Source organism: Scyliorhinus torazame, chromosome 15 (assembly GCF_047496885.1).
Source record: "Scyliorhinus torazame isolate Kashiwa2021f chromosome 15, sScyTor2.1, whole genome shotgun sequence".
NCBI lineage: Eukaryota > Metazoa > Chordata > Chondrichthyes > Carcharhiniformes > Scyliorhinidae > Scyliorhinus > Scyliorhinus torazame.
Genome location: NC_092721.1, coordinates 165,443,820 through 165,574,836, shown reverse-complemented (window position 1 = coordinate 165,574,836; position 131,017 = coordinate 165,443,820). Strand labels below are relative to the sequence as shown.

At 45.2% G+C, this 131,017-nt stretch overlaps 2 protein-coding genes across 5 annotated transcripts; one reads left to right on the top strand and one right to left on the bottom strand.

Annotated features, from left to right (window-relative positions):
- Positions 1 to 10,201: 10,201 nt before the first annotated feature.
- On the top strand, positions 10,202 to 114,816 carry postnb (periostin, osteoblast specific factor b). 4 transcript variants are annotated; one of them, XM_072477054.1, is made up of 23 exons: positions 10,202 to 10,378; positions 10,653 to 10,751; positions 38,714 to 38,778; positions 42,701 to 42,858; positions 43,646 to 43,810; positions 50,468 to 50,614; positions 53,357 to 53,498; positions 59,234 to 59,446; positions 63,641 to 63,775; positions 66,938 to 67,086; positions 69,692 to 69,828; positions 71,078 to 71,208; positions 71,912 to 72,042; positions 73,125 to 73,227; positions 77,124 to 77,191; positions 80,480 to 80,525; positions 89,442 to 89,519; positions 91,985 to 92,065; positions 95,341 to 95,391; positions 101,742 to 101,828; positions 108,567 to 108,653; positions 109,691 to 109,732; positions 113,774 to 114,816. In XM_072477054.1, the coding sequence occupies exons 1-23, from the start codon at positions 10,260 to 10,262 to the stop codon at positions 113,836 to 113,838; spliced, it is 2,499 nt and encodes an 832-aa protein (XP_072333155.1). In that variant the 5' UTR covers positions 10,202 to 10,259; the 3' UTR covers positions 113,839 to 114,816. The 4 variants fall into 4 exon arrangements, with proteins under 4 accessions (XP_072333155.1, XP_072333156.1, XP_072333158.1 ...); XM_072477055.1 differs by lacking the exon at positions 89,442 to 89,519; XM_072477057.1 differs by lacking the exon at positions 101,742 to 101,828.
- Positions 77,192 to 91,797, bottom strand: LOC140391961 (uncharacterized). Its single transcript, XM_072477059.1, has 2 exons — positions 91,624 to 91,797; positions 77,192 to 85,198 (listed from the first exon to the last, which is right to left on the bottom strand). The coding sequence occupies exon 2, from the start codon at positions 85,194 to 85,196 to the stop codon at positions 82,932 to 82,934; it is 2,265 nt and encodes a 754-aa protein (XP_072333160.1). The 5' UTR covers positions 85,197 to 85,198; positions 91,624 to 91,797; the 3' UTR covers positions 77,192 to 82,931.
- Positions 114,817 to 131,017: the final 16,201 nt, after the last annotated feature.

Genomic DNA, 131,017 nt, shown 5'->3' with positions numbered 1-131,017 from the left:
CACGCCCCCAAGAAGAGTGGGTGGATCTTAAGCACCAATTGATGATAGCTCCAACTCTGAGTTTCTTCGACCCAACGAAACCCACAAAGATCTCCACCGACACCAGTCAAGATGGAATCGGCGCGGTACTTCTCCAACAGGATGACCAATCAGACTGGGTCCCAGTTGCATACGTGTCAAGAGTGATGACCACCTCAGAGTGCAGGTATGCACAGATAGAGGAGGAGTGTCTGAGGCTGACCACAGGTATAACAAAATTTCACCACTATATGCACGGGCTTCCCACGTTCCTCGTTGAGACTGATCATAGTCCGCTGGTCAACATAATTGAAAAAACCTCAATGATATGACTCCTCGCCTACAACGCATGATGATGAATTTGAGGTGGTATGACTTCACACTGGTCTACACTCCTGGAAAAGACGTCATCATAGCCGACACACTATCCAGATCCATTGACACTGACAACTCACCTCCTGCGTCCATTGAGTTGAAGCTCAGTTGTGCAGAGAGACTCTCCCGGCATCTGACGAGAAGCTGCAGCAAATTCATCTGGCGACACAAGAAGATGCGACCTTGCTCCAGGTTATGCATAACCTTCAGCATGGCTGGCCAAAAGGACGGTGCCCGCAGTTCCAAAACATCAAAACTGAACTGTCAGTAGTGGATGGACTAATACTGAGAAATGACAGAATCGTCATTCCACTAACGCTCAGGTCAAATATGCTCCGCGGGATTCACGAGGGACATCTCAGAATCGTAAAATTCAAAAGAAGAGCAATGGCCTGGGATCAATGATGACATTACAAACATGATACGCACATGTGACACGAGTCAAAAACATCAACCGGCACAATGTAATGAGCCAGTCCAGCAGCATGAGCTGGCTACATCACCGTGGACCAAAGTTGGCATAGATTCGTTTCATTCTATGGGTCGAAACTATGTTCTTATCATAGACTATTACTCCAACTTTCCGGAAGTGGTGAAACTCCCGGATCCCACTTCTGCGTCTGTAATCAAAGCCTGCAAGGAAACATTCTTGAGGCATGGTATTCCACAAACAGTCATGTCCGATAACGGTCCTTGCTTTGCGAGTTGGGAGTGGACGGAATTCTCCAATAAATACAACTTTAACCACGTGACATCAAGTCCATACTTTCCTCAATCAAAGGGCAAAGTTGAGAAAGGTGTGCACATTATCAAACAACTCATAAGCAAGGCCACTGACTCGCATTCCGACATTCACTTGGCTCTATTATCATACCGATCCTCACCGTTAGGCTCAGGTGCTATCACCAGCTCAAATGCTTTTCAATCGAGATGTGAGAACAACATTACCAGCATTACACTTCAGCAATCCGGATCACTCACAAGTGCTTGACAAGCTACGACACCAACGTCACAAACAAAAGCAGCGCTATAATCAGCATGAAAAACCGCTGCAACCACTAGCAGTTAATGACATGGTTCGACTGCGACAACTAGGTGGAGGATGGTCCAATGCGGCAACAGTGATACGACAAGCAGCGCCACGGTCATACATTGTAAAGTTCAACGAAGGTGTGCTGTTCAGACGCAATTGACGAGACCTGCTAAAGATTCCACTTCCTGAACCTGTCTTTCTGACGTTGAATCTACATGGCTCACTCACTCGACAACACTTGACACCATCAGCCGGTGAACAGACGGGCATTAAAACCTCAGTGTCTCCATGCCCACTCAGGAGATCAACTCGAATAAGACGTAAACCCAACCGTCTGAACCTGTGAACATTGGACTGATGCACTCATTGATTTCTGTAATGCATTTGCACACTACATCAACTATGTTTGTTCCATTTTCTTGACAACACTGAAAATATGTAATACAAAAAAAAGGGGGGATGTAGTGATCTTTGTATGGGCATGTACATAAGGGGTTAATGGGAAATCGGAAGATCACTAGAGGGCAGCACTGGCAGGTATAAAAGCCAGGCGCAAGCAGCTCTCTCCCTCTTAGTGATTAGATTGTGATGAGAGCAGGAGCTTTGATCTAGCTCAGGGTGACTAGTGTGGTCAGACATAGCTACTGCATATAAACTTTGCAACCTTTCCACTGGTATTGATCTTAAAGTAAAGAACTCACACAGTTGTTAACTTAGTTACTCAATAAACCTTTCAATACCTCTGGACAACTTTGAGCCTTCTTCATCAAGGTACAGAAAGCCTCTTAAACAACTGGATTGCTACCAACCCCACTACAGTAAGGTAACAAAAGAGAATAGTGTTTGCAGTTTTGGTCTCCTAATCTGCGGATGGGTGTTCTTGCTATTGAGGGACTGCAGCAAAGGATTACCAGACTGATTCCTGGGATAGCAGGACTGGTGTATGAGGAGAGATTAAGTTGGTTAGGATTATATTCGCTGCAGTTTAGAAGAGTGACAGGGGGGCTCTCATAGAAACTTAGGGAATTCTAACAGGACTAGACAGGGTAGATGCAGGAAGGGTCTTCCCGATGGCGGGGGAGACCAGACCAGGGGTTACAGTCTAAGGATACAATGTAAATCATTTAGGACTGAGATGAGGAGAAATTTCTTCACCCAGAGAGTGGTGAGTTGGGGCTAAAGGGACTAAAGGATATGGGGAAAAGTAGGAACAGGTAACTTAGTTGAATGATCAGCCATGGCTGTAATGAATAGCGGAGGGGGCTCGGAGAGCCAAATGGCCTATTCCTGCTCCTATTTTCCATGTTTCTATGTCTTGTTAGGTGATTAAGGAGCATTCAACCTCATGATGCCATTGCCCATTGAAGGAACAAAGCAAAACACAATCAGTGGATATCCGTGGGGTTCACTCAACACAAATTGACACTCAACAAGGACAAATGCACATTTGCCACATCTGAGATTGACTTTCTCAGGTAGAAAATTACAGCTGCTGGACTAAAGCCTACACACATCACGCCATTCATGTGCTTCCCGCCCTGTCGAATGTAAAAGAGTCAGCATCTTTCCTTGGTACAGCCAACTTTGATTACAAATTCATTCCGAAGTATGCAGAGATTGTTAAGCTTCTTCAGAAGCTATTGTGCAAAGATACAAATGGGAATGGACAATTGCACAGCAGAGTTCGACACATTAAAGGCAAAGATTATTGGCACGATCAACTGGCTGTTCCTGCCGGCGGGATATTCCGGACCCACGCCGCTGCATGAGTTTCCTGGCGATGAAGGGTGCAGTCACTGGGAAATCCCTTTGACAACGGCAGGTTCGGTGAAACCTGCTGGCAGGTTGCCTCCGCCGCGCAAAACCACGCGGCGGGTTGGTCAGTAAATACCGCCCCTACCCCTCCCAGTCTTCCCGCATTTCAAACCAGATGCAGAAATATATGTCACAACAGATGTGTCAGGCAATGCAATTGTAACTGTACTGTCAGAGTACACTGAAGGGAGCAAACAACCAAACCCTAATGCATCATGCCCATTGTCCGAAACTGAAAGCAAATAGTCTACTCGAGAGCAGGAATAAATAGCATGCACCAAGCTTGTGAATATTGGAAATGTATCTCTATTTTGGAAAGATCACTCTCTGCAGTAATCACCAGGAACTGACTCCACGCCAGAATCTGGTCATCCGTCTCTATTCATCTACAGATGGTCAGATCATCTTCATTAGTACAACTTTGAAGTTGAGTACCTCGCAAGTTCATGCAACTGAGGAATTAACATGCATAGCCAGACTTTAGTCACAGAAATAGCAAAGCAACTTGCAACATTGAAGATGACGTGATTGCAGTGATTTCACACGTGGCTGCAGATCTTGATACATAAATGGAGCTGAAGACAGAATTGATGACAGATAGCGTACTGCACAATGTAAGACAACTTGTGAAAACTGAGTGCTTTGGTGAAATAGAGGAAGAACTGATCTTATACTATGGAGAACGCATTTAACTTGCATCATTTGATGACAACTGTGTTGTATATGGAACAATGCAGCAATACCTCTACAATATCCAGGCTTGGGCTAACAAGTGGCAAGTTACATTCGTGCCTCACAAGTGCCAGGCAATGACCACGTCCTACAAGAGAGGATCTAACCATCGCCTCTTGACATTCAATGGCATTACCATCGCTGAATCCCCCATTATCAACATCTTGGGGGTTACCATTGATCAGAAACTGAACTGGACTAGTCACATTAATACCATGGCTACCAGGGCAGGTCAAAGGCTAGGAATCCTACGACGAGTAACTCACCTCCTGACCCCCCCCCCCCCCCCCCCAATCCCCCAAGGCCTGCCCATCATCTACAAGGCAGACATTAGGAACGTAGTGGAATATTCTTCACTTGCCTGGGTACAGCTCCAACAACACTCAAGAAGCCCAACACCATCCAGGACAAAGCAGTCTGCTTGATTGCTCCCCCTTCCATAAACATTATATCCCTCCACCACCGACGAAGAGTGGCAGCCATGTATACCATCTACAAGATGCACTCCAGGAATAGGCCAAGGTTCCTTAGGCAGCATCTTCCAAATCCATGACCACTACCATCTAGAAGGACAGGAGCAGCAGATACATGGGAACCCCACCACCTAGAGGCTCCCCTCCAAGTCACTCACCATCCTGACTTGAAAATATATCGCCGTTCCTTCATTGTCGCTGAGTCAAAATCCTGGAACTCCCTCCCTAACAGCACTGTGGGTGTACCTGCACCTCAGGGACTGCAGTGGTTCAAGAAGATAACTCACTCCCACTTTGTGAAGAGCAATTAGGTATGGGCAATAAATGCTGGCCTAACCAGCGACGCCCACCTCCTGTAAATGATTTTTTTTAAAAATCGAATTACCATTAGAAAAACAGCTGCTCCTCAGACTTAATAGACCCCATGTAGAGCTATCTAAATAATCTGTAATCCTCTCTTTGAAACTGCCTGGACCTGTCAACCAAAAGGCTTTTAAAAGGCATTGGTCCGTGAAATTGAATGTAAACAATGCAGTTCAAAGCTTTTAGGCTTCTAGGCATTCAGGCTTGAAAATTTTAAAGGGCAATGAAATTGAATGAAAAATGGTTCAGGGTTTATACCACATTAAAGGGAATACTTTGTTTGTGACGTCCGGAACCTCATCGGGGACGGCAGGGACGGCCGGGAGACTCGCAACGGGTTTCAAAACCGGCATGAAGCCCATTTTTGCCCGATGCCCAATTCACAGGACCATCGGGATTCCCACTGCTGGCTGGTGAGCCCCAGGGAATCCTCTGCCATTGTGTCCAATTGTTAAGCTGTTTGTTGTTTGATTATGTGTGTCTGTTGATTCTCCTCTGCACTGTATGTGATTACTTAAACCTGGGAGTGGTAACTGAAAAAGATAAACTAATAGTAGGCAAGATGCTCTAAGCATGAGAGCAGCCATTTCTAGAGCATTGGATAAAACCCCCACACACATCGAACCTGGTGTCATCTCTGCATATCTCTCCAAGGCATGCAACACAACAGAATGGAGTCAGTAGCTCAGAGATTGAGTTTGTAGAGGGGACCAAATACTATATGGCTTTGTTCTTCTCAATGTTTAGTCGGAATAAATTTCTGCTCCTCCAATATTGGATGTTGGAGAAGCAGTCTGATAACATAGCAACAGTGGAGTAATCGAGAGGGGTAGTGATGAAGTGGATCGCTGTGTTGTCAACAAACATGTGAAAACTAATGTGTTTTTGGAATGGCATCAGCAAAAGGCATTGTGCAGATGGGAATTTGGAAGGAGCAAAGTTGGATCCTGGGGGGACACCAGATGTCATGGTGTGGGAGTGGGAAGAGATGAGAAGAATGGAATCGGGTGAATGCAAACCCACCCAGCTGGATATCAGTGGAGAGCACGGGCGGAGGATGGTGCTTAACCATGTCAATGACTGGAGTCAGGCTGAGGAATACAGGAGGGGATAGTTTATGACCTGATTTAGATTTAATTTCGACTCCGTTCTCCTGAAAATGAGCAGGAGTGCTGAGCTGTAGCCAGGTGCCATGTGCATTGATGGAATGAAAAAGGGACAGGATAGCATCCCTCATGCTAAGCACACTTCTGCCTTTTACCATTCCCTGTTTCTTGCCTGTTTCAGATGGGAACTCTGGCCACCAAGGATTTTATCCAAAATTTCAAGGCATTTGCTAAATTGGTGCTAAATGATCAAGAGGAATGGAAAATGTTTCTCCCACAATTGCTCCATTTATGAGTGTGGTGGGGGTGATAAGGATGACAAAATTGCATCCTTTGTTTCTTTATCTTTCTCATTGTTTATTTCAGTCTGGCTTCTTGTCAGTCTCTCTCGCTCTCTCTCTCTGCCCTGACAATTGGTCTATCTGTTTCCATCTCGTCATTTCCCTCTGTCAGTTAATAAAGAACTCGTAGAACATAGTATCTCTTTCAAAACTTGACTCAGAAGATTTCACTGTTTGTTTTGGCTGGTTTTGAGAAAAAGCAAACTCAAATACTGTTTATAATGTGCCGTTATTCATGCTTTGAATCATATTGTAGATTTTCTGATGTGTGCTGGGTGTTTGCTCTACACTGCACACATTCAGACTCCAGTATGCTTGGAATTGTAAACACTGCTCCTTACTGGTAATGTATTGTTCATTCTCTTGAGCTTTTGAAGGTAACTCTGACAAGCACATATGCTAAAGATTTAACAGTCACGCTGTACTGGAGTGCAGAGTGCAACGGTAATGTCACCTCAGTAGTGGCATTATTTTACACAGACAGACTGTCCAAACCCTTCCAGTAACTGCCCAATGATCAGTCTCACACTGATCCATTCAGAAAGAGAACCAAAAGCCAATGGCTTTCCCACTGTCAACCACTTGGGTGAGTTTGTATTCACCAGGTTCCATTCTTATTGTTACAAACAACGGTTTCTCTTCACACTCCTGCGTTGTTACCTCTGATGTCCCCCAAAGAGATGCATACACCTCTGCTGAAAAGCATTGCAACATATTTTAACTGCAGAAAATATTATGGAACAGGGGGCGGTATGGTGACACAGTGGTTAGCACAGCTGTCTCACAGCTCCAGGGACCCGGGTTCAATTCCGGCCTCGGGTGACTGTCTGTGCAGAGTTTGCACTTCCTCCCTGTGCCTGCGTGGGTTTCCTCTGGGTGCAACACTTTCCTCCCACAGTCCAAAGCTATGCATGTTAGGTGGATTGGCCAAGCTAAATTGCCTCCCAGTGTCTAATGGGATAGGTGTAATTACTGGGTTACGGGGATAGGGTGGGCTTAAGTAGGGTGCCCTTTCAAGGGCCGGTGCAGACCTAATGGGCTGAATGCCCTCCTTCTGCTCTGTAAATTCTATGAAATCTATGAAATTTGTTTTTTAATCTATGGAATTACAAAGTGACAAATCATATTCTTGTCCTGCGCTAAGATTCTCGGTTAGGAGTCCAAGGTCAAGAAGATTTTCAAAAAAATATGTTGGGTGATTTGGTTTGCCTTCTTCTTTTATTGACGCTTGTGTTTCAAAATTTATGATTGGTTGCTTCTATTTTTGTGGCTGCTTTTTCTACCTCTTCAGTTGTGACTTGTTAAGACTTGTGAATATAACTTTTGAGCCAATGAGTGTGCACGACTGACACACAGATTTGTATTCAAGTGCGGCAGCCAGGGCATAATGCTTGGAATGTGACATAGGAATTTATGCTAGAAGTATCAGTTTAATACTTCTTCATGGATCTCAGCATACAGAAAATGTAGCCCCACTCACTCGTTCACATCACTGGCAGTGGCTGTGAATAATCCAGGTTAGATTGTGATTGGATGCCCTGGTAGTTGAGATGGGGCTGAATTTAGTCAGGTTGAACTGATGAGACCCCCATCAGTTCCACGGCTCCTTACTCCTTACTCAATTAAATTGGACATTTAAGTAATCACCATTCGGCCTTCCTAGTCATTCAGTACCCTGGCGGAGGAAATCCTACCCGCGGAAAGCTGCCAGCCAATCAGAGACTGGCAGCACACGTCTGCTCCACTTTGAGCCGTGGCAACTGTTGGCACTACACCCACCAGAGGCCAAGGCCAAAAGTGAGTGCGGGCAGGGTGTGAATCACTGCAAACGGGTGGAAATTCCACCTCAGCTACTTCCACCCTCTGCTGTACCCTGGGGGAGGATTTTGCCACCACTGGGACACTTAGTGGGGCCTCTTCCATGATTAAGTGGATCTGGACAACATGGTTTGATTTGATTTGATTTATAGTCACGTGTACCAAGATACAGTGAAAAGTATTGTTCTGCGTACAGTCTGGACAGATCGTTCCATACATGAAAAAACATAGGACATACATAATTATACAATCAAAATGCATAGACATCGGGTGAAGCATACAGTGTGCAGTACTACTCAGTAGAGAAGATGTGTAAAGAGATCAGTTTCTGTCCACAAGAGGGTCATTCAGGAGTCTGGTAACAGTGGGGAAGAAGCTGTTTTTGAATCTGTTAGTGCGTGTTCTCAGACTTTTGTATCTGCTGCCTGATGAAAGAGGTTGGAAGAGAGAATAACTGGGATGGGAGGGGTCTTTGATTATGCTGCCTGCTTTCTCAAGGCAGTGGGAGGTGTAGACAGAGTCACTGGATGGGAGGCAGGTTGGTGCGATGGACTTGGCTGTGTTCACGACTCTCGTAGTTTCTTACGGTCTTGTGCTGAGCAATTGCCACACCAGGCTGTGATGCAACCAGATAGGATGCTTTCTATGGTGCATCTGTAAAAATTGGCAAGAGTCAATGTGAACATGCCAAATTTCCTTAGTTTCCTGAGGAAGAATAGGCTCTGTTGTTTTTTCTTGGTCGTAATGTCAACGTGGGTGGACCAGGACAGATTATTGGTGATGAGCACACCTTGGAAATTGAAGCTATCACCCATCTCCACCTCTGAACCATTAGTCTGGATTTAATCCATTCCAACGGAATGAGTCTGCATTAAATCCAGACCATGCTGTTTGTCTAACATCATAACATTAGCACCCTTGGCAGGAAGAAAGCAGCTTGGACTATTACATTGCAGCATTTTCCCCACATATCTGTTCTGAGACATTTTAATTTAAACTAAGAAAATGCATTAATCTCTCTTAAAAAGTTAATTGGAAAAAGGAGCACATTTTTGGTCATAAAAACAAGAAATGCAGGTCTGGCAGCACCTGTGGAGAGAGAAAGAGAGTTGACGTTGTGTGTCCATATGACCCTCCTGCAGAACATTTTTGGTAAACTAGCCTTAAACTTATAGTGTGAAATGGTAGTAGTTGTTTGGAAGCATGTTTTTAGCATCGTTTCAACCAGTAGAGGGTAGCAGATTCAAACTTTGGAGATGAAAGGTCCCAGATTTGCAACCATGATCAGGCTGTGACAAGGAAAGCAACACAATTCCAGTAAAATTCTTAAATAGTTATTTTGAAATAATATCTAAACTTATACTTCTGTCACATCTTTGATGTAAGAAGACATCCAAAATGCTTGGGAGAGGCGAATGAATCCTTTGGAAAATCCAAAAGTAAAATGTAATATTTGAGTAATGCACAAAAAGGCAGAAAATGACAGATTTTTAATCTAATTATGGCGTTCCCCCATTCATATTACCTATCTCCCTGACCATGCTGGATGTTGAGTGCAAAGAATTATAATTACTCCAACGTAGTTCTTCGCTTAGTGTTACTTGAATCTTCAGTCAATGAGATTTTACTCCCCTATTAGATTTATATTCCATTACTTTGGTTAAAAAGAGCATAGATACTTCCACACATGTTCCTCATGATATGGTATCACGTTCCTGAAATTAGTCAACACACGTTGATGATATAAAACAAAAGCGAGAACAGCGAGAATGGGACTTGGATAGCCAGCATCAAATCTCAATGGTTGCCACAGTGAACAACGGTTACAGGTTAACACACACACACATGCTTTTGTCATTAACATTTTACTGAAGTGTACAATTGGGTTATAATTAATAAATAAAAAAGACATGTGCATCTTGTACCTGAACTGTTTCATTAGAACGATTAGATTAATTAGGTACTTTTTTGATTATAGTGTATCGACGGGGCATTGGTCTGGCACTTCACTGCTTTGGGTGTAATCGACAGTGAGTTTGCTCCTTCATCTCGCTTTTTTTTTAGGGTGGGTATGTCTGTCTGGGCTGGTCCTCCTCCAGGCTCAGCTTTTGTATAAAAGCAGCCTGCTGCTTTTTGCTCCTGCCCAGTCCAATTTCACTGCTGTGAAGGTGGGACAGCAGACAATATGAAGCTCTTATTTTTAAGCACCTTCAGCCTCTTTGTTTTAACGTCCTTTGATCAAGCCCAGTCATCTTACTATGACAAAATAGTGACCCACAGTCGAATTAGGGCAAAGGATAAGGGGTGAGTAAATCTATTTAATTTTCAATGGGATGTAAAAGTAGCAAATCCACACAGCCATGAAAATGCACAATTAGAATTTGGGTCCAATAAAATCTTATTGCAGCAAACCAACTTTAAAATGAACTTTCGAGAGTTTTAATGTTACAGCTTTTCAGGCTAATTTAATTGCACATGCCTCCTGAGCACCACCGTCCCATCCATTCAATCATTATTGCCGTTTCGATCGCTCTGTTCACTTTATATTGTTTTTTTTTAAAAATTCTGTTGTTTGCAGACCGAATGTGTGCGCTCTTCAGCAAGTGGCCGGGACTAAAAAGAAATACTTCAGCACTTGTAGGAACTGGTATCGAAAGTCCATCTGCGGCAAAAAGGCGTAAGTTTAATGCAACTTTCACTCAAACGGTTCAGCAGCAGGATAATAAAATGTGATTACAACTGGTGATTTTAGAAATCCGCTGTTTGAAACTTGGTGGAGGCAGCTGCAAACTGCTCGAGTCACGCTTCGGAATTTGGGGAAACAGATGGGATTGCAATTAGTTGCATTTATTCGATCTAAATCTATTGCATTGAAAACTTGGATTACTAGAAAGTTTGTTTTCTTGATTCAGAGATATTCGATGGATAATTTTCGGGCTGGAGGAAGGTTTGTACTGGCGTTCCCCAAGGGTCGGTATTGGGACCCTTCATTTTCCAGATGTATAATCTTGGTGTGCAAGAAACAATTTCAAAGTTTGCAGGTGTAACTTGCAAGTATTGTAAACTGTGAGGAGGACAATGTAGAAGTTCAAAAGGACATCAACAAGTTGGCAGATAGGTGGCAGATGACGTTCAACGTGGAGAAGTGTAAAGTGATGTGTTTTGTTAGGAGAACAGAGAGACAATATAAAATAAGGGGTAAAATCTTAAGGGGTGCAGGAACAGAGGGAGTTGAGTGTATATGTGCATAGATCATTGAAGGTGGCAGGACAGGTGGAGAGAGCAGTTAGTAAAGCATATTGCATTCTGGGCTTTAAAAAAGGCGCATAGAATACAAGAGCAAGGAGGTTATGCTGAACTTATACAAGACACTAGTTAGACCTCAATTGGAATATTGTGTATGGTTGTGGGTGCCACTCTATAGGAAGGATATGAATGCAGAAGAGGTGTAGAAGAATGGTTCCAGGGATGAGGAACTTCAGTTATGAGGATAGATTGGAGAGGTTGGGACTGTTCTCCTTGGAGAGAAGAAGGCTAAGAGGAGATTTGATAGCGATGTTCAAAATCATGACCAGGCTGGACAGTCGATAGGAAGAAACTGTTCCTTCTCATAAAAGGATCAAGAACAGCAGGGCAGAGAGTTAAAGTGACTTGTAAAAGAAGCAAATGCGATGTGAGAAAAAACCTTTTCACACTATGAATATTTCAGGTCTGCAATGCACTGCCTGGAAGTGTGGTGAGGCGGGTTCAGTCGAGACATTCATGATGATTACTTCAATAGAAACAATGTGCAGGGAAAAGGTAGGGGAATGATACTAAGTCATAATGCTCATTTGGAGAGCCAGTGCAGACACGATGGGTCGAATGGCCTCCTTCAGCGCTGTAACAATTCTGTGATTCCAGAACAGGTTGATTTCACCTACTAGGCGGAGGGGGCTTCAGGATGTTACATTACTGACCAGGCTTAACCCGGGGGAGTTTTGAAATTTGGAAATCGCGATGAGGTGCAGTATTTTAGAAATGTCACAGATTGGGAAAAGAGATGAGACTCAAATCAAAACTAGTTGAATTTTTCATGAGCCAAATGTTTGAATGAATTTTGTAAATTGAAAAACACTCAGCTTTTCCCAAGTCACATGGGGTGGCCACAATACTGGGCGCTCTTACTCTTCATTCATATTAACCATCATGTTTGGATTTGGCGGGTGGTTTTACAGCGAGAAGTGCTTCCTGCCACTAACCTCCCTCCCCATTTATGCAGGCTGGAGGTTGGCTCCGATACAAGTTGAATTGCCTACACCAGTGGGTGAGTTCCTCCTTGTGTCCAACAAATGGAATGGGACTAGACCCCTGAACATTCTCACTCAGAGGCAGGGGTGTATTGTCAGAGCCACAGGTCCCACCCCCCTCCCCAAATTTAAAACACCATTCCCCTATTTTTAGAAAAGTTCCTATAAATATGATTAAAATGTCTTATTTGCTGATAGCTGCTCTGAGACAATCGTCAGTTCATGCTAGTAAAGAAGATTTCTACAAAACTTCCCACATGGGTGGAGCAACGCTTAAGGAAATTTCAGGACACATGGTGCCTGGCATTAAATCATAACAACTTTCATTTATGTAACATCTATGATGCAGGGGGAAATTCATCCCACAGAGATGTGGCTCAAAAATAGAAACTTGAACCAAAATAGGAGACATTAGACAGGGTGAACAAAACCTTGATCAAAGAGGTGAGCTTCGAAGAAAGTCTTAAAGGTGGAGAAGAAAGTGGGGAAGGAGTTCCAGAGAACACAATAAACTGCAGGGTACTGATCAGCATGGATGTGGAGCAACAAAAGAGTCTTGGATAGTATATCCACATATCTTTAAAGAGTGTGGGACAGGTTGATAAGGTAGGAAAGCATAATTACAATACTTTCCTTTATTAGCCAAGGCATATAATATAAGAGAGGATGGTTATTCTGGAACAACATGAGTAGGACTACAACTTGCGTACTCGCTGCAGTTCTGGTCGCCACGTTACAGGAAAGATATGATTTTACTGGAGAGGATGCAAAGGAGATTGATGAGAATATTGCCAGGACCGGAAAATGTTAACTATGGGGTAAGATTAGATATAGAATTTACAGTGCAGAAGGAGGCCATTCAGCCCATCCTGTCTGCACTGGCCCTTGGAAAGATCACCCTACCTAAGCCCACACCTCCACTGTACTCCCGTAACCTAGTAACCCCACCTAACCTTTTCAGACACTAAGGACAATTTAGCATAGCCAATCCACCTAACCTGCACATCTTTGAACTGTGGGAGGAAACCGGAGCACCCGGAGGAAACCCACGGAGACAGGGGCAGAACATGCAGACTCCGCACAGACAGTGACCCAAGCCAGGAATCGAACCTAGGACCCTGGAGCTGTGAAGCAACAGTGCTAACCACTGTGCTACCGTGCTGCCCATATAGGTTGGGGGCTTTCTTCAAACAGGGAGGCAGAGGGGTGACTTAATTGAGGTGTACAAAATTACAAGGAACTTAGATAGAGTGCTTGGGAATTACCTATTAACCTGGCAGAGTGGGCAAAAACCAGGAAGCGTAGATCTAAAATAACTGGTAGAAGGATTAGAGGGGAAATAAGGAAGTATCTTTTCACCCAGAGGGACTTGCAAATCAATGGCTGACTGAAAAGGTGGGGGAAACCAGAAACACTTACCATATTTAAAAAGTACTTGGATGTCTACTTGACCTGTAGGTCTATTGACCTACTGCAGGAAGGTGGGATTAGGCTGGGGAGCTCTTTGCCAACCATCGCAAACACAATGGGCTGAATGGTCTCCATCTGAGTCGTAAATTTTCTATGATTTCTCCAATGCCAAAATCCGAGGAACTGCGAGCTTGGGTGAGGGGTGGCAGAGTTGGAGGAGATTACAAAGATAGAGATGGACACAGCCTTGGAACAAATCAAGAATAAGGATGAACATTTTAAATTTGAAGTGTTGGGCGACTGACAGAGTTGGTAATCCCCTTGGGTTGTTCAGGGGTGTCTTAGAATGGACAGTTGACCTTCTGAATGCTGCTGCTGGCAAACCTGGAGAAATGGGCATTTGGGCTCCAGTTCATGCCTGGGCACCAATTAAACATCTGCTGCTTAGTATTAGTGCCCATCTCAAGTTAGGTTTACTAAATTCATCCGGCATTGCAGCATCTGGGCAATCGCTTCTGTATTTTGTAACACTAATGGAAACATCAATCAACTTGTGATGTAGTTTGGACAAATTCCACAGTACATCTCAAAGGCTTATTTTCTCATTTTACATCTGTCTATTAGATGTAACTAAAACAAAGTACATAGTCAGTTTCAAAACCATGTCACGTTAAGCATGCTGCTGATTTCCCGTGACTAAAAATGTACCTATGATAAAAAGAAGATGAAACTTTAATACGCTGGCATATTATAAGAGTCAGCACATCTAATTTTAACCATTTCATTGTAATCTTTGAGCCAGGTGAGAGATAGTAGTGCAAAGAAGAGTAATGCTTTCTCCCTTAGGCACCCAATCAACCACCCTGAGATGAGGGTCAAGAGTTAAATTAATTTCTAATGACCAACACCCAATTGAAGAAATACAATGGACATTTAAAGGCAGACCATTCATTTTTGCATAACTTTGTGAAATTAATTAATGTCATGCAATTGGATGTCACGTGATCAAGCCTCCATGATAGATCCATCCAGAGTTGGCATTGTTGGGGTTGTTTAGCCAACAGGAATACACAAGCAGGAGCTTGTGTCAGATAAGATAGAGACCAGAGTGTTTTGGCTGAACTGAGGCCGACTGAGGTGTAGAGTGTGAGGTTGGCTAGAAGAGTGTTGAAATGGGGAGGCAGTGGTGTAGTGGTATTGTCGCTGGACTATTAATCCAGAGACCCTGAGTAATGCTCTGGGACCCAGGTTTGAATCCCACGATGGCAGATGGTGAAATTTGAATTCAATAAAAAGTATGCAATTAAAAAATCTAACGGTGACGATGAAATCATTGTCAATTGTCATAAAAACCAATCTGGTTCACTAATGTCCTTATAGAATCAGAGAATTTGCAGTGAGGAAGGAGGCCATTTGGCCCATCGAGTCTGCACCAGCCCTTGGCAAGAGCACCCTATTTATGTCCACACCACCCACCCTATCTCAGTAACCCCACCTTTTTTTGGACACTAAGAGCAATGTTTTGGACTGTGGGAAGAAACCGGAGCACCCAGAAGAAACCCACGCAAAAATGGGGAGAACGTGCAGACTCCGCACAGACAGTGACCCAAGCTGGGAATCGAACCAGGGACCCTGGAGCTGTGAAGCAACTGTGCTACCGTGCTGACAGTTTATGTTTTAATAAATACAAAACCATAAAACAAAACAAACAACCAAACACAGCAGCATCAACCCAACCCCTAACAGCCGACGGAAGGAAATCTGTCTTCCTCACCTGGTCTGGCCTACATGTGATTCCAGATCCACAGCAAAGTGGTTGACTCTTAAATGCCCTCAATAACTGCTGGCCCAGCCAGCAACGCCCATGAACGGATAAAAACTGGTGAATCTGGAGATGACAAAGGCATGGATGAGCCTTCAATAGATGGGGGGAGGTAGCAGGAGAAGTGCCCAGTTGGTTCAAGTTAGTCTTTGAAATGGCTATATATGTACATACAATGAATCATTAAGGTCGAAAAATTACTGATGCTAATATTAGTAGATGAATGCTTAACATGTTCAAACAGCATTTTTCTGTTTTATTTTAAATAAATTTAAAGAACCCAATTCATTTATTTTCCAATTAAGAGGCAGTTTAGCATGGCCAATCCACCTATCCTGCATATCTTTGAGTTGTGGGGAAGGCAGACACAGGGAGAATGTGCCAACTCCACACGAGACAGTGACCTGGGGCCGGGATTGAACCCGGGTCCTCTGCGCTGTGAGGCAGCAGTGCTAACCATTGCGCCACCGTGCCACCCCTATTTTTCTGGTATTTTAACACTGTATTAGTACATTTACAATAAACAGGTTAACTAACATTGCCGACAATACTCTCTTGTCTTAATTGTTCAGAGTCCATAGTGTAATTGTTCTTCTGCGTTCAGTCTTTGTCTTTATCATTGAGGGTGTGTTGAAACTTCCAATTTGGTGAAGAGATTTATGCTTCAGACCAACATGAACTGGAAGTGCAAATCGACTGCAGGGTCAAACTTGCCTCCAGAGACGTGGAAAGACATTCTGCAAAGCAAACTGTCTCAATTTCCTTTGATTGAACACCACATGGATAACAAATCCAGTGTGGTGCCAAATCTGGAAAAGTTAAATGTTCATGGAATGGAAATTTCCCCCATTCCATTTTCTACGCATTTCATAGAATCATAGAATTTACAGTGCAGAAGGAGGCCATTCAGCCCATCGAGTCTGCACCAGCCCTTGGAAAGGGCACCCTACTGAAGCCCACACGTCCATCCTATCACCGTAACCCAATAAACCCACCTAAATGTTTTGGACACTAAGGGCAATTTAGCATGGCCAATCCACCGAACCTGCACGTCTTTGGACTGTGGGAGGAAACTGGAACACCCGGAGGAAACCCACTCAGACACGGGGAGAATGTGCAGACTCCGCACAGACAGTGACCCAAGCCGGGAATTAAATCTTGAGTACTCTGCTCCTGCCTTTTTCCAGGTATGTGCACAGTTCCCTCCTGCGAAGATGGTACTAGTTGCTGCAATGAATGCAGCTTCATCTAGCTGGAACCCAAATATTGTGAATGGATTGTAACAATACAATTAGAAAACCAAATTTGCTTTGGCATATAGCAATGTTAGCATTTTGACTTAAAGATGGAAATATGATTCGGATCAAGTTGATCAAATCCCCAGATGTAACCCTCATCTCCAAGGGGTAGTCCCACATTACCTGTGATTTTGCAACGTATCAGCATATGAAAGAGGTATATCAACATGCACTTGGAGAATTGCCTCCAATAAACACAGGTGCAAAGTAAAATACTAAAAGTGCCCTGAAAAGTCTTGTAAGAAGTCTTACAACACCAGGTTAAAGCCCAAAAGGTTTATTTTGAATCACTAACTTTCAGAATACTGCTCCTCCCTCAGGTGAACGAAAAGTTTTGATAACCTACTGGTGAATAATTTCCAATCTTAGATAGATGGCAATACTCCTTCATAACAATCTATCAGGATTTAAAGCTTAATGCAAGTGTCACGTAAGCACAAATGGTATTGCATAGACAACAGCAAGAACAGTTCACTGAACCCAGATTGGCACATATGAACTGTATCATCTGATGATTTGGCATTGTACTGTATTAATACAGATCTTAGGTATTTGCAATATCTCAACACATGCTAAATCTCCACAAGGGAAGTAACATTAACATTAATATATGTACATATGTCAGCTATATGTTAGATACTTATATGTGATATTACAGCAACATTTTAGCAACAAAATTATTTTAATTCAAACTGTCAGAGTCTATACATTGTTAAGAGGTATTTTTAATCTGCAAAAGGTATGGGGCGGGATTCTCCGTTGGCCAACACTGGAATCTGGAAATGCGATTGGGCGGAGAATCTGTTCCAATGCCGAAATCGCGGCGGGTGGCGATTTCACGCCAAATCGCAATTCTCAGTCACCTCGACAGTGGCGCCAATGCATTCCAGAAGGCCATTGGCATGTCATTAGTGGGCCTGACCCGGTATTCTCCAGGACCTCCGCGATTCTCCACCTCCAATGAGCTGAATTCCCGACGGCGAGGTTCACTTGTGCTTTTAAAAAATCATGAAACAGGCGCCATGGCTGCTGAGGGAGAGAGAGGGGGTACGGAAAGTATCCAACATCGCCATAATTTTCTGACAGTTGTGCCGTTGGCCGGGGGGGGGGGGCTTCTGCTAGGGCTGGGGAGAGTTGCAGGGGGTGGCCAGAAGATGGGCTGTGGAGTCGGAGTGGATGGGCATGGAATACCATTGCCAAAGCCTGCAAGGCAGCCATGCAGCTGAGCATTAAATGAAAATAGCTTATTGTCTCAAGTAGGCTTCAATGAAGTTACTGTGAAAAGCCCCTACTCACCACATTCCGGCACCAGTTCGGGGAGGCTGGTACGGGAATTGAACCGCACTGCTGACCTGCCTTGGTCTGCTTTAAAAGCCAGTGATTTATCCCTGACCTGCCTTGGTCTGCTTTAAAAGCCAGTGATTTATCCCTGTGCTAAACCAGCCCCTGCAAGACAGCCCAATATGTTTCAATGAGATCACCTCTCATTCTTCTAAATTCCAATGAGCAGTGTCCCAACCTGTTTAACCTTTGCTCATAAGACAATCGCTCCATAATAATAATCTTTATTAGTGTCACAGGCAGGCTTACATCAACTGTGAAAATACCCTAGCCACCACACTGTGGTGCCTTTTTGGGTACACCGAGGGAGAATTCCGAATGTCCAATGCAGCTAACAGCACATCTTCTGGGACTTGTGGGAGAAAACTGGAGCACCCGGAAGAAACCCACGCAAACATGGGGAGATCGTGCAGACTCCGCACAGACAGTGACCCAAGGCGGGAATCGAACCCGTGTCCCTGATATTGGGGATCATCCAGTGAATCTCCTCTGAACCACCTCCAATGAAATAATGGGCTGGATTCTCCACTCCCCGACGCCGAAATCGCATTCGGCGGTGGGGCGGAGAATCCATTTTGGCGCTAATATTGGGACTGCCGCTGATTTCGCTATTCTCCACCCCCTGAAAAATGGCATGCTCTAGAGGTACGCCGCGGCAATTATCCATGGCCTCAGGTCATTGCCTGAGGTCCGCCCCGCGATACTCCGTCCCCGACCGGCCGAGTTCCGTATGGCGTGGGTTACGTGTGCTCACAATGTCTAGGAACCTCGTGTGGCAGCTGTGGACTCAGTCTGAGGCCGCCACAGTCAATGGAGGGCCGATCTGCTGGAAGTGGGGAGCTTCATTCGGGGCTGGGGGCACAGTGGGCGGGCGGTCTGGGGCGCTCAAGCAGCCAAAGGGAGGCACTAAATTTGCGGTCCGGGTCCGCGGGCTGAGTCCGCCATGGAGCACGGCGCACCCGCTGCAGGCAGTAGCTGTACGTATGCGTGACCTCGGAACCGGAAGTGCTCAGGGCCGTATCGGCAGCTAGAGCTGCGAGCTATACGCTGCCTCCCTGCTAGCCCCCAGCAAAACGGGGAAATGTTGGCCATTTTACACCAGTTTTCCTGGCGTAAAAGACCACCGTTTTCACGCTGGCGTGCAGACTTAGTCTCCAAAATCTAGAATCAAACCCAATGTCTTGCTTTAAATAAAGGGACCAAAACTGTTCACAATACTCCAGATGTGGTCTCACCAGTACCTTGTACAGTTGCAGCAAGACTTCCCCACTCTTATACTCCCATCCCCTTGAAATAAGGGCCAACATTCCATTAGCCTTCCTGATTACCTGTGCGCTAGCTGTCTTGTGTTTCATGCACAAGTGCCCCCAAGTCTCTTTGTCTTATAGATTTTTTTTCTCCACTTAAATAATACTCTATTCTTTAGTTCTCCCTTCCAAAATTAACAACTTCACATTTTCCCACATTGTACTCCATTTGCCAACTTTTTGGCAACTTACTTAACCTGTCAATATCTCTTTGCAAACAGCATGTATCACTCTCACCACTTGCCTTTCCACCTATATTTGTGTCACCTGAAAATTAGGCCATAGTACGTTTGTTTCCTCCCTCCAAGTCTTTAATATATATTGCAAACAGTTGTGTTGCCAGCACTGATCCCTGTGGAAACCCAGTGGTTACAGGCTGTCAATCTGGTAAGAACCCCTTATTCCCACTCGCTGTTTCCTGCCCATTAGCCAATTCTCATGATGAGGCCAAGTGGCCTCTTTCTATGTCATAAATATTCTATGAACTACTTCCTCATAAATACATCAGTATTATGTCAAAAATTTAAAGGCCGTTGAAGAATTACTTGTCGTTTGTAGACATTAAAATGGAAACAAGCATTTATTTATTTCTGATTTATGTGTAAAAGTTTAATCTGCCAATCAAATTATTGTCCCATATTACCACACTTTCAACAATGCACTGAAGCAACACGCAACCACAAGCAACCCTGTTATATATATTTAGTTTCTTAAAAGCAACCCAATTAAAATAATTATATTTAAAGTAATAAATCATACTTATGAAAAGGATCCTTAGTCAGGAATTCCTCAGAGTTAAATACTCAGATAATTCTCTGCTCCTCTCCCATTCTGATCTCTCTGTCCTTGGCCTCCTCTACTCTTCCAGTGAAATTCAACATAAGTTCAATAAACAGTGATAGGCACTTTATAGTCTTCTGGACCCAACACTGAGTTCAACTATTTCAATTCATTATCTCTTCTCCCATTTATTTATAAAATTATTTATTGTTTCAAACCATAGCTGTTTTTGACAATTCTACTTTTCCCCTTCCTCTAGAACCATTTCACATTTCTTTATTGTTCTATTGCCATCCCTTTTTGCCATATTCCATCATCCCTTGTGGCCTTCTGTCCCAACACCCATTCCGCCCTTCATACCTGCTTAAAGCTTATTACGTTATTAACTTTTTCTAGTTCTGATAAAAGGTCATCAACCTGAAATGTTAATTTGGGGAAAAATCTAATGGTCACAGTGGTGAATCCTTCCATCGGCTGGAGAATTGGTGGCAACACCTCAGTGGACATATATTTGTGTTCCGTTGGGATTGACTGCCTTCAGGGGTCCCAACTACACCAGGGGCGATTTCCCACTGGACCTCTTGGTACGGGCAGATGTTGTGCCTCAGAGAGCTGCTAGTCAGTCAGACTGGTAGCTCTCCAGTATTGCCAGTGTCACTGGGAATGATGGCCACTGCCGGTACTGCAGGAGGCCAGAGGATGACGGCCAAGTGTGGAGCACCCGGACAAAAGTGAGTGACGTGGGATTGTCGGGGAAGTCAGTGAGGCCCCGGCAATGGGCAGAGGGCGGATGTGGGTGGACTAAGGGTAATTTGAAGGGAAGGCCTGTTTTCCACCAGTGGGTTCCTCTGTTGACACAGGATGCCTAAGAAGGAGGTGCAACCATGCCCCCAGGCTGCAAGTATGCTTGCCAACTATCACCTGATAGTTTATCCACATGATGTGCCCCTGCCCGCTGCTAGTTGAATACTAGTGGTGGTGAAATGGTGCCCTTAATTGACCACTTAAGGGCCTCAACTGACCTCAGGGCAGGCAGATGGTCTTCATTCCTTCCTATCGTTATGGGCCAGAGTTTAGAGGATCCCAAAGTGTATCATGGAGTTCACCTGACCCACAACTTTTAATAGATTGTGGTATGGGGAGCACATGGCTTACTCTACAGGTATGGTACAGCAGAAAATGGACCAGTGTTTTTTAAAACAAAACAACGTTTATTCTATGAACTCAAGTTAACCTTTTTAAAACAAACAGTGATTATTTTAGCAATCATTAATTCAAATGCACCCCGCAAAGAATAAAACACTAAGTAATCTGTATGCTGTTTTTTTAACATCCAAAAACTTAACAAACCTCTAAACAGGAGCATATTAGCGTTTACGTTCAACACTGAAATCATTTATAATTCTGAATTCACCAAATGATTAAGATAGTCTTTGGATGGCAGACTTCAGATGCTGCTCCCTGAAAAACACAAGACACACCCAAGCTCTTCTGAAACTGAAACTAAAAAAAGCAGAAGTAGAGCTCGGCTCCACCCACACTCTGACATCACTCAAGTAACATGAGCAGCTCCATTTCTTAAAGGTACATTTCTTAAACTCCCATTTCTTAAAGGGTACTCTCACATGACACTATGCTGGAAGTAATTGGGGGAGAGTAGGGAAGGTAATGGGGTCTCCACCCATTCTTTACCACCTTATTTTACATCCCCACACCCAGCCCACTTTCAGTGGTAGCATTACATTTCTCCCTACGTCTTTCTTGCCATAGATATTTCCAGACATTCTGGGTGTTTCCAGCATTTTCAATTTTTACTTCAGATTTCACTTTTTTAGTGAAGGCATGCAACTATTTCCGATTCCAAAGTGAAATTTAACCACCAAAGAAATGAATTTTACTGCAGAAGTAATTAGAAAGGATAGAAAAGCAAAGCATATGGATTACATGGGTGGGAATGTGGGGAGAATCACAAATAAAGTGGATAGGTGCTCCAGTCACAAGTTGTCATTTGAGATTACGATATAGGAGTTATCATGGAGACCTAGCTTTCCGATGGCCAGAAATGGGAATTAAAATTCCTCCATTCAATTCATTTAGGAGGGATAAGGAAGGAAAAAAGTCAGGATGATTTACAGGAGGGTTTAAAGACTGAATCCATTTGTTCAGGGTTGAGGAACAGAAAAGGAGCCGTTACATTTATGAGTGTCCACAATAGAATCCAATGGAAGGAGATGGAAAAGCAAATCTGTTGGTAAATTTTGAAGAAATGCAAAAGTAATAGAATTGTAACACTGAAGGGTTCAATTATCCTCCGAAGGAGAGGGAGAAGAATTTCTCAAATGCATATTGGAGAGCTTTCTTAATATGTATATTCCTATTTTAAAGAAAATAAAAGCAGTGATGGGCCTAGTTCCAGGGAATTATAGAATGTTGTAGCGCCTAAAGAGGCCATTCAGCCCCCTGTGCCTGTTCTGTCTCTAACTAGTCCTATTCCACAATTCATTCCCAATAATACTGAAACGTTTCCTTCAGCTATTTCTTTTGAAAATTACTTCCACTATCATTTCAGGCAATGCACTCCAGATTGAATGACGTAGGGTAAATTGAGTTTGTTTCATTGCTATATGATATAATTAAACTTAAAGTAGTTTCAGGAGGGGACAACTAAAAGCCAATGGTAAAAAAAATACCCAACTGGAAGAGAAGAAATCTCATTGATTTGGGAAAGGTTCTAGCACAGGTGGACAGGGAAGAAAGATTGCTGAGGAAAACCGTAAATGAGAAACGGCAGGCCTTTAAGGCCAAGATAGTTCAGGTACAATTCCCATTTGGCACCCAAAGCCAGAGCTCGCTGGAGTACAAAGGAAATAGAGGTTGAAATAAAACAGAACAAAGAAGTTTATGACAAATGTCAGATATGGAAAACAGCCAAAAAACAGACAGGACACAGAGGGTTTCCATAATGTTTCCATCCTCTTTGTATAAAGGATAGCAGGATAAAGTGAGAGCATGGGAAAGATTAGCAGGTAACCTACATAGCTACCTAAAAATGTGGTACAAACATATAAATGTAAAAGTAAAAGGATGGTTAAAGGAACAAAATATTCTTGTGGACAGACTCTGGGGCATAATGGAGGCACGGAATGAGTATGATGTTAATGTCACAGTAAAGGAAGGATAGTAGAAATATTAAATGAGTTAAAACATATAGAAAGGAGGTTTTAGATAGGTTGGTTCGAAGTAAACCAGTCATTTGGTCCAGATGAGATGCATCCAAACTTGCAGACAGAAGCTAGGGTGATGATAGCAAAAGCATTGACCATAATGTTTCCATCCTCTTTGTATATGGGAGTGGTGCCAGAGGACTAGAGGATTGCAAATGTTGCATCCCCATGAAACAAAGGAGGGATGGATAAAACTATAAACTATATAGGTCAATCAATCTAATGTCTGGGGGGGGTGGGGGGGGGGGGTACCTACTTGAGATAATTTTCAAGGAGAAGATTAATTCTTCTTGGGAGGAATATGGATTACTAAACGACAACCAGCATGAATTTGTTAAGGAAAATTGTGTCTGATTAACCTTAAGTTCCTTGATGAAGCAACAGGGAGCAATGATAAATGCAGTGCAGTAATGAATTCCAGCCTAGCAAGTGAGCTAATACTTCCAGATCCAGTATCAGTCCTTACACTAACCTTTTTTATCATAGAATTTACAGTGCAGAAGGAGGCCATTCGGCCCATCGAGTCTGCACCGACCCTCCCCAAGTTCAGCACCTCCACCCTATCCCCATAACCCAGTAACCCCACCCAACACTAAGGGCAATTTTGGACACTAAGAGCAATTTATCATGGCCCATCCACCTAACCTGCACATCTTTGGACTGTGGGAGGAAACCGGAGCACCCGGAGGAAACCCACGCACACACGGGGGATGTGTAGACTCCGCACAGACAGTGACCCAAGCCGGAATCAAACCTGGGACCCTGGAGCTGTGAAGCAATTGTGCTATCCACAATGCTACAGTGCTGCCCTAAATTTATTCTCCACTCTTTCATGTCAGCCCATGAACCGTCCTATTTCTTGGCAGTCGTCTTGAATATTCAACCAATATTTAAACTTTCAGTAGCTTTTCATGCACATCCCATAATTGTTGCAGCCCTCCATTCACTGGACCCCTCTGGAATATATGTCACCCAATTCGCCCATTCGGAGCCTGTGGATATGGCAACCCTGTCCTATATGTCAGGATCATTCACATCACCGTTATCCTGCCTTCATTTTAATGTATTTGGCTCCTCAGAACATTCATCACAAAACACGAGTACACAAGGTTCAAGGTGCCTCTTCATCTTAGAAACCCTTCCTCTCTCATTCCATCGCCATGACAATATGAATCACATGGGCCATGTATCCAGATAGAAATGCTGATTGGCTATCCAAGAGACCTTCCCTCACTTTTATTGTGGAAGTAAATGGACAGTTTAAAGCATAACTGTTCACAATAAGACATTTTCAACACCTTCTTGGAACTTTGGAAACTAGCAGTGCATACAAATGCTGCTGCCATTGCCTCCAAGTGTGAATACCTTACACCTTCTTTCCAGCAAAACAATCTGCGCCTTCCTTTCATCTTTAACATCCCCTCAACTAGGCCTGTTGTAAGGCAGACTTCTGAACATGTCACATGACCTCTTTCATTTTACCCTAAATTAGAGAGTCCCGAAACATTTTATAAACCTCATAATTGTAGCACTTTTCCAATTTATAGTTTTCTGTCTGAACAATGCCTTTTTAGCTTCTAACCTTCATCTCTGGGCAACCGACCTCTGTTATCACATTCTATTCCAGAAAACCACTTGGCAAATGATAGATCTGGTTCCAATATTTACGCACTTCTTCGGCATTTATTTACAGATTTACATTGCAAGCACTAACCCCAATAACCACAGTTTTAGTCCATGTCTATTTTTAGGAGCTCAAGTGAAGCCTCAGTCAATGCCCACAGTCTGTGTACAATTAAACCGAATGGCTGGAATTTCTTGGCCGTTCCTGCTGACAGAATCTTGAAAATCCTACCCTATTAATATACAATCAAAAGATGTGCGTACTGATTTTCAAGTGACATGATATATTATCACAAAATTCGGAAAGTAGAAGCCTGTGTTTTTAGAGGGGGAGCAGCAATGTGGGCATGTAGTTGACTCAGGGACTCGAGCTGCCTTCTAGCCATACGTTCATCCGATATAGGAGCAAAATTGGGCCATTTGGCCCATTGAGTCTGCTCCGCCAAGAGATCAGCCATGATCGAATGACAGAGCAGACTCGATGGACTAAATGACTTAATTCTGCTCCTATATCTTATGAACTTATGGATGGGAGGCAGCGAGTGATGGTAAATAGAAGTTTTCTAACTGAAGAAAAGTATGCAGTACTGTCCTCACGGGGTTGTATAGGATACTTGGCTTTGCAAATCTGGACACTGAATGTAAAAACAGTGATGCTACATCTTACACATCACTGGTTAGGTCTCAGCTCAGGTATTGTGTTCAATTTGGGATAGCACACTTTAATAAGGATTATAAAGGCCTTTGAGAGAGTACGGAGGAAATTTACCAAGATGATAACACGGGAAGATAGACATTTTTCACATTGAGGATTTAGAATGTACTACCTGAAAGGGATGGTAGAATCAATTGCCTTGGAACTTTCAAAATTGGTTGACTGATTTGTAAAGTTATGGGGAGAAATTGAGGCATGTGACTAAATTGGGCCGTGCTTTCAACGAGCTAACACAAGTACAATGGGCTGAACGACTTTCTATGCTGTATGTTTCTGTGATTCAACTTAGTGACATTGGAAATGGCTTAGGCAGCCATTTCTTCCCCTAAGGAATATTTTTCTTTATTTTTGAAAAGCATTTAACTGTCCTTATTGTGGATGAATTTGCAGTGGGTATGAAATAAAATGTTGTTGGCATTGAAGAATCAGCCATTTTTTAGTTATACTGTAACATTCGTTCAGCAACAAAGACGTGCTTAGAGTAGACAATGAAAGGTTTGTTCACCCAGCAGTGAAGTGTGTATTTGACATGTATAATCTTTCAGTGAAAATGATGAACATTGATTTAGCCAGTCATGCCATAATTGGATAAACATCCAATGTAATGTGATCTTGTGGGCTGGGTTTACCAGCAAGCTGGAAGCTAGCTCAGGCATGTGGGATGAAGCTTTTCACTCCTTGATAGTTTCAGGGAGAGAAGTTTCAGTGATTGTAATTCTATTCCCAATGAAAGGAGTACAAAAGCGCACAACTCAGCAACAGTTGTTATTTTAGTACTATGTGCATTCCTCCCACCCTTAAAACTAATCCAGAAGGAGAGGAAATATTGGGATATGAAATGTCCCAGTGGTGTAGTAAAGGGTTCTTTTTTCTAAGCTTGAGGAAGAGGCTCAGACAAATGCAGATAGACCGTATCCTTGCTTTTCATTCAACCCATGACGTACCAGGCTGTAGAATGTTGGATATTGTCAGACCTTGACGGGCTGAAAGTTTTCCGTGTCTATTAATTATCAGACTTTTTCAAAATGAGCATTACGAAAAAGAGAACTCAGTTTAAAAAAAAAGGCGTTTGCACAGTCCCACGACATGGTCTGGAGTCCCAATGTACCTTGCCACACGGGAGCAAGACTGATTCACACTCGTAATCCTGCACGAAACAAGTTCTCCATCTCAGCCATATGGTTGTGAGGGGAAGCAACCAGGCAGTTCCCTGCAGAGGCCGGAGAAAGAGGGGAAAAACTAGAGGAATTTACATCTTAAATTTCTTTTGCATATGTCCTTGCAGACTTAGAGAGAGGCCAGGAAGACACAGCAAGGAAGGGAGATGCTATTAAAATGTGGTAAAAATATGCAGGCCCATACTTCAAAAGAAAAGGAGTGCTTTGACAAACTGGGTTAAGGAGAGGAAAGATACACTTGTGAAAAGATTACAGTCACAATGTTGACCAGGTCAGGGATGAGCCACAAAGATGAGATAAAGTACTCTCACTGGGAGAAACAATCTGCAGCCAACAACCTGTCCCGCAGGACAGGCTTCTGGGTCACTCACTGGTGAGCACCTCAGCCCTGAAGATCCACAGCAGGTGTAGGCAGGGACTTCCCATGGATCTGGCACTCTGAGGAATGCTCCGGCGGAGCACAGGACTCAGCTGATCCACAGGCTGCTGGAGCTGCAAGGGCAGAGTTGTGAGCATCAGGAAGGGATGACAGCATCCTTCCTTGGACTGCAAGGCCGACTGGAGGAGGCCAGCTCCTTTTGTCCGAGAAGATGGTGCCGTCACTCCGGCCATTGAGAGGGTCATCAGGCCTGAGGCAGGGAAGCATCCCTTTCCTGTGTCCTCCACTCTGCCCCTTGCACCCTGACCTCTCATGGAACCCCAGCCAAGAACGTCATGGTCACCCCCAGTGCTAACCCCCCGTAATCACCTCCTCCCAACCACATTCCAGCTCCCAATCTGAAAGGTTAATTGTTCAGTGGCGATATTAGCACGATCCCAGCAAGGAGAATACGGGAAGTGCTGGCTGCATGTCACCCGCCAAACCCCTTTAAACAAAGGCAATCCGCATAGGGAAGATAAGGTATGTTAATGCATTAAAATGAGATTCCCCGGCTCCCGCGGTGTTTTTCACGTTACTCCGCCGATGAAGGGAGTTGAAAATCGGAAATCGTGATCTCACCGGAGAAATTCCCGTTTTTTGATTCTCTCCAGGTTTTGCGCCCGTGCCGTCAATCCCATGCACAGCTAATGCAGGCTCAACATCGCCCCACAGCTTCTGATTGTAAGGCAACATTACGGAAATTGAGTAATTGATGATCAGTATGCCTACCCTTTAGGAGTAAAATTGTGCCTTTTACAGGATATGAGAGGAAGTAAAACTGAATAGAGCCTACATTGCCCATTTAAATGAACCTGAGTAGACAGCAATGCCCCTCTTGGCACTATATATTTTGAGAAAACATTTTAAATTTAATTTGTGTAGATCATACTGTTGGGTCTCAAGACAAACAATTACCCTTACAGGAAAATAGGCCAAAGAGGATTAGCTTTTGATGACTCTCTATTACTAACCTTTGATGTGGGAGTGTATATTTACATATTAGGCAGCACTGAAGAGATGCGTTCATGTGAAAGTTGGTCTTTGTTAAGCCTTTAACATCTGAATGCTGCAATGATGGGAAATCAGCTTTGACATGGATCCTGTTTGTGTGCAAATTTTCTGCAGTTAAAAAGGAAAATGCAACATCAATGGAAACCGGAAATAAAAACAGGCGATGCTGGAAACAGTCAGCTATCTGTGGCGGGAACAGACACGTTAACATTTCAGGTGTAACCATTCATCCGCTCTCTCCACATTATCAGTAATGTTAGTTTCTGTGAAAATCAAGTGATTTATTTTTGCTTCAGGGTAATCAGGGAGATAAAGTTACTCAGAATGTTCTTTATCGTTAAGCTGTCTCCCTACTTTCCGGCGTACTGGAAATATTGACTTATGGTTGATAAGAAAACTCAAGCCTCGAGAGAGAGGTACTGCGCCTACATCAGAGATAAGAGAAGATACTAGTTCAGTCTGGTACATTGTATCACACATTTGCATTCAAGCTTCTCTAACCATTGTCCACTGACTCCTCCAGAAGCAATTCTGGGTTCATATTCTGTAATGGCCTCTGTAGTGGCCATTTTCTAGGTTGCAGCCATTCAGTGGTACATGTGGAACTGACTATTCAGGCTGCAGTCTGGCTGAACTTTTTTACCCTTAAAATATTTTTACCAAGTGGAAATGTGTTGCTTATTGAACTTAATGTTATGTCCCAAGTGTACAGATGTCTTGTAATCCTGGCCGGAAAGAATGTTCGCTTTTCCAAATGGCTTCCTTCCAAAATGTAAATTCGGTTTCCTAAAGTCTCAATGTAGGATAAGATCGCTTCTGCAGGGAACAGGTAAAGCAGACAGTAGTTAATCAGATTGTTACATTTTGAAGCCACGTATGCATTTGCCTTTGTGGCATTTACTGGACCAGCATAAACGAAGCCTGTTAAATAATAGCTCACTGGGCTAAATCGTTGGCTTTTAAAGCAGACCAAGGCAGGCCAGCAGCATGGTTCAATTCCTGTACCAGCCTCCCCAAACAGGCACTGGAATGTGGCGACTAGGGGCTTTTCACAGTAACTTCATTAAAGCCTACTCGTGACAATAAGCGATTTTCATTTCATTTCATTTTCATAACACTGCCTCACTCATGTCAGCCATATTATACAGCTGCAAATAGGAGTGTTCCACTTTCTTCTCAGAATGTCACAGTGCATTCATTCACAGTGGGCACTGCTGCCTCACAAGGACCCGGGTTCAATTCCAACCTTGAGTGACTGTCTGTGAGGAGTTTGCACGTTTTCCCCGTGTCTGCGTGGGTTTCCTCCGGGTGCTCTAGTTTCCACCCACAGTCCAAAGATGTGCAGGGTAGGTGGATTGGCCATGATATAAATTGCCCTTTAGTGTCCAGGGATGTCCAGGTTAGGTGGGGTTACAGGAATGGGGTGTGGGCCTAGGTAGAGTGCTCTTTCAGAGGATATGTGCAGACTCAATGGGCCGAATGGCCTCCTGTACTGTAGGGATTCTATAATTCCATGTATGATGCAGTGTGTGCGTACACGGGGCACTCTGGATTTGAGGCTTGTGAATCACTCCTACCAGTCCACTATCTAGCAATTCAAAGTCCAAATTGTCATTTAAGTCAGCAACTGGGTTGGTTTATTTTCTAATCATTTTCATACAGTGAAAAATAGTTTGCTTTGATCTAAATAAATAAAACACTTGTTTTGAAGTTTGATGAATGAAATTCCATAAAAAGATACAAACAGTTATCTTCTCTGGTACTAAGTACACATTGGAATGGTCTGGTCGTTTTGGCACCAAACTGGAAACCTAGCGGTCATAAATTGTCAGATTGAACTCAATAGTCTAATCATTGTCATAAGAATCCAATTAGTTGACTGATGTCCTTCAGAGCAAGGAATCTGCTTCCTCGTCTGGCTGACCTGGACTTGATTTTTCCAGGCTCTCCAGGGTATACAGCAGCAGGCCCTTGTCCGGTTGAGTCATGCTAGTGAGGCAGGAAGAGGCATTCCTGGAAGAGGAATTCCTGGCTCCCGGCCACTTGCTTTGGTCCACCGCTTGTAGCATTCTCTGGTGCAGATCATCTAAAGAAGATGGTGCCATGCCATTGCCCAACCAATCAGACAGTCTGTGGGTTACCAGGGTAGCTGGTAAAATCATGGTAAAGACTCTGGCTGTATATTTGAGCTTTTGGAGTGCAAAACAGACACTATCTGATCAGCGGTAATATAGCCTGTTCAATTTCCTATTCCGTTCCATGGAAACCAGTTTCACTCGCATGATTAACAGTTACCTGCATTGTTTACTCCACCATCCCCTCCTTGCCACCCCAGCACCATCATTTCTTTTTGCCCAACTGGCTGCCTGAGAGATGGCCACGAGCCTGAGAAACTTGCAACTGCATCTAATGTTTATCCATTCCATATTCCACTCACTTGTGAGATAGCCAATCATTTCAATACTATCCCGTTGTGATATGAATTCCAGTTGTGTCAGCCTTGGCTCCTCTGTGGGTAACATTCGTGCCTCTTAAGTAGAAGATTGTGAGTTTAAATCCCACCCCAGTGATTTAAAAATCTAATCTGGACTGACAATATAATCCTGAAAGAGTGTTATGTTAACTTTTGGATGAGAGCAGTTGCGAAGACAAAAACAAATCAATTCATATAATAGAAGTTAGGCTTAGAGGTTGCAGTGTTTGTTTTACACCCATGCCCCTGGTTCCAATATGCTCATTGCTCATTCGAAATGCTCCACTCACCATATTGATAAAGGCTTTTCCATAGGTATTCAGGGAAAATGCCTGAAATGGGTGTCAGAGACATGCATGTTCAAATATGAGGCAAACGTGTGTTCGATATCCCTTGCAAAATCTGAATGCAACTGTCTGCGACAGGTCCCATGTTCTGGTTAGTTTCTTCAAGTATTTGGCAACCAAATCAGCAGCTCTCCAGGGCCCATTGGGTACTGCCACCAAAAAGGCAAGTCGGATTTCTTTTTAAACTGCAGAGACTTTGGAGAAACAGGAGAAGAAGGAAAACGCCTCCCAGCTTCACGTTAAATCCACACAGCCCCTCATCAGCACTTAATTCCACTCCTCCCATTTGCATGCCTCCCCATCAGGATATGTTTGTCCGGATTTTGGATGGCACGTGAGCCGGATGAACTTACACCACCCCTTGTGTGACCCTGACCTCCTCTGTTCAGCTCACCTCCAATAAAGAAATGAGGTCAGCGATACCAGTTGGCCACGGCCCTGCTGTTAGAAGACACAAGCTGGCCCCAATTCCTAGGCCCTAAAGTTCTTCACACAAACTGCAGATGTGGCACATTTATTTTCCTGGTCTTCTAAAGCAAATAGCGGTTGAAAAATAAATCATAGGAGGCACCACATTACCTCAATCTTCCCACAATAACGCTCAATGGCTTGGAATGTGACATGTCGGTGAACCTAATCAATTCTGTTAAATGATTTCAAAGAAGTCTATTTGTTTGCACAGTTTAACATTGATCTTTCTTGACATCACTTGACTCCACAGTAAAGTTATTTGTCTCCGGCCCTGGCTACCTGGCAGCTGTCTTTTCTTTCTCCCTCAGGTTTGCAGCTGTTCCGAGTTAGGCATGTGCTTGAGTATATAGCAATTAAAAGTGGCCTGATATGACTTTGTTGTGCAGGCCAGGCTCCCACCTGCAGGGTGTGGGTTTCATTTTGCTTTCCCAGCAATGAAACAGAATTCACAGGCATGTACAAAACAGTCAGGTGCAGCCAAAGTGGACCTGAGCACCCTGCAGTCGTCTTAAGGTTTTCATTGTTGATTCCAAACGTGTTCCTGTGCTATCTGATGTCTGTTCAATGAAATCCTGTCTGGCTTTCAGCTGTAGACATAATACACTGTTCCATGTGCCATAGGGCATAAATGGTTCAATGGGATCACTCAATTGCTCTTTCTTTGGCAGTCGCTAATGTATTGAATGCATTAATGCTACCAGCTGTATGGATTCTAAAATAATTAAATAATATTGCCTCCAATTTGCATGTCGATTATCAACGACGGTGAATATTATCCCTCTGTGTTGGCGGGATCATAAACGTGGTCGGAATGTTTCTTCGATGTGCTGTTTCTAGTAAAATCATACACTTCTTATTTTTAGAATGATTTTACTGGAGAGAGTAAGGGAAATCATCCTGCTGTGTTTATGTTTAAGGTCACACGTGGAAACCGGGGGAAATCTTTTCCCCTGTATGTTTGGCTGCTGTGTTATTTATTAGCTTTTGTTGAGGTCCACAATCTCAGTCAGCATCTTCTGTGAGGCCAGTTCAGTGATGGCCTGAAATGTTTCATTACAATCAGGTCTCTCACTCTCTCTCTCTCTCTCTCTCTCTCTCTCTCTCTCTCTCAAGGATCTCTGTCACAATGCGTTCCAGATTTCAAATAGACCATGCTGAGCAGTAAAAGCCACACACTATCTGTACAAAGCTTCATTAAGACAGTAGAGAAGGAGAGAGCGAGAGAGAATAATGCTGACTTCAGCTATAGGAATATCCTCCAGCTCAGCAAGCTATGAGCGGGAACTGACTGTCTAAATCCTGACTGTGAATTTAGGAGAACTGTATGGTCTTGAGGTTGCCTGTCGAGCACCTACACTGGGAAATCACGAGCAGGTTCCTGACAGTTTCCAGACAATTAAAATGAATGGCCAAAACTGAAACAAACCAAGCCAGAGCTCCCTGGATGATGAAAGAGACAGAAAGTAAGATGGAGATGGAAACGGGTGTGTATGACCATTGTCGAATTGATAAAACCAGTGAGAGCCAGGCTGAATATCGAAAGTTAGGAAGGGAATTGGAAACAATGTAATAGGAGAAGCAAGGAGAGATTGAAGAGTTCAGCAGCTAACAGGAAAGGGAATTAGGCCGGGACAACACTGATTTGGGACCAAAAAGGAGATTTATACATGGAGGCAGAGGGTATGCCTTTATCAAGGAAGAAAATGGTGCCAAGAGGAGGTGATTGAGCCAAATCGTAAGAAAAGGGTATTAGAAAGGCTGGCTATATTTAATGTTGGTGAGTCATCGAGAGCAGATGAAATGCATGCGAGCAGACTGAGCGATGTAAGGGGGGAGACGGTCAAGGCACTGGCCATAGTCCTCATTAGATACAGAAGGACTGAAAATTGCAAATATTGCACCATTGCTCAACAAAGGGTGCTGGAATTGTTTTTATTCATTCAGGGGATGTGGTGTCACTGGCTGGCCGGCATTTATTGCCCATCCCTAGTCCCCCTTGACTTAAAGGGGACAGAAGGTAGTTAAGAGTCAACCACATTGCTGAGGATCTGGAGTCACATGTAAACCAGACCAGGTAAAAGTGGCAGATTTACTTCCTAAAAGTCCTTAGTTAACCAAATGAGTTGTTACATCAATTGACAATGATTCCATGGTCATCATTAGTGTCATAATATACATCAGTTCATTATGGTGCAATCACATACTGATGGACATGCAGTAGGACCAACCAGCATACATAACACCGCAGCCAATCACCAATGAGAGCACAAGCACTTTAAGGACAGGAGAGTTCCCGCTCATTCTAGCAGCAGCCAGCTCAGAGCACAGAGCTCACAGCCTGCATCACAGACATTCACCATGGGCTGAGTGCCTCACCATAGCTAGTGATAGGAAAGGGTACACAGTTAAGCTGGCATTGCTTATACCCACGTTTACAGTATGTTAGCATAGTTGAACAGCTAATAAAATAGCGTCACACCACTTCCAGCATTGTTGGCTTGTTTGTAAACCAGAACATCCAACACGGCAATTAGGCTTTTAATTCCGGATTTATTTTCCTCATCGGCTGTACTGGGATTATAAACTGGGTCCCCAGCGTATTACCCTCGGTTTCTGGATTATTAGTCCTGTGACTGCAACCCCACCACATCAGAATAGTTTTCATAGAATTTGCAGTGCAGAAGGAGGCCATTCGGCCCATCGAGTCTGCACCGGTTCTTGGAAAGAGCACTCTACCCAAGGCCAACACCTCCACCCTATCCCCACAACCCAATAGCCCCACCCAACACTAAGGGCAATTTATCATGGCCAATCCACCTAACCACATCTTTGGACTGTGGGAGGAAACCTGAGCATTCGGAGGAAACCCACGCACACACGGGGAGGATGTGCCGACTCCGCACAGACAGTGACCCAAGCCGGAATCGAACCTGGGACCCTGGAGCTGTGAAGCAATTGTGCTATCCACAATGCTACCGTGCTGCCCCTAGGAATAAACTGTAGTTTAGCCACAATGGTAGGAAAGCTTTTAGAAATTAGTATCCATGGCTCAATTAACAGTCACTTGGGAAAAGGGGAATCAATTAAGGAAAGTTTACATGGATTTGTTAAAGACAAGTCCTGTTTAATGAATTTGATTTGAGTTTGTGGTGAGTTAACAGGAAGAGTTAATGTGGAATATGCAGTTGATGTGGTGCACATGGAAGGTGGTTGATAAAATGCCACATAACAGGCTTGTCGAGCGGCACGGTAGCACAGTGGTTAGCACTATTGCTTCATAGCACCAGGGACCCAGATTCGTTTCGCCGCATGGGTCACTCTGTGCAGAGTCTGCACATTCTATCGTGCCTGCGTTTCCTCCGGGTGCTCCAGTTTCCTCCCACAAGTCCCGAAAGACGTGCTTGTTAGGTGAATTGGATGTTCTGAATTCTTACTCAGTGTACTCAAACAGGCGTTGAAGTGTGGTGACATGGGGGATTTTCACAGTAACTTCATTGCAGTGTTACTTGTGACACAAATAAAGATTGTTATATTATTATTGTCAGCAAAACTGAAATCCATGAAATAAAAGGGACAGCAGCAGCATGGATACAAAGTTCTTACAAGGCCTGGCAGGTTAGATGTAGATGGAATGTTTCCCCTGGCTGGTGAGTTTTGAACCAGGCGACACAGTCACAGAATAAGGAGCAAGTAATTTAGGAGAGAGATGAGGAGGAATTTCTTCACTCAGAGGATGGTGAACTTTGGAATTCTCTAGTCCCAAGAGCTGTGGATATTGAGTATGTTCAAGGAAGAAATAGATAAAGGGCGACAGGCCTCTTCCTGATGGTCATTACGCCCCACGAGACGTTCCACAATTGCAGGCTCCAGAATTGCATAGTTAAGTGAGCTTAACTACTCACTTAACTATGCCTATGCCAGATCTAACTGGCCCAGGGATCTACCAGCCTCGCCGAGGAGACCGCAGCCAGGCGCCATTTAGTACCGGTCCCCACAAACGAGGACCAGACGGAACTGCACTTGGCGGTGGGGGTGGGGGGGGGGGGGTGGGGGGGGGGGGGGTGGGGTGTCTCCGAGTTGATCGGAGGCACTGCTGATGCCATCCAGGCACCGTGCCACTGACAACCTGGCACCTTGGCAGTGCCACCTGTGAAACTGGCTGTGCCATCCTGGCATTGCCAGGTGGCATTTTGCACCCTGCGAGGATTGTCTCCGGTGTTTCCCTGTCCTTACGAGGCAGGGGGTGGCTCGAAGGCCCCCCCAACAGGTGAGTTGGGGTGTTGGGGGAGGTCTGGGAGTTGTGTTGGAGGGTGGCGAGCGTAGCTCCTCAGTGCAGGAAATGAGGCCTCGGCGGGGGTTTCCCGCTGACGTCGAAAAAATAACAGAGTGCCGTTCGATAGCAGGGTTGTTCCCGCCACTAGAAACGCTGGGAATGACCTCACTCATCAGGATTCTTTCTTTTCCGTTGGATCGTGCCCAAGATTTCTGGATACTAATTCCATCCAGGGATAATGGGGGAAAATGACAAAGAGATAGATGATCAGCCATTTACTATTTGAATGGCGGAGCAGGCCCGATGGACCGAATGACCTACACTATTCTGATTTTCCTAAAGACGGCTGTGTGTCAGGAAACAGTAGTGACGGATGGTTGCTTTTCGGACTGGAGTAAGCTGTACAGTGGGGTTCTCCAGGGGATCGGTATTGAGACCACTGATTTTCTTGATCTGTTTTAATGACTTAGACTTGGGTGAGCTGAGCAATTTCAAACTTTGCATGACACAAACCTTGGAAGTATTGTGAGCAGTGAGGAGGATAGGTTGACCCCTCTCCCTTTTGAGAGCTGACTTAACATGAGGGTCACCACACCTCAGGCGAGGGGCAAGGCTGGGCCTTCATGAATAACCTCAGCCGGCACGGGAATAGTGACAGACTTCAAATGGACAAAGACAGGATGGTGGAATGGATGAGTACCTGGCAGATAAAATTAATGCGATGAAGTGTGAAATGATTCTATAAATAAAGGCACAAGAGTACAAAAACAAGCACGTTATGATGAACTTTTAGAAAACACTGGTTTGGCTTCAACTGGAATGTAATTGTTTCTACGCTAGTAGATAGTAGAATGGCAGTAATGTTTACAATTTGCTTTATCCAAATAGATGCGAATCATTGGAATTTCCAAACAGTTTATACTATATCATTTACACCCAATCAGCTCTTTTGCGTAACATGCTAACAATCAAGATGTGTATGACTATGGGGTAATATTCAACTAAGAGCAGCAGGTGGCCTACCCTTTGAAAAACTGGCTGAGTTGTATAAAGGAATTGGAAGCAAGGTGATGTATAATGCTTGGCTGCTTCACTACTGGGCATTTCGGGCGGGATTATCCTGTCCCCAGCCACGTGTTTCTCGGCAGTGCACCATTCGCTGGCAGCAGGAAGCGAGAATCCCGCGGAGGCGGCACTGGAGCACACTGGATAGCACTGTTGCTTCACAGCGCCAGGGTCCCAGGTTCGATTCCTGCTTGGGTCACTATCTGCGTGGAATCTGTACGTTCTCCCCATGTCTGGGTGGGTTTCCTCCGGGTGCTCCGGTTTCCTCCCACAAGTCCCGAAAGACGTGCTGTTAGGTGAATTGGACATTCTGAATTTTCCCTCTGTGGACCCAAACAGGCGCCGGAATGTGGCGACTAGGGGCTTTTCACAGTAACTTCATTGCAGTGTTAATGTAAGCTTATTTGTGACAATGAAGATTATTATTATTGTCAATGGGATTTCTAATTGACGTCACCCCACGCCGCCGGGAAATCCATGGATAAGGGTGCGCTGCCAATAGGAAGAGAAAATCCCAGAAGTCAGAGAATTCCCACTCTCCTTGAATCACTACCCCTATATTTTGTAACAGAAGAATTGCATGAATAAAAAGGGCACATTTGTTGCTACACAGTGGCAGGCTCATTTTGTACTCAGGTTTGCTGCAGTGTTTAATTGGCAGCTGGGAAAAGAACAATGATGCAATAAAACTCCACAGGACACTGCACAGGAGCAATAAAAATACAAAATATGACACTGAACCACATAAAGATAGATTAACTCCGGTGGCCAAAGCCTTGGTAGGTTTTAAGATGTATCTTAAAGAAAGAAAGCGAGGTGCAAAGGTAGAGAGGTGTAGGGAGAGAATTCTGGAGATTTGGTCCGAAATAACTGAGCACACTGACACCAACAATGGAGTGAATTCTAAATCTTTTAATATATTCATTCATGGCGTAAGTGCACCATTGGCAAGATTAAAATCGAGGATGCTCAAGAGGCTAGAATTGGATGAGCACAGGGAACTTGGAAGGCTGTGGGCTGGAGGAGATTATGGCGTTAGCGAGGGGCAAGTCTGTGATGAATTGGAAATCAAGCATTTAAAAAGAGTTTAACATCTAGATTTTGCTTGAAAGGGGGCCAATGCAGGCCAGTGAGCGTTGGAGTGAATGGTGAACGGTGCTTTGCACGAGTTCAGGGACAACAGAATTTTGGAAGATTTCTCGGGTAGAAGGTGAGAGACCAGCCAGGAGTACTTTGGAATAGTCAAGTCGAGAGGTAACAATGGCATGAATGAGGATTTCATAGGGGAGATGAGATGAGGCAGGTGTGAGATTGGGCGGTGTTATGGAAGTGAAAATAAGCGGCCTTAGTGATGTGAATGTATAGTCAGAAGCTCATCTTGCGATCAGTTGGGACAACATCTATATTTTGAATGTGCAACATTCTTTCATTGATCATTCAAGTTAGATAGAACTCTGCAATGTATGTTGAGAGCTGTGAACAATTCAATCGTAATTCATTTTCAAGAGACGTGTTTGTTATCAGTCTGTATATTCAACATCTTGGCTCTTTTTGGCTAACTAAATGCTTACTTTCATTATTTTGACAACAGGTTGGTCCTGTATGAATGCTGCCCAGGTTATATGAGACTTGATGGTGGGCGTGGGTGCCCAGCAGGTAATTAAAATGCCTTGTTTTAATCATTTTAACACTAGATTAGATGCTATTTTAATGGTTGCGACTACGAAAATCACTGAACAGTGCAGAATTTAAAAAATATATAAATTTAGAGTATCCAATCATTTTTTCCAATTAAGGGGCAATTTAACGTGGCCAATCCACCTGCCCTGCACATCTTTGGGTTGTGGTGGTGAAACCCACGCAAACACGGGGCGAATGTGCAAACTTCACACGGACAGTGACCCAGAGCCAGGATCGAACCTGGGACCTCGGCGCCATGAGGCAGCAGGGCTAACCCACTGTGCCTGCGTGCTGCTCTTAACAGTGCAGAATTTGATGTTATTCTGGCATATGCCAATTATACTTTCTCTTCGCAATGGTTTCTCCATCATCATTTGTGGGCAGCACGGCAGCATTGTGGATAGCACAATTGCTTCACAGCTCCAGGGTCCCGGGTTCAATTCCGGCTTGGGTTTCTGTCTGTGCGGAGTCTGTACATCCTCCCCGTGTGTGCGTGGATTTCCTCCGGGTCCTCCGGTTTCCTCCCACAGTCCAAAGATGTGCAGGTTAGGTGGATTGGCCATGATAAATTGCGCTTAGTGTCCAAAATTGCCCTTCGTGTTGGGTGGGGCTACTGGGTTGTGGGGATAGAGTGGAGGTGTTGGCCTTGGGTAGAGTGCTCTTTCCAAGAACCGGTGCAGACTCGATGGGCCGAATGGCCTCCTTCTGCACTGTAAATTCTATGATAATCTGTGATCTCATACTGTGCAGGGGACTTGTCTATGGATAATGGAAATTAGTGGATTATCTAGAGATCCTAAATGTAGGTTTGATAATATATTGTTGCCGCAGTACTTGAGGTCCAGCAATGAAGACACAGTGCAAATAACAGATATTTCATTTAAGTTTGCTGGTGCAACATATTTGGGGCAAGATTTTACAGAGCCGCCATGGTGTGTCTCCCCCTGGTGGATGTGGCGGGCAGTTGATTTCAGCGGGACCATAATATCTCGTCTGGTGGGAGGGGCTGTAAAATCTTGCCCTTGGTCTATGTCACACAACGTGAGTTAAAGTCAGCAATTTGTACAATAGATGGCTCCTTGTTCCTGGAAAAATCCAGGCAGTATGTTAACAAGGCACGTAGTTTAAACAGGTCACTGGAGGTTGATTATCAGTTGATGTACCTGTGTTAATTTTTTCGTAACTGGGAGCTAACAATGGAGGGCTTGTGGCGCTGTGGGTAGTGTCCCAGCCTCTGAGCCAGAAGCTCTAAATTCGAGTCCCACCACAGGACTTGATGACCAAGGAAGGTGCAAAAATAACGTTGCCAAACAGGTTTGAGTGTGTCAAACTGCAAATCCTTCCAAACACACCAATGGCTGGTGGTAAGAGCGGGAGAGACTTCTGGTCAGCCACACTTGATGTGGAATGGAGGCCTTCAAGCTATAAACCTCCAGCGACAGATTAATGACCAGCTATAGGAATTGCTAGCTATAGAAACAGACTGAGTGCCTGAGTGCACCACTAGATGTGGGAAGAGAATTGGAATCAGTACTAACAATCCACCATCATACATCAGTAACACATCATAAAAGTATTGGCTCCCTCTATCATAGAATAGAATAGAATCCCTACAGTGCAGAAGGATGTCATTTGGCCCATCTAGTCTGCACCGACTCTCCGAACTATGTGCTATAGTGAAGAAAACCTACGTAAACTGGAATGTCAGCTTCTGAAGATAGTTACCTATGACACAAACATTCCTTTCAGATTAAACCCATGATGAGATTATCATTTTGTAATCAATTAGTCGTAGTTGATTAATTTTCCACCATCCATCCAGAAATACTGAGTGCAATTGTAGTTCTGTTATTGCCGTCCCCCCCCCACCACCTCATGATGCTGAGGGTAATTATGGAGCCTCAGCCCCTCTAACGAGACAGAGATGCTGAGGATCAGGCAGCACGTCTGCTTTCTGCTAAGCCCCTTGAGAAATGCTGGAATTAATTTGATTACTCTGCTGCTATTCTACTGGGGATCAGCATATTCGACATTGGCAGCCTTTCCACTCTGCATGATGCAGTTAATCCATAAATAAACTGACGAGCCGTCAGGGGAGCTGTATGGTGCTGCTAATCATTTAAAGAGAGCTTTGAAGTCTTGAGTTGTCATGTAAATCATTGAGCATTTATTTGCCATAGTACAACAGGAATTAGAGAGTATTATTCCCTTTGTTCAATAATGTTTAACTTATCTATAAATCATAGTCTAAAAAATTATAATCTGTTAGACAATTGGCAACAGGTAGCAACATATCTTATCAAACAACATCAGGAAAAGCAATATCTATTTTCATAAGCTTTCACCTTCATTCTCATGTGTGAATGTTTGGTTCCATTTCACTGGTTATTATACCACATTACACATCAAATAATACCACCTGAAGGCATCTTGAAACCAAAGAACGGATGTTAATGCCCCCCCCTCCCCCACCATCACCACCACTGGGCATGTTTTCAACATGGGGTGGGTCAGTGGGATTGGGGACGGGGGCAGTATGAAATATGAGCGGTGGCTTGCACACTACCTTACCGTTCACCCCAGAGAGGTCCCTCATAAGATGGTTGGTAGTCAGCCTGTCTGCTATTTTAAAATAATAAGCTTTATTGTCACAAGCAGGTTTACATTAACACTGCATTGAAGTTCCTGTGAAAAGCCCCTAGTCGCAACATTCCGGCACCTGTTCGGGTACACAGAGGGAGAATTCAGAATATCCAAATTACCTGACAGCACGTCTTTCGGGACTTGCGGGAGGAAACAGGAGCACCCGTAGGAATCCCACGCAGATGCGGGGAGAACATGCAGACTCCACACTGACAGTGACCCAAGCCGGGTATCGAACCTAGGAACCTGGTGCTGTGAAGCCATAGTGCTAACCACTGTGCTACCATGCTGCCCGAAAGGGTCAATTCAGTTGGCCTGGTTAATAAGCTGCTCGGGCCACAATATAGTTGGAGTGGGCAGAGCGTTTTCTTAAGCAAACTATATTTAAGAAGGTTGGGGGGAAATGGATGGCTATGTCATTTGGGGCTGCCCTTTGTGCATAGGGGGCACCCTCCTGCACCAAGATGATACACCCCTTTTGCTCCTTCCCCCCACGGCCTCTAATGTGAATGAAGCAATAAAGTAATAGTTTTCACTTCAGGGCTTTTGGAACAATATTTTGCAACAGTGTTTTGATGTGATCTAACTGAAGCTGTTCACATCCAACAACATTTTGAGCGATTTTTGAAAGAACGATCAGGTGACCCATTTTACAATTCTGATAAAAGCAAAATGCACTTCACGGCATGCCTCAAAAGCGAGATTAATGTAATCGTTCCAAATTTTTTTTTTCTTTATTCTTTTTCATGGGATGTGGGCATCGCAGACAAGGCCAGGTAAGGTCAACAGATTTCCTTCCCTAAAGACATTAGTGAACCGGATGGATTTTGATGACAATCTGCAATGGTTATCATTAGATTTTTAATTCCAGATTTTTGTTTGAATTCAAATTTCACCATCTGCTGTGGCAGGATTCGAACCCAAGTCTCCAGAGCATTACCTGGGTATCTAGATTACCACCCTAGTGACAGTACCACTATGCCACTGCCTCCCCAAGATTAATCTTATATTGACTATCCAACTACTTCTGAGCACAGTTCCACAGCACTGAGAATGTCCATAGTGGAAATGGTGATAGATTATAGGATGACAGAATGACACTTTGTACCGTTAGGATAATTTAGTGCAACTGAGCAGTTTGTTGCTAAGATTATTATTAGCAGAACTTCAAAGGCCTGCATTGTGCTTGCTGGTGTATATTCCTCTGAAGATAAATTTTGTCTAAAACTCTTCCTTGTTTATTTTTTCTTTTTAGTTGCCCCTATTGACCATGTCTATGGTACTTTGGGTATTGTGGGCGCCAGAAGTACACAGAATTATGCAGACAGATCTAATCTAAGAAAAGAGATTGAAGGTGTCGGATCATTCACCTTCTTTGCGCCGAGTGATGATGCTTGGATGCTGCTGAATGCCGTAAGTTGTCCATGAAATATCCGCAAGCGAAACGGCCCTTTTCAATAGGCAGCAAGCTTGTCCAAAGACAGCAAATTGCAAATTCTTTGAATAGCTGTGGATATTGTTTGAATTCCACGGATGGCAGTAATCAATACCTTGTCAGCCACACTGCCATGTGGCTGCCTCACCCCAGAAAATCTCCCTTCAAAAAGATGATGCATTTTAAAAGGAAACATGAAACTTAAAGAATGAAATTTGGCTTGATCAGATTGTGATCAGCTGCCAGTTCAGCTGGAGAAAGGATATGCAGAAGCAATAACTGCTGGGGTCAGGGAAGGAGGAGAAGTCTGGCCAGGGAGAAATATATCAGAATAAAATCCAGCACTGATAAAGGTTAGCTCGTAAACAACTACTTGACATCAGCTAAAAATATTTTTCTGTTTGTGAATGTTCTCCAAATTTAAATTACGAGATATTTATAAGATCTTACAAATAGACTATGATATTCCACCACATTAATTCAATTTTGAACTTTTAATCTTACACATTGGGCGGGATTCTCCCTTTCCCCAGCTGCGTATTTCTCGACAGCGCGCTGTTCGCTGGCAGCGGGATCCTGTCTTCCCACCACTTGTAAATGGGATTTCCCACTGTAACCACCCCACGCTGGCGGGGGTGCACTGCCTGTGGGGAAATTGAATCTCAACGAGCAGAGAATTCCGGCCATTATTTCTAAATACCATTACAAATCGTAGGCACAAAGAATACGTTAAGTACCTGACATTCTCTCTTTATTCGCTAACAGGATATTCGTGATGCATTGTTAAGCAATGTGAACATTGAACTGCTCAATGCTTTGCATTACCATATGGTGAACTATCGCTTATTGACAAAGGACATGAAGGATGGAATGTCTGTGCCCTCTATGTACAGTGACCTCAATATCCTCATCAATCATTATCCAAATGGGGTAGGTTTGTGGCCCTTACTCACTTTTACATCTTTCAACTGTGGGGAGTTGGTTAGCTCAGTTGTGTGATGCCGAATGATGCTCACAGAATGGGTTCAATCCTCATACCAGCTGTGATAGTTCATGGAGACTTGCCTGCTCACCTTGCCCCACACTTGCTGTGCAAAGTGGTGCCCCTTGAGGTACAGAACTAATTGTTTCTCTCTCATGGGCGGAGATGCCCATACTCCTTCATGGATTACAGCTAATTAGTAAGGTACCTTCAATGTAAAATAAGTTAGCATGAGGGTTTACTCAGTGTGGAAATTAGTTACAGGGCACAAAATTATTTGATTTGTGGCAGAACCTGGAACATATTCTGAAGCGACAAAGATCCAGTCATATAATCTTAAATTATCCTAAATAATTTACAAATGAGAAAATTTTGGGCAGATAGTGATAATCCAGAAATTGTGATAACGCTTCAGTTATGTGCACCAAGAATGACCATTTTTTGTGCCTTTCTTCTTTCCTGGAGGCACTTTGGAGCACTACAAGTGTTTTTAGGATTCCAAAATGGCGTGTGAATCACATTGGAGGACATTTTGGTAAAGAGTTATACACATGGATAATTAATGTCCAAAAAAAGTAGGCAGAACAGGAAAATCTTGACTTCAACTTGATGAAACACTGACTTGACACCAGTGCTACCATTTTAGAGCTACATACTCCAGTCACGCCCTCTCCTAAGCTCACACACACACACAACTGAGCATGCATCAGATAACATGGAGGACCACCCTCCCCCATCCCGCAAAAGCAGGGCAATTTAAAGGGACCATGACTACATACAGGTTAATTGCTGGTTTATTTCTTCTGACTTACAATTCTATACATTTTTGCTGCTTTCTCTCGTTCCTCCAAGTTGCCAAAGCATACAGGGAGCAGTGCAGCAGGTTCTGAGGTAAAATTTGTTAACTTCATGGTTCTGTTCAAATCGCAATGAGTCAAATTCAGAAAACACAAAACTCCAGTTATGTCAAAGTCATCAGCCAATCCCACTGGCAGAATAATAAATCCCATCGAACAACACCCACACTAATCTGAAATCTTGCACTGGTAACTTCGGATTAGCTGAATTTGTCTTGCGTGTCATATGATGGTGCTGACCTATCAGGGAGAGTTAGGCAGCAGGAGCGTGTGAAATCATGGAGCAAGCCACCATTGGACGTAAAGATCTCCCTGCGGGGAACCTGCGAGTATGCCTAAACCTGGGGACTTTTCACAGTAACTTCATACTTGTGACAATAAAAGATTATTATTATTATTACTTGTGGGAAAGTTTAAAATGTTTTCGATTAGAGAGAAAGTGAAGTTGATTGGTGAACTGGAAAGTGGACATTTGTCCACCTTTATGAAACACAAGGTGAACATCTAGAAATAGCTCCACAAGTGGGCATTGTCCCCTGCAAGTTGCTCTCAGATGTGGGTGTGATAGTAAGCAGCCTTCTTGGCATCGGGCATGACTGGGAGAATGAGCAGAGGTTACACACAGCAAGACAAGTTGCTGGAAGAGGGAGGAGAAAGAGTGGGGGCAAAGGTTCTCTGCAATTCTCCTACCTGAGCCTCAACGATGACCAATAGTTAGCTGTCAACCCTTCACTGAAATCTGCCAACTGCTGCAGCCACAAGCCCAACTTCAGAGCAGAATAAGGACTGCATTGCCAGTGGCTATGTAGATAAGTGCAGTTATGAACTTTAATGCATCTCGCTCCTTCTAAGCAAGAGCTGGTGATGTTGTGGCAAGGGTTCACAATTTATTATCCATTAAAAAAGAGATCGTTGATGTTCTCTATTATAACTTCATTTAATTTCCCCTTTCTAAAGAGAAGTAAATCAAATGAGCTTGAGGGTTTGCCTGAATTACAGGTGCTGGATGCCCTTGACATTACTATGGAGGCACCTCAAATCAACTCTGTCCTCTACCGAAACTGCGAAGGTTTCCTCAATGTTCAGGTGGTGTGTAACCACAGATAACGTAACATGCAGGCCAATGCCCAGTTCGTTTGGCAGCAGTCCTGATGCCTTCATTCTGCAGAAGCCTGCAATGCCAACTGTCTTTTAGCCTCTATTGTAAACCAAAGGTTGGCTACTGGGCCACAAGACCTAGGCACTGGCAACATGACTCAAAACTCTGGTTTGGAATCCACACACACATTAGCATGCAAGAGAGTCAGCTGCCCTGAGGAATGTGATAGAGCAGACCATTGGAGTGCTAGAGTTACAATTCTACTGCCTGGATTGCTGTGGTTCAGCCTGCAGTGCTCTACAGATTAGATGTTGCGATTATTGGCAGTCTGCTGTATGATGCATCATCTCAACACCATGAGGCGAAAGTCCTTGTCACTAGTTATATAGAAAACAGCTGGAAGAGATTGAAGATGAGGAAGAGGAAAGGAAGCTCCGACCAAGACAGCTCTTTGTACCTGGGCTGAATGTGAAAAATGGATTAGAGTGCAGTAATCCGAGCCCTGATGGTAATGGTAGCCTAGTGGTTCTGTTCGTGGACCAGTAACCCAGAGACGTAAATTCAATTCCCACCAACATCTCATGGGAATTTAAATTCAGTTAATTAAATACATCTGGAATAAAAAGCCAGTATCAGTACTGATGACTATGAAACTACTGGATTACTGGATGCAAATATTTCCATCAGGGAAGAGTCTGCTCGCCTTACCAAGCCTGGCCTGTATGTCACACCAGACCCACTGTAATGGTTGATTCTTAACTCTTCTCCGGGATGGTTGAAGTAAGCATTCATGGTTCATGGGTGCAGTCACGGTACTCAAGTGTGTGTCTGGAGGGCCTCCTGGGAGTACAAAGCACCACTCCTTCTCCCCACCTGCAGCCCAGTGTTGGAAAACCTTGATGCATGCACTCCCGTATGGCCAGCCATTTCTTGAGCAGCGCTATTCCAAATAATCTTAGCAGCATCCTTCCCTGGAGACAGAGGCTGATTTTAAATAGATACCAATTCACAATTGGGTACCCTATTGAAGGGTATGAAATTCATAGCTAAGACTGACAGCATTCAGCAATCATAATAATGAGCAGGTACCATGAAGATAGAATCCATAGAATTCCTACAGAGCAGAAGGAGGCCGTTCGGCCTATCGAGTCTGAGCCAACCCTCTGAAAGAGTATCCTACCGTTCGGCCCAATCCCCGACCCATCCCCATAACTTCACCTAACTTAAAATCTTTGGACACTGAGGGGCAACTTAGCATGGCCAATCCACCTAACCTGCACATCGTTGGACGCTACTTCCACTTCTGTGAGCAGGAGTGATGAAATTGCACATCACCATGCCAGTACTCGCTTTTGGGGGTTATCCAGTGTAGCTCCTACTAACTCTTGCTGCAGAGCCGTCTCTCACCCAAGTACCTGTCATTGATATGTGAGACTTTCCAGTCACTATTGCTGAGCATTGATCCCGAGGACCGTCACTACCTTTTATTATCCTGCTTTTCCTTGACCGTCACATGCCTGCTCTTCAGGGGCGGTAATTGCTAGGACATTGATCAAAGAGCAGAATCCCTCATTGACTGTTCCCTCTCCTAGGCCATGAATACTATGATCAATTGTTGTATCCATGCCACTTTTTTAAAAATGTGTTCATGTGAGTGCTGTTGGAAAGGCTGGCATTAGTTGCCCATCCCTAACTGCCCTCAAAAGGTGGTGGGCAGATACCTTCTTGAATCACTGCAGTCTACATAGGGTAGGTACCCCCACAGTGCTGTTAGGGTGGGAGTTGTAGAATTTTGACTCAGCAACTGGTGACGGAACGGTGATATAGGGTCAGATCTACCGGCTGCGTTAAGCCCAAAAGGCAGCGCGACATGGCCGGTAGATGATGCAATATTAGATCCCGCGAGGCATGGCGAGCCGGTGAGATCCCTAAGGATCTTGCGAGACGTCGCAATGCGAATCCTGCCCATTGTGGTCGGGATCGCTTTTTAGCAAATATGCAAAGCTGGTCTCACTCTAATATGCATTCCCACAATCTACCCAAGACATGGGATCTAAATCCCTTGCCTTGGGGATCTCAGGCAAGCGCTGTTCCGTGCTGGTCTCCACAAATGGGAACCCGATGGAACGGCACTTGTGGGGGGATCGGTGTCTTCCCAGATGCTTGCCCATGGTGCAGGGTGGCACCCTGGCACTGCTGGTGCCACCTGGGCATCCTGGCAGTGCCTGACATTGCCAAGATGACCATGTTGCATTGGTAGTGGCACTGCCAGGGTGCCAAGCTAGAATTTTTCCTGTACTGCAGATTGGTCCCGGGGGTACGCTGCATGGATAGGGGGAGTGGGGAGGCTGGGGGCTGCTGGCTGAGCCTTATACATGAGTTGGGGCTTGGGGGGTATTTGGGTGTCACATCGGGGAGTGTCACCATTTATGGCATCCTGATCTCACCCTGCACTGAGGTGTTCCGGCGAGCAGTGCTCCTCAGAACAGAAAATGGGACTAAGTGCGGCCTCGGCCACGCGTTTACTGCTGAGGCCCCCAATCTACCCGAATCGCTGTTCTACAGCGTCGTGTTTCTCAGTGCTCTGAGCACCGCAAAACACCCAGCTAACCGCACATTGCGGGACTCTGTTCCCATTTGGGTAGATCGAGCTCATTGTTCCAAGTCAGCATGGTGTGGGGTTTATGTAGAACGTGCAGGTGGTGGTGTTTCCATGCGTCTGCGGAGCATAATCTTATAGGTGTTAGACGTCATGGGTTTGAAGGATCGAAGGTGTTGTGGTGAGTTGCTGCAATACATCCTGTAGGTGGTGTGCACTGGTACTACTGTGCACCTCTGTGCTGGAGGGAGTGAATGTTTGTGGATGGGGTGCCAATTGTGGTAAACCACTGTTGCACCTCTATTAGGTGATGTATATTAGGACCTGTACTACAGGTACGTTGGTAGTCTCTGCCTGCTCGCTCTGCCCAGTAGGTGGAGTATGAATATGTGTGTCCTCCATGCGATAGCCATTTCACCAGCTGCTGCGGGAGGCCACACATCTTAGAGCAATAAAGCCTCAGTTGTACCCAACTCAAGTCTTTGTGCAATTGATTGTGCATCAATTTATTGCTCTAAGATTTTCCAAAGGTGGACCACCGTATCAAACCGGATCGCCTGCAGCTGGATCCGCATTCAAACGACGCCAAAAAGGACTTCAACATTGGCTAGCTTGTTTCGAGGTATACTCATACTCGGCGTCCACCCCTGTCTCGGAGGCTCAGCTAGTTGGCGCCGGCCCAGCTGCGCATGTGTAGACCCCGTGGCGCCAGGTCGATGGCGGGACCGGCAGCTGGAGCGGCGCGGGCCGCTCCAGCGCCGTGCTGGCCCCCCCGGAACGGAGAATCGGGTCTCAGAACCGGCGCCGGAGCAAAGTACTCCCGTTTTGCCGCCGACGCCAGCACTCTGGCGCCGGAGCAGAGAATCGCGGCCCTTATCTATGCCATTCATTATTTTATAGACCTCTATAACATGACCCCTAAGCCTCCTACGCTCCAGGTAAAAAAAAGTCCCAGTGTATCCAGCCTCACCTTATAACTCATACCATCAAGTCCTGGTAACATCCTAGTAAATTTTTTCTGCACTCTTTCTAGTTTAATAATATCCTTTCTATAATAGGGGTGACCAGAACGGTACACAATATTCCAAGTGTGGCCTCCAATGGTGGCACAGTAGCACAGTGGGTCGCACTGTTGCTTCACAGCGCCAGGATCCCAGGTTCGATTCCCGGCTTGGGTCACTGTCAGTGCGGAGTCTGCACGTTCTCCCCGTGTCTGCATGGTTTCCCTCCGGGTGCTCCGGTTTCCTCCCACAAGTCCCAAAAGATGTTCTGTTAGGTAATTTGGACATTCTAAATTCTCCCTCTGGGTACCCGAACAGGCACCGTAATGTGGTGACTCGGGGATTTTCACAGTAACTTCATTGCAGTGTTAATGTATGCCAATTGTGACAATAAAGATTATTATTATTATTGTTACTACTAATGTCTTGTACAGCTTCAGCAAGACGTTCCAACTCCTGTATTCAGTGTTCTGACTAATGAAACCAAGCATGCCGAATGCCTTCTTCACCACCCTGTCCACCTGTGACTCCACCTTCAAGGAGCTATGAATCTGTCCTCCTAGATCTCTTGAAAAATAAAATTCCTAGAATTCTGTATACAAGGCTGAAATACATTGTCCATCTTTAACTGCTCTGAGAAGGTGGTAGTGAGCCTTCTAGACGAATGTAGATTCTTTACCAGATCATTTCAGAAGTTGGTCATGAATCAACCATGTTGGTGTGAGATTGGAGTCCTATTTAAGTCCTATTTAAGGTAGGGCGCTGGGTTACCTTTCCCAAAGACCGCGGGGGGGGGGGGGGAGGGGGGGGGGGGCGGGGAGGGGGGGGGGGGAGCTGGGTGGGGGGGGGGAGGGGAAGGAAATTGGATGTGCTACAGATGTGAGCCAATGATGAAGGCAGTGGAAGACTGAAAATGCTCTTACTTTAAAAACATCCAACATTAATCATATTCCTCTGTCAACAGAGTCTTGAAAACGGAGTTAAAAAATCGACCAATTGCAAAAACTTGACAGAATATATTCCTTTCTCCTTTTTCTAAACCGTTGCAGATTGTTACAGTGAACTGTGCGAAAGTACTTTCTGCAAACCAGATTGCAACCAATGGCATCGTGCACGTCATTGACCGAGTTATCACAGCAGTCGGTAACACCATAGCGGACGTAATTGAAGCAACTGATGAGCTTTCTTCTCTCAGAGTAAGTTGATGTCTAACAGATGATCCAAATTAAGCATCAGCACAACAAAATAATTCTCTGATTCCTAGCACATTAAATATTGGCAATGATTGAATTTCACAATGTTGAGTAAATATTTAATTATTAAATATTTAATTTGTAAATATTTAATTTAATACAGAAGTATTTTAGCACAATTATGTTTAAACATTTGTTTAAAAAGTGCTGAATATTCTACCTGAGAACCTGAGTGGCCCAGCACAATGAAGTGTGTTAAAATGCAACATTGTGAATGAACACATTGGAGATGATTTTTGTCTCCCTCCCGTACCAATTCTGGGCAGTAGTGGAGTGGAATGAAAATCAGACATAAATCAGATTTTCATTCGGTCAGCGTCCTGCTTAATTTTTGGGTTGGGCCTGGTATGGATGTTTGAAGCCCCCACTCAAAGCAGATGGGAGCTTCGTTAGTGTATTCGGAGGGCACGTAAAGAGGCTGTTTTTAGGCCCAAAGCCTGCTGCTCATCAAGTCTCCAGCATGCCTGTGAAACTTCACATGATGGTGCAATGGGACTTGCAGGTTGCAGGACGTGGACTATATCAAGGCAAGCACCGTTGGCTTCTTAGAGACCGTTTTTCTTTCTTTCCAGCATTTAGAATTTCATAGGTCTTTGTGCCAGATGCAGCTATTTATTTATATACTCTTCCCCCGTGACTCCAGAGGGTTTGCCCCCAGGCATTGGTTGATCTAATGTGGAAAAGGAACGAGTAGAAGGATGCCAGGCTCGTTAATGTGATGACCACAATCATATTCCAACATTTTGCAGAGAGAGGTAGCAAACCTCACTTTGGCAGCTGTTGCCAGTAACGTCCACTCTTCCCAAAGACAATTGTGTCAGTGGACCTCACTGGCCTCACAACAAGATGCAGACTCCTGTCCAACCCTCGACAGGAACATCCTTTAAATGTTCCCAGTCACAGCATGTCATTGTTTACATCGTATTGCATGAAGGATGGTGCATCCAGTCAAAAACCGCATTCTTCCACCATCAGGTGAAAGGTTGAGGAGCTATAAAGACAGCAGGCCTCAAATTCTGTGGTAGACTCTACCGATCTCTGACTATTGCTCTACCAGGAAACTAGTGGAACCCCTGGAAGTGATAGGAATCTGGTTCTGCTGGCCATCTGCAATTTCAGAGTCTTTGCAATGCTTTACCAAGTCAATATCTGCCAGGGGGCAGTGAGTTCCTTAACTGCAAGCTCCACTGCCAATCCTTAATGAGAACATGGCATTGTTGAAGGAGTGGATGCATTACTGCCTTGTCCACGGTGCATTGGGCATCATCGCTGAAGTTCGGGCCAGGAAACACACCTTCCACTCCAAGCAAATATTTTTAAAAGTATTTGTGTTGCTTGTCCTTTTTGCTAAGGAGGCTGAGGAGAATGCTTCTGAGTTTGAGAGGCAGGTAACTCCCTAATCTCTAGGCTTTACAAAGCCAGAGTTCCTGTGGGCATTGAGCAGACATGCGATACAGTGTGTCCAATTGCCCCATGTTATTCAGATATGTGCCCACTGGCATACCTGCTGAGATCACACATCAACGAATGGCACGATAGCACAGTGGTTAACACTGTTGCTTCACAGCACCACAGCACCCGGGTCCCAGGTTCGATTCCCGGCTTGGGTCACTGTCTGTACGGAGTCTGCACGTTCCCCCTGTGTCTGTGTGGGGTTCCTCCGGGTGCTCCGATTTCCTCCCAAAAGACCCAAAAGACATGCTGTTAGGTAATTTGGAATTTTCCCTCCGTGAACCAAACAGGCACCGGAATGTGGCGACTGGGGGCTTTTCACAGTAACTTCATTGCAGAGTTAATGTAAGCCTACTTGTGACAATAAAGATTATTATTATCAACAAAATTCAGAGCCAGTAATGTTGGTGCCAACAATGACCTAGGCAGTGAATCACGCTTGTCCCTATAACCAACATGGGAATCATACATCACCGATGATGGGAAGAGATTAAAGGGACCATTGTGTTAACATATAAATGCCAGCAAGATCACATACCATATTATTATCATTTATAAACCCATACACCTATATTTGCTTACAGTGCTGAAATCCAACTGACAATTAAATGACCATGAAAAATATAGGTCTCACCTTTAGTGAGCAACACCACTTTTAATGAGTCAACCTCATTACCAAATTAGAAGTGAAGACTCGGCATTCAAAATATCTGATCGGGAGGTTGCCTATTGTAGAATTGATTTAAAGACTTAACAGCAGCTTAAAGAGGCAGCCTTTATCATTGATGACTTTTCAACGTTTGTTACAGTTCCTAATGTCCAGGGCAATAGTTGTTTGTTCCAATTCCCTTTTGTTTTCAATTTACAAGAAGTTTGTAATAGAAATTTAATCAAAAAATATACACTGGGTGGATGCTCCGGTTCCTCAGCTGCGTATTTATCAGCAGCGCGCTGTTCGCTGGTGGCGGAATTCTCTCTTCCTGCCGCTTGTCAATGGAATTTCCCCTTGTAAACACCCCAGGCCACCCCGGCCGGCGGCAAATGTCAATCACAACAACCGCAGCATTCTGGCCACCGTATCATGTAATGGTATCACATAATTAAACATGGAACTATTCAACTTTAGACCGGAGACTATTTAACCATTTGTTGTTGTCAATGAAGTCGGAAGTGCTACCTGTAACTGTCTTTTTTTTAACTTATTGGGTGCTATCGAATGTGCTTTCCCCTTAGGCTGCTGCCACTGCCTCAGGACTGCTTGAAACCCTTGGCAAAGATGGACATTACACAGTCTTTGCTCCTACCAATGAAGCCTTTGACAGTCTTTCCCGAGAGGTTCTGGAACGCATCCTAAGTGACCCTGTGGCACTGAAAGGTACTTTGTTAAGTGATACATAATGCAATAAATGACACGACAAGGTCAATGAGCTCAAAGCAAACATTTGGACTACCTACTTTTGTCGGATGCTTCGCCCCGCATTCCACGACCTGCTTTGATTGGTGTCAGTATTTGCATTTTAGATATGTTAAAACGGTTTGCTGACCTGATAGGCACAAGGGCATTGATCTTGATTCTGTGCAAAAGCATAAAGTCAGCTAGCAAGTCAGCTATCCATTCAGGTCAGTGAAACAAATCCAGGAGAGGTGTAAAACAGGCTGTCGACTGACATTATGCATTTCACCCCATCGCACAAAGGTCCTCTCCGATGTGCTTGCAGACTTCTGTTCACAAAGGGTTTTTGAAACAACATTCCTGTTGGCCATAAATCCAGTCCTAATGCTTTGTTAACATAGTTTAAAGAGTGACAGAATAGTCTTTGCAGCTGCATGTAAGTAGCTTTGCACGCACTCGTGACTTGGAACGACATTTGACACAAACCCATATTTTTCATAAGGGTTTAGCTGATCACTTTATTGGCCTTTGACTGTACTGACAGATGTAGTTAAAGAATAGTTCATTTCGTCTGATCACTTATTTCTGGATATCACATTAAAAAACAGATGTTTTGCAAACCTAGTGGAATAAAAATCGCATTTCATTCAAATTAAAGCCTGAAGATTTGGCAGGATTCCTCACACTTTTCTATCCCTCTCTGAATGCTTGGATTTTCTTCCCCAACGTGCGCTGCAGCCTAAGGGCTAAACTTTCTGGCCCTACGTGCTGGTGGATCTTCCGGCCCCATCGATGCCGACTCTCTGCGGTGGAGTCACTGGCGACGAGGCCGGCAAACAATGCAATCGTCGTTGACATCGGCGAGACTGGAAGATCCTGCTGCTGACCAATGGCGAGCAGCCTCCATTGCCAGAAAGTATGCCATGGGGGTGGAGGGTAGAATTCCTGCCCAAGTCTAGAGTAATAGGCTTTGTACCCAGTCAGCTGAAGCTCACAAAAAGACTTGGGTAAATGCTTTCTTTGCTCTGAAGTTTTTACCTGCACTTGGCGCTGCACCACTGAAATGTTAGAGGTGAGCTTTTGGGTGAGATGTCCAGGGTCCTGTTTCTAGTTGGTGTAAAAGATCCCATGGCACAATATTGAAGAAGAGCATGTCGTTATCCCAGATGTCCTGCTCAACGCTTATCTCTCAATCAATATCACATGAAACAGTTCATCTGGTCATTATCACATTTCTCTTTGTGAGAGATTGCTATGCATTTCCTACCTTAAAACAGCGCTTCCATTTATGTCCAAGCACTTTCTCCCTGTGTCTGCATGGGTTTCCTCCCACAAGCCCCGAAAGACATGCTGTTGGGTGAATTGGACATTCTGAATTCTCCCTCAGTGTACCCGAACAGGCAGCCGAATGTGGCGACAGGGGGATTTTCACAGTAACTTTGTTGCAGTGTTGATGTAAGCCTACTTGTGACAAGAAAGAATATTATTAATTAGATGGAAGCAGGCTGCCACCACCTTCGTAACTTCAAAAGTGCTTTATTGACGGTAAAGCAAAATGCACTGTATAAATAATAAAATCATAGGTTACAGCACAGAAGGAAGCCATTCACCCCATCTTCAAGCCACCTCTCTGCAAGAGCCACTCAGCTGGTCCCACTCCCCCACCTTATCCCTGGACGCCTGCAATTTCTTTCGATCCAGATAATTATTTAATTATTTTTTGAAAGTCATTTTTGAACCTGCCTCCGCCACACCTTCAGGTCATTGACCTTAAATCCAATGTCCCCTGGTTGAGAATCATCCGCCAATGGCTACAGCTTTTCCCTATCTACTCTGTCCAAACCCCCTCATAAGAACCTAAGAACTAGGAGCAGGAGTAGGCCATCTGGCCCCTCGAGCCTGCTCCACCATTCAGTGAGATCATGGCTGATCTTTTGTGGACTCAGCTCCACTTTCTGGCCCGAACACCATAACCCTTAATCCCTTTATGCTTCAAAAAAACTATATATCTTTATCTTCATAGAATCATAGAATTTACAGTGCAGAAGGAGGCCATTCGGCCCATCGAGTCTGCACCGGCTCTTGGTAAGAGCGCCCTACCCCAGGTCAACACCTCCACCCTATCCCCATAACCCAGTAACCCCACCCAACACTAAGGGCAATTTTGGACACTGAGGGCAATTTATCATGGTCAATCCACCTAACCTGCACATCTTTGGACTGTGGGAGGAAACCGGAGCACCCGGAGGAAACCCACGCACTCACGGGTAGGATGTGCAGACTCCACACAGATAGTGACCCAACCCGGAATCGAACCTGGGACCCTGGAGCTGTGAAGCAATTGTGCTATCCACAATGCTACCGTGCTGCCCCAAAATCTTAAAAACATTTAATGAAGGAGCCTCTACTGTTTCACTGGGCAAGGAATTCCATAGATTCACAACCCTTTGGGTGAAGAAGTTCCTCCTAAACCCAGTCCTAAATCTACTTCCCCTTATTTTGAGGTTATGCCCCCTAGTTCTGCTTTCACCCGCCAGTGGAAACAACCTGCCCGCATCTATCCTATCTATTCTCTTCATAATCTTATATGTTTCTATAAGATCCCCCCTCATCCTTCTAAATTCCAACGAGTACAGTCCCAGTCTACTCCACCTCTCCTCGTAATCCAACCCCTTCAGCTCTGGGATTAACCTAGTGAATCTCCTCTGCACACCCTCCAGTGCCAGTACGTCCTTTCTCAAGTAAGGAGACCAAAACTGAACACAATACTCCAGATGTGGCCTCACTAACACCTTATACAATTGCAGCAGAACCTCCCTAGTCTTAAACTCCATCCCTCTAGCAATGAAGGACAAAATTCCATTTGCCTTCTTAATCACCTGTTGCACCTGTAAACCAACTTTTTGCGACTCATGCACTAGCACAACCAGGTCTCTCTGCACAGCAGCATGTTTTAATATTTTATCATTTAAATAATAATCCCTTTTGCTGTTATTCCTACCAAAATGGATAACCTCACATTTGTCAACATTGTATTCCATCTGCCAGACCCTAGCCCATTCACTTAGCCTATCCAAATCCCTCTGCAGACTTCCAGTATCCTCTGCACGTTTTGCTTTACCACTTATCTTAGTGTCGTCTGCAAACTTGGACACATTGCCCTTGGTCCCCAACTCCAAATCATCTGTGTAAATTGTGAACAGTTGTGGGCCCAATACTGATCCCTGAGGGACACCACTAGCTACTGATTGCCAACCAGAGAAACACCCATTAATCCCCACTCTTTGCTTTCTATTAATTAACCAATCCTCTATCCATTCTACTGCTTTCCCCTTAATGCCATGCATCTTTATCTTATGCAACAACCTTTTGTGTGGCACCTTGTCAAAGGCTTTCTGGAAATCCAGATATACCACATCCATTGGCTCCCCGTTATCTACCGCACTGTTAATGTCCTCAAAAAATTCCACTAAATTAGTTAGGCACGACCTCCCCTTTATGAACCCATGCTGCATCTGCCCAATGGGACAATTTCCATCCAGATGCCTCGCTATTTCTTCCTTGATGATAGATTCCACCATCTTCCCTACTACCGAAGTTAAGCTCACTGGCCTATAATTACCCGCTTTCTGCCTACCTCCTTTTTTAAACAATGGTGTCACGTTTGCTAATTTCCAATCCGCCAGGACCACCCCAGGAGTCTAGTGAATTTTGGTAAATTATCACTAGTGCATTTGCAATTTCCCTAGCCATCTCTTTTAGCACTCTGGGATGCATTCCATCAGGTCCAGGAGACTTGTCTACCTTTAGCCCCATTAGCTTGATTTTGAACATCCCTCTTAAATCTCCTCAACCTTTTCTCTTACCCAAGGGAAACAGCCATCGCTTCTCTAATCTATCCACTCGATTGAAGTCCTTGGTCTCTGGGACCATTTTCATAAATCCGTTTTGCACCCTCACCTTCCCATCTTTCCGGAAGCGTGGTTCCCAGAAATGGATATACAACTACAGTTGAGGCCAAACTAGTGTTTTAAAGAAGTTCAGCATAACTTCCTTGGAAGCCCCTTTTTTGGAGGGGATGAGAGGTAGTTGCTGCTGCAGAAGATAGATGTCTGCATCAGGTGTCAGGGTCAGAGCACTGGCAACAAGTTGAGTCAACCTCCTTCCATGTTTCCCAGCAACACACTTCAAATAAGCTTTTTGCAGCGTAATTGAGTTTACAGATTTTATTTGGCCGGCACAAGTGATCAATCTATGCAGTAAAAAACCTGGTATTGGGTTTTTCTCCCTCCTTTGGACTAACTCGCTCATGATTAATTGCCACCAGGCTTCATGAATTTATTGTTTCCAGACTTTTTTGAGGACACCCAAATTCTAGTTAATTGATCTCTCTGCTTGTATTTGTTAAACTAATCACTAAAACCATACATTAATTATTCATGGTTGACATTGTTCCAGTCACATGTTTCCTCGCACAGACATCCCTTGCAGATGATGAGAAGGCATCTGGAGTAGAACATAATTCATCCCCCATCGCTCATAGGCAGCCTACCATTCCATCTCTCCTGTTATTCCTGGGAAGCCTGTTGTTCCATGGCCTGTTAGAGTTCGACAATTCAGTTTGGTAATCAACTCTTGATTCTCCAACAAGAGATAGAAATTAATTGGCAACATCTATTAACAAATTTAGCCACCCTTTATCCCAGTTTCATTTCATTGATCTCAACTTTTGTTTTTCGTGCATTTGTACATTTGTTTTTGACAGTTTTAGCCTTAAAACTCTTCCTGCATTACTCTCCTTGATATCACCAATTTGGCAGCTATATCGGGCATGATTAGAAATGGGATCTAATGCATACATGTGCAAAATCTTGAGCTAATGAACGTTTTTATTATTTTTATTGGTTCTGGTTGAAATAGTAGGTTTTTAATCACATCTTTCTGCCTAACCATCTCGGCAGTTACAGGATAAATGGGTGGTTTTCAAAATGTTTATTTATGTATGGACACGGGGAATCCACACCGAGTAAAAATAAGAACAAAGTTTTATTTACAAACGATATGTATACACTTCCCGGTAGACCTCTACCAGGTTCCTGCTTGGTCGGTGCCTTACTGGCCGACCTTTAACACACTGAGTAATTGGAGATTACTCCCTAGCGGGGGAGCTCGTTCACCACAAGGGGCATGGGGAAGACGAGCATTTCAACCCTGTAGGTCCTGTGTGGGATATCACAGTTTCCTCACCTACCTGAATCAGGCACAACTCTGTGGAGCAAGGCCCTAATTTAAGTTATGTCCCATTGACATCATTTTACACAGGCCTGACTACACTGCAGGCCTGACTGCAGAGTCTCGACCCTTCCAGTAAAAGGCTGATCATGGCCACAGGAGGCCCAGGTAGGTCACATTCTTCTTACTTTATAAACGTCAGACACACATGAATACCTTGGGCCTTTCTTTGCCCAGGGCTTCCACACCTGCCCTTCCCCAGGTCCTGGATTAACCCAATGCCAGACTATCCCAATCCCACTCCACATTTCTGATTTATATCATCAAGAACCATTTTCCTATGTCTCTGACAGTGCTGTGACACACCCCACACACCCGACAGATTTCAACTCCCACCAGTGCTTTCAGGTGGTATTCAGCATCAGAGCAAGTTGAATGTGATCTAGTCTGTTGGACGGCATTAATCTTCTGTTATTTCCTTACAGCTATGCTGAACTACCACATTCTCAACTCTGTCCAGTGTTCAGAAGCTATTATGTCCGGGTCAACCTATGCTACCTTGGAAGGAACACATATAGAGATTGGATGTGACGGTGATAGTCTTACTGTTAATGGGCAGAGGATGGTCAATCGCAAAGACATTGTCACAAGCAATGGTGTGATTCACTTAATTGATAAAGTGCTGATTCCAGATGCAGGTAATTAATGAGAGCATCAGAGTGACAAAATTCATTCAATGACATGCACTTCTTGTCGTCCTGGTACACATTTTCCAAAAAAACTGTTGCAGTTCTAATTTTGACAATTGAATGAGAGTTAAACATATAAACATTTTGGCCTGATTTGAAGCTGATAAAAGATGTTTACCAGTGATGGGCAACCTATGCTATTGAGTGGGCCGCATGCGAGGCCCGCCTTCATCTCAGTAGGCCGCAAGATTGAAATCGGGCTTGTTCACTGACCATGGCCCCATGAAGAAGATTAAATACATTAAATACACACCAAGTATTTTATAACAAGTTATAGAAAATGTTTAATCATTCAGATATTAATAGAACTGTCATCAACTTCAAATGGTAAAAACGAAATACATATTCACAACCAAAAGAGAAAAAGGTGGAAAATCTCAGCAGGTCTGGCAGCATCTGTTGGGAGAGAAAAGAGCTAACGTTTCGAGTCCCGATGACCCTTTGTCAAAGCCCTTGCTTGCAAAGAAATATTTACACTTTGGGCTCAGAGGGAGCACACGGCTCTCACAGTCAGTGTTGTGAGCAATCAGCGCGCACGTCATTTCACGAGCCCTTGCTTTGCGTGCGTACCACTCCAGTCATACCAGTAGGAAAAAAACTACACGGACGGAAAACAGCAAAATGTGGCAACCCTACACTTGGGGAAACTGTCAACAAAATGTCTGATGAGCCACACTCAGAACCAAGATGGGCCACAAGTGGTCCCTGGGCGGCAGGTTGCCCTCCACTGGTCTATACCTTTCTTAAAAATGTCACTGCTTATCGTATAAGGAGCAAACGTGTGAGTTTGTACCAATTTGAAAATAACTACTTATTACCAGGAATTAATTTGTGATGCCGAAATTACCCTTTTTTTGAAAAATAAAAACATAAATATCCGTAAAATGGGAAGAATACCGAAATGACTGTTTTGTACCAGTTATTGAGTACACACAATCACACGATACAGTGGATCAAAGATTCCAGAATGCACAGTCATGGGGAAGCGTAGGTGTTTTTCATGCTGGTAAAGTTAAATGTGATACTGCACTGGCAGGCTTCCAGTGAGTTTTAGCACATCACTTTCTTCCCTGGAGGAACTGATTTGATAGATAAGATGCCATCATAAGTAAGCCTCTTAATATCCTCCCCCCAGCATTCACACAGGCACAGTTTTCCATTCAATATAACAGCTCCTCAACACAAGAATTCAAATTGTGGAATAAGAAAACATTTGAAAACAGGTCAAGAGTTCGCAAAGAATGCATCCATCACAATGATTTTCAATAGAGCACTGCATTATTTTACTTGGGTGTTACACACCTAAATAATTATTGCAGCTATAGAGACCCATTGAAACTATTACATCAGAAAGTAAATTCACCAACAGGATTAATGTTGCTAGATTTGTGTAACAATCAAGTCATTCAATGGGAAAATGATTTTACTCATTAAAAAATTACACATTTGAAATGTCATAATTCTTTAAACTACAATATATTTAAATGAACATTAAACTATTTAATTTAATGTTTTCACAGTATTGTGTGTTTAGGTTTGTTGATCTTGTCACTATCAATATGGATCCTATTAATCTCTAAAAATAATCTGTTGGGTAATTAGGTACTTAGATTCCCCATTGCAAACTTAGCTTATCGCACAAGTTTCTGATTGCAGAGGTGCAGTGCACTATTGTTTTAAATGTGACTCAGTTGTGCTGGACAGGTTATACTGCCTGCACCTACTGACTCTTCCCCCCCCCCCCCCCCCACACACACACACACAATAATAAGCGTAGCTACATTCTGCGGAATGGCATACAGTCACATATTAGATCTGCACCTGTAGCGCTGCTCCAAGCTAGTAAGAAAGCGGGACCAGTCAGTATGTTAACTCAAAAGTTAGATTATAGCCAGTTATTAAGTTTCCAAAAATGGCCTTGATGCTAACCTGGAACCATCACCTATTTGTGCTGGCAAAGGTAATAATACCACCATTATAGAGAATCATTGAATCACAGAGGTTTATAGCATAGACAGAAGCCATTCAGCCATTGAGTTTGTGCCCATGGAATAGGAACCATGCAACCTAATCTCACTTTCCAACTCTTGGTCTGTGCCCTGTAGATTATGGTACGTTGAAGCATATGCGAGTACTATTTAAATGTGATGAGGATATCTGCCTCCACCACCGTTTCAGGCAGTGAGCTTCAGACTCCCATTATCTTCTCATCAACTCCCTTCAATCCTCCTCTTAATTGTTTTAATTCTATTCTCCCTTCTAAAGGAAACAGGTCATCCCCATGCACTCTCATCTAGGCCCTTCATAATTTTGTGCACATCAATCAAATCTTCCCTCAGCCTCTTCTTCCCAATGTAAACAAATCCAGTTGATTCAGTCTTCATGGCAATATCCCCTGTACGTTCTCGAATCAGATCACATCCTTGCTCGATGTGGTGACCAGGCTGTATGCAGCACTCTAACTCTGAACAAACTAGTGATTTATACAGTTCCAGTATCATTTCCCTCCTCGATTGATAAAGGAAAGTGTGATATGTGCCTTCTTAACCATTTTAGCTATGTGTTCTGATATCTTCAAGGTTCTGTAGACATGTACTCCAAGGTCTCTCTGTTCCTCTACATTTCTCGGTATCCTGCTATTCATTGTGTACTTATTTGTCTTGTTTGACTTCCCCAAATCCACTATAAATCCACTATATCCCCAAATACTTTTGCAGACTGAATTCCATTTGCTGCTTTTCTGTCCACCCACCATTGATATCTTCCTGCAGTCTGCTTCCACCTCTTGGTCGATTTTTGTATAATTTACAAACTTCATAATCATGCTCCTTATATTTATATTTATACCATTGATAAATACCACAAAAAGAATGGGACCTTGTACAAAGCCCTCAGGAACCCCACTGGAACAAGCTTTCCAGTTACAGACACAACCCTCGACTATTTCCCTTTACTTTCTGCTGCTGCACCATGTTTCCTACAGATCTCACTTTTGTGACCAGTTTGCTATTGGAACATAGAAAATAGGTCAAGAGTAGACCATTCGGACCTTCGAGCCTGTACCACCATTCAATATGATCATGGCTGATCGTGCCAATTCAGTATCTCCCACTTTCTCTCCATAATCCTTGATCCCTTTAGCTCCCTCTTGAATATATCCAATGAACTGGCCCGACAGCTTTCTGTGGTAGAGAATTCCACAAATTCACAACTCTCTGAGAGAAGTTCTTCCTTATCTTAGTCCTGAATGGCTTACCCCTTATTCTTAGGCTGTGACCCCTAGTTCTGGACGTCCCCAACATCGGGAACATTCTTCCGCATTTAGTCTTTCCAGTCCCATCAGGATTTTATATGTGGGACCTAATCAAAGGCCTTGCTAAAATCCATACAGATTTCATTAAAGGTGCAATCCTCCTTGCTACCTCCTCAAAAAATTAAACCAAGCTCGTCAGACATTCCTTTAACAAATCTAGCCTGACTGTCTTTGATTTATCTGTGTCTTTGTAAGTGATGCTTGGGATCATCTCTCCGAACATTTTCCAGTAATTTTCCTGTTAGACTGATCTGCCTGTGATTACTCAAAATATTAATGTCACTCTTTTTAAACAATGGTCCCTTAATCCTCTGACATCAGTCCTGTAGCCAGAAAGGATTGGAAATTGATGAACAGGCCTTCTACGATTTCCTCTCTTTGTTCTCATAAGAATGTTCATGATATCTTTTCGTGCCTCATTTATCATTAACATTTTGTTACTGTGGCATTCGCGTCAAATGTAATGGGGACTTGAGTCCAACAGCAGGTGTATGTCGGGGTAATTTGAAAAAGAAGTGTTGGACATGTGATGCCTCAATCACTTGTGTATCTTTCCACCTTAAAATAACGGTCCTAATCGGATGTAACAGCTCTGTTCTGATAATAATAAAAATGAAAGAAACTTAAAAGAGTTCTTGAAGGTAAAATGTCAATGCATAATCAATAGTCTTTCATATATTACCCAATAATCTGAATCCTACAGATAAATTAATACAATTGCTGAAAGAGCTGTATTGAGTTGAATGATGCAAGTAATACAAGTAAAGGAATTCTGATCAACTACTGATAAACTGCCATTACTGATACCCTGTTTCTTATTGCATGTAAAGCAATGCAGGTCCTGGAGCTGACGAATGGCAAACAGACCACGTTTTATGACTTAGTGAAGGAAACCGGAGTTTCTGCTGCTCTCACTGAAGAAAATGAGTACACATTACTTGCTCCCATGAATGACGCCTTTGATGGTAAATCATCACTGTCCATTACTTCATGCAACCTGCTGATTTTTATTTGCAAAACAAGTCTACATTTTGTGGTATTATTGTGAGAGGAGACAGTGGCATCATTTCTGGACTAGCAACCCAGGGTAATGCTCTGGGGACCTGGGGTTTAATCCCACCATGGCAGATAGTGGAATTTGAATTCAATAAAAATCTGGAATTAAAAGTCTAATGATGACCATGAAACCATTGCTGATTGTATTTAATAACCCATCTGGTTCACTAATACCCTTTAGGGAAGGAAATCTGCCGTCCTTACCTGGGCAATGAATTCTGGTCAGCCAGTGACGCCCATGTTTCATGTACTTAATGCATTCAGATAACATTTCTCTGGCCACTCTTTTAACAGAGGCTTTAAGGTGGATATTGTAAATGGTTTAATGCTTCTTTTAGAATAACAGACAAAGGAATTAATCAATAGTGCAAGAAAATTGTGGCCATTCAGGTGCACGTGTCGCTTGAGTGATAAGATAATCAGTTACTTCAGGATAATTGTTTCAAACACTTTGGCTGAATGAGGTGGTCCAGCCCAGGGCCTAAGTGTTAAGTGGCTAAGGATGACATCTTCCATCACAACCAGAATACCTACATCCTCAAGCTGCTGATCCAAGTCAGGTGACCAGCAGCTCTCCAGTCCCAGCAGCACAACTGAAAGCGCTGTTGGGACTTCAGTCTATCCACCATGAAGAGCAATATGAAGGCCACATTTAAAGGTGAGTTGGGGTTGTTCGCCGGGGTCAGTTGGGCAGGCTCCACTGCGTGGACTGTGGGGTGGCCACAATCGTGATGGCTTAAACAAAGAGAGGGAGCGATCACCGTTGGGGAGCGCCTCTGTTGGACACAGGGTGACTGAACAGGAGGAATATATTGCAAGAGGCTCCTAAGAGCCATTGATTGGTCACTTAAGGGCCTCAATTAGTCAAAAGGTGGGTGGGCTGTGTGCCACCTACCATGCTGTTGGTAAAATACTCGTGAAGGCAGGTAGGTGACATCAACCCCTCCCTCCACACGCGTCCCACCTGATATTCTATTCCTTTGCCTGCCAGCCCACTCCCCAGTGGGTGTAATATTTTAGACTTGATTTATTTTTGACAACATTAAATTGTCCTTGTCATACGTTAGATATATTAACTTCCTGAACTAAGCAATTCTTTTACAGGTTTCAAAATGGACAGTAACCAATCCCCCAACTATTTAATTTAGGGTTAGTATAGAACTGCTAGGTAGCAGCCTCTATTCATTCATGACAACGTGCAGTAAGACTGCAGATAGCTTTTGTGTCATAGTTTGTATCTTCAGTTGCTTGTTGATATTGGGCGCAACGGGTGTATTGCACCGGAGCTCTTCTCCGTGCCAGGCCGATCACGAGTCACCCGACTCGCTTCGCCTGGCGTGATCTGGATCTCGCCCTCGCTAGATGGGATCCAGATCTGCGTACCTAAATGAGTAGTAAATACCTGGATGCCAGATTCATCCGCCGCCTGGGAGTCAACGGCCACACCGGGGAGACCTCGTAAGGGTGCAAACGTGAACGAGGCGTAACGGCACTTTGGGGTGGGGGAGGGGGTTCTCACAGCCCATTGGAAATCCAGGGTGGTTGGGGACAGTGGAGGGTGGTACCCTGTGCTGGCACTGCCAGGTGTTGGGCCCAGGGGAGGGGAATACCAATTGGAGGGGGGTGAGAGTGGGGGTTGCCAGGGGCCTTGACAAGGTTGAGGGGGCAGAGAGCCAGGGGGTCTGAAAGCCGGGGGGGGAGGGGAATGGGGAGATTGGGGCTGCCAATCAAATGGCGCCTCATCTGTGAACACCATTCACTCGCCAGCAGGAAATGATTCTAAGTGCAACCTCAGCGGAGAAAAACTCCCCAAGGTCAAAAGAAAGGCAACGTGTTGCTGAGTAGCAAGGTGATTCTCGGCGCTGCAGCCATTGAGAAACACCCCGCCAAATGCACCCAACAGCAGATTTAGTTTAAGTCAACTGAACCACGCCCATTATCTCAGTGGATCTGGATTCAAAACGATTGTTTTTGGTTAGTTTTACTTTGCTAGTGACGAACCTCGATATACAACATAAATCAGGGTCCCATTGGTTCTTTGGAGCTGGAGATCTTTTGGATGCTTTCTGGGCGAGCAATGAAAAGGCACCAAGACAGGCAGCAATTAGTGCATTTCCAGCCTTCCTATTCCACTTTCTACCCCTTATTCTAATTACAGGCGCTGTCTGTCAAATGTGTTTAACACAGGACTATGTTAATGTCCTAAAATGGCAAGTTCAGATAGGTTTGCGCTGGGTTAGATGGGCTATACGTTGGCTGGGCTCTGCTTGATTAATGCCCCCAGAAAGAGGGGTGAGGAATGCTGTGTCGCTATGTTAAAATTCCATTAATTTGGACATCCGCAAGCACGTGAACCACTATCTGAATGTAATCTGATTCCATTGTGGACCTCTTTCTATGTTTAACTTGCATGGTCCATCGTAAGATCAATTGAACATGGAGGTGTTTATATCATCAGCACTTTAGAAATCAACCATTCAAAGGAATCCGGTTCACCTATTTGCTCGTTTCTTTTTCTGTATTTTGATGATTTCTTTGTTTTTTCAACCAGTGCTAGTGATTGCTTTGAATAATTAGTCTGATCGTTCAAGGGATCAAGTTAGCAGATAATGTTCCATAAATATCCTGCATTTAGGACTGTACAGATTTATTTTAATGTTGTTCACTCACACGGCATACGTGGTAACCAAATTCCCAGTTATTGTCAGAATTAATTGTTATTCAGGCCAAAATATTTTAATAGATGGTAATATATATTGAATAAAGAATGGACGGGATTCTCCGGTCCCCCGACCATGTGTTGCTTGGGGGGCACCGTTCACTGGCGGCAGGATTCTATCTCCTTGTCAATGGGATTTCTCATTTAAACCACCCCACACCACAGGGAAATCCAAGGGCGGGGTTGCGCTGCCGGCGGGAAAGAGAATCCTGATGACCGGACAATTACAGCCAATAAAAGAATGAAAGGAACAGAAATTCTATTCCTTAGTATATACAGAACCTTCCTTAAATATAAATGTCCTCATCAGACAATCCAATTCAAAACAACCTGTTCCGTTTCTATTTGACAGCGGATGTTATGGGACTTGACCAACGGTTACTGAAGCTAATCTTGAAAAACCACATTCTGAAACTAAAAGTGGTCCTCAATGAGTTGTACAATGGACAAAGGCTGGAGACATTAGGAGGAAACTTCCTCAGGGTTTTTATCTACCGCACTGTAAGTAATTCAGAAGGTCTTTTAATTTTGGAGAAGATTAAGTGAAATGAACGTATTGAGGGGTAGAATATTGGATTAAGAGCTGGTTAGAATGGAGGAAAGAACGAGGAGGAGTTCACAGTCTGGTCGCAGAATGATTGGTTATGAGTAATGTAGCTACAACCGGTGATTGTTGATGGCTTCAGTAAAACTTTGCATTGACAAGGTGACTACTCTTAAACTTTAAATACTATATCAAAATTAATCCTCAGGAAGCGAGTCACAATAAAAATAGCAAGGAAACAGAATAAATTCAAAAATATAATTTAATTGTGAAAACAATATGAAGTACTTCTCAGTTGCAACTTTTAAAAACAATCATGACATTAGGAAGTTGAAAAACTCTAAATGTATTGTCATAATTCATGAGCCTAAAACATTTTCTGAACTCCTACGAATTCAATTCTATTAGTGCAATGGAAATATTTTTGGCAAGGTTTTTTTTACTTCATGAAGATAGTTGATCCAGGAGTTGACTGAATATAAATAAGCCCAATATTGAATTGAGGTTAATTATAAAGGTTATTCCCCAGTCATCCATATTGCTCCCTGAACCCGACTTCTAAAAATGGCTGCCAGGATGTCGGTTTACCAATCTGGGGCAAGGGGTGGGCTAGATTAGAAGTCAGGTTGGCTGTCAATAAGACCTGAGGAAGCTGCCGGGTTTGGAGGTGCACTAGGCGGATGTTCTGCCTCTAGGTTCTGGCGCTGTGTCCAAAATCTTGTTTAAAAGTATACAACATTGAAATATCCCTCCAGCCCTCCCCTCCCTCACAACCTCCACTCCCGTCCCCTGCCACCTTATACCCTGTACCCATCCCCTTTGGCAACCATACCCACCATATCTACCTCGGCCCCTGTACCTACCCTGCTTTTGCTTTTCTAGTCCTATGCTGGCTTAGTGTCAACTCATGCCAACCTTTGCAAACAACCTTTTCCCTTACACCTACCATGCCAACTCACCTAGTATCGACTGTAGGCAGACCTCAGGATGCACATTGAGATGAGATAAAACATAGTTCCATAAAATAAAGTTTGAGGTGTCTTTTGCAGACTTTAGAATATTGAAAAAAGCACCCTCATTCATAGAAACCCACTTATTACATTTATATTCCCTAAGATACATAAATTTCTGAGATAAACATTGCAAGTGCACAATGCATTATTACAACATCACTGGAATTCATAGTCTATAACCACTTGTAGCTGTCAACCAAACATTGACAATGTAGACACATACTGTGACAATGGATGGTTAAGAAATCAGTCATGCAACAGAAAACCAGTACTGTAAGCCCTCGAACCAATGTCAGCAGACAGAGTGAAAAAACAAGACATTATTTTTTTTAACATTCCAGAAACTTCTGCCAAAGATTTAAAGGGCAGGACTTTTAAAAACCTTGACAGGTGCTGTTGACAGTACCTTTTGACACTTTCAACAGGCCAATTTAACAGTTACTCTTAATAGTTCTGACAGGTCCTCTTTATGCTTTTGACAGTTAATACCGACAGGTACAATTGCCAGTTTATCATAGAATTTACAGTGCAGAAGGAGGCCATTCGGCCCATCGAGTCTGCACCGGCTCTTGGAAAAAGCACTGTACCCAAGGTCAACACCTCCACCCTATCCCCATAACCCACTAACCCCACCCAACACTAAGGGCAATTTTGGACACTAAGGGCAATTTATCATGGGTTCTAATGAGTTAATGAGCTCATGCATTTTAATACCCAATCAGGCCTAATTTTAACAATTCTAAAGGGCATCAGACCTACCCCCAAAGGACACCCAAGTTTCACCAAAGGGCACCTTACTTCCCCCCCCAAATGGCACCTAACCTCCCCCAGTGATGTCCCAAGCTCACATACAAATCTTGAAAAGGATACCCTGGTTATGCAAACAAATTCACAAAGTCCAGACCTTCCCTTAGCAGGACTTTCTGAACACTTTGGGTTTTGTACTCCCGGGCTACCAAAATCCAATTTGAATGGAGATGGCTGAAGATTTAAATGACCAGTGCGTCCTTAAACTGCAAAATGCGAAGTGGCCCCAAATGAAATGGGAAGTGCCCGGTGAAAAGCAGAGCCTTAGTCTAGTACTTGATGCTTAAAATTATTCAAGTAGGGATCTTGGCATGTCCATTATCTTTCTGACATAGAAAAGGAATATTTGCACCCAAATTAAAGTAGAAACATACTCATTGAATAAAGTTGAAGTGAAGCTTTTGGGAATAACACAGTTTCAGCCAATCAGATGTGCAATGCCTCTGCATTTGTTGCAGAGCAATAGCCTGTAACAGGTTCATGAGAGATATGTATTGTAACTTCATTGATGAAGCTGCCAAAAATCACAGCTAGCTCAACAAATTTACAGTTTTAGTCGACTTTCAAAGTCTCACAGTATATTAAAATAGTTGTATCTGTAAGTAACAATAAATCAATGAAAATGTCTTCCCTGATAAAAATATTTCCTTCTGTGTTACCAAAGAGGAACAAACTTTTATTTTAAAATAAGATGTGGTTAATTTTGTCCGGGTATTGAAGTTTGTTTGTTACTTTCTGTCAGGCAGTTTGCATTGAGAATTCCTGCATGCTCAGAGGCAGCAAGGAAGGGCGAAACGGTGTCATTCACACGATCAGAAAGGTCATTGTCCCTTCAGAGAAGTCTTTGCTGCAAATTCTGAGAGATGATCCTCGCTTTAGGTGAGTATTGAGCTGTTCCAGCTGTTGGGGCTTAAGGAGCTCCTTTTGTGACTTAGTTATTTTGTGGGTCCACATGGGCCAGTTTTTTCAATTGCTGATTGCTGTAACATTTATGTAACTGATCAAAGTAACAAAAATGCAACCGACACCCACAGACCCAGTAGCAGATTTTAACTTCTGGCTAGCTGACCTATCAGGGCACATGGCAGGTCAACCGCCAGGATCCGAAGGAGAGTCAGATTGGACTCAAAACATTTCTACTCCACAGATGCTGCCAGACCTGCTGGGTTTTTCCAGCACTTTCTGTTTTTATGTCAGGTCACCCGGTCATTTCTGGCAGGAATGTGGGTTGGAGGTCCAGACCTTTCTAAACAGAATTGGTGATTTGTTTGTTGGCTGTCAAATGGGCATCCTGATGCAGCGGTGGCACAGTGATTTTATTACTGGACTAGTAATACAGAGGCCTGGACAAATTGTCTGGAAATGCAAGATGAAATCCCATTGCGGCAGCTGGGGAATTCAAATTCAATGAAATAAATAAAATCTGGAGTATAAAGCTAGCGGGAGTAATGGTGACCTGTATAAATGCTGTAAAAATCCATCTGGTACACAATTATCCTTTTGGGAAGAAAATCCGTTGTCCTTGCGTGGTCCGTCTGTATGTTGACCTTTGACTGCATTCTGAGATAGCCTAGGAAGTCACTCAGTTGTCAAACAGGTGGCTCACCACCCTCTCGGGGACACTTGTGGATGGATAATAAATACTGGCAGTGCTGCCCGTATTTCACAAATGAATAACCAACAAAACTTGCTGGATTTGGATTGGCACATAGTTGCTTGGGCTGGAATCTGCCAGTTAGCAGCAAGGGTGGGAATTCTGATCATGAAATGGGGAGTACGGTGAGACAGTAACCCAGGTGAATTATGTGGGGCCCTGTGCAGCACCCCCACAGAGGACCGGAAGAAATGTGTCAGCTGACATTACAAATTAAGGGAACTTTGTGATTGCACACACTTACAGTTGTCAAATTATTGAATATATTTCCACTTTATATCGTAAATGTTGACTGGAGGAAGCGAAAGAAGACAGAATCCTTGTTAATGCAGTAGATATGAGGCGGCTCTGTAAGGGTGTCCAGCAGGAAGGTTCATGTTAGAGCTGGCTAAGGGGAGTGACTGGCCTTTTCCCGTCAATATCTCCCTCGGAATTTTTCTCTTCCACTAAAATGATGGTTCCTTTTCTCATCAGCATATTCCTGACTCTGGCAGAATCCGCAGGTTTGACAGAACTGCTTACTGAAGGCGGAGACTGGACTTTATTTGTTCCAACCAATGATGTATTTGAAAGCCTTTCGCCGAACGAACTCGAGGAACTGACCAGTAAGCATTCAAAAATTGAAGAATCCAATTGAATGGTTTCGGATTTTAAAGATTGGGTTCTAAATTTTATGGGTTTAAAAAATGTGTGAGACAGGAACTTATTGATCAATGCAAATGTGCTGTCTTCATCTGCACGAGAGGTGAGGCCACCATTAAATTGGTTGGGGCCTATTTTTTAGGTGGCCGTGATTATATCCTGAAACTAGCATAGACCTAATTGCAATATTGAAATGAGAAGCCAGCCCACATGCCAGACACAGACACCCCACTTGGAATTAGCAGTGCAGAGGTCTTGAATATCTTGACCAGTCCTTAAAGGGATGGCTGAAGGCTACCATTAAAAAAAGGCACTAATTGATTAAAACTAGAGATGCTCAAAAATTGGAGCAGCGTTGATATCTCAGAGTTATAGCATTGAAGGTGATTACAAAAATGAGGAAGTAAGAGGCCATGGGTGATTTGTAAACCAGGATGAGAATTTTAAAATTGAGGCATTGCTTACATGTGTGTCAAAAGTAATTCAGCGAGCACAGGGTCCGATGGGTGAATGACACTTGGTGCAGGTTAGGACACCAGCAGCAGAGTTCTGGATGAATAGGAGTTTATGGTGCTAAAGTCTTGAGCCTTCCTGCTTTAAACTAGGAAATGCTCAGAAATTGACTTTTGCAAGAAAATCCAATGAAAATTGCTATCTATTTTACAGGAGATAAAAATGCTCTCAGACATATCCTCTTGTATCACCTCCTGAAGGGAGTTTACGTTGGCGGTGGTATTGAATATGGAGTCACGAATATACTGAAATCATTCCAGGGCAGCAGAGTTATGGTAAAACTGGTGAGTTCCAATTTGACTAGATGTAACATTCAGCCCAGTTTACTTAAAACTGGAATGTTCCACAGCATGCATATTTCAATCCTTGTTCCACATTGAAAAAATAAGTTACCGCCCCAAATTATTACTTACATATTCAAATTCTAAGCATCTATTTCTAATGTATTAAAAACATTAGCTACCAAAATCATCCCTGGTAAAATTACAGCCAGAGGCGGCACGGTGGTGCATTGGTTAGCACTGCTGCCTCATGGCGCTGTGGACCTGGATTCGATCCCAGTCCCAGGTCACTGTCTGTGTGGAGTTTGCACATTCTCCCTGTGTCTGCGTGGGTCTCACCCCACAACCCAAAGATATGCAGGGTAGGTGGATTGGCCACATTAAATTGCCCCTTAATTGAAAAAAAGAAGAATTTAAAATAAATAAATAAAATGACAACCAGAATTCTGCCATGTAGGAGAAAATTTACTGAGGAAACATAGACAAATTTACTGGAATAAATGATAATATAGCTTCAATAGAGCATATTTCCTTAATGCAAGGAACAGCTAGCCTTTTAATAGGGTAATGTCAGGATCGCAATATCATTCTGTTTCATGTCCTTCACCAAGTTAGCAAAAAGTTGAAACCTTTTATTGCCTTCAGCAAGGAGCAATCTTAGTATTTCACTTAAGTGACCATAGTTCACTTTTGAACCTTGATGGCGAATGTCAGCAGTCTTGGTGAGAAAGGAAAGGTAGCAATTTGCAGCCAAACTCCCACCCCTACAACTTTGTTCACCTGTCTTTGTAACAGGAGTTGCTGAGAGAGAACTTTGAGCTATTTGTTGTCCATGACCCAGGGGTGCTGTGGGAACTTGCAGCACTCAACTGCTCTCCTGGCTGAGATCAACTGATACAGCACAGACTGGGGGTTGACCTTGTTGTTTGTGTGGCTTGGCTATTCACTGAGTAAATGAACTTACTTCAACTTAAAAACATGAAACCAAGAAAGTTCCTCATTCAGATTCTTAGCAGTATATGGGTCAACTATTTCAAACAAAACAGATAAAATGCACTCAAGTCATCAATTCTCTTTGCTTTCAGGTGAACAACACAATGTTAGTAAACAACGTGAAGTCCAAAGAATCTGATCTCATGGCAAACAATGGTGTTATTCATGTAGTTAATTCTTTACTCTTTCCAAAAGGTAAGCTTTCTGTTTTCTAGTTGGTTGATCCTCTTCCAATTATACAATTGGTGAAGTCTGAAAGGCCTCAATGTTAAATGGACCCTTTCAATCTGTCTGCTGCCTGTTTGTCTTTCAGGACAGGAGCATTGGAAATTTCCTCAGTCGCTGTACCTTTGACGGTGGATTACTACAAATCCACTTTATATGGTTTATCTAGGGTTTCCTTTTATCAGCTGCCAGATTTAGAGCAGCGAATTAGGAAAACCGCAGATGATATTTTTGGTGCTGGTATCTGTTCTTAACACAGGTGAAGTTTCACAAAAGCTAGAGTTTTATTCCAGTGGTGGTGTATTTTTTAATATTGGGCATGATATAACGTAAAGCAAACAGAGTCCATTCTGGTCAGGGTTAGCGGGGGTTGTTCCCAGCGCGAGCAGGGAGCGCTCCGCTGAGGCTGCACTTAGCATAATTTCCAGCACTGAGAAGCTCCGCTCGCCTTGCAGCCAGAGATCAGGGTGCCATTTTTAAATGGTGCCCCGATCTCTCGACCCCTGGCGTGATCCCTGGCGCCCCCCCCCCCCCCCAATGCCCCAACTTATCTATAAGGGGGTCCCTCAAAGTCACCCTGCACCTCTCCTCATATGGGCCCGATCCCCAGCGGGGGTGAAAATGCCAACCTGGGACCCTTGCAGTGCCACCTGGATACCCTGGCAGTGCCAGTGTGGCACCTTGGTGGCACTGTCAAGGTGCCAGACAGGCAGTGGAAGGTGCCCAGGTGGCATCAGCAGTGCCAGCATGCCACCCTGCCCAGACCACCCGGGAGCCTCCGATCACCCGGGAGACTCCCCCAAGTGCCTTTCCACCTAGTCGGCAATTGTGGGGACCAGTGCTAAATAGCGCTCAGCTGGGGTCTCCTTGGCATGGCCGGGAGATCTTGGGCATTGGTTCGATCTGGCATCGGCAGAGTTAAGTGAGCTTCTAAGCTCACTTAACAGCAAATCTGGGACCCATTCATAGTGGGTGGGATCCAGTTTGCAATACTTCGCGAGATCTTGTAACGACCGCCGGGAATTGCGGAAGAGGCCTCTCCTGGGATCTACCGCCTGCGTCCCAACCTGATTCCAGCTAACACGGCTGTTAAATCGCGCCCGTTTTATGGGCTGTGGGCATTGCTGGCTAGGCCATCATTCATTGCTCTAATTGCGAAGGTGGTGGTGAGCGCCCTTCTTGAACCACTGCACTCCATGTGTTGTACATACACACACAGTGCTGTTGGGAAGGGTTTTGAGCCTGCAACAGTGATGGATGGGTGATATATTTCCAAGCCAGGATGGTATGTGGCTTGAAGGCATTGCCGCAGCTGGTAGTGTTCCCATACGTTTGTGGTTCTTATCGTTCCAGATGTTACAGATTGAGGGTATGGAAGGTGCTATGGTGCCTTGGTGAGTTGTTGCAGTTCATCTTGATGGTACACACTGCTGCCCCTGGAGGCTGTGAACATTTAAGATGTGGATGGGGTGCCAATCAAGCGACTGCTTTGTCCTTAATGGTGTTGAGCATCGTGAGAGTTGTTGGTTACTCTCATCCAGTAAAACGGGCTGGAAACCTGGGTGTGACCCTACCTCAGCTGCTCGTGTGACCCGTGGCCACATTCTATGAGGTTAAGGCAACTAATTGGTTGCTGTTAGGGAAGGCTGCCCACCCCTAGGAGCTGCCAGCCATTTGAAGGAGTGGCAGCTCAACAGTCTCAGCAGTGACACCAGGAATGGTGGCTACAGTTGGATTACACCTGGGTGAAGAGAATGACTTGGAAGGACAGCATTCTTCCAACAAGGTAAGTGCGTTCCAGGGCCAGTCAGCACTGGTGAGGTCAGGTGATGCAGCGGCCGTGGGAATGGCCATTGCCACCAGGTGCCCTTCTGTGGGCCAAAGTGTGTCCAAACAGGAGGGCCCTCCACCACAAGCCTGCAGAGAGGTGCCCATTTGGTGGTCTCTCCATCAAATGGAAAGCACACCTGCCACTGCTAAAATGTCAGCTGTGGTGGATGAGGCTCTTATTTGGCCACATGAGTGCCTCCATTGGTCTTTGGATAGGAGGGCAGCTCTCCACCCTCCCAGCCACTGACAAAATGGCATGGCGTTGGAGAGATGATATTTTATGGGCACCCAACCCGCACCCATGCACAAAGAGATGCAGCCCGGACTGTTTGCTGATATTGATAAAAATTCAGCATGTTCCAATCCAAGAAATATATTTTTTCACGGATCCGTATGAACCATTAAAATGTGTTCTTTGCTGGCAGAACAACAGAGATGACTCTCTCAGAAGGTGTGAGAAGAGTTCAAGATCTTTCAGAATTCACATTTCCTAATTCCATTTCTTGCTTGTTCCGTTTGTCTGGAAAAATAATATTATGCACTTAACTTATCTGTACAAATGGTTTGCCTGTGTAAGTTCGACTTTGTGTGAGAGAGAACATAGAATATACAGTGCAGAAGGAGGCCATTCGGCCCATCGAGTCTGCACCGACCCACTTAAGCCCTCACTTTCACCCTATCCCCGTAATCCAATAACCCCTCCTAACCTTTTTTTTGGTCACTAAGGGCAATTTAGCATGGCCAATCCACCTAACCTGCACGTCTTTGGACTGTGGGAGGAAACAGGAGCACCCGGAGGAAACCCACGCAGACACTGGGAGAACGTGCAGACTCCACACAGACAGTGACCCAGCAGGGAATCGAACCTGGGACCCTGGCGTTGTGAAGCCACAGTGCTATCCACCTGTGCTACCGTGCTGCCCTAAATGAGCTAATATCACATCTATGTGGATCACACCACAATAGAGCTCCTGAATTAATATGGATTAATCTGTGATTTATTACGAAAACAAGAGGGCTCATTTTTGACTTACAAGCCGAACAGTGAACATTGACATACTTCTCAGTCAAAAGGGGGAATCATAATCTCACTCAATCCTGACAACTACACATGCACATTATTTCAGCATTGGGCTGTGAGTGTGCATTCAAAGGAAGTGTGGCTAATACATTTCCGGCATCAGTCAAAGGATACAAAGGCTAACTGTAGATCTTCACCACCACCCGAGCTGCCTCAGTCCAAGGGATTGAGCCTGAAACCCCGTTGCTTTGCATGGTACAGAATAAGGCAAAAATGGCCAATGGAAGCTGGATGAACCTGCCTTATTTTCATAGAATCATAGAATTTACAGTGCAGAAGGAGGCCATTAGGCCCATCAAGTCTACATCAGCCCTTGGAAAAAGCACCCCACATAAGCCCACACCGCCACCCTATCCCTGTAACCCAGCAACCCCATCAAACCTTTTTGACACTAAGGGCAATTTAGCATGGCCAATCCACCTAACCTGCACATCTTTGGACCATGGAGGAAACCGGAGCACCCGGAGGAAATCTACACAGACGGGGAGAACGTGCAGACTCTGCACAGACAGTGAGCCAAGCCGGGAATCGAACCTGGGACCCTGGAGCTCATCAGTGCCAACCACTGTGCTACCGTGCTGCCCCAGTATTTTTCTCCACTGTCGGCAAACTGTAAACTTAAGGGTGACATGAATGGACATTATTGTTTGATATTATTTAGCATTATCGTTTCATAACCAATTATGAATGTCGCTTTTTGACTTCATTATTAATTTTATGTAAAAATCATTTATGGGATGTGGGAATCGCTGGCTAGGACACCATTTATTGCCCATCCCTAGTTGCCCTCGGGAAGGTAATGGTGACCCACCTTCTTGAACCACTGTAGTTCCTGAGATGTAGATACACCCACAGTGATGTTAAGGAGGAGGATAACTGATTATTAAAGTGTTGCAATCATGAAGGTCTATAAATAGTAAGGTCATGACTTTAAATCTTGACTCTACTTCCACAGATCTTCCTGTAGGAAGTGACTACCTGTATAGAATTCTTACAAAGATAATCAAGTACATTCAGTTTAAGGTAAGTTTCTTTTAATCTAAAGTTGGAGCATCAAAAAAAATTGAGCCAAGCATTATGTATTACATAACATTTTGCATTAATAATAATAAATAATGTGTAAATAAATAATATACAACAATCAGCAGTGAGATACAAGCAACAGCGTTACAGTTAAATTGTGAGCAGCAAAGTCACAAGTGTGTTATAGCTCCTTTCCTTTGGTGAAGGTATTGGCCATACGGTGACCATGGCCAGGATTCTTCGTTGTGAGTCTGCCCCACTACCGCTGCCAGCGAGAAGGGAGAATTTGGTGCTCGGGGAGAATCCCGCGGCGTGAATGAATCACCACCCCACATATCTGTATGCTAACAAAAAAATCCCTTCACATGATATACTTAAAATATATTTTTACTTTAATTTATGTTTTAATGAGGTTCCAAATTTGTGATATCAAATGTATTTCTGCAACACCCATGATATGTGTACATTTTAACATAACACAATGAGCTGGATTTTACTGGTAGTGGCAAAGTGACAGTATTTGCAGCTAGCCTTGAAGGAAGCTGCCCACAAAGAGCGAGAGATCGCTATGGTGTAGATTCCCCTTTTGATTGGCACAAGTTGGAGAGATCTCCAGGCAACAAGCAGGTTAAGCAGCCAATCATATTGGAGTATTCTCATGAACAGCAAACCAGGACATTAAAAGGCCTCACTTATTCCTCACTTTTTAATATGATTTTACAGAGAGCAGAAAAAAGATTGGCACATGCACATGGTTTAAGGTAGAAGCTAAAATGTCATTAAAAAAAGTAAAAAATATTATTTTTTTAAAATGTTTTTTCCACATATAAATAAGCTTTTCAGGATCAGTGAGGATGTTCAATAGCAATTCTGAATTCATAGTCTGTTAAAAAACAGGTTAGACTTCATTCAGTAAAGCATAACCTTTTCAAGGGTCTTTGCAACAAGATTAATAGCAGAAAAGGATATGTTCTCATCAGTTCAGTGATTTCTAATTGATTGCACTCTGGGGGCACTTCAAAACCTCACCCTATGGAGAAGTGTAGAATCATTTGACCACAATCCACGGATTTTCAAGTTTTACAGAAGTTGCTGTCATTTTCACTAAACCTGCAAAATCCAGAGCATTTTCTGCATTTAACTCGTAATTTATACAGTTCTCATGCAACCTCCCTGCTTTTATACTATAGCCATCAGCCAATAATGGAATACATCCTGTATGTGTTCTTGACCATCTTATCTCCTTGTTCTCCTATCTTCAAAGATCTGTTGATATGCATTCCTCAGATCCTCTACACTTTTATCAGAATCCTCCCATTTGTGTATTCCCTTGCCTTTCACACTTCTCTGGATTTAATCCCATTTACCACATTCCTGTCCACCTAACCAGTCCATCGATAACTTCCTGCAGTGTACAGCTTGCTCTTTACTGTCAAATACACAGAAAATCTTTATAATTGTGAAAACGTCTTAATCATGCTCCTTATATTTTAGTCGAAACCATTTATATATGCTGAACAAAAAGTGACCCAGTAGGGAGCCCTTCGGATCTATGGCACAGTATTAGCACTGCTGTCTCACAGCGCCATGGACCTGGGTTCAATTCCGGCCTTGGATGACTGTCTGTGTGGCGTTTGCATGTAATTCCCGTGTCTGCGTGAGTTTCCTCCCACAGTCCAAAGATGAGCAGGTTAGGTGGATTGGTCATGCTAAATTGCCCCTTTGTGTCCAAAGTTGTGCAGGTTAGATGGATTGACCATGATCAATGCGCATGGTTATGGGGATAGGGTGGGGAAGTGGGCCTAGGTAGAGTGCTCTTTTGGAGGGTTGGTGCAGGCTCGGTGGGCTGAATAGTCTCCTAATACACTGTAGGGATTCTATAGATTTTATGGATGCCCTTTGGAAACAATCTTCCAGTCACAAAAAACACTAGTTGACCACACACATTACGTCCTATTGCAGAGCCAATTTTGGATCCAACATGTTGCTTTTCCATGGATCCCATGAGCTTGTGATTTACTGAGAACTCTGGGATCATCTCAAAATCCTTGCTAAAATCCATTTTGACTACATCAAAGCACACTAATCTTATTGACCATCCTTGTTACTTCTTCAAAAAATTCCATCAAGTTGGTCAGATTATGACCTTCCATTGGCAAATCCATGCTGAAAATCTTTGATTAATGTGTGTCTCTCTCAATGTCAATTTACACCTTTCCTGATAGTTTTTTCCAGTAATTTGCCAATCATTAAAGTTCTGACTGGCCTTTAATGACCCAGGCTGCCTTCCTTTTTGAAACAATGGTACAATCTTAATTGACCTCCAGTCCTCTGGCACCATCCCTGGAGCCAGAGAGCATCGGGGAGAAAAAATGATCAGAGCCTCCATTCTTTCTTCCCTTGTCTCCCTTAGCAGCCTGGGATACATTTCATCTGAGTCCGGTTCCACTTTCAAAGATGCAAAAGCATCTTACTATTTCCTCCCTCGCTCTGCTTATTCCATCCAATATGTCACACCCCCCGCCCTCCTCCTTAACTACAAAGTCTGCTTCATCTCTCTCTGTATTTTGTGAAAACATTCACAAAGTGTTCATTGAAAACCATACCTTGTGCCGCCATACATAATTTACCTTTGTGATCTCTACTTGGACCTACTTTTTTCTTAGTTATCCTCTTGCTCTTTAGATATTATAAAACAACTTTGGGTTTTGCTGGAGATTACTTCCCAATATATTTTCATGTTCTCTCTTTGCTGTCCTAATTTCCTTTTTCATTTCACCTCTGCAATTTCTACATCCCTCGAGGCTTCCTGCAGCACTGAATTCATGACACCTGATGAGAGCTTTCTTTTATTTTGCCTTATCCAATGCTGTATGTTCTTGAACAGCCAAAATGATTCCTAATGCAAGTGTTAATATTCAACATGGTTGAAAGGAGAGGTGAATGATTACACCACACAGGGTGCATTTCATTTTAGTTCAGTTTCGTGTGACTGTGAATATACTTTTGATAAATTTTGATCTCAGTTTGCCTAACATGGGCAATCAGTTGTGATATCCCACTGAGATGAATCCAGGTAAAAAGTTAGACTGTGGAACAAAGCTTTGTGGTTTCATTGTTTGCAGACTTACATTGACATACTGGTTGGGCGACATTAACACGCAGGAGTTTGCTGTTTAGTCCGTGTAATGTTAGCCCTCTGGAATTTATTATAAGGAAGAAGATTGAATGAGGTATTATAAAACAATAATGATCAAATATCTTTTTTTATTTGTTCTCTTTGGCTAGTTCATCCCGGGTTACACCTACAAAGAAATCAGACTGCCCATCATCAGTAAGTTCTTTAACTATTAGCATTATTTTTGAAAGTTTGAAATTGTAGTTGATGCTTTTTGCGATAAAACATTTATTTTTTATTGAAATTCAAACTTCATGGTTTGAAATATGAAAAAGATGTTCGGTAGAATAAAACAGAAAAAGGGAAAGCAACATGATAAAACAGAAAGGATCAAAGGGTGGAGACGTCACATTTGAGATCTGCTGTTGAAATATGCATTTGTCCTGGTTATCAGGACTTGCCTAATTTCAAGCTGGAATGTGTGAAACCCAGAATGTTTTCAATCCCAATAAATCTGTGACTGGACTGCCAAATGCAAGTCTCCGTACCTTCCTTACAGAATTCTTCAGGAGTTACTCAAGATTCCCCTCCGTAATCAGACCCAAAATCAGGCAGGGCCATGGCACATAATAAAATAAAATGCCAGCATTGAGACTGCTGCTACCTCAAAATCGCACCCCTATTGGGATGCTGCTGATCTTTCATTCCCTGCCCAATGAATGAAGGCAGAAGTTGGGAGTGTTGCGAGGGGCAGCAGAAGATCGGGAGTGGTATTATTGTTGTAGACAACAGACCCAGGCTCCCCTCAGATGATTTTCCTCCAAATTAATTCTGCTCTCGCTGCTTCCTGAGGCTGCCATGGGGTAGGTGGTGGAAAATCCTGGAAAGGGAAAGGGCCTTGTTGCAGCTTCCTCTTCATCAAATCTCATCCCACTTCGCTTATTATGTAGTCCTTGACCTACCCAGGATGCCAATTTCTGGACATTCCTCATGACGCTGCCTCACTACTAGGAGGAGAATCTTGGCCCGTGAGTCTTATTCAGAAACTTCTAATTTCTCTATGATTTTTCCTGTTTTGGAAATGTATCCCTGCAAGGTTGGTAATTACAGAGTATGTTGTCACTTGTGCGTTTGAGTGTAATGTGGACCATAGTCTTGAGTTTAACAGTGGTCTGTTTTCCCTTGGTTTTAAATCCCCATGTCACAGGGATGGTCTCCAAAGATTGGCAAGAAGTTGGGGTTTAATGGTTAAATGGATCACTTGCTGGAGAGCCAGGTTGAATTCCCCAGAGAGTTTAATAAATGATTGCTAAAGAATGATTTGAGAAACAATTTAAAAGCCATGATGAAACGTTGATGCAAATCAATATGACGATAACCTCTACAGGCCTATACACCCAGGGAAACAGTTGAAGGGAGGGGAAAAGAACAGTTTTTTGTTACAAATTGCTGGAGGGGTTATACCGAGCTGCTTGGTTGCATATATTCTGCTTATGATTGTTTGTAAATTGGGAATGTCTTGTGCTAGCATGCCATTGGCATGGGAAATAGCCATGGAAGATGTCGAAAATATTGTAGGCAAAAACAATTTGCAATTAACACACTCACTAGCAATGGAAGCAAAGCCAAAAACCAACTAGAGTTCACCAAATGGACGACTTAAAAATTAATCAATTAGCTGTGAATAAAGGACACTGTGGAGGAACTCGAACTGAGCTGATTATCTCTTTGATGCAGATTTACTAAAATGACAAGCTGAATAGTCACAATCTAAACCCGAATGTGCTAAAGGCACAAGTGAAGCCTGTTCAGAGAGCTCTCAATTGAATAATTATTTCCTTGTGATTCAGGCTCGAGTGTGTTGTCCAAATGCAAGTTGATTCCTCAGTCAACAATAGGATATAATCATTATTGTTATACAATAGACTGATACAAACTGGTTTCCTGCATACTCAAGGTGATCAAGACTGACCTCTGCAGGTGTTGGACTTCTGACTGTCCCATGAGCTCTAACAACATCTGGCTGCTACCCATTCTTATGTATCCCATTTTACGCATCTATCAGTTGGCCAAAATACCTTCCAGGGTATCTTTAAAGGACCTTCCTGTTTAATGGAAATGATAAATGGTATATAATTCATACAGATTTTACATTGAGGTGAGGTTCCTTCTCACAAAACTGCCAGATTGTGACACAATGACCATGTTAATGGTTGAACTGTTAATCGATTTCACGGGTTTACATTCTGATACTAATTGGACCATTCCAAATTAATAGACCATATGCTAGCTGCAGTGTCTCTATTGTTCTAACCAATCTGATACTAAAATCTGATACTATTGCTGACCTGAGTGACTGTTCTTATTTTCCCATTGATCGAACTACTTTCCAATATTAGCACAGTGGAATTGGGCAATGTCCTCAAGGTTTGATTAACCTTGATGGGATAGTTAACTCAAGTAAATTCTGGCATTCTCTCATAATCAGCCTTGTCATCGTCCCTCCTTTTCTTTCCAATCACATTCCTCCTAGGTTGTTCACCTTGAGTTTACAAACTTGAAAATTACACCGTACCAATGTATTTACTGATAGTTTTGTGGATTTTGCTAATTTCATGGGAGCTATACAGACTCACGAGGACCTTCCAAGAGGCCCATATAAACAGGCAGAGCCTGCCGGTCGTGTAACTGATTCTCCAACCGTTGACAAATGCTGCGCAAACGTATCAAAGTTATAATGACTGTAATGGTCAACACAAATTGAACAATTAAGAAAGCATAAGAGGCCATACGAGCCCAGACAGATTGCCCCACATTATATACCACATCCCACCATTTGTGGTCTCCTAAAGTTTTGATTCCTTTCTCGATGTCTTTATTATCCTGTTGCATTCGAACCAAATGTTCTTGCGAGGTAGCTGTGCGCTGAAGGATTGACTTCAGACTGATAGACAGAGGGGGAATTGGGTGCCCAAAATGGACCACGGACTTCAGAGCTTCCTCCTGAAGAGGCAGCTCCAACTGTATTTCTGTAACATTGTGCAGGTGAACTGGTAATAACATTTTACCTCCAACTTTGACTGGTTCAACCGGGGAGAGACAAAACATCGGGGTATTAATCGGGCACAAGGTTTCCCCATGATGGAGGTGTGAGGCACTGGTTGTAACACAATACTTTCCCCTGCCCACATAGGCAGTCCTTGCCTGCCCAGGACTCCATTGACTGAGAGACACGGTGCAGTTTGGAGAATGCTCATCCAGTGTGAACCCGCATGCGGGTGTGGTATGTTGGTACACGTCACACCTGCACACCCACTCGTTTCCAACTTGTCGGCAACACTCTAAGTCTGGGGCTAACCACGTTCCCTTTTTGTTAATCAACCATCGAGGATGATCCCTGAATTCCTTAAAGATGGCATTGTCATTGGAAAGTTCAATGACTCCTATGGATTCTACCTTATACAATCGCACAGGCAGGGCTGCGGAGCTCACGACAATTGGGACTGCCAATATCACTGGGACCTGGCCGTCAGTACCCTGAGAGTGGGCCCGAGGGGCGAAGAAGGCCAAGCCATGCCGCCTGATGCGTTTATATTCTTCTTCTGTCTTATTGGCCCCTAACCACATGGCCAAGTGGTGATTCTTGACAAAAGCGGGGATGCGATTAGATTCGAGGTCAGATAATCCCTTTTGCAGCAAAGTAAGCACAAAGTTTCCATACATACTACAGGTGACTGCTTTGGAGATGTTCTGCTGTGCAAACTCCTGATTCTTTTCCCCAATGATCTCATTGACCTTACTGGCGATGGACTGCATAGCCGTCGCGATTTCTTGGGTGGATAACAGAGTTTTACCCTGTTCGTGGATTAGGTCCCCGCTTTGGTCATTTAATTTCGTCAGAAGCCCCTTCAGTTGCCTCCGCATGACTTCGTCGTGTTCCCACATAGATTCGACATCGATACGATTCAGGCCAGCTACACCTGCGGTCGCTCCTATCCCGACCCATTCCGCCAGGCCTCTTCGTTTCCGTGAGGTCTTCAACCCTTCATCCATATCTGGATCAGGGCTCTGCCAATCTGTCCTTTGGTTCCTCGCCTGCGAGTCCCCTACCACTTCCTTCAGCATAAGGTGAAACAAATTCAGATAGCTACTGTGGCACAATCCGTCTGGCATATGCAGAGTGGTTAAATTCAAAACAACTGGAACAATTTCAAAGCGCACATCATTATATAAAAATTCTCCTGATTCCAGCACTTCCAACCCATTTGTTTGCGGATTAGGGAGTAACATTGGACAAGGGACAGCCAGACTGCTGGCAGCACTTTTAACTGGTTTCCTGATTGCCTCTAACCTAACAAGAGAGCTGGCATAGGCAGTGTCATCACTCGGTTCACAACGGACATTACCACTGTGCCTCTCCCAGAACTGAGGCCAGTTTAATGTTTGAATTAGTATCAGGCCATTCTTTCCGTTGCGTTGTTGGGATATTTTTCCTTTATATGGCACCCCAACATCCCCTATTGAAGGGGCAAACATGCCAAATTGGTCTTGAAACCACTGCCACTGGATCCCCACCGCTGATCCATTCCCGTTGCAGATGCATTTTACCTGAAGCCCCTTCCCTTCTTCCACACGTGCACCAATAGTTCGATTCCTGTACAACACCCCTTCCATGTAACCAGGGCTTACCACCTCCCAATGGCAGTTCCACCTTCGACTCAGCCGTTCTGTGATTTCTTTCACTTTTTCTTCCTCTCTCGACTGATTATATTTGTACCATTCATCTTGAGGACCATGCTGGCACCAACCCTTAATCACCGCTGAGTGGCACACATGAAGCACGCCCAGTTCAATGATCATACGCATCCACCAAATAATTCTCGTCATCCCTGGGAAGTGATCAAAAAACAGTGTCTGGTTATTTATCAGTGTGAGCACATTAAAACGTAAGAAATTGGAACTGATCTGTCATCCAATAGGATTCTGGCTGCTCTCAACTTCAATCCCACTTCCCTATCCGAAGCAACTTTGATCCCCTGGAATCCAAACATCTAACTAACTATCTCAGCTTTCAATATACTCATTGAGTGAGGGTCCATAACCCTCTGGCGGAGACAATTCCAAAAGTTCACAACTGCCTAATTCCTCCTAATCTCAGTCTTAAATGAGCAGCCCCTTATCCTGAGATTGTGCCTATTAGTTCTAGATTCTCCAGCCAGAGGAAAGAACTTCACAGCATCAACCTTTGTCAATCCCCCCCTCAGAAACTTTATCTGTTTCAACAAGACCACTTTCTTTCATCCTTCTATACTTCAGAGGGCATATGCCCGGTCTACTTAACTTGTCGACATAGGATCAATCTTGGGCATGACCAGAGCATGTGGATGTGGTTGGCCGGACACCTTTGACATCACTCATGGCTGTCTTCTTACACCGAGAAGTACCTGTTCATGCGTGTCCTGGTCATATGTGCCCTGTGCACCACCTTCCGTTGCATCAAGCTCAGCCTTGCTAATGATGTGGTGCAGTTTACTCTATGCAAGATCTTGTTCCAGAGTCCTCCCCTTAGCTCGAGGCCTAATTCTTACTCCCACCTCGCTCTCTCGTTTCTCCCAATGGAGCCCTTACCTCTTCAAGTAGTCATCCGTATATGTCTGCATGCTTTCCCTCCTCTAACTCGACCTGTGATATCAGTCTGTCTAGCAGGTGGTGCCTGGGTGACCGGAGGAATGATGGAGCCTCCTTGCGGAGGAAGTCTCTTATCTGAAGGTATTGAAGCTCGCTCCCTTTCAGGAGTTGGAACTTCTCTGTTAGTTCCTCCAAGGTTGCCACTCTGCCATCTACATACATGTACCTGACATGTTAACAAAATTAGAGAAATGAAGAGAAGTTTTCCAAGAAGTGTGGAGTACAGTGGAAACTAGGAGCCAGAGCAAATTACTGTTCAGTAACGTCACAAAGAATTGAAAAGGTATTGGATCGTGAGAGGCCAGAAAGATATCTGCAGTAGGGCTCAGGTTTGTACGCATTTGTTGCAGTTTGGGAGAAATTATTTGAAGAAAATTAGTGAAATCAGTGGCTGGACCTCTGAGTTTGTGTAAAAGCCGTTAATACTAAGGAAACCGGAAGGGAGAGGTGTAAAATCTGAAAGTGAAACCTTGATGGAAGCAGCGGAGGGTAAGCATAATTTAAAAGAAGATTTGAAAGTGTGACTTTTGAAAGAAAGAACAAAGAACAATACAGCACAGGAACAGGCCTTTTGGCCATCCAAGCCTGCACCAGCCACGATACCAACCTTTGCCAAAACCCTCAACACTTCCTTGTGCCGTATCTGTCTATACCCATCCTTTCCATGTGTTTGTCAAGATGCCTTTTGAACGCCATTAATGTATCTGCTTCCACAACCTCCCCTGGCAACGCGTTCCAAGCACTCCACCACCTTCTGTGTAAAGAAAACCTGCCTCGCACATCTCCTCTAAACGTTGCCCCAAGGACCTTAAACCTATGCCCTTTGGTGACTGACCCCTCGACCCTGGGAAAGAGTGCCTGCCCATCCTCTCTATCCATGGTGAAAGAAGGTAAAAGTCTTCCCTTTTGTGTGTTGCAAACATTGTATGGATGCCAGAGTTCAGTGAGACTAGGTGGCTCAAGAGCCATCAGGGGGAAGTTGAGGAGCAACCCACAGACGTGTGTTCAGACACATCAGCTTGTGTGCTTAAAAAGGACTGTGTGGTAATGAGACCATTGTAGTGTAAGATGTACTTTGTAATCTGTATTAACCCTAAAACCTGTGTGTAATTGTTAAGCTAAGGGGAGTAAAGGTGCATTGTATCATCCAATTTTTTTCATGTTTCATAAATCTTTTTATTCTTGTTAAAACTAATTAGCGGTCCTGTGACTCTGTTCCTCCATGTTTCATTTTCAAAAAAGTAAAAGTTAGTCTTTTGAGCGAGGGTTCCATTATAAGAACATAAGAACTAGGAGCAGGAGTAGGCCATCTGGCCCCTCGAGCCTGCTCCACCATTCAGTGAGATCATGGCTGATCTTTTGTGGACTCAGCTCCACTTTCCGGCCCGAACACCATAACCCTTAATCCCTTTATTCTTCAAAAAACTATCTATCTTTATCTTAAAAACATTTAATGAAGGAGCCTCTACTGCTTCACTGGGCAAGGAATTCCATAGATTCACAACCCTTTGGGTGAAGAAGTTCCTCCTAAACTCAGTCCTAAATCTACTTCCCCTTATTTTGAGGCTATGCCCACTAGTTCTGCTTTCACCCGCCAGTGGAAACAACCTGCCCGCATATATCCTATCTATTCCCTTCATAATCTTATATGTTTCTATAAGATCCCCCCTCATCCTTCTAAATTCCAACGAGTACAATCCCAGTCTACTCAACCTCTCCTCGTAATCCAACCTCTTCAGCTCTGGGATTAACCTAGTGAATCTCCTCTGCACACCCTCAAGCGCCAGTATGTCCTTTCTCAGGTAAGGAGACCAAAACTGAACACAATACTCCAGGTGTGGCCTCACTAACACCTTATACAATTACAGCATAACCTCCCTAATCTTAAACTCCATCCCTCGAGCAATGAAGGACAAAATTCCATTTGCCTTCTTAATCACCTGTAAACCAACTTTTTGCGACTCATGCACTAGCACACCCAGGTCTCTCTGCACAGCAGCATGTTTTAATATTTTATCATTTAAATAATAATCCCTTTTGCTGTTATTCCTACCAAAATGGGTAACCTCACATTTGTCAACATTGTATTCCATCTGCCAGACCCTAGCCCATTCACTTAGCCTATCCAAATCCCTCTGCAGACTTCCAGTATCCTCTGCACGTTTTGCTTTACCACTTATCTTAGTGTCGTCTGCAAACTTGGACACATTGCCCTTGGTCCCCAACTCCAAATCATCTTTGTAAATTGTGAACAGTTGTGGGCCCAACACTGATCCCTGAGGGACACCACTAGCTACTGATTGCCAACCAGAGAAGCACCCATTAATCCCCACTCTTTGCTTTCTATTAATTAACCAATCCTCTATCCATGCTACTACTTTCCCCTTAATGCCATGCATCTTTATCTTATGCAACAACCTTTTGTGTGGCACCTTGTCAAAGGCTTTCTGGAAATCCAGATATACCACATCCATTGGCTCCCTGTTATCTACCGCACTGTTAATGACCTCAAAAAATTCCACTAAATTAGTTAGGCATGACCTGCCCTTTATGAACCCATGCTGCGTCTGCCCAATGGGACAATTTCCATCCAGATGCCTCGCTATCCCATTCTGGGATCTTCCCGCCCAGTTATAACACCAACTGGAATCGTAATAAGATGTTACAAAATATTGAAGAAATAAATGACCCTGGGGAGGGATTTCTTTTGACAGACCATGGAAGATTGAAGATGTATCAGTTAGGAGTAAGGAGAATGAGCAATGCTAAAATATACTGAAGGGTAGACACGCCAAAACGACGGGCAATTTAAAAAATATTTTGGAACACATGGTGGAAAGAAGATAATTATTTGAGTTGACCACAGCATGTGGTCTCCGATGGCCGAAGATTGATGTGAGCGACCAAAGGTGATAGAAGTGATCATACCTTGGTGGGAAAAGTTATGTAGACAAAAGGGTTGCATAACAAATCAGAATGGAGAACAATAGAAGATGACTGAGTGGGGCAAGCCACCAGAATTTGGAGCGTCAGTGGCCTGCTTGGTTCTGATAACTATTTATTGACATTTATCTCACATAATTACTTAACTAAGTGTCCACTGAAACCCTAATGCAGAACTGCTGTGCAAGGTTAATCAGCTTAAGTCAGTAATTAATGTGACAAAAGAGGAGTATCCAATAATGACCATTTATTTAGAATTTATTTTCGACCGAGACTTCCGCGTAACAACAGACTCCATCTTACAAGCCATTTAATTGCAGAGTCAGATGTGTATCATCACAAAATTTGTTGTATTTTAATTATTTTACAGCAGTCTCTCCATGGCCATGGGAGTATGATGTAGATGACAAATTGTCATGAACCTGGAGGAAGTGATGATCGATTAATGTATTATAGCTTGAGGGTACCTGCCTTTAAATCATATTGTCCTTGCATTTTCAGCTCGTATTATCAAGGTCATTTCTCAGCCAAACATTACCAGAGAGATTGGAACAACCATTACTCGAGTGATTCCATATGGTAGATACACATTCACATGCACTGTATTTGCAACAACTTTTTTTTTTAACCTAACTGTTGTTTCTCTAATCTTTCCTCATTTTACTCTTCTCCCTTGAAGCCAATGGGAACCGGGCTTTGTGGAAGTGTGAGATACTGAATGACTTTTCCTTTTTAACTAATGCTTATAAAGCACCGTTGGATATTTGTGGTGCAACTGAATGGCAAATAGTGCACTGATTAGATCTTTTACTGTACAGAAAGTCATATATCTTGGCAGCGATCTGAGGATCACCTGCTAGAAATGGGACGATAGACGTTTCCAGCACTGAAGGAGATTCAGTGTCTGTGCCTGCTCTATGATGGAGCAATCCAAAACTAGTTCCACTGCCCCTGCACTTTCCCCATAGCCCTGTATCTTCCACTGCTTCAAATGTTTTTCCACATCTGCATTTCAAAGATGCCATGTCCGCGACCGCCCTGTGTCATGGCATCACATTCCTCAATAACCCCTAACCTATATATTTCTACTCACAATAACAATGTTACAGTATTGATCCCCCAGTTCTTGACTGCCCAAGCCTAAGGAATGATTAACGGATTTAAAATCGTGAGGAGCATGTACTTGAATGTTTAATATTTGCACGCAGCAGATACCGACTTGTGCTGGGAATGTGAACTTGTAAAATGATCTGTGCCAATGTTAACCCAGTGAGAAAAGGTACATTTTCAATGACATGGACACTTCGCAATATCAAAATGTTTTAAAAAATGTTTGAGAAGTATTTTTATATAAATCTGAATGGCATTGCAAACAATAAGATACTTTTATTGCCAGCATCGACAGTGATGGAACTGGGACAAAGGGAATCTGATCTTGTCCCTCACCCATTGTAGTCAGTGTTGGCCCTGATGTATTTCCAGGTGTCAGGTCAATATAACTTCAGCATCCTCCAACCTGGATTTGCACCAGCACATTACACCTCATCGCTGAAGTTAAGGAAATTTGCTGCAGCAGCTTCAAGGGCCATGTAGCATTGCAAAATCAGCAGTTCCAGATTTATATGAATGACGGTCTGGAAACAATTGGAAATTATGTCTGATGAGATCATCATTGTTTTGGCTCCATCGGGGTAGAAACAACACTGGAAAACCAGCCTGAGACCGAACCAAGAGGGATGAGAATCAATGGAAATTGATCCTCGGACCTCATCATATATTAAAAGGTGACTCACTCACCAAAATGAAGACTGGCCTTCAGGTAAGTAAGTGCCTGGCCCAGTGATTGGAGGGGGATTGGGACACCTCAATAAAGGTCCCACAAACTCAGCACCTGCACGGATTGGGTGCAGAAGATCCCGCTCCTAAATGAATGTACTTTCTGCCACTTTACGCTCAGCTGTAACATGCTGCTGAATATAATTCCTATATACTTGAGCTACCTAGATATAAATGAGCAATTAGCGATGTTACATTGGTATAGTAACAAATGCTGTCCTGTAGTCATGATGAGGAGTAGGATCAGGGGATAAAGTCTTACTTTTCTTCCACCTCCTGCTTTACCTAGTGGGAAGGAAAGCATTCATATCAAACTAATATTCTGTCACTGTTCAGTTGGCAGTACAGAATCATAGAATGGAATCATAGAATCCCTACAGTGCAGAAGGAGACCATTTGGCCAATCGAGTCTGCACCATCCCTCTGAAAAAGCACCCGACCCAGGCCCAATCACCCCCTAACGTAACCCACACATCTTTGGACACTAAGGGGCAATTTAGCATGGCCAATCCACCTGCACATCTTTGGACTGTGGAAGGAAACCGGCGCACACGGAGGAAACGCACGCAGACACTGAGAATGTGCAAACTCCACACTGTCACCCAAGGCCGGAATTTAACCCATGTCCCTGGTGCTGTGAGGCAGCTGTGCCTCACAGCATCACACAGATTCCACTTAGAAGGCAGATATAAAAGGCAGATTCCATTTTGATGTCCATTTAATTTGTTACAATTGAGCCCGACTGTAATTTGGAATCCTGTCCTGATAAGCACAAGATTGCAACCAAACTGCATGTTTTTAAAAACTAAAATGATTGAAAATAAAGTGAGTTTCCAGTTTTCCTTACCTCAGTTGATCTTTCAGGATTGGAAAATCAAGTAAATCTGCAAATCTGCACCTAGTTGCACCTCTGCATAGGTAGAGGATTGAGACCCACAGAGAGACTGGTTTTCCTGATGATGACACCAGTAAAATTATTTTAAATGAGGTAACGTTTGCTTATAAAGCAGGAGCTCAAGGAGTTTGATACAAATGCATGAATGACAATATTGCGTTGTGTAAGGAAGTTTCAATTTGAAGTTAAACTCAGTTCACCAAAGGATAGCCTTCATCTACGTATCATTTTCAAGGTTTTCTATGTTCACTAAGCTTGTATCTGAAGGAGTGAATTCCAGTTAAATAACACCACAAATATCTTTGCTTCTCAGAAACTAAGGTCACAGAAATTACAAGAATTGTTACAACCAAACCAGAAATAAAAGTAATTAGAGGAAAGGTCATTCAAAGCGGTGAGTTCTTCATAATTTATCGTGATAATTTTTATCTAGCTGTGTGCCATCCTCATAAACAATTTTCATGAGTGAATATAATAAAATAATCAGACAGCAGTTCTTAAAATGTATTTCATACACACATTCATGCATATATATCTGATAGGGCACGCCTCAATTTAAAAAGTAAATTGTGAATTAGTGAATCACTAACAGTGCTAGAAAGGTAGAGGGGGATTGATGGCTATTGCAGAACCGATGAAGAGGCTAAGAGGATGCAGAACAGAAGCAGACTCAAACGTCTGTCCAACAGGTCTGCTCGGGACAAAGTTGAGTGTGATCAGCTGCAAATTCTATGAGGTGTGAAGAGGAGGGATTAGAAGAGCTATGGTCAATGGGATGTTAGGTGGAGTGAGACTGAGACTAAGGCGGAGGTGATAGTGCTTAGGTCAGTAGGGGAAACTGGAACATCAGGTTGGTGGGGCAGCCGAGAGAGAAAGAACTCACTACATACACCAGAATGAGGTGAACGGGGGAATCAAACCCTGCAAGATGCTTGAGGGAGGTTGGGCAAAGGGAGCAGCACGGACCAGTACAAGGACAGTGGCTGCACATTAGCAAGGATTAAAGTGAAGAGGACATTTAGCCAAGGTGGAAAGGACTGAACATTGAACAAATGGAAGTGGCAGAGACTGGGAAAAGGAGGGAACTTTTAAACCACAGGACTGGATAAAGTGGAGACAGAGGATGAATTTGAATTCAGCAGTAGCGGGACTGGAAACAATAATAGTACACTTAAATTAGGGGCTTTGGAGTAGCAATATTGCTACTTGGTGTTTGAAGATCTTTAGGGAAGATAATGGTGAGTACCATTATCCATTGGCAGGGCAGAAATTGCAGAGCACTGGTCTATCAGTGAAAACTGGATGCAGGGAATAATCCATGGACTGCAGCATGTAAGCCTAAAGTCTGATTGATTTGAGCCTCAGGCTTATTTAAATTGGACACTTGAACCACAGATCCCCTTCTGCTCATCCCCAGGTAGTTCACCAATGAAGCAGACACAATTATGGGTTGCTGCAGCTGTGACCCATAGTTTATGATGTGGAGATGCCGGCGTTGGACTGGGGTGAGCACAGTACGGAGTCTTACAACACCAGGTTAAAGTCCAACGGTGACATCGAAACAAACCTGTTGGACTTTAACCTGGTGTTGTAAGACTTCGTACCATAGTTTATGGGAAGGGGCCAACAATGATCTTCAAGACTGCTGTGGAGTCAGAGAAACAATGATATTTTTCTTGCCCCCCCCCCCCACCCCACTCACACAGGTTTAGCACTGGGAATAATGTCATTATGTAGTCAGCAGGTCCCTGTACCACCCAACCATTCACAATTTGCCACGTGACTATCTTAAAATCTGAGAGGCTACCAGATTCAGTGTTCATGTGAGGTGGGATATGATGGCCAGGATTCTCCAATCCCTCGGCCAAGTTCTGACGCCGGCGTGAAAAGCGGCGCAAACCACTCCGGCGTCAACGGTCTTCCATCATCCGGTATGCTCCCCTTCCTAGGGGGCTAGGTCGGCGCCGGAGTGGTCCCCGCAGCTCCAGCCGGCACGGCACGGCTGGCGCGAGTTCGCGCATGCGTGCTACGGCCGGCGTGAGTTCCCGCATGCACGACACGGCCGGCGTGATTCCACGCATGTGCGTGGGTTCCCGTCTCCGCGCCGGCCCCGGGGCAATATAGCGGAGCCCTACAGAGGCCCAGCGCGGAGGAACATAGGCCCCCACAGAACCAGCCCGCCCGCCAATCGGTAGGCCTCGATCGCGGGCCATGCCACTGTGGAGGCCCCCCCCGCCCCCAGGGTCTGATTCCCCCGCCCCCCCCCCCCCCCCAACCAGGATGGCCCCCACACAGAAGTTCCTGTCCCGCCGTGTGGGACCATACGTGACCCACACCGGCAGGACTCGGCTGAACTCAGCAGCCACTCGGTCCGTTGGGGCCCAGAGAATCATGGTGCGGCAGCGATCCCGTGTGCGCTGGAGAACCAGCGAGCCGGCGGCGTGGCGCGGGGTCGGAGAGTACCGGCCAATATCTTGTGATAAAATACAGGGAGCTTCAGCGTCCATCCACACATCCCCTCAGCCTCTTCACCCCCCCCCCCCCCAACCATCTATCTGATGCAAAATGTACAGAATTAAGAGTGCGAGAGATCGGAAAGGAATTCCATTCACCGCATGGGTTGATGAGAGTAGAAGCAAACAAAAGTTGTTCCGATAAGATCCACTTCTATAAAAAAACAAGTGATTTTTTTCAATGTTAACCCACTTTATTTAAAAGCATTGTACTAGTTTTGCCAAGCTAATTGCAATTAGTATTTAAACAATATTAAACAGATTTCAGAAATTGTTATATTATCAGTCACTTATCTGGCATGCAACAAAGTCATTTCCTGCTTCTATAAATGAATAATGTATGAATTGGATTTTGTGCCAACTGCCTAACTGGGACAGACTTCAAAAGAGGTGATCAAGTCATGGGCCCAAAGCAGACATTTGGCCCTTTGCATAAGGAAATAGGGGTCCCAAAGCCTGCTTAATGCCATTTTACCAAGTGGTTTGCCTTGAACATAGCCAACGACAGCTTTCAGGTGCACCCAAGGTGTATATGCAGCCTGATCAGCTGTCTTTAAAGAGACTACTTCAGCCTGCCACCAAAAAGCTTGTTTTTAAAAAATATACTCAGCTGAATCTGAAACTGTGCAGGATTGTTCCCCTTGGCTCAACTTTAAAACCATGCCTGCTGTCAGCCACCAATCATCCCTACCCAAAAAAAGTGATTGCTGCCTCTCTCCCTCTGCTGGTTGCTGTCTCTACCTTCTCTCTATTGCCCTTCTCCCTCCCAGTTGTTTAGCCCTCTCGTACTAGACCTACCTTTGGGCTGCTGCAGGTGATGCAAAGGACCAACATTCAGATCATTAGGCAAGCTGCTGGGAGGCATCCAGTTCACTGGTATGGTGTAATCGAGGCCTGTTCATCAATATTGGGTGGGTATCAGGCTAACCTGTCTCAGCACAGGGATCATTCAGTGCAAGCCTATATCCAGGTAATTGTTAAGTATAGCCCAAAATAACAATAGATGCGCCAAGATTGGAAACAGAAAGCATGTGAAATTCAAAATGAATTTCCCAATTGTATATATTGGTTAATTTACAATGTTCTAAGACCAAAAAAACTTGATCAGCAGAGACGTAATGCAATTTACTTATTCTCTCTCTTGATGGCGATTCAGGAACAATTGAAGGCAATGCTGAGACCTTTACCAAACTTATTGAAGGAGGAGGTTTGTAGTTTATTTTATTAAGAATACTTCCAAGATATGTTGTAATTTTATAACGTAGTCAGGCTGGGGTCCTGTGTTAAATATATATTATGATGTGGAGATGCCGGCGTTGGACTGGGGTGAGCACAGTACGAAGTCTTACAACACCAGGTTAAAGTCCAACAGGTTTGTTTCGATGTCACTAGCTTTCGGAGCGCTGCTCCTTCCTCAGGTGAATGAACAGGTATGTTCCAGAAACAAATATATAGACAAATTCAAAGATGCCAGACAATGCTTGGAATGCGAGCATTAGCAGGTGATTAAATCTTTACAGATCCAGAGATGGGGTAACCCCAGGTTAAAGAGGTGTGAATTGTGTCAAGCCAGGACAGTTGGTAGGATTTCGCAGGCCAGATGGAGGGGGATGAATGTAATGCGACATGAATCCCAGGTCCCGGTTGAGGCCGCACTCATGTGTGCGGAACTTGGCTATAAGTTTCTGCTCGGCGATTCTGCATTGTCGCGCGTCCTGAAGGCCGTCTTGGAGAACGCTTACCCGGAGATCAGAGGCTGAATGCCCTTAACTGCTGAAGTGTTCCCCGACTGGAAGGGAACATTCCTGCCTGGTGATTGTTGCGCGATGTCCATTCATTCGTTGTCGCAGCGTCTGCATGGTCTCGCCAATGTACCACGCTTCGGGACATCCTTTCCTGCAGCGTATGAGGTAGACAACGTTGGCCGAGTTAAATATATATTAATTATATTGTTAAGATACCCAAATGAAGATATTGGGTGGGATTTTCCTCCCCCTCTGTGGCGCAATCTGCAGCGGCGGAGGGAGGCTCGCCAGTTGCCGGCGGTCGGATCTTCTGGGCTTTCCCATTGGAACGCACTCCTCGCCGCCGGGAAACCCATGGCAGGGGTGCACCATTGGCAGGACCATAAGATCCCAGAAAGGCCAGGAAATCCTGGCCAGTGTTTAATTATGTACCTCGAGCACTTATAAAGCAAGACTGCTGGGGCGCAAGGGTAGTCCCTGAAAGCAGATGCTGCATTTTTTAAATACACCTATAAACAAGAAACGTATTAGTGTCCATTTTCGTACTTCACCAACTGGCTTTAGATTGATTCAACATCGTGGACTAGTTTTGATTGCTTAAGGCGATGGGAAAGAGATGTTCCAGTGCCCCACCCCTCAAATCGAGTATTTAGCCTCTAGCAAGCGATCCCCTCTCATCTAGTAGGAACAACTAGAACCAAAGTGCACTATCTCAGACTAAAGGGCGATCCTTTAAAACAGAGATGAGGAGGAATTTCTTCAGCCAGAGGGTAGTGAATCTGTGGAACTCTTTGCCGCAGAAGGCTGTGGAGGCCAAATCACTGAGTGTCTTTTAAGCCAGAGCTAGATAGGTTTTGATTAATAAGGGGATCAGGGGTTATGGGGAGAAGGCAGGAGAATGGAGATGAGAAAAATATCAGCCATGATTGAATAGCAGAGCAGACTCGATGGGCCAAATGGCCTAATTCTGTTCCTATGTCTTACTGGCTCTACATTCTTAAACATTCCTGAGACTTCCTACCCTTGGGAATGCTTGGTAAACCTCATGGCCATTTTAATAGAGAGAAGTTTATTTCTGTAGATTTGTTTATATGGACAGTGGCGTTAAATTGTTAAATATTTGTCGAGCAGCATTTCCAAACTACATTAAAAAGATCCTTTGATCATTGCCTCATTCCCCCACAAGGCAAGTAGATTATCCTGCAAGAATAACACTGAGTTAACTGTTCAGGCAAGTATTCTGCACTACTTTGAAGTCAGATAGTTCAAATGGAATGCCCCCTTCTGCCAATCTCAGTAGTTTTAACACTAAAGTGGCAAAGAAAAATGGAAATTCTTGACTCAGAGTTTATGTGATGCACGTATTACCAATTAGCACTGGGAGTGCAATTTCAATAAATTGGTTGATTTATTAATTGTAAATAACGAAAAACATTAATGTGAGGGCACAGTTCTCTTAAACATAGGAAGGGTGATAAAGTAAATGTTCCTGAGACTGTATTAAGAAGGACTCCATGATGCAAAGGTTCAGGGCGACCGTCACCGGGAGCGAGTCTCCTCCTCCATTCTCCTGGGGTGCCAGGTGCGCTATGATCTGGCAAATATGTTGCACTGTCCATCTGCTCAGCTGGAGTCTTCAATGGCATGTCCGGATCGGCAGGTCCTCGAATGACATGCACTGCCGGTACACGTGGGGCCTCATGCGGCACCTCCTGCTCCTTCTCCTCTTCAGCCTGTTGGTTGGCCAACTCTCCATCTTCAGCGGCTGCCTCCTGTTCCTCTATTGCAGGCTCCCCTGCTGCAGCTTCCTCCTGCTCGAGCAGCTCCAGCTCGTACAGCCGCAGTGCATCCCCCAGGGCTGCGGCGATAGGAGGAAGGCCACCATTGCTGGTTGAATTCCAATGTCCATTGTCTGCAGAGGGTGAAAGGCTGACATGTTAGCATGGTGCGTACCCCTGCGCCCAATCAGGTCCACCGGACTGCACAGTGGTCTCGGTTGGCACTGCGAACACTGCCCCTGCATGCCCCCTTCCACACCTCTTGCTCCTGAGCTTCTGGCCCTGACACCCTCCTCTGCTGCCAGGGGTACCTTCAGATGGCGCTGCCCATGCCAACAGTATGCTCCACGGCCCCCATCCAGTGCCTCCCTGTAGGGGCTACTGTGGGATGCCCTTGGGTGGGCCCCGTGATGCCTTGCCGGCAGGTGGTGGCTAGTTGGGGATGGGGGGTGAGGTGGTATGGCAGACGGTGGGGTGGGGGCTGGTGTCGATCTGCAGGCCCAAGGCCAAGATGAGTGGTCGAAGGTTTCGCAGCAAGATGGGTGCATTGCAGCCAGCAGCAATGGCGGTCCGTGCCTGGACAGCACCCCAAACCCATGGGGGGGGGGGGTTTCACCCATTCCCCCCCTCCCCCCCCACTCCCAGCCAACCCCACATTGTCCAGCCCGGTAACCTACGGTCGTGCCTCTCTGTGTCCTACCTTCTCTCTCTCCCTTACCCGCCATCGATTTTTAAATGCACAAGTTAACCTCGCCATCGGGAATTCGTTCCAGTAGAGGCGGAGAACCGCAGAGGCCCTGGAGAATACCGGGCCAGGCCTGCTAATGATATGCCAACGGTGTTTATTGTACGTGCGGAGTAGAACGCATTGATGCCAATGTCGAGGCACCGGAGAAATGCGATTTGGCGTGAACTGACGCCCGCTACGATTTCGGCGTCAGAACTGATTCTCCGCCCATTCACGTTTCCCGATTCCGGCTCATGATTTCTAAACTTGATCAGCACAGGACCAGCTTACAAATTGTCTTGCCCTGACTGACACTGGTGGTAAAAATCCTTATTATAACCACGAGGTGCACCCATTTATACCCTAAAATTCTCTTTCCAAGGATAGATTTACGGATGAGACTAGATAGGGTGAAGAAAAGGATCTATAAACTGGCAATGGTTGAGTTTTATCAGGGGTGGTGGCGCGGTTGGTAACATTGTTCGCAGTCACTACCAGTTGTAGAATTTAATCTCATGAATCCAAAGGCATTTCAGAGAACAAGCTGCCAGTGAGCTGGAATAATATCTTGTGAGCTAGATATGTGAGGGTTGATCCAAAAGCATGTTCTTATTGTGTGTTTTTAAAGTATTTATTGCACAAATCCTGTAAGTTAATATTTCGTGAATGGCACGTGTTTGGATTAATGTTCTGGATTACATCCCAGCAACATCAACCCCCCCGCCTCTCCCATTCCCACAAATCTGGCACGAGTGAAGCACTTGCCGTGCAGCACTTTACAGACCTCAAGACCCACTCACTGCAGGTTGAAGGAGATAGCTGGGCGTGAATCCAGCCTTTTGGCTGCCCCGTTGACTAATCAATGGTCACAACTGCAGGAAACAGTGGCAGGAAGACCCAGAAGGTGGTGGCACCGTCGCAGTGTTGATGTGACGCAGTCCCAGGTAGAGGTGGACTCTGCTGTGGAACACCGACAATGCTAAATTAAGTGGGCAGATCCCTGACTTAAGGGGCGGGATTCTTCGGCCCCCCCCGCCGGGTCGGAGAATCACCGGGAGGCGGCTTGAATCTCGCCCCCGCTGGCCGCCAAATTCTCCGGCACCGAAAATTCGGCGGGTCAGGAATCGCACCGCACCGGTCGGCGGGCGCCGCCCCCCCCCCCCCCGGCGATTCTCCGGCCCGCGATGGGCTGAGGTCCTGCTGCTGTCATGCCAGTCCCGCCGGCTTGAATCAAACCACCTACCTTACTGGCGGGACTGGCGGCGCGGGCCGGCTCCGGGGTCCTGGGAGGGGCGCGGGACGATCTGGCCCCGGGGGGTGCCCCCACGGTGGCCTGGCCCGCGATCGGGGCCCACCGATCTGCGGGCGGGCCTGTGCCGTGGGGGCACTCTTTTGCTTCCGCCTCGGCCATAGCCTCCGCGATGGCCAATGTGGAAGTGACTCCCCCCCCCCCCCCCCCCCCGCGCATGCACGGGGATGACGTCAGCAGCCGCTGACGCTCCAGTACATGCGCGGACGTCCGCCAGCCGGCGGAGTCCCTTCGGCCCGGCTGGCGTGGCGCCAAGGACCTTTCCCGCCGGTCAGCGGCGCATCAACCACTCCGGCGCGGGCCTAGCCCCTCAAGGGGTGGGCTTGTCCCCTAAAGGTGCGGAGAAATCCGCACCTTTGTGGCGGCCCGACTCCGGAGTGGTTCCCGCCACTCCATCCCGCTGGGTCCCCCCGCCCCGCCAGGTACGGGAGAATCCCGGCCAAGATCCCCAATTTTATCTCCCTCTGCCAGGTAGGAATGATGGGTGGGGGGAGGGGGTGGTAGAGGATGGCAGTACTTAAAATGGAATGGAGAACTGAACCACCACTTGCCACCTCCCAAGTCTGACCAACTTTAACTAACGGAAGCTTGGACACCACCCCGGGCTGGCAGGGTCCTCTTTACACATGTTGCTCAGGCTCCAATGATGTTGTCAGGGTTGGATCTGTGATTTCACTTAGAGGCCTCACCTGAGCAGAGAAGCAGTGGTGTCATTTCCCCCAGGTCAAACCTGCCTGAAGCTGGTTCAAGGGCTAGAGGAAGTCCAGAAAGTTTAATTTTTATTTTTCCAGAGTTTCTTTGTGGGCGGTAAGGGGTGGAGTGCTTGGACCTCCTCTCGCCGAGGCTTACAACCAACATCACGCATCCCCTGATTTTTTAACAGCACTGAATTCCCCCACCCACCCTCACCACCTACCTATCTGAAGGAGACTTTACTTTCAGGCCCTTGACATTGACCTAGCCAGACTGAATTCCCGTACCCCTCACCAACCAGGTACCGAGTATTTCATTGAGACCCTGGAGTACAAACCCACTTGATTTCCAGGTGGTGGAAGACAAAATTCTACCTCAAAGTTACTTCAGCAATTTAATAAAATGCCCTTTTAAACATTCCCTGAAGTTTGTGAAGAAACAGTGGAACTCTACTGATGTACACCACTGTATTGAAGCACAACTAGAGTGTTATGAAAATCAGGGGGAAATTACTCATGTCAGTCAAGAGTAGCATTGCAGCCCCAGACATATTCCTCTGAATACATGAGGGCTGTGCCTTACATGGAGTAAGAGCAGAAATGACCATTGAACAATGACCATTGAACAATATGGTTAATGGATTATGGATTTTTATTTGGCCCAGATTAATGGGATGAAGGCCTTTCTCCTCTGACAGATGTTCAAAGTCTAAGTTAAATAATTATGTTTGGGATTGACGTAAACTCAGAGGACAAATCTAAATCTACTCCCCTAATATAACTGAAGCGCATTAAGAAGATGGAATGCTTCCTTCAGCTCTTAGCTTGTTTAGATATATATCACAGGAGGAACTAGATATTTTGAAAATTGTTGCATTTCCTCAACCAAAATGATTACCCAGAAATTATCCTGTGAGATATTATCGTATAAACGCTTCAGAAATTGCCTTGGAGTCCTCTGTCTAGTACTTTAATGGCAGCATGAAGCTATTAACATAGCTGTTAACATAAGCCACAGGAATTTAAAGTATTAACATTTCAACAATATCATATCACTTATGCTTTTATATTATGTCTTGGTCATTCAATGAGGTTAATAAAATGCGTGAATCTGATTTAAGAAATATTTAGGCTAACAGAGTGGTTTTCATCAGACCCAGTTTAAAAACTAATTTCACTAAACATCTTGGTAATTACAGTCAGAGATTCCAATAATCTTTCTGTGCTTCCTATACATTATATGTGTCTTCCTGTGGTGGAAGCAGTGAAAATATTTAAGATTCACCATTGACATGTATCTCGTCAGGAACGCATTATACCAAGATTACCAGGATTATTGAGGGTGATCACAAATTACTTGAGGATGAAGAAATCCAAAAACTCCTTCACGGAGGTTAGTGAGCTGGTGGCTCTGGCATTTGCCTCCTAAGGCATGGACTTATGGGATCTTCATTCCCTATTTACAACTCCAACCAACTAATTGCCTGTATTTCCCACCTCTATGTCACCTACATGTGGAATTGACTTTATATTTTGTTTCCAGTGTGAAAGTTATTTTTCCCTGGATATTTGTTACTCAAACGCAACATTTAAAGACCTTTATTAACAATCTAAGGAAACATTTCTTTGTGTTTACTCGTGAAGTTCTTTGCTGCCGGATATCAGACTCATGCACAAGAAAAATTCTGCCTAACATTCATTAACAATCCAAGGTTGCATTTGTTTATGTCCACTTCACAATTGTGGAAACATTCTTTAATATGTATTCTCCATTTGATTAATAATAGAGGGAAATATTTTTCTGTGTTTGCTAAAAGAATGTTTTGCTCTGGACACTTAAGTAACACAACGTTCGGAGGTTGGCAATGCCCTTTGTTGAATTAAGTGGGGGGGAGAAGGGTGGAAATTTATTTTTATTCATTAGCAAAGATGTTTTATGATTGACATTGTATAATCTGGGATGACTGACACTGGGAGGACGGACACTGGGAGGACGGACACTGGGAGGACGGACACTGGGAGGACGGACACTGGGAGGACGGACACTGGGAGGACTGACATTGGGAGGGCTGAATCTGGGAGGGCTGAATCTGGGAGGGCTGAATCTGGGAGGGCTGGCTCTGGGAGGGCTGGCTCTGGGAGGGCTGGCTCTGGGAGGGCTGGCTCTGGGAGGGCTGGCTCTGGGAGGGCTGGCTCTGGGATGGCTGGCTCTGGGACGAGTGACATTGGGAGGAGTGACTGTGATAAGTGACATTGGGAGGATTGACTCTGGGAGGACTGACATTGGAGGGGGCAGTGATTGGGAGGACTGAAACAGGGAGGACTGTGATAGGATCGACACTAGAGGACTGTCACTGGGAAGAGTGATTGGGACAAGTGACATGGGAGGACTGACATGAGGTGGACACTTGGAGGACTGAGTAGTGGACTGATACTAGGAGTACTGCGATTGGGAGGGCTGATACTGGCAGGATTGTGTTTGGGAGGATTGACACTGGGAGGACTATGATTGGGAGGACTGACACTGGGAGGACCGACACTTGGAGGACCAACACTGGGAGACCTGACACTGGGAGGACTGATAGGGAGGACCAACACTGGGCGGAATGACACTGGGATGACTGATACTGGGAGGACCGACGCTGGGAGGACCGACGCTGGGAGGACCGACGCTGGGAGGACCGACGCTGGGAGGATTGACATTGGGAGGATTGACATTGGACGGATTGACATTGGGAGGACCGACACTGGGAGGACTATGATAGGGAGGAGTGATACTAGAAGGATTGACATTGGGACGTTTAACATTGGGAGGACCGACACTGGGAGGACCGACACTGGAAGAACACAGAACATACAATGCAGAAGGAGGCCTTTAGGCCCATCGCGTCTGCTCCGACCCACTTAAGCCCTCGCTTCCACACTGTCCCCGTAACCCAGTAACCCCTCCGAAGCTTTTTGGACACTAAGGGCAGTTTATCATGGCCAATCCACCTAACCTGCACATCTTTGGACTGTGGGAGGAAAACTGAGCCCCCGGAGGAAACCCACGCAGACACGGGGTGAACATGCAGACTCCACACACACAGTGACCCAGCAGGGAATTGAACCTGGGATCCTGTCGCTGTGAAGCCACAGTGCTATCCACTTGTGCTACCGTGCTGCGGGAGGACCGACACTGGGCGGACTGACCCAGGGAGGATTGTGATAGGAAGGACCGACACTGGTAGGACCGTCACTGGGAGGACTGAGTAATTCACCTGAGGAAGGAGCTGTGCTCCGAAAGCTAGTGATTCGAAACAAAAATGTTGGACTTTAACCTGGTGTTGTAAGACTTCTTACTGTGCTCACCCCAGTCCAACGCCGACATCTCCACACACTGGGAGGACAGACATTAGGAGAACCGACACAGGGAGGATTGTGTTTGGGTGGACACACTGGGAGGACCGCCACTGGGATGACTGACACTGGGAGGACCGACACTGGAAGGACCGATGCTGATAGGAAGGACCGACACTGGTAGAAATGACACTGGGAGAACTGTGATAGGGAGGAGTGACACTGGGAGGACCGACACTCGGAGGACTGTAATTGGGAGGACCGACTTTGGGAGGAGTGATACTGGGTGGACCGGCACAGGGAGGACTGATGCTGGGAGGAGTGACAGTGGGAGGACTAACATTGGGGGGACTGTGATTGGGTGGACCGACACTGGGAGGACCGGCACTGGGAGGACTGGCACAGGGAGGACTGTGATAGGGAGGAGCGACACGAGGAGCACTGACATTGGGCGGACTGTGATTGGGAGGATTGACGCTGGGAGGACTCTGATAGAGGGAAGTGACACTGCGAGGACTGACATTGAGAGGACTGTGATTGGGTGGACTGACACTGGGAGGATTGACACTGGGAGGACTATCTGGGAGGGCTGTCTCAGATGACTGACACTGGGAGGACTAACTCTGGGAGGACTGACTCTGGGATAACTGACACTGGGAGGACTGACTGAGAGGACTGACCCTGCAATCACTGACATTTGGGAGGACTGTGATTGGGAGGACGGGACTGACAGCGAGAAGCCTGAATTCTGGAGGACTGACATCGGGAGGACAGTGCTTGGGAAGGCTGATACTGGAAGGATTGTGATTGGGAAGAATGACACTGGGAGGACTGATACTGGGTGGACCAACACTGGGAGGACTGACACTGGGAGGACCGACACTGGGGGGGTTTGACATTGGGAGGACTGATACAGGGAGGACTGGCACTGGGAGGATTGATTGGGAGGACTCACACAGGGAGGACTGTGATAGGGAGGATCGACACGAGGAGGACTGACATTGGAAGGGCTGTGATTGGGAGGACCGGAGCTGGGAAGACCGACGCTCGTAAGACTAATTGGGAGGACCGACACTGGGAGGACTGACTCGGGGAGTACCGACACTCGGAGAACTGACACTGGGAGGACTGTGATAAGGAGGACCGGCGCTGGGAAGACCGACGCTCGTAAGACTGAAATTGGGAGGACCGACACTGGGAGAACTGACTCTGGGAGGACTGACTTTGGGGGGGACTGTGAATAGGAGGATCGACATGGGGCGCGACAAAAAAAAAAAAATGATTGACATTGGATATTTGCTTCACATGCAACTTATAGATCCTGCCCTACCTCCACTTCCCATCCTCATCGATGGGTACAACCTTCCGTCTTAATTATCATAGTTGTTTTCAGTGGAGATTAGGATATTCAAACGCAGCCAGTGGAAACCTCCTCCCCTGCATTTTCTTCTTCATTAACAATATTTACATTCGCCATCAAGTTATTGTGTTCTGAAAAGTGAATGATCATCCCTATCTCTTCCCTTCCCATTAACAATCTATGAGCGCTTTCATGTGCATTCGAGATATCATGATGCCAAACATGGTCAACTTAGAGAAGACATGGGGCGCGATTCTCTGCTCCCGCGCCGTTTCAGTGAATCGCCTGGGTCGCCAAATTTTCCGCGACGCCGGCCCTCCCGTCATTCACGGAAGCGGCCAGATCGGCACAATCATGTTTTGCGCGGCGCAGTCCAGTGAATCGCCCGAGACAGCCAAAATAGCGATTCACCGGTAGCCCCGCGATTCTCAGTGCCGGACGGGCCAAGCGGTCTGCCAAAAACGGCGGGTTCCCCCGGCGGCATCCACACCTGGTCGCTGCCGGCGGGAACGCTGGGGCGGCCGCCCTGCGGGGGGCCGGGGGGGGGGGGGCCTCAAATGGGGTCTGGCCCGCGATCGGTGCCCACCGATCGTCGGGCCGGCCTTTCTGAAGGAGGACCTCCTTTCTTCCACAGCCTCGCAAGATCCGTCGGACATCTTCTTGCGGGGCGGACTCGGCGAGGACGGCAACCGCGCATGCGCGGGTGACAGCAGTTATGCGGCGCCGGCCGCGTCATGTATGCGGCGCCGCCTTTATGCGGCGCCACGGCCTGGCGCGTGTAAAGGGATAGGGGCAGTTGTGAATCTCGATGGCGTTCACGGCGGCGCGAACACTCTGCCTCCATTTCAGAGAATCGCGCCCATGGTGTGGTGGTACATGGTTTTTATGTCACAATGTGAGTTGGTTCTATTGGTCATGTTCACAAGTGATGTAGCAAGTCATCTACCATAGCTAGCAACACAGTGCTCCATTTAGAGAGAACACGTTGCAGGTTGTGAGACCCAATCATTGTTTATCATTTTCTTTTTTTTTAAATTTTTTATTCTCCTCCATTTTCACATTTTCTCCCACATTTACATCCATCAACAATAAACAATAATCAGCAAGATATGTCAGTCCCCATAATAACAACAACGATCCCATCTACCCACCAACCCCCAAACCTCAACCCGCATGTTTACATAAACAAATGACAAAAATAAATCAGGGATTACCCGTAGTCACCCTTAATCTTACACAGCTCCCACCCCCCCACCCCCCACCGCAGGTCTCCAGCTCCTCCCGTCCACTGCCTCTTGTAAAACCTACCCTCGGTTCCTTCCCCCCCAACTTTCCACCCCGGCTAGACCACTCGGACCCTGTTCTGCCAGGCTCCGATGGCCGCAGCCCCTCCCCCCACCTCACTCCCGTTCACTGGCCGGCACACACCGGCCAGCATGGAGGCCCCCGCCCGGGTCCCTTTCCCACTTGCCCGGCCCCAGGAAAGCCCAAAGATCCCCTTTTAGCACACAAACCCCGCCTATCCACCTACACCCCAAAGAACTCTCATTTTGAGTGAAAGTCCCGTCCCTTCCCTCGTCCAAATATATACCACCTTGGCTCCTTTAATCTCTACACCTGCGCGCAGTGATTCAAAAAAGAAGAAAATACAGTCATGAGGTTACATCGACACATGACCATTCCTCAGTTTGTCAATTCTGCCACAGTCCTTCTGCTTTCGCAAACTCCTCCGCTGCTTCCGCCGTTCCAAAATAAAAGTCCCTGAGCTTGTAAGTCACCCTCAGCTTCGCTGGATATACAATGCCACACTGCACCTTGCTAATGTACAGTGCCCTCTTCACCCGGTTGAAGGCAGCCCGCCTCCTTGCCAGCTCCACCGTAAAGTCCTGGTATACACGTATACCAGCTCCAGCCCACTGCACCACCCACTTATGCTTGGCCCAGCTCAGGACCTTCTCCTTCACCCTGTACTTACGGAAGCACAGAGTCACTGCCCTTGGCGGCTCACTCGCCTTTGGTACAGGCCTCCACGACCGATGAGCCCGATCCAGTTCATATCGGGAGGGGTCCTTCCCCTCCCCCAGTAGTTTTGCCAGCATCGCGGCAAAATATTCAGTCGGCTTCGGTCCTTCAACTCCTTCGGGCAGCCCCACAATCCTCAAGTTCTGTCGCCTGGATCTATTTTCCAGGTCTTCCATTTTTCCTCGCAGATCCTTGTTAGTATCCATCACCTTCCGCATCTCTTTCCCCATCGAGGCAAGTTGATCACTGTGCTGCAATAACGTCTCCTCCACTTCCTTCAGCGCCTCCCCTTGCTCTCGCACCTCCGCCACTGCGCTCGCCACCTCCGTCCTCACTGGGGAAACCGCCTCCTCCACCAGCACACTCAAAGCCTCCCTCATCTCCTTCCTCACCGTCTCCATGCATTTCGCAATCTGCGCCAACTGCTTTTCAAATTCCGCAGCCATCACCTTGGTTATTACTTCAGCTGTAAGCAGTGCGGCCTTCCCTGGTGCTCCAGCCTCCATTTTTCCTGGTGACCCCGCGGTGACCTTTCCACTCCCCGACAGACCTCCAGCTGGGTTTTTTTCGGCCGTTTTTCTGCTCACCCTCGACATTTCTCTTTGGGTTTTTTTTCCCTCCTGTGTCTTCTCAGTGCCTCCTCCGAGCCTTCTCCCTTCTGCCGCCTCCGCGGACCCTGGGACCGGGCTTAAAGCCCCGAAATTGCCGTTCCCGAGCGGGGGCTCTCCATTGTGCGGCCGCCTCCCGCCCGCCATCACCGGAAGTCTTGTTTATCATTTTCAAACAACACTTCGAGCCGTCATGAATACAATTTGGCCATTCGAGGTTTTGAAGTAATTCACCGAATTGTCATTCACAGATTTCTAATATTGACTAAATTTATGCAGTGTTCGAATGGCTGAAGTGTTCATCAAACATGATTGAGTTTTCATATCTCAGATGCACTTAAAAAAAGCCCTCTTTACAAATTTGTGTTGTGTTAAACATATCTGATTGAAGGAAACTACAATTTTTTCAGTGGCAGTGCAGTACGGGGAAAGCAAAAAGAAATAGGACGGGATTCTCCGTCTCGCCGCACCCCCACCGGCAGCAGGATCATCCATCCCGGCAGCAGGCCAATAGGGTTTCCCATTGTGGGCACCCCCACGCCATCAGCAAATCCGTGAGCATGAGTGCACTGTTGATGAAGTGTAGGATCCTGCCGACAGAGAATCCAGCCCATAGTTTATGGATTCTGAATAATTATACAACTGGTAACACTGTGCTTCATGGAATAAATGAGGCTTTTTTTTTTGCATTCAGCCAAACATGACTTAGTTCAGACTGTCTCCTGACGGAAGTGGTACTTCCCTGTATTGATAAATAATGTGTATCAAGTACTAATGCTGTCATTAACTGCTACTTTGGCAGGCCCCTCTTCCTCATTCACCAAAATCACAATTGAGGGTGAACCATTGAGCGAGCATGAGAAAGAAATCACAAGACTTATACATGCAGGTAAGCGCATCCTCTGAAAATCATCTTTGCAATTGTATTTACTCAACTATCTGCCATATGAAGATACAGGAAACAAAATCAGAATGGTGGTGAAAACTATGATCTATTGGCAGAATGACTTTATACTGCGACCTGGTTATGGTTTCTTGAAGCTTTTGGGAAAGCTTGGCTTATAAAGTAAGCTGGCTCCAAAATGTATGAGTGGGATTTCCCCCCCTCTCCCTCCCCCCACCTGTCTTGTTTTCAGGCGATGAAGCAGCACGCCGTTAGCCACCGACAGGATCATCTTGTCCCGCCAATGTCTATGGCATTCTGCGTGGCTCATCTCTCCAATTACCAGGGAACCCACCGCAAGGAGGGGGGTCGCCTTCCAACGGAAGATCCCGCCAGAGGAAAGGCTAAAGAATTCTGTTAGGTGTATTAGAATCACCACAGTAACTGCTGGCAAGGATTCACATTGGAGCAAATGTCACAACAGCCTGTGATGTTATTCTTGTGTGGTCAACTTGATTTATAAATACATGTTAAGAAAAGAGGAACAAGTATATTCACACCCCTGAAGCTTTTTCTGTTTACACATCAGGTAGAACCAGATTAAGCATACCAGTAGAAAATTCTGAGGATAAAATTGTTTGCCTTTTCTCTTTATGGTTCATGACTTGACTGACTGACTGCACGGTGACACAGCAGTTAGCACTGCTGCCTCACAGCACCGGGCACCTGGGTTCAATGCCGGCCTTGGGTGAATGTGTGGAGGTTGCACGTTCTCCCTGTGTCTGCGTGGATTTCCTCCGGGTGCCCCAGTTTCCTCCTACAGTCCAATGATGTGTAGGTTAGATGGATTGGCCATCCTAAATTGCCCTTTGGTGTTCAGGGATACGGGGTTACTGGAGAAGGAAGTGGCCCTGGGTAGGGTGTTCTTTCACAGGGTCGGTGCAGATTCTATGCACTGAATGGCCTCCTTCTACACTGTAGGGATTCTATGATATTTTTCCTGCACTTTGGTTTCATTCCTAATGAAATATGTTTTTTTAAAGAACCATCCCGGAGAGTTACTCAAGGTTACAGACGAATGCCAGGTATGTTAGATTTGGTTACTTATAGTAAGGTTGTGAAGCATTCTGTTCATTACCACCTGGATGATTTTTGAATGCGAAATTCTCCTACCCGCCCCGCCACATTTCTGCTCCGACCGGCCGGCGGGAGTCTCCGTAACACCGGCCGGTCAATGGGGTTTCCCATTGTGGGGCAGCCCCACGCCGTCGGGAAACCCCCGGGCGCCGGCAAAATGGAGACTCCCGCCGGCGGAGAATGACGCCCCTGGGTCGAGTTTCTCCGACCCGGTCGGAGAATTGTCGGGGGGCGGCGTGAATACTGCCCCGCGGCTCCAACGCTGGCTGCCGAATTCTCCGACACCGTTTTTTTGCCGGGGGCAGGGATCGTGCCGCGCCGGTCGGGGGCCGTTGGCAGTGCCCCCTCCCCGGCGATTCTCCGGGCCCCGATAGGCTGAGCGGCCGCCCGTTTTCGGTCCGTACCAGCGGGACCTGGCTCTGAGGGCTGCCTGCGGAGTCCTCGGGAGGGCGCAGGGGGATCCGGCCCCGGGGGGGCCCCCACGGTGGCCTGGTCCGCAAACGGGGGCCCACCGATCTGCGGCGGGCCTGTGCCGTGGGGGCACTCTTTCCCTTCACGCCGACCTGTGTAAAGCTCCGCCATGGCTGGCGTGTAGAAGAAACCCCCTGCGCATGCGCAGAGATCATGCCAGTGGTTCTGGAAACACGCTGGCGCTCCTGCACATGCACCAACTTGCACCGGCCGGTGGAGGCCCTTCAGTGCCGGTTGCCGCGGCGCCAACCGCTCCAGCATCGGCCTAGCCCCAAAGGTGCGGTGGATTCCGCACCTTCCAGGCGGCCCAATGCCGGAGTGGTTCACGCCACTACTTGGCGCCGGTACGGCCCGCCCCGCGGGATACCGGAGAATCCTGGCACTGGATTCTCCAATTGTAACAGGGATACCAACTTTATGAGTGGAAATTCAAGGCAAGTGAACCAAGGCAGTTTATGCTATTCAGAGAATGCAGGATTACTATAGGTTAGTGGTTCATGGAGTTATTTTCAGCAAATATGCTCACAGTCCAAAGATGTGCAGGCTAGGTGGATTGGCCATGCTAAATTACCCATAACCGTCCAAAGGTTGGGTGGGGTTACCAAAGGGTTGGTGCAGACTCGATGGGCCGACTGGCCTCCTTCCGCACTGTAAGGCTTCATTCAATCCTGGGAGCCCTCACTTCCAAAAGAGAGTGAGCTAGAAATTCATTATGGGCAGCAATGCAATGCGGGCCCAACCTATGACCTGTTGCATACACTTCCCGAATTCATTGAAGTGATGTTGAGAATGTGGAACTCACTACCATGTTGAATGGTTGAGGTGAACAGTATAGATGCATTGAAGAGGAAGCTGGATTAGGGAAAACCGACTAGATGGACAATTGATGGGAGTAAGATAATGTAAATAGATTGGGAGGAGCCACGAGCATAGAAATACTGGCCTATTTCTATGCTGTAAATTTAATTTAATTCAATGTTGTGTACTAGATAGGAAATAGCTAGCTGATAAGTCAAAAGATAAATAGATTGCTTGGTCAACGGACAGAAATCAGGACCGGTCATTCACACCGATGGGATTCTCAATCCTGCCGGCAGCACAACCCTGCCCATGGATTTGCCGGCGGTGTGGGGTGGCTTCGATGGGATATCCCATTGACAGCTGCAGGAGCAGAGAATCCTGCCAACAGTGAACACCGCACCACCTCCCCTTGCCGATGACTGGGAGGCTGGAGAATCCCATCCCAGATATCTTCAGGGAGCCCCCTGAGAATCCTTCATGAAACCGTCAAGGCCCCGAATCCCAGTTTGAAAATCTGTGCCAAATATTATGATCAAATTTCATAAGAAATACGAGCACTTCAACTGCACACAAAATAAGCAATCAAAGATTGTGTTTGAATAATAGCTTGCAATCTGACGGAGCCAGTTCAGTTATGTATTTTAATATCAACAAAACTGACATTTTTACAGCTTAATGTATATTATGAAATGCTTAACTTGAGCAATTTCCAGAAATAGGATTCATTTATTAGCATATTTACAAATGATGATTGAAAGATATCTTTCAATTACTGGAAGCAATCCACATTTTTGAACTTAGTATTAATTCGCAATATGTTCTTATGAAATCCTAACGCGTAAGATAATAAGAACAAAGTAAGTTTATCCAGCTACCTACACTACACTTCTCCCAGGAAAGTATTGTTTTTAGTTACATTCACAGTGGGTCCTTCAGCAAACCTTTTCCGGATCGGCACCAGCTGCATTCAGAACTGCTCAACATTTTCATCGACGGCCTCAAAAAGATGTCGGGAGCCTTATTTGATAATGCAAAGGTTTTAACCTATAGTTCAGGTGGCAGCTCCGGATGTCAGGTGTGATTTAGTGGCCTCATCGCATCCGACTTGATGATGTAATGAGGCCGTTGATGTTTTGCGACGGTCAAAATGCCTTGCGAGATTAAACGAAATCTCGTGAGACGTCGTGATTTGGATCTCGCCCTCACTGGACAAGATCCAGATTAACATATTTAAGTGAGACTTTAGGCTCATTAAATATGTCTACGCAAGATTCTCCTGCCGCCCGGGAACTAACGACCTCATTGGGAAGACCTTACATGGCGCTGTTTAGCACTAGTTTCCACCAACCTGGTGCACCAGGCGTAACGGCACCTAGGAGTGTCTCCCAGGCCATTAGAGGTCTCTGGACGGTCGGGCTCTGGGAAAGGTGATACCCTCGCACTCCCACTGACAGCCAGGCACCTTGGCAGTGCCAACCTGGCACGGTTAGGGTGCCTGAGTGACACTTTCAGGCTGGCAGGGGCATTGCCATGGTGCCAGGCTGGCAGTGCCAAGGTACCAGGTTGCCCGTTCTATGGATTGGGCCCGGGGGTGCCTTGCCCTTAAGAGGTGGGCAAAAGAGGGGCGGGGGGGCTCAAGGATCCCATAAGAGATAAGTTGGGTGCATTGGGGGATGGGTGGAGAGTCCAGAGGCTGTGGGGGGCCTTCGGTTCAGGAAATTATGCAAGTGTGGCCTCGGCAGGGCGTTCATTACTTAGGCCAAAAAAACGCCGAAGTGCCATTAAATAGCAGTGTCACCGGCTAAATGCGCCCAAATGGGACTCTGTTTCTGTCCCACCAGATCGCACCCGTCGTTTTTGTTGCCTTTGTCAATGTGATCAGTGGTGCACTTTGGCAAATAATAAGCAAAGGAACAACCCATCAAACTGGAAGCTTTGCACCTATTTTTCAAAGGCATCTCCATCATATTTCTCAGTCAATAATGAGATTATGTTACCTACTCAAGCATAAAATGGCAGGTTTAAGATTAGATTTTTACCTAAATTGCTCTACCTGCTAGTTTCTAGGCTAAGAACATAAAGATTAACAGAGGAAAAGCTGTACAACTCATCAAGTTCACTCCATCAAGTATTGGTATATGTTCATCTATCATGGATTCCTCCCTCCTCGCAGTCAACCTCGATCAGCTTTAACAGACAAAAGTTCCTTCTCCTATCTCTGCTGGGGCACATACCTAGCAGTCCTGTTTATCTACAATACCTTCAATTGTCCTTTCAATAAATGCACGTGGCTAGCATCAATGCAGTATTTATTTTGACATCCTAGTTTACTTGGATATCTGCTACTGCTCCAGCTGTGTTGGGTCTTGCTAGGTTTCAGAGACAGCCTTCAAGATGAGACAACTTGGAGATGAGAGAGTTTCTTTTAAGGCAGGTTATTGTACACAATGTGAAAGCTATATATTGAAGGAACATATTATCACAATTCATGTAAAATTCTGACACTGGATTAACAAAGATATAGCAGTTAAATTGTTAATAAAAGTTCTCACCCAACTGGATTTTAATGAGCACTTATTAGAATAATTATAATATCAATTAAATTTGGCCAAGCAATCACAAAACGGCCCTATTGCACAGCTGGCATGCATTTAACTGCATTGTGTCCTTAAAGTTTAACCTTTGCGCTGACCTATTTTTATAATTTCTGCATTCAGCTGGAAGAAGGGCGAGACAAACACGGAGGAAATTCCCAATAAGAAGAAAACCGGTTCGAGCTTGAGGACGATCCGAAACCTTTTGCTTTCTGAAAATGCAGGACATCCCATTAAATGCAAATGGTTTAATTTAACATTGTGGCCTGGCCGACAGCAATCACAAACGACAAGGATGTCAGTTTTGCACACGTCGCAAACTCCTGTCAGGTTACGTGGTTGTTGAATAGGAAAAGTCAAAACATATTTTTAACTTTCTATTTCTTTATGTTTCACATTGAATGTTAGTATATTTGAGAATCAAAATTTGACAGATTCTGGAGGCATTCCAGTGGTACTATTGTAAACTTAAGTCGGGGACATTTTTTGGAATGTAAAATGAATAATTTACCAAATAGTCAAATATATTTGTTCCAGTTATTCCCTGGAATAGCAGTTGGTTCTGATACATTAAAATCATGGGCATATCTGGAAATGAAATGAATCAATACGTATCTTCTGGTTTTCTCAGTATTGAGGTTACCGTAAACTCAACAGGAACCTATTCTAGGACATATCACTTAGAATTTTTCCAAAGTCAACAGTTTTAAAAGATTAAAAGTTGCTTTATGTTATATATTTGTTTCAATTTTTAAAGCTGGGCTTAATAAGTTACAGATGGGGATTTGGCTAACGCTTGGAAACTGTGTGGTTAAGAAGAAAACAATATTAAAGTCAGTGCTTGCTCAAGTGAGCCTTTGGGCTATTTCTAACATGCTTAAAAAGCTTTGCAGCCTGCAACAGAAGTTCAAATTTTTCGTACTTTTATAAATTGAGAGGTATTGCCTTTTTTCTGAACACTTTATTGTAACTCAAGTTTTGTATCATCAGAAGATTTTTTTTTCAATGTTCTTGCGTTTCTTTTCACAGTTTAAATCCTACCTTGTTCCATTCTTGGAAAACCAGACCTTACCATGACTGAAAATCTGTGGAAAACATGCTGAACTTGGTGCTTTTTCTTTGTATCCTCCCTGAGAAATAATTATCCATTAAAGCATAATTCCTCACGTCTGTTTTCATTTTAATTTTCCCATGTTTATCCATTTGACTGTAGTAATCGCTCCACTGGGTGGTAATGGCTGTTCCCAAGTTGTTGCTGTTTCTAAGTGATAATGGTTCTGAGTTTAAGGGGGGATATTGAAAAAGTAATGCAAAGGTACGAGCAAATTACTGCGGATGCTGGAAATCGGAGATAAAAAAAGAAAATGCTGGATCACTTTGGAAGGAGGAAGTTGAGAAGGAAGTATTCAATGAACAGTATGTCACTAGGAAGTTCTGAGGACAAAGGGATCTTGGCGTGTTTGTCCATAGATCTCTGAAGGCGGATGGGCAGGTTAAGAGGCTGGTGGAAAAGGCATATCGGACACTTGCCTTTAGATTACAAAAGCAGGGAGGTCATGTTTGAGTTGTATAGAACTTTGGTGAGGCCACAGCTGGGGTACTGTGTGCAGTTCTGGTCACCACATTATAGGAGGAATGTGATTGACGGGCAACCTGATCGAGGTGTGCAAGATTATGAGGGCATGGACAGGGTGGATAAGGAGCAGCTGTTCTCCTTAGTTGAAGGGTCAGTCATGAGGGGACACAGGTTCAAGGTAAGGGGGAGGAGGTTTAGGGGGGATGTGAGGAAAAATATTCTTACCCAGAAGGTGGTGACGGTCTGGAATGCACTGCCTGGGAGAGTGATAGAGGAGAGTTGCCTCACATCCTTTTAAAAAGTACCTGAATGAACACTTAGCACACCATAGCGTTCAAGGCTATGGACCAAGTGCTGGCAGATGGGATTAGGTAGGTAGGCCGGGTGTTTTTCACGTGTCGGTGCAGACGCAATTGGCCGAAGGGCCTCGTCAGCACAGTGTATAAATACTCAACAAATCAGCCGATCTCTGGAGAGAAGCAGAGTAAACAGGCTGGATCTTAGAGCAGGGTGAATTGTTCACACCCTGGAAGAAAAGTCAACTAGCAGCTGATTGATCCAAAATTCTGTTGTCCAGAGTTTAACGCTGTGGTGAAATGTATTCACCAGGAGATGTGGTGCCTGTGTAACCTTTAACCTTTAAGGATTGAGCTGGAGCCCCGGTTAGTCCTGTGCCCAGTGGGTGGCGCTCATTTGTGCAGAAGTCACTGGCAGGCTAGTTCTTTGTGTAATAAAGCCTTCGCTCACTTGTTCATATGGTCTCGCTGTGAATTGATGGTATATCAATTTATTACACAAACAACGGCACTATGGACGCCGCTCTCAAGCCAGAAAAACTCGACTTGACGCCCGTGCCCCAGAGGCCGGGTGACCCCTGGGTCATCGAGGCCAGCAACAGCTCCTGGAAGCTCAAGTGGTGGTTGTCAGGACTGGGGAAAAGAACCGGATGGTGGTGGACTACAGCCAGACCATTAATCGGTTCAGGCAACTGGGTGCGTACCCCCTCCCCCGCATTGCGGAGATGGTCAACCAGATCGCGCAGTACCGGGTTTTCTCGACGGTGGATCTGAAGTCTGCCTACCACCAGGTCCCGATTCGCCCGGAATGTCGCCACTAAACAGCTTTTGAAGCAGCAGGCCGACTCTTCCACTTCCTCGGGGTCCCTTTCGGTGTCACCAATGGGGTCTCGGTCTTCCAGAGAACGATGGACCGAATGGTGAACCAGTGCGGGCTACATACCCGTACTTGGACAATGTCACCATAAGTTGGGGCTGGTTTAGCACAGGGCTAAAGAGCTGACTTTTAAAGCAGGCCAGCAGCACGGTTCAATTCCCGTACCAGCCTCCCCGAACAGGTGCCGTAATGTGGCAACTAGGGGCTTTTCACAGTAACTTCATTTGAAGCCTACTTGTGACAATAAGCGATTTTCATTTTCATTTCATTTCATCTGCGGCCATGATCAGCAGGACCACGACGCCAACCTTAAGAAGTTCCTCCAAACCGCCCAGTCCCCCAACCTCACATATAATAGGGAGAAGTGCATTTTCCGCACAACCTGGCTAGCCATACTCGGCTATGTCGTGGAAAACGGAGTCCTGAGGCCCGACCCTGACCGCATGCGCCCCCTCACGGAACTTCCCCTTCCCCACAGCCTCAAACCGTGCCTGGAGCTTTTCTCACACTACGCCCAGTGGGACCCCAACTATGCGGACAAAGCCCGCCCACTTATTAAGACCACTACATTTCCCCTGATGGCTGAGGCCCGCTCGGCCTTCAGCCACATCAAGGCCGATATCACTAAGGCCGCCATGCACGCGGTGGACGAGTCCATCCCTTTTCAGGTAGAGAGCGATGCGTCAGACGTCGCCCTGGCTGCTACCCTCAACCAGGCGGTCAGGCCCGTAGCCTTCTTTAGAACCCTCAACGCTTCCGAGATTCGACACTCCTCCATCGAGAAGGAGGCGCAAGCCATTGTGGAAGCTGCGCGGCATTGGAGGCACTACCTAGCTGGTAGGAGGTTCACCCTCGTCACCGACCAACGGTCGGTAGCCTTTATGTTTGACAATGCACAGTGGGGCAAGATTAAAAATGATAAGATCATGAGGTGGAGGATCGAACTCTCCACCTACACTTACGATATTAAGTATCGTCCTGGGGAACTCAACGAGCCCTCAGATGCCCTGTCCCGTGGTACTTGCGCCAGTGCGCAGGAGGACTGACTGCGGGCTCTCCACAACGACCTCTGCCACGCAGGGGTGACCAAGCTTGTCCATTTTATTAAGTCCTGCAACCTGCCCTACTCCACCGAGGAGGTCAGAGCCATGACCAGGGATTGCCAAGTCTGCGCAGAGTGCAAACCGCACTTCTAGCGGCCAGACAAGGCCCATCTGGTAAAGGCCTCCCGGCCCTTGAGCGCCTCCATATCGACTTCAAGGGGCCACTCCCGTCCACCAACCACAATCTGTACTTCCTGACCGTCATTTTTTTTATTTTTTTAAAATATATTTTATTCAAGATTTTTGGCCAAACATAACAGTACGTAGTGTTTCTTTTACACAACAGTAAAGCAATATAAATAACAGTGGCCAGTTTTAAACAAATAGATAAATATATAAACAAAAACAAAACTGAATGGCAACTGCCTTGTCCAAAATAAATACTCTCCAAAAATACAATCCAGCAATCCAATATACAATTACCTATACATATTATACATATACAATAACATCTCTGAGAGTCCGTTCGATTCCTCCCCCCACCCTCCCCTTCCCCTCCCCCCTGGGTTGCTGCTGTTGTCTACTTCTTTTCCATTCCCTCTATCTTTCTGTGAGGTAATCGACGAACGGTTGCCACCGCCTGGTGAACCCCTGAGCCGAACCCCTTAACACGAACTTAATCCGTTCTAACTTTATAAACCCTGCCATGTCGTTTATCCAGGTCTCCACACCCGGGGGTTTGGCTTCCTTCCACATTAACAATATCCTGCGCCGGGCTACTAGGGACGCAAAGGCCAAAACATCAGCCTCTCTCGCCTCCTGCACTCCCGGCTCTTCTGCAACCCCAAATATAGCCAACCCCCAGCTTGGTTCGACCCGGACCCCCACCACCTTCGAAAGCACCTTTGCCACCCCCACCCAGAACCCCTGTAGTGCCGGACATGACCAGAACATGTGGGTATGATTCGCTGGGCCTCTCGAGCATCTCGCACACCTATCCTCTACCCCAAAAAATTTACTGACTTCCTGACCGTCATTGACGAGTACTCCCGCTTCCCTTTCGCTGTCCCTTGCCCCGACCTGACCTCGGTCACAGTAATAAAGACCCTGTACAGCATCTTCACACTGTTTGGTTTCCCTGCATACATCCACAGTGACCAGGGCACATCGTTTATGAGCGATGAGCTGCGTCTGTACCTGCTCGGTAAGGGCATTGCCTTGAGCAGGACTGCGAGCCACAACCCGCAGGGCAATGAGCAGGTGGAGAGGAAGAACGCGACGGTATGGAAGGCCGTCCTTCTTGCCCTCTGGTCTAGAAGTCTCCCGGTTCCCCGCTGGCAGGAGGTCCTCCCCGACGCAGACCACTCCATTCGGTCGCTCTGCACAGCCACGAAGGAGACCCCTCACAACCGCTTGTTTGTCGTCCACAGGAAGTCCATCTCCGGGGTCTCGCTGCCATCCTGGCTGACAACTCCGGGGCCTGTCCTCCGGAGGCATGTGAGGAGCCATAAGACCAACCCCCTAGTCGAGAGGACACAGCTGCTGCACGCCAACCCCCACTACGCCTATGTTGCGCACCCAGATGGACGGCAAGATACAGTCTCCCTACGGGACCTGGCGCCCGCTGGTTCCCCTGCCAACGCATCCCAGCATCGCCGACCGCCACCAACCGTGTCTCTTTCGCCCCCCTGGACGATCCGGCCTCCGGATAGACTGGACATTAGATCCACGTGACTCCCGCTGGACTTTGTGTTTTTTTTAAACGGGGTGAATGTGGTGAAATGTATTCACCAGGAGATGTGGTGCCTGTGTAACCTTTAACCTTTAAGGATTGAGCTGGAGCCCCGGTGGGCTCCGCCTATGGCTCCGCCCCCTCCCAGGACGGTATATAGTCCTGCGCCCAGTGGGTGGCGCTCATTTGTACAGAAGTCATTGGCAGGCTAGTTCTTTGTGTAATAAAGCCTTTGTTCACTTGTTCATATGGTCTCGCTGTGAATTGATGGTATATCAAACACATTCCAAATCTCATTCACTCCTGTGCTTGCTGACCTTCCCTGCCTCAGTATCTAACAACACGTCAATTTTAAAAATCCTCATCATTGTTTTAAAATCGCTCGGTGCCCTCACCCCCCTCTCTCTCTCTCTCTATGTAATCTCCCTCCCGGCAAGACTTTGAGATGTTTATATTTTGCCAATTTTCCCCTGATTTTAAACCCTCCACCGTTGCTGATCAAGCCTCGACCCCAAGCTCTGGAATCCGGATTGAGGGGTGGGGTTGGGGGAAAAGTTCCTGGAGAAGGAATTAGGTTCTGTCGGTGACTTAGGAATATGGGGTATCTCTGGTCACAATGGAAATGGGAGATCTAAAATGATAATGCGATTATAAGAGATCTTAACAACAACATTGATGGACTCCTTTGCTTATATACGGGTGGAATATGAGCCCAATGTCTCACTTAAACATCCTAACTGGAACCCACTCAACAAGGACATGTCCCAGATCACGTCGGGTGTAACATGTCAGGTGACTCATGATCGTCCCGCCGACCAGCACAAAGCCCGCTTTGGGCCTTTCCCGGAATTCACCTGCCGGGCGCAGCGCATTCGCTGAATTGTACCCGATCTTCCTGCTGCTCAGTCCCTTCCCTGCCAATACGATATCCCACTGGCACGGTAAGGCTATACCACAACATCAAATTACGAGCACAATCCTAGCTCCCCAGTTACACTGAGCAGACAACCACTGCTCACGGGCTTTCTTGCTCCCCAACTCTCCATCTGCATGCAGCTAAAAACTCCCACTGCTAGCCTGAGCCCCTTGTCTTGGGTAGTTTGCAAGCCTTCCCCCATACCACGATTAGGTTTTTGCGCCAGAATCCTGGTCACCTTAGTAACCTTTTCCACCACACACCATGCAGGCACACTGCCAATCGGTCCCCTGACATGCTTCAACCAGGGACCAGCCTCCAATCCAAAAACACACAGTAAAATTCTAACTGCTTTCCTCCCACTCTGTAGGGGAATAGCAGATTGTTTTCCAGAAGGGAGTCTGAGTAGTAATGGAGAAGTACATGCCAGAAGTTTAATGAGGTGATTTAATTGTCAAAGGGAGATCATGAGAGAATGACTATTTTGTAGTAGGCATAGAACTTATATATTTAAAGGTACACCTCCCCAGCTCTGTACACAGCTGTCCTGTGGTTCACAAAGACTTTTAAGGGTAGCTAAACTCTTGACAGGAGCCATGAGCCATGTGTGAGATAAACTATCCTTTGTTGCCCAACTGCTACATGCATTTATGCTGTACCTTTAACGTAGTGAAATATTCCAAGGCACTCTGCAGGGGTGTTCTCAGCCAATACCTTCCTACTCATAAAAATGTCAGACTGGCAATGGGAACATGAAAATCCATGAGTTGTAGCTTATGGTACCTTTCCTCCTGAGGAAGCTTCTCATACAGGCAGAGCTTGCTTCTCCATCACCTTATTTTGCTCTGGCTGTGGTGAAAGGGATTTAGATTAACGTGTTATTGTAGAGCCCTCCTCAATCGAGGCTTCTGCAGCTTGCTGATGCTTTAGGCTTTAAAATCCCTACAGTGCAGAAGGAGGCCATTCAGCCCATCAGGTCTTCGAAAGAGCACCCTACCTAGACCCACTCCCTGCCCTATCCCCACAACCTCACCTAACCTGCACATCCTTTGACATTAAGGGGCAGTTTAGCATAGCCAATCTACCTAGCCTGCACACCTTCGGATTGTGAGAGAAAACCTGAGCACCCAGAGGAAACTCACGCAGACACTGGGAGAACGCGCAAACTCCACACAGACAGTCGGAATTGAAGGGTCCCTGGTGCTGTGAGGCTGCAGTACACCACTGTGCCACACATCTTCCATTTTGTCCTTCTGCACATCAGTCAGCAGTTCTTTGCAGGTGGCAACATGGATTAACACATAGCAGACGAAAGTGATACATGAAATCCTGGCAGGACTCAAGTGAACCACACCCATATATCGATCCAGGCACCAGTAATGATCTTCAAATCCTTGCAGTCTGCTCAATGACAATCCTGATGTCACCATGAACCTCACTGCAAGAGTGTTCTCAAGGGTTTTTGGATTCCAAACAGCGTCATCATTCAATGCCACAGAAGATAACTTTGGTCATCGACCAAACATTCAAATGGTTGACTTTGATCTGTGAACAGTGGTAGGTTTGTGCATTGACGTAAAACATATGGCAGCATCCTGGCTATCATGCATTCACATGCTTAATGAGGCGCTTCAGATTGAAATTAAATATAATTGAATGGTGCTTTCATTTTGACGGAGAGACGATTGGGTGCTGGTCTTGTATTTTAAACTTAAATAAGGATATTTATGAGGACATGAAAGCAGAGCTAGCTAAAGTGACCTGGCAATATAGGTTAAGAGTTGGGCCAATAGAGATGTTGTGGAAGACATATAAAGGGATATTTCCAAATACACAAAATAGATACGTTCCAACCGAAATAAAAATTCCAAGGGGAGGACCCACCACCTGTGATTAACTAAAATGTTACAGGTTGTATCAAACTTAAAGGTAAAGCAGATAATTGCGCAAAGATGTGTGGTAGGTCAGAAGATTTGACAGTGTATAAAAAGCTGACTAAAAGATTAATGAGGGAAAATTAGAGTGCAAAAGATTAATGAGGGAAAAGCTAGCTAAAAATATAAAAACAGACTAAGAGTTTCTACAGGTATTTGAAAAAGAATAGAGTTAAGAAAGTGAACATAAGAAGTGATCTGAATATTTTGGGGAATATTCTCCACCTCCCCAGCCGCATATTTCTCGGTGATGCACCGTCGCTGGCAGGGAAACCCACAGGCAGGGGTGCGCTGCCAGCGGAATGGAGAATCCCACTGGCGGAGAATTCACCCCATTATGTTCAAGCACTGCCAATATATCTAATATTCCCAATGTTCTAGTAATCTAGGCTGGAATTCTACCGGCCGTTGGGATTCTCTGTTCCCGCAGGCAGTGCGGGTTTCCCGGTGACGTGAGGTGGCTTCAATAGGAAATCCCATTGACGAGTGGCGGGAATAGAGAATCCCGCCGCCAGCAAACGCCGCTCTGCCAAGAAACACACGGCTGGGGGACGCGAGAATCCAGCCCCTAATATCTCCTTGAGAAATTAATTGAATGATAATGTCACTTGCAAATATGTTTCTTTAATCTTTTTTCAGTGAAGCTAAGAAAACGCTTGACAAGATGAGAAATAATGGTTATGTTTTCACTGCACTTAAATAAACAAAGCAACGCAACATTTAAGTGCGGATTCACGTCATTGTCTCAGTGCAATATGACGTTGCAAAATAATAAAGCAAGTAATAACACATTACATTCCCCACATCAGTACATTATTGTCTAAACTGACTTAAACAACTAAACTCTAGCATTCTGCTTAAAACCAGATCAAAGCTTCTGTGTTCCAGAGAGTTCTTAATAAAAATAGCATTGCTTTCTGTGCTTTATGGCTGAAGGTTCAAATAAATCTTTACAGAAACATTACTACTGCCAAAGCTAATAGAAGGCTTAATACAAAAGCCCCAAATCATCAGCAAAGATAAAACAATTATTTGCAGCAAGGTTTGATCAGATATATTATTCAGAAAGTCTTTAATGGTATTTCCACCTGTCTAACACCACCTATCAAAAGGAACACTTTTTACCAAGCACTGATTTTAACAAAATAGAAACAAAAAGTTTCCCGATGAACCTCGTTATATAAGAAGCCTCCTCAGTGATACCTCGTGGTATTACAGGCCAGATTGAATTTGCCTCCACCATGCTTCCAGAAAGTGCATTCCAAACCCGAACCACTCGTCCTGTGAAAAAGTTTTTTCTCAAATCACATTTGCTTCTTTTGTAAATCACTCTTTAGTCTGTGCCCTCTCGTTCTTGATCCACTTAGGAGTGGGAACAGTTTCTTCCTATCTACTCTGTCCAGCCCACTCATGATTTTGAACCTCTCTATCACATCTCCTCTTCACCGTCTTCTCTCCAAGCAGAACAGTCCCAACCTCTCCAATCGATCCTCATAGCTGAGGTTTCTCATCACTGGAATCATTCCAGCGGGAGTGTGAATTACTGAACGATGGAATGATCTCCAAAAACAAAAAGAGACCAAAACCAAAACATGCAAAGATAAAGGAAACAAAATGGGGGCAGAGAACACAGTCCAAAATTGTTGAACGCAATCTTGAGTCTGGTCTGCAAAGTGCCTAATCGAAAGATGCGGTGCTATTTTGTGAGTTTCTTTAGAACACTACAGGAGGCCGAGGACAGAGAGGTCAGCATGATAGCAATGCGAAACAACTAAAAGTCCGTAAGCTCAAGGGTCATACCTCTGGAGTCAACTAGGGCCTGAAGATTTCTGATGGTGCGGTCTCACTTCCTGCCGTCTGAAGAGACAATGAAGAACATATCCCAGCCTCTTGCGAATGCCCACAGCCATTTCACGCTCAAATGAACATTAAGTCGCTGCAGGAGAGACTTATTCCTCATATTCGGGAGGTGGTCCCATATTAGAGAGCTGCCAGCCAATTTGGTTGGCTAGCAGCTGTCTAGTCTCACAGTGGGCAGAAGAGGAAATGTCGGAGGACACCTGGGACTAAGCCCAGGCACCAGATGCCCAGGTAAGTTCAAGGGGTCCCAAGGTGGGGTAGGGCTTAAGAGCATGACAGGGTTGACCAGGATCTCGGGGACAGGTTGGGTGGGAGATAGGTCCCGCTGTCACTGGAACTTAATAAGACGTTGGGGGCTTCTGATGAACGTTTCAACCTCTTCCCACTTGGGATCTAACTCCCCCACTGGTCGGAGATGTGAAAATCTGTCGGCGGTGTTCTGCAAAGTGGTCACAAAATCTGTATTTGGTTTCCCCAATGTAAAGCAGACCACATTGTAAATGTCAGATGCAGTAACTAAGTTGAAAGAGGTACAAGTAAATCATTGCTTCACCTAAATGGAGGATTCTGAGCCTTCGACAGAGCAGAGAGAGGAAGTGAAATAGTCAGTATTGTATCTCCTGATCTTGAATAGAACGGTGCAATTAGCAGGGGAGAAGGTGTTGGGGGATGACCGAGGAGCTGGCCAGGGTGTTGCGGAAGGCAGGCCCCCTTCAGAAGGTGATGGGAGGAGGAGCTGTGTTTAGTGCTGGAGATGCCGGAAATGGTGGAGGATGAATAAGGAGGTTGGCGGGGTGGAAGGTGAGAACAAGGGAAACTCTGTCGGAGTTCTGGGAGGGAGGGGGAGGGGTGAGAGCTGAAATGTGGGAACTGGGACAGACATGGTTGAGGGTCCTGTCAACTCAGTCGGTGGGAATCTTCAGTTGGGTATAGGGGAGGAAATATCAGAAGTGTCATCAGAACAGATGTGACAGAAATAGAGACTGAGAAACAGGGAGCAGAGAATGAGGAAGTGTAGTCGAGGTAGATGAAGCAGCCAGTGGCCTATAGTTAATATTAGTTGGTAGGCTATCAGCAGAAATAGAGACAGAGAAGTGGAGGGTGGGAGGGGAAGAATCAGAGATGGACCATGTAAAGTCAAGTGCAGGCTGCAAATTGGACACTAAGTTGATGAGATTTTCCAGTTCAGGGTAAGAGCAGGAAAAGGCATCAACTTTTGATGACTAATCAATATGCCGGAAAAAGAGGTGAGGGAGGGGACAGGAGTATAACTGGAACTAGGAATGTTCCACATATCTTACAAAAAGCCAAGTATAACTAGGAGCCATGCGGGTACCTATAGAAACAACTATTATTTGGAGGAAGTCAGATGAGTTGAAGGAGAGATAAACTCAGCAGGTCTGGCATAATCTGTGGAGAGAAACAGAGTTAACGTTTCAAGTCTGTACAACTCTTCTACAGAAAGGAGAAGTTGTTCAAGTTCGGGCAGGCGGGGGACGACTGTGATGGATGGAGACGGACTGTGCTAATGTTTGAGAAAGCAGCGAGCACCCCGGTGGGGGATGGCGATGGAGAGGGATTGCACATCCGTGGTGAAGAGCAATTGGTTCGGGACAGGTAATTGGAAACTGCAAAATTGATGGAGGGCATTTTAAAAATTCATTTACAGAATGTTGGCATCGCTGTCTCGGATTTATTGCCCATCCCTAATTACCCCTGAGAGGGTGGTGGTGGTGAGCTGTCTTGTTGAACCGCTGGAGTCCCAGCGGTGTAGGTACATCCATAGTGCAGTTCGCGAGGGTGTTCTAGAATTTTGACCCAGCGACAGTGCAGGAACGACGATATATTTCCAAGTTAGGATAGTGAGTGACTTGGAGAGGAATCCCTAGGTGATGATGTTCCCAGGTATCTGCTGCCCTTGTCCTTCTAGATGGTAGCATTCATGGGTTTACAAGGTGCTGCCTAAGGAGCCTTCAAGAGTTCCTGCAGTGCATTGTGTAGATGACACACACCTTTGATACTGTTCGTCGGTGGTGGAGAGATTGAATGTTTATGAAAGGGGTACCAATCAAGAGGGCTGCTTAGTCCTGGATGGTGTAGAGTTTCTTGAGTCTTACTGGAGCTGCACTCATCCAAGCGAGTAGAGAGTATTCTATCACACTCCTAACTTGTGCCTTGTAGGTGGTGGACTGGCTTTGGAGAGTCAGGAGGTGAGTTACTTGCTGCAGGATTCCTAGTCTCAGACCTGCCCTGGGAGTCACAGTATTTATATGGCTGGTCCAGTTCAGTTTCTGATCAATAGTAACTCTCCGGATGTCAATAGTGGGGGAGTCAGCGATGGAAATTTCCTTGAATATCAAGGGGCGATAGATCCTCTCATTGGAGACGGTCATTGCCTGGCACTTGTGTAGCTAAGAAGAAACTGGACACTGAGGGGAAAAACGGGTTGAGAAAGAAAGAAAACATTTCATTGGGCGGTGTTTATATATTTGGGAAGCAGGTAGGAGCAGGTTGTACGGGGTTGGGGTCTATGAGAATGGAGACTGAAGGGACGATCTCCAGAGGAGAGGTCAGCGACAGTCGTGGAGACTGATGCTCTGTGGTAGGGTCGTGGTCCTGGGGCTGGGGTGGGGGGTGCCGGTGGGGCGGGGGGTGGGGGCTGCGGTCGGAGGAAGAGTTGGAAAAGCTGATGTTGAACTGCTGCAAGTTAGAGGTCATATGCCAGACAAAACAGCAGTGTCCTTAAAATGGAATGACAATGTTAGAGTTGGACCTGAGAGAATGGAATCCAACACATTCAGAGTTAGACGGGTTAGAGAGACTGAAGGTGGCAGAGAAATTGAGACGGAAGCTCTGAATGAAAAAAATCAAAAGAAAATAAGTGGCCGAGAGGAGGGGTTCAGCAGGTGGAGGGAGAATACCGGAGACTGCTGACTCTTTTATTACGCTCCTGTATTATCTTTTATTATACTTCTCTGTGTGTTTTGATAAACTACGGAGTGTAATATGTGTTACTCAAACCTTGGTTACTGATGAGGTTTTCTGAATCTCGATAAAGAACACTCAAACTCGTCCAGTAGTAACAAAAGGTTTATTGAGTAACTTTAACAATAATTGCGTGAGTTCTTTACTTTAACATTGATACTAGTGATAAGGTTAACAAGATCTAACTACAGTAACTATGCTTGACTACACTAACCATCTGAGCTAATCTGATACTCCTGCCCTGGTCACAGTACATCCAAAAGAGAGAGAGAGAGGCACAATGTGGTTGCTTTTATACCCCTTTTGGTCCGGCCCTCTAGTGATCATCTGGTGCTACTGATTACACATTAACCCCTTATGTACATACACATAGAGAGATCACTACACTAACATAATCTGCTGTGCTCGGGGTAGACTCTTGAACCAAAGAATTGCGCACAGTGGCAAAGGCAACGCAAGGCATTGTGCTGAGCTCCCAATCCCATTGAGGTTGCTGGGTAAGGGAAGCTGCTGAGACATTCCGCAGGACAGATCGCAGGGAGAGGAAGGTCAGAAGGCAGCATGCGTACACGGCAAAGGGTGAGATTAGAGGAAGGGATGGAATCGGGGGAAGAAAGATGAATTATTTTGAAGAGGGCCACAGGCAGGAGAGGAGGGAAATCCAAACTCAGTTTATATCTTATTTGCATGTGGCAGGTGGAATTGTGACCATTCCTAGGAGCTGCCTATAGTCCAGGCAGAACAAAACAAGTAATGGTGTTTTTAGTGGGCATTTCACAGTAGCACAGTGGTTAGCACCGTTGCTTCGCAGCGCCAGGGTCCCAGGTTCGATTCCCGGCTTGGGTCACTATCTGTGCGGAGTCTGCACGTTCCCCTTGTGTCTGCGTGGGTTTCCTCCGGGTGCCCCGGTTTCCTCCCACAAGTTCCAAAAGACGTGCTGTTAGGTCATTTGGACATGCTGAATTCTCCCTCTGTGTACCTGAACAGGCGCTGGAATTTGATGACTCGGGGATTTTCACAGTAATTTCATAAGCCTATTTGTGACAATAAATATTATTATTATTATAAACAGCCTTTAACATTTCTGTACTCTTCTTCTGGAACCTGATTTAGTTCAATGTCATGTGAGACACAAGTTGGGTTGGGTGCCAATTCCCTGACATGTAAAAATGTCAGCACGTATTTGTTTGTTGATTGGTTCACTTTCTGTACTGACTCCCTCATCTTCCCTCTTTGTGCTGGGGCTTTAATCAGATGCCTTTTCTTGTACATATTTCAGATCACTGGGAAAATATTCCTCCTCCACACTCATACACAACAAATGAAAGTCTCCCACAAAGACAGTCAGCTAAAGTTAATTAAGTTCGTGACTTCGTCTTTTTTATTCTTGAGTCTTGAGGAGAGATGATACCAGGATTGGCAATCAGAGTAGCTATTAACTGGCTGATGTGAAATGGAAAATGATATCATTATCTCTCAGCAATCTAGTGGACAAAGTTCGTAGACACAAGTTTCCACCAGTCTCAGAGTTTGGGCAGTGCTGGGGCAATCGGAACAGAACAATGTGGTTGGAAATGCACTGCGATTTGAGTCCCAGAGCATCTTCCAGTGGATGAGACGAGCAACATTTGGAATGCCTGCCTTTTCTGGGCGGCAAGCTCTTCTTCAATGTGTATTTAGCGATGTGCCCAGATTGCAGATACATATTCTGTTTTTTTGGAATGCATCTAGGATTACAGAGAAAATTAAATGGAAATAGTGTTTCATGTTTAGACAGGACAGCTAGAAGTCATGACCTGCCTTCTTAATTCCCGACCTAGATTCGGGGGAATGAAAGAAAACAACCCATCATAACCAAAGAAGTGGTTGTGGATTTCACATTAAACGGAGCAGATTAAAGCAGCAGGCATTGGGCTGAAACATTCAAACGTGTCCACTGCAACTATTTGGGAGGAAGAATATAGAGAAAGGGTGTGCTGCATCAAAATTCATCCAGCTATGACAATCAGCTCGAGGCACTTTTCACATGCAGAAAAAAATCACAATGATAGTCCGCTGCCTCAGAGTGGATTGATGTATGAGATAAATGGACACTAATGTAGTAAATAATTTGAAGTATCTAAATATTTAGATGTGCTGTTAACGCACATAGATTTTGGTAGAATGAGGATTCCTTGCTTCCCATCATTCACACCCCTATCAGATCGGAGCAAATTCAGATCGTGGAGCTCTGTGGGTTAGGATTTAGGCAGGAGTTCTGGCCATCATTTCCAGTGTCCCCGTTGGGCAGAAGGAGGCCATTCGGCCCATCAAGTCTGTAGCGGCCCTCGGAAAGCGAACCCTACCCAAGCCCACACCATCCCCATAACCCAGTAACCCCACCTAAACTTTTTGGATGCTAAGGGCAATTTAGCATGGCCAATCCACCTAACCTGCACATCTTTGGACTGTGGGAGGAAACCGGAGCACCCAGATGAAACCCACGCAAACACGGGAAGGATGTGCAGACTCCACACAGACAGTGACCCAAGCCGGGAATCAAACCTGGGTGCCTGGAGCTGTGAAGCAACTGTGTTAACCACTGTGCTACCATACTGTTGTAGCGATGTTTCAAATGTCCAGGTGGGGGGGTATGTAGTTTGTATTTTTGAGAGCTATTTCCAACAAATGTCCATGATAGATCTCATGGAATCATGGAACTCCCAAGTGCAGAGCCAATTTGGCCCATCGAGTCTGCACCGACCCTCAGAAAGAGCACCCTACCCAAGACCACGCCCCCATCCACCCGCCCCATCCCCGTAACCTAACCTGCACACCCCTGGACACTAAGGGACACTTTAGCATCTAAACCGCATATCTTTTGACTGTGGGAGGAAACCGGAGCACCTGGAGGAAACCCACGCAGACACGGGGAGAACATGCAAACTCGACACAGAGAGTCACCCAAGGCTGGAATTGATCCTGGGTCTCTGGCGCTGTGAGGCAGCAATGCTAACCTCTGTACCACCATGCTGCCCTAATTCAATAAAATAATCTCAACCAGAAACCACTGTCAAACTTGGGTTTCAAACTGGGCAAAGTATAAAACACCTCATAAGATGTGCGCGCACAGCACAAACTTTGACCTGACTCAGTGGCGTATCGGTGACGAGTCTGGAGTGATATACCAGCTGAAGGCAGGGTTTGCAATTCAGTTCTGGTTTTCCCCCATTTGCATCTACAAAACAATTTTCATATTAATGTTAGATAAAAATGTAGTTCAAATTTTATGATGTCAAATTGTCAGAGAGCAATCTGATTCTAGAAGATGTGGTCTAGGGAAATTGCGAACAGGGAGAAGAATTTGTGCGTCATCGTGATTAAAATTCAGCTCACTGATATTAAAATTTGGCCAAGGGCACTAAAATTAATTTGTATCCTCACACTCTCAACTGATTGGCTGATTCTCAGAGGCAATTAGTGCTTGCAGCATAAACATGTAAACTTCATTGTGGAGGACAACAAAAACAAATAGACACTTCTATTCAATTATAATGTCAATAATTGAAGACTTAATTTTAATGTCATAATTGAAGACTTGGGGTGGTCAGCATGGAGAAATTCCAGGATTTTTGTAAAAGGAGTGTAACTAGTGGGAGAAAGAATGAGGCAGTAGAATTCCTCCACAGCTTCTGCTGTATGATTCATATCATAACTTCATCTGAGGAATATGTTAACTGCTTTCAGCTGAGGTTTGTGTGCAGGTCAAAGCAGTGGGCTCTCTGTAGCTATGAAGAGAGATTGGCTAGATGGGGTTGTTTTCCTTGGAGCAGTGGAGACTGGGGGGGGGGGGGCGGGGGCGGGGGAGGACTCGATTGAGATGTGTAAAGTTATGAGTGGCATAGATAGAATAGACAGGAAGAAACCTTTCCCCTTGATGGAGGGATCAATGACCAGGGGTCATAGACTTAAGGTCAGGGAGGTTTAGAGGGGATGTAAGGAAAAATGTTTTCACCCAGAGGGTGGTGGGACTTTGGAATTTGCTGCCTGAAAGGGTGGTGGAGGCAGAGGCCTCATAACATTTAAGAAATATTTAGATGTGCACGTGCGACCCCAAGGCATAGACTATGGGCCAAGTGCTGGAAAATTAGATTCAAATTTTGTTTTTG

Coding starts and splice junctions, on each gene's coding strand:
- postnb (XM_072477054.1), top strand. CDS start 10,260: ATGAAGCTCTTATTTTTAAGCACCTTCAGCCTCTTTGTTTTAACGTCC. Junction 69,829..71,077: donor AGAGATGATCCTCGCTTTAG/GTGAGTATTGAG, acceptor TTTTCTCATCAG/CATATTCCTGACTCTGGCAG. Junction 71,209..71,911: donor CGAACTCGAGGAACTGACCA/GTAAGCATTCAA, acceptor TCTATTTTACAG/GAGATAAAAATGCTCTCAGA.
- LOC140391961 (XM_072477059.1), bottom strand. CDS start 85,196: ATGACGAGAATTATTTGGTGGATGCGTATGATCATTGAACTGGGCGTG.